The 121,896-nt window shown below is 40.5% G+C and overlaps 2 protein-coding genes across 2 annotated transcripts; both read right to left on the bottom strand.

Moving 5' to 3' along the window:
- Window positions 1-278: 278 nt before the first annotated feature.
- Window positions 279-20,730, bottom strand: LOC127582647 (acidic leucine-rich nuclear phosphoprotein 32 family member A-like). The gene is made up of 7 exons (XM_052038130.1): window positions 20,544-20,730; window positions 15,474-15,623; window positions 7,605-7,727; window positions 5,295-5,511; window positions 3,852-3,967; window positions 3,525-3,567; window positions 279-1,843 (listed from the first exon to the last, which is right to left on the bottom strand). Exons 1-7 carry the CDS (start codon window positions 20,595-20,597, stop codon window positions 1,770-1,772), a joined length of 777 nt encoding a protein of 258 aa, XP_051894090.1. The 5' UTR covers window positions 20,598-20,730; the 3' UTR covers window positions 279-1,769.
- Window positions 20,731-31,747: 11,017 nt separating this feature from the next.
- Window positions 31,748-90,989, bottom strand: slc1a6 (solute carrier family 1 member 6). The gene is made up of 10 exons (XM_052037637.1): window positions 90,887-90,989; window positions 87,168-87,428; window positions 82,750-82,887; window positions 56,496-56,700; window positions 54,250-54,292; window positions 48,959-49,269; window positions 45,738-45,971; window positions 45,354-45,548; window positions 36,520-36,654; window positions 31,748-33,663 (listed from the first exon to the last, which is right to left on the bottom strand). The coding sequence occupies exons 1-10, from the start codon at window positions 90,921-90,923 to the stop codon at window positions 33,465-33,467; spliced, it is 1,758 nt and encodes a 585-aa protein (XP_051893597.1). The 5' UTR covers window positions 90,924-90,989; the 3' UTR covers window positions 31,748-33,464.
- Window positions 90,990-121,896: the final 30,907 nt, after the last annotated feature.

Raw genomic sequence — 121,896 nt, 5'->3', positions numbered from 1 at the left:
AATCTTATTCTGCATATTTTGGCATCTTTCAATTAATGACTGAAAGTCACAATTTGGGCATGTTATCAATTTATACATTGTCATTATCACTGGTATACAGAATAGTATGATACTGTTCCAATTATTAACTTGGGTCATAAGCTCCTCTGGATCTGCTAACAAACAGAAAATTGAAGTCTCTTTCAGTTCAGAAATGGCTCAGGAGTCACACTGGCTAAATTCTGGGAACATGGAGCTCATACTTACTCCAGGTTAAACAGTAGACATCCACAACTAAAAGCAAATTTTATTAAAAACCCATTTATTTTGAAAATTTATAACAAAACTAGATACATTAACATGAAATAGGTCTTCTGAACTTATTTTCTGTACAGAAATAACCTGAACAGCAACATTTCAAAGTTTAATACATTTGTAAAGTTACTACACTGAAAATTTATATTCAAATTCATTTTTGCTCTAAAAAATTCACACCACACTAAAAATAAAAAGTAACAAATTACCTAGTTTCTAATCTCAACATTTAGTTTTCTTTAAAAAAGTCCCAGAGTTTATAAATATCCATTTCTCAATGGGTATCTAGAACTAATTCCATAATATACTGTTATAATACAAAGAGACTGTTGACCGAGTTTATACAAATATTTGAAAGCCATTTACTTTCCTCTTTATAAGGTTTTTTTTTGCATTTGTAATTAAAAACTGAACAACCTTTTTCAGAAAGACTGGCAAACTACAGCAAGGCTCTGAGCATTTTTGATTCTAGACAACTGTGGTGACGTTTCTAACAGATCTGTTTTTAATTCTAACAGTAGAAAGTCAACACAGTTTAGAACCCTGCATCAAAAGTTAGGACACCAGTAAGTCTCCAGTAGCTGCAACTATAAAATATATCTTAATTATGAATTTTGTTTTTCATACTCAGGTTTCTGAAAAAGACAGCTTCTTAAAACAGTTCTGCTCTCTGCTCTTGCATCAGTTCTGTTGCTATGGAAATGCTAAAACAATAAGTAGACAATAACAGACACTGGCATTTAAAAAAACATTTCTGACAGATTGTACAGGCTGTGTTGTATACCCTAACACTTCAGTACAGCAACAACTTGATAATCCTAACCACATTTAACAAAAATTGTCCGCTGGACCAACTACACTATAAGGCACAGTAAAGGCAGATTCTAATTTGAATGCAATGGGTCTTTACAAGATTAACCACAATAATCATTTGGGCGAGTCAGCCTGCCTATTAATACGATGTCACAGCATTCTACTATGGTGAAGGAATGGAAGCACTTATACTTAATAACAACTTAATAGCAATGTCAGCAACTCAATCGCCACTGTCACTCTTTGGAATATCAATCCGTAGGAAGGGAATGAAAAGAATCTGAAGAAAAATGCGAATAGTTGTGGGGGCGAGACTTCACACCTTAAAAAGTGACATGCCATTCAGGAGTGATAAGCAATCCTTACTAGAGGGGAGAGGTTATAAACAAAATTCACCACTACCTAAGTTTTTGTTATACAACTTTGGTTTAACAGTGGCAACTCTGACCAATCTAAGGCAACATTCCAGACTTCCAGCAATCCAGCTAATGTATCCAACATGTCAGAAATGTGATGATTAGTAATAAATGCACTTTTAAACAGAATTATTCATGAAATGTATATTTCATTAATACACATCACCATAGCTACAGACACTGTCTCAGAGGAATGTCACTTGATGTGAATATCAACCACAGTCACAGTCTATACATTTACTGAGCTCATTCATCATCCTCAGTATCCTCTTCTCCATCATCCTCTTGGGTCCTCTTCCGTTTCTGGCCCTGGGCTATTTCTGTGGAGGCAACATTTATTCAAACATATTAAGACATTGGCTTTGGTTAAGCAATTGTTATTTTGAAAAGCACAAGACAAACCAACAACATTGGCCTCACAGAGATAAGAACAGAATAGCAGATATGAAAGAGGAAAATATTCTTTCGATAATGGGACATATGGAAATGATATTGGTAGCCTACATTAAAGATAAATGCGATTTGCTCTTTTTTAAATTATAAAATTTAAGATTTTGGGTGTTTTATACAAGTGTACAACAGAACTCACAACAGAAATAGTCACCATTTACTTGTCACAAATGAAAAGACTAATTAAAAACTGATTTGAGAGTCAGTCACACAGCACAGAAACAGGCCCTTCACCCAACTAGTCCATGCCGACCAAGATTCCCATCTAAGCTAGTCCCATATCCCTCTAAACCTTTCCTATCCATGTACCTGTCCAAGTGCCTTTTACATGTTAACATACCTGCCTCAACCACTTCTGGCAGCTCATTCTATATACTGACCAGCCTCTGGGTGAAAAAGGTTCCTATTAAATCTCTCCCCCTCACCCTAAACAAATGTCCTCCAGTTCTTGATTCCCCAACCATGGGAAAAAGACTGTGCATTCACCCCATCTATGCCCCTCATGATTTTATATACCTCAATAAGATCACCCCTTATGCTCCAATGAATAGAGTCTCAACCTGCTCAACCTCTCCCCCTAACTCAGTCCCTTCAGACTTGGCAACATCGTTGTTAATCTCCTCTGCACTCTCTCCAGCTCAGTGGCAACTCCCTTACAGCAGGGTGACCAAAACTGAACCCAATATTCCAAAAGCAGCCTCACCAATGTCATATACAATGATGACATAACATGCCAACTTCTATACAGAGCAGTGAGAATATTCTGGAATCAATCAGTACTGAAAGTGCAGTCTAGGGGATTCTGAGTGATCTGGCTCCTTCTGAGCCAGAACCATTCAGTACATTGTTAGACTTGTCCCACTCTCTTTTACTCCATCAGTAAGCTTCTTTTCTTTTATCAATTAACTCAAATGAGACTTTGTTTCTTAATATAAATAAGGAGAAATTCATGAATAACATTCCCAATTTCCTTGTTAAGTGTTTTTTGAAGTAAAGCAAGGAAAATATAATGTAAACAGCATACTTTTGATTTTAAGTTAAAACTTTCTCTGGGATGCGAGTAACTTTAATTACCAAGGGGGGGGGGGGGGGGGGGGGGAGAGGAGATTATTTTTGCCTTTTGCAAGATCCAGGCAATTGCTTACATAGGCTGGTTAAATTGTGCAGACAGTCACTATTAAAATGACAATTAACATGGGCATGTGAGCAAGAATAGGTTTCGGGGCAATAAGTAGAAGAATAGAGCTGATTGGAATGGACTCAATGTGCTGAAAGGCCTCCTTCTACGTTACATGAAGATATCAGAGAATAAAAATGAGCAAGCTCTGGAAAGTGATGTCTGTTTTAAAAGGTGGTGGCAGAATTTGGAGGCAGGACACAAACAGCAGAATGTTAACTTGACCATAGACAAAAAGTATACTGCTTGCAGCTTGAAGACCAGTTCAAGTTCAATAAACCCACCAAAGTTTGGGATAAAAATATTAGGCTGCAAGCAAAGGCTCATTAATAATTAAGATATCCTAAACCTGCCAAATGTTGTTTGAAGCTTACCTTTGCATTCCTCCTCATCTTCAGCTTCTTCATCCTCATCATCCTAGATAAAAAAAAATTACATTTCAGGGTCAGTTATAACAAAAGTATATATTTCCTTCTAAATATGAAAACAATGAAGATATACTTTGCACAAGTTACCCAAAATGGGATGACAACCCATTTTGACAAATGTCACTGAACATTATTTTCCCCCCAAAAGCGCAGACAGAATTTGTATTGTAACTGAACTCCACAAGTATAAAGGTAACCACAGGCAAATGAATAATGAGAGGTCAACCAATTCAGGAAGTCCTCCTTTGAGAAAATGGTCTGATTTTAGCTTACATCCTCACTATCATCTTCATCCTCGTCATCATCGTCACCATCAAGCTCATCTTCATCCTCCTCATCCAAGGCATCAAACTCCCCCTCTTCATCATCATCTTCATCCTCCTCTTCAACTACAAGTTTTAAATGCAGCAAATTAATTCAGAGTGAATAATTAACTACTATTGACAATACCTTTAAATCAGAAAGCCAGTGAAGCAAATAGCACTTATCTTGAAATCCCAAAGGTTTTTAAGAAAAATGGGAAAAACAAAAGATATCTGTATGCTTAATCGAGACTCCAAATTCAACAATGGTTTAACCCCCAGCCCACTTTGTGCTTTAAAAAAAAGAGGAAAAAGCCAGCCAGGAAATGCTTAAAACAATTTTTTTTATGAATATGGTTTTACCAGTTGTTTGAATGAAAGGAGGAACCATGGCCATATTTTAACCAAGGCAGCATTTATATTTCTATTTCCAAAATGTTATCATGGAAATGAAAGCAGTTACATACTTAAGAGGAAAAGGAGAGAATAACAGACAAGATCACAAGCATCTACAATTCAACAAAACCGATTTTAGACTAATAATTACAATAATGCCAATTCTGTCATTAACTAGTTTTATTTTAGAAATATTCAAGTATTTATGTACGTGCAACTTGATAGCAAATTAAACCAAACAAGACGTATTTTATTCAATACATTGAGAATCTGTAGGTTAACATGTTGTTTTAGTTAATGGCACAAAGAAAATGTAGTATTTGAAATCTCCAGGCCTGTGTTCCTCTTCACTCAAATAAGGCTCTGCAGAAATTTTACACTTCAATGCTGGTTCACAGAAGGGACTGATGATTGTACAAAAATCCAGCTCAAGTATATTCACTGGACTCAAAGCCCTTGTATCATATCACCTTGGAATATAACAACACTATTCCAAAACCAGCAAGCACTCAATTCCATTCTGAATATTGACTCTACCTCTCTGGAACTGCATTCTAGATCCTAACCACTTGCTATACAAAAATAGTTGCTGATTACATCACAGGTTCTTTGCCAAATACATTGAGTCTATATCCTCTAGTCCTTCACCATTCAACCAATGGGAACAGTATCCATCTACTCTGCCTAGTACCTTAGAATTGTCAGTTCCTCTATCAGATACCCTCTGAACTTTTGTCCTAATTAGAATAATTGCAGGTTCTCCAGTCTGGCCACAGAACTAAAATCCCTCATTCCTGGAGTCATTCTTGTAGATCTATTCTACCTCCACTGTCCCCCACTCCCCAAGATCTCCTAACACATGCGGACCACGTGGATACAATATTCAATTTTTGGCCTTACCACTGTTTTACAAAGGTTTATTGCCATTTCCTTGCTCCCACACTCTATGCCCCGTTTATAAAGCCCAGGATTCACAAGTTTTGCTCATGACCAGATGTGATCCTGTGTAAACACCTACCATCTTCATTTTCCTCATCATCATCTTCCTCCTCATCATCATCGAGACCATCACCATCGCCCTCCACATCAGAATCTGGTGCCTCCTGATCATCCTGGTCATATCCATCTAAGTATGTGAGCTGGGGGAGCAGCTTGAACATGCTGTCTCGGTAATCATTTAAATTGGTCACTTCACAATTAAATAAGTCGAGACTCCTCAAATTCAGAAGTTTCTTCTGTTAGAAAGAAAATAAATTCCAGAGAATATATCATGCCTTTTTCATTCACAATGCCATATATTCCCCCTAGTTGTCCTGAAGCACGAGTGAGGGGAAGAAAGAATCCACAGAAATGCTGTATCTTTTTTAGATTCATTACATATCTCAAAACTATTGGAACAAATGATATTTGCAATAAATACACTTTACATTTTAATGTACATGGGCAGAAAACCCATTTGATGTCTTTCACAGAACTATAGTAAGATAAAATTTCTTTATTAGTCACATGTACACCGAAACACAGTGAAATGCATCTTTTGCATAGAATGTTCAACAGCCAAAATAACTCAAAAAGGAGAACATCTAAACCAAGTTTAAAAACTGTACTCCTGACAAGCTTTGATTGAGATTGGGCAGTTTACTTAATTTGGAAACTGGGAAGTATCAGTTCTATTGGATTACTTCGGTACTATTCATCCAAAAGTAATAAAAACCTTTCATATACAAAGAGGTCTTTCTCAACTTCTCGAAGCATTGCACCACCAAAGTGATTTTGTCAGTTGTAATGACAATCCTAATTTCATGAGGAAAGTCCTTAATACTAGATATTTCTATGTAATCTTGAGGTTGACCTCATTCTGACCATTTTGGGAAATTCCTAAACGAATAGCACTACAGTTAATAAAAAATTCAAAGAATCTGTTTGTATTGCAGTAGTTCTTTAACTATTTCTAACAGACCACCAGACACTAATAAAATGCTGAGTGGTACAACATAACTGGACATCCTTGGCCTGCTAGTAGTATTTGAAGTTTGGTTTCTCTTTTATTTTGCACTCAAATTTCAGGGTTACAGCAATGGACACTGAACAAAATGGTAGGGATTTCATGAATCTTAAACATTTCCATTTAATTTAGTCCTTTGCATCCTCTGCTCTGATGGAAATGATCTCTCCTCACAAGCATAGCTATTGATCCCCATTATCCTGGTGCACTTTTTCTGCACATCTCCATTGCCAATAAAGGCTGCACCATGACAGATCATTTAAAACTAACACCTAACCATCAATCTTGTACAATATCTCTGTTCCAGTACCTCCGTGATGCCATTCAAAATCTATTTTACAAATCACATTTTCATAGAACGACATTTAGTCCTATAAATATTTGTTCTTCATCAACTCTAGCATTTTGCTATTATGTACGAGCACCCATTCCTGCTTTTCTAACACCCAAAACCAGTTTTGTGTTTCCTTTCATCAACTTTCTATCCAATTCATTACTTTTGTTATATATCTACATTTTTCAACAAACCTTTTGCAGCAAAACCAGTGACCCCTCCCCCTCCAAAAAAAATGGTATTTGCATCCCAAAGTAGTACAAGAACTATTATTTATGGTTACCCCAGACCTTGTATTTTTGCCTTGCATGTTTGCACTTAAACTCTTAAAGCAAACCTTCTGGTATAATACTCCTCCTTTCTTTTCCTACCTGTCACCACACCATCCCCAATCATGTCCCAACACTAGATAATGTAAGACAACCTCATTAACCAAAACCACCAAAGTGAAAAATACCAATCCCATAGCTTTTATCTGCACAAGTAACTCTTTTCTCTACTCTGGAATCCAAATGAATTTGGAAAGTTAATCTGTTAATGTTTGCATTTAGTTCAAATTCAGCTAGCACCACAATTCTGCCCACAAAAATGTGGTCTCCTTAGGCCACAAAGAAAGTTCCCGAAATTAAGCACATTGTTGGCAACAGTGAAAGCAGGCAATTAGCAAAATTGAAATGTGATCACTATTTCATTTGTAGGCATTGGCCAATCATAACTTAAAGTAAAATTTTATCAAAAATCTAGTTAAAATCTTCAAACAGTAGTTAGTTAAATCATCAGATTAAACCTGCATGTTGCCGTAAGTCTTCAATGAGGGAGACATTTCTAAATAAATCATGCAACTTAATTTTCCATTCCAAGATTTGCCACTTTGTTATATTAACTAGGCAGCTACAGAAAAAGTGCAAACCAGTATTGGGTATAATTCCATCCAAATGACATATTGCTCTGGGTTTCTTAGCTTCAATCTTCAACAATTAATTTCTTACCAAGGGCTCCAGAGTGTTGATGTCTTTGATTTTATTTCCACTGAGGTTTAAATGTGTAAGGCTTGGGGTTCTTTCTGCCAAAACTTCAAGGCCTCCAGATATTCTGTTATCACTTAGTTCAAGCTGAAAAATTAAGATTGCAACTTTTACAAATCACAAATGTAATTCTATAATGCCAATGTCACATTATTTTGTTACAAATTTAAATTCAGCAAGCCAAAATCATTAGCCCAATGTTGGCCTCCATGGTAAAAAGATTTTTTTATATATATGCCATGAGCAGAAAGTAAGTTTGCATACACATGGCTTTTGAAGCTCCTCAAATTAATTGCAAACAGTAAATAAAATTACAACTATAAAAATATCAATAACTAAAGTATCAATTGGAAAAGGTGGAAATAAAAGGCCATAGCCAAATCTGCTTAGAAACTGGCTTAATTCCATAGACATATTTGGTTAAATTAATTTGGTCTAAACTGCCATGTGTTTGGAGTCTAGAAGTCACATCTAAAAATCAAGTTAATTTGAAGAGTTTTGCCTGAAAAGCAATTCATAATTACACAATGGCTATCATATGGCAAATCTTTTGTCACGAGGATAAAAGTAATAGCAGGATAATATACAAGTGTGTGATAATTACTGTAGGAAATAACGAGAACTAAAAGGGGGAATTGTCAGTTGAAATTGGATTCTCAAGTTAATGGTAGAGAAAACAAGCCTCGAACAGTCTACTAGACAGAATAAGATTGTGCTCCTGTACTCGTATTATAGGAGAATAAGACTGCAGATTCCTGGCTGAAAGTGTATTAAAACTAAACCACATGACTTACAAAGTTGCAGTGAATATAATCGTAAACCACAAGAAAAAGAATGCCATTTGCTAGTGTGATATTTTCCAACTACATTCATCCCCTTGATGATGATTGGTCATTGTGACCAGGTATACTTTCAATATCTGTTAGGAGACATTATATTTAACCAATATGAAAGTATCTGTTAATTGTATCATTAGTTACAAAGTCTGATTATCTCATACTACTTCCCTATGTCAATTACATAGCTACATTTTTTCTCAGGTTATAAGACATGGTACAAAGTGAAGTTAAGATAGTTATTCTAGAAGTCTCAAAAATTCTAATGAAATTCTGATTTGCATGTATTAGAAGGGAACGTAATTATCCAATACATTTCATCCAATTCCTCTCACACTGATTGATTATTGCTATCTTGCAGTGATCTGACCTCAGATTAGCCAGAGCAGTATTAAATTCAGCACCACAACAGAGAAAGGAATGTTTATAAGCAAATTTGGTGAATTATATCAAGCGTAATCAATTATGAGCTCTTGGAGAGATACCGTGTAGAGTGAACTTTATGCTCGTACTTACTTATTATGATGCAGGCCATATGGCCCATCAGGTTCAAGCCGGCTCCCGGTAGAGAAATCCCCTCATCCCTCCCCCCACCCCTTATTTCCTTATAATCCTATTCTTTCTCGTGTGTCCAGCAATCTCCCTTTGATTCTTTTCTCACTTACCAAGGGGTAATTTACAGTGGTCAATTAATCTACTACATGTTTACAGGAGCAGCTGGTGGAAACCCACAAGAAGGATGTGCAAACTCCCCATGGACAGCACCCGAGACCAGGATTGAATCTGACTGCTGCCCTTGACGTTTGATGTGCCATTTTAGTCAAGTGATAACACACAGCTGGAACAGTTCATCTAAGCTTTAAACCCAATGCACTCTGCTATTAAAGAGTCCCCATTCTAGGGAAGAGCAATCCACCTGATTATTCTCCCCAACCACTGATGCAGTCATGTCCCATCTTCAACAGATCAGCATATCAACTCACCAAGAGCTGCAGTATTATGACAGCAGCATGACCAAATCACACACCAAACTGACTTGAAACATTCCTGATTGTTCCTTTACTACATCTGGGACAAAACCCCAGAATTCCCTGTTCAGCATTATAACAAAAAAGTAGCAGTTAAAGGTGATTGGTCATCTTTTCAGGCTAAGATTGAGAATACATGAATCCTTGCCAGTATCACCCACTTTAAATTAATACAAAAACAAATTAAGGAATGATAATGTACATTAAAAACACAAAAAAAGTAGTGCAGTTCTTAAATGACCAGACTAGTAATCCTGCAGCCTGGACTACCAATCAAAAGATCACAGTGCAAATCCCAAGGCAACTGTGGAACTAAAAAAGCTCAGCTGGCTCAAACATCCACCAGTGTAGAAATCTGCAGCCCTTACCTGGGCTGGACTATGTCAGACTCCAGACCCACCAATCCAATTGACCCATAAAAGCCCTGTGAAACAGCTCAGCAAATGCTCAGTTGTATCATGTGCATTACTTGAAAATAATGAATAAAACCAGATGGATCATAAAACATTAATGGAGTGAAATTGCTCCCAGTCTAGCTGACCATGCAAAGTGCTCCTCAGAAACATCTAGGAAATGTGTTCTAAACTGGGACCCAAGACAATCATCCCCACAGAATCACATCTTACAGGTGACATGCCAGACCTCTCCCTGACAATCCCTGCTCCCCACTGGCAAATACTGAAGGGACAAGAGGCAAGAGGGAATAGCCAAGGGAGTCCTCAACATTGACTCCATTCCATAAAGTCCCATGGAATGTCAAACGTGAGCAAGGAAAATCCCTCCTGATCACCACTTGCTCTCTCCTGTCAAACTAATGAATTAGCGCTCTTCCCTGTTGAACAAAAGCCTGAATGAGCACAAAGTACAAGTGCCACAGAAGCTACTCTGAGTAGGAATCACAATGTCTGTCACCGAGAAAGGCTTAGCAGCACAACCAATGACCAATCCTTAAAGGACACAGCTGCCACAATGAGTGGATTAACACAAAGGATAAACTGCTGACCTTGTCCTCACCAATATGCCTGTTGCAGATGCATATATCACCCCATCACTGCTCAAAGCTCCTGTATCTGGAAGGTTGGCATGGACAAGTTGTGCCAAAGGGCCTGTTTCCATGCTGTAGGACTCTATAACTATATCCGTAACAAAATGGCAGAAGTGACAATTGCAGCTATTGTTGAGACCAAGCAACTTCTTCACAGCAAGGACAAACTACATTGTGTTTAGTGCCACTACTGTGGTGCCGAATACGATAGATGTAGAACAAATTAGGTACAAAACTGAATATCCATGAGACACCATGGACCATCAAAGGCAGGTGTCTATTACCATAATCTGTAACCTCATGGATCAACAAATCCCTTGGTCTATCATTACTATTAATCCAGGGGATCAACCTTGGTTCAATGAGTATAGAGGGAAATGCCAGGAGCAGCACCAAGCACACAAACTTCAGGTGTCAACCTGGTGAGGCTGGAACACAACACCATGTGCAGACTACACAGCAATGGTAGTATACAACAGAGCCAAGTCACAACTAATGGATCAGACTACTGCAGCCGTACCACATCTAGTGGTGAATCGCAGTGGACAATTAAACACCCAATGCAAGGCTCATAGAACATCCCCATGCTCAACAAGCAGCTTCCAGCAAGTGACCACTGGAGTCAACGAGGGTTTCTTAACACAGTATGTAAAAATTCCAACCAGGGAAATGAGCCCAGCCAGGTGATTGGAGTTTCAGTGGGAGAACATTTTGCAAACAGTGATCACAACCCCATAGGTTTTCAGATATTTATGAATAATGATAACACTGGTCCTCAGGGGTGGGGGGGGGGGGGGGGAGAGAAGAGGAGTGCTATATTTGGGAAAGGCTAAATGCAACAGTATTAGGCAGGAGCTGGAGAGAGTAGATTGGGAGCAGCTGTTGTTGGCCATGTCCACATCTGACAAGTGGGAATCAATTAAAGGCCAGCTAATCAGAATGTGATTATATATGATTTGGATGAAAATGTAGGTGGGCTGATTAGTAAGTCTGCAGACAACACAAAAATTGGTGGACCTGTGGATATTGTCAAAAGATTCAACAGGATATAGACCAGTTGGAACTTTGGGTAGTGAAATGGCAAACAGAGTTTAATCCAGGTAAGTGTGAGGTGTTGCACTTTGTGAGGTCAAACTGACATACAGAGGGATCTTGGTTTGGAAGTCCATAGCTCTGTGGAAGTGGCAACACAAGTAGTTAGGGTGGTAAAGATGATGTACTGTATACTTGCTTTCATTGGTCAGGGTGTTGAGTATAAAAAAAATCTGGAAGTCATGTTGCAGCTGTAAAGAAAAACCTGTGTACTGTTCTGGCTGCCACATTACAGGAAGGACGTAGAGGCTGTGCAGAAGAGATTCACCAGGATATTGCCTGGATTAGAGAGTATTAAGTACAAGGAGAGGTTGGACAAACTTGGACTGTTCTCTCTGGAGAGTCGCAGGCTGAGGGACAACCTGACAGAAGTATATAAAATTATGAGAAGCGTAGATAGGGTAGAGAGTCGCATTCTGGGGGTGGCAGGAGATTGAAGGAGATTAAAGATGCAAGTTTTTGTACACAGACAGTGGTAGGTGCCTGGAATGTGTTGCCAAGGGAAGTGATGGAAGCAAATATGATAGGAATGTTTAAGAGGTTTTTAGACAGGCACATGAACAAGCAGAGAATTGAGGGGTATAGACCATATGCAGGCAGATATACAGTTTACATTGGCAGTTTAAGTTGGCATCATTGTGGGCACTGACATCGTGGGATGAAGGGCCTGTTCCTGTTTTGTGTTCCATGGCTAATATTCTTAATCATGTTCAACCATAATGCAAAGTGAATGATCCATCGTGACTTCCTCCAAAGATCCCCAACCATGACAGAAAATGGCCTTCAATTAATTTGATTCACTCCACAGGACATCAGAAAAAACACGACAGAAGCTATGAGACCAGACAACATCCCTACTGCAGTACAAAAGACCTGCATTCTGGAACTAGACATACCCTTAGCCGAGTAACTGCAGCAGTCATAACACTGGCACCTACATTACAATGTAGTGAATTGCTCATGAATATTCTAACCACAAAAACAAAGGTAAATTTCATCTAATTACCACACAAATGGTCTGCTCTCATGGAAGGCATTATCACAGTACAATCATCAGCTACTCACCTATAATCTAGTCAATGATGCCCATTGCAGGATTGTTTCAAACAGACCAGAAGTGCATTTCAGAAATGAGGCAAGAAATACTGCCAGCGTCAAGGAGAAAACACTCCAACAACAGTAGTCATAGCTTGCACAAGAGAAGTCAATGGTCCTAGCCTCATCAGACCAGTGTTCAAACCCAACCATCTTCAGCTATTTCAATGACCTTTCTAGTTGGGAAATTTGCTGATGTTTGCACCACATTCAATTCCATCTTTCAGAAAGATTAGTCCATGCCTGCATCAGCAGGACCTAGACAACATTCAGCTGTGGGCCAATAATTGGTAAGGAAGTTTGTGAAGCTGAAGTGTCAGACAATGACCACCTCCAAAAAGAGAGAAAGGGAGTCTAACCACCCACTCTTGCCATTACAAATACTGTTTCATCAAAAACATTGGGGGTGGGGGGGGTGGGTATTCAACTGGACCAGCCACAGAACCACCATAGCTACAACGTCAAAGGGCAACTCACATCCAGCAACCCAAAGTCCTTCCATCTACAAACCACAAGCTAGGAGACTGATGAATACACTCCACCTCCCTGAATAAATGCTGCTCCAAGACTCAAGAAGCTAAGCACCAAAGGATAAAGGTGACTTCTTAACTGGTACCATACTCACAATCCTAAATTCCCTTCACTATTGGGATTGGGATATCATGGCTGAAGTGTGTATCACCTACAAAATGAACTATAGCTACTGAGAGTCAGACAGTAGGGAAATAGGCCCTTCAGCCCAACATCCATGCTGACTGTGTTGCCCAGTGAGCTAATCCCATCTGCCCACGTTTGGTCCATAGCCCCCTAAACCGCTCCTATCCATGTACTTATCTAGATGGCTTTCAAATGTTACTAATGTGCCTGCCACAACCAATATTTCTGGCAGCTTGTTCCAAATATGCACCACCCTTTGCATGAAGAAGCTGTCCGATGTCTCTTTTAAATTTCTCGCCTCTGATCTTAAACCTACGTCCTCTTGTTATTAGCAAACCCTCCCTCAGAAAAAGACCATGCGCTTTCACCCTGTCTATACCCCTCAATCTCATATACCATATTGTCTTCTCAATCTCCTACATTCCAGGGAATGAAGTCCTAGTCTACACAACCTCTCCTTTTAATTCAGGCTCCCAAGTCCAGGCAACATCCAGGTAAATCTTTTCTGCACTCTTTCTAGTTTTATAACATCTTTCCTATAACAAGGTGACCAAAACTGTGCACAATATTCCAAGTGCAGCCTCACCAATGTCTTATATAACGGCAACATAACTTCCCAACTTCTATACTCAGTGCTCTGACTGCACTTGGATTCCTCAATCCTTCTGTTCCAGAACACTCCCCAGGCCCCTACCATTCACTGTATAGGTCCTAATCTGGTTTGAGTTCCCAAAATGCAATACCTCATATTTATCAGGATTGAAAGCCATTTACCAATCCATTTGCCCAAGACCAAGTATGGTCTTGCACTAGGCAGCACCTCCCAAACCTACAATCTTTACACCAAAGACAAGTGTTCCAGGCACACGGAAATAGCATCACATACATTTCACATACCCCTTCCCACTGAATTTGCAAACCATCCTGACTTGGGAAAAATATTGTTGTTCCTTCTTCATAGCTGGTTCTAAATCCTGGAACTCCCCTTCCAACAAGATTGTGAGACTACCTTCACCAGAAGGATTGCAGTTGTTCAAGAGTACATCACCACCTTCTCAAAGGTTATTATTAATGGACAATATATGCCAGCCTTACCAGTAATGCCCAGATCCCAAAATGTGAAAATAAATACTGTAGTCGATGGTAGCTCCAAAATAGCAGATGGATTGCTTAACAGTTTACAAATAATTCTGCACCAGAAAAGGAAATTTACTATTCACAAGATTGCAGAGTATGACTGTAAACATAGGTGCTTAAATTTAATTTAATTTTAATCCTCTTCTAAATATCCATTAAATTAATAATACTTGAACACATCACTAAGAATAAATTACTGCCCATGTCAAAGATGAAATCAAACAGTCTGTTAACAGATACTATGGATTACTGTACAAACACTGTGCAATGGCACAGCAGGTAGAGCTGCTATCCCACAGCTCCAGTCACTCAGGTCTGATCCTGACCCTTGATGCTGTCTGTGAAGTGTTCTCCCTGTGACTGCATGCATTCCCCCAGATACTTGTTTCCTCACCTGCCAATGATGCACTGATTAGTAAATTAATTGACTACTGTAATTTGCCCCTAGTGTTATTGGAAGATAAGAGAATTTGGGGTGAATTAATGGATACTGAAGAGTGAGGTTACAGGAAATAAGTATGGATTAATAATTGTTCTGAGAGCCAGCATAAACTCAATAGGCCAAATGGCTGATGCCTCAGTGAAAGGAGAAATATCAACATTATTTCAACATATCAACATCAATGATCTGTTACTTTCAAAATAGTTTAGGATTCTGAATGACATCAATTACAAGTTTAAATTGTTACAGATATTTAACTATTGTACCTTAGGTCTCAAATGAGTTGAATTATAATTTTTTTAAAAACTGCTCAGAATCAAAAGAACAGCAATATAGCTTAACCACATGAATTCATTATCACTGGTATACTTTCTACAGGGCAGGTTGTTCCAAGTTCTTTGTATGTATGGACACCGAACCACATCTACAGTGGCTATAATGCATTAGTCCCTTTGAATTTTTTGGAATAATCACTTCCACCCAAAGAGTTCAAATTCCTACCTTTCTTAGTTTATTTAACTTTGGAAGATTTGATACAGATGTCAGCATTACATTGATCATGCTGAGAAATTCTAAGCTCTCAAATGCTGCCGAAAGTCCTTCAATTTTGCCATCATTTGATCTGCAATTGTCAAGAACCAGTTCTTTAACCTGCAAAACAGTAAAACCAATAGATTTTAAAAAATAAGTAATGCATTTATTTATGTGTTGCAAAGAGAACCATGACTTCCAAATTAGCCTTGTATGCGTAGTGCATTAGATTATTTTAAAAATTAGGCCACCAGAAGTCTTTTGCCTTGGGGAAACTACAGTACCAAAGTGACATACCAATGGCAGAAACTAGAATTGTTCATAGAACACCAGGGCCTTTTTGGTCCAATAAATTTGGCCTGATGTGGGGCAGGTGTTTATTCTCATTGTATGAATAGAAGAAGTGGGGCCAGAGAATTACATCAATCAAGTTAAATCACATTATCCCAAGTCAAGTCTTTTGGGTCCAACAAGCTTGGCTGGCTAAATTGAAAGTGATCATTTTGGAATCTGTACATTTTCAACCACTCATATTCTCTAGATGACATGACGATTCCTCTCATGCATTTAATCTCTTTTCTGCAGAAGAAAATTATCCAAAATATTCCTGCTCTAGATTACACTGTAGTGGTTTCTGCTGGAAGTCTTTGTGGACATTTGGTGGGGATAAAATGTACTGTATGGGCTTGCATATCAAGAATATGACTTTGGACAAGCTATTGCACTTACAGGAGGGACTAATGCATCAAGGAAGTGACATATCTGAAGACTGGAGAGTAAAGAAAATCATCAGAAAACAGCAGTAGGGAAAAAAAACCTCAGGTTTTATTTTAATAGTTTATATTCAGCATTATCATTGATTACTTGTTTTAGGTGTTCTCCCTAATGCCTCTGCTGAGGAAAAGCTCAAAGCTGCAAAAGCTTAAAGCATTCAAATTCAAAATGCATATGCTGATTTTATAAAATCTGAAGGACTAATTGTTTTGAATTCTAAAGCGTTTACAGTTGTGAACCTAATTACTTACACCTCAACTTTATTGATTGGAATTGGCCAGGTGGAACAAGAGTTGTCTAATTCTGGAGAATTGGAGGTATGTGCCACCAAGCAGTTGTGAAATGGTTGTGCTCTTGGTAAAAATTTGATCTAGGGGACAGAAAATCCACTGTGAACAGCAATGAATCTGAGTGGGATTTTCTATAGGGCCACAGATACACTGTGGTTTGTGGTGACCACTGTTGAGAATTAGGCAATTTTTCAGTGATGTGAGGATGTGGTTTTAGTAATAAATTGGAAATGGGGACAAATACACAACCTAAGACAGAGCACTACAGTCAGTCTAGATTAAGTGCTCAAGTCTTGGAAAGAGACACTGATCCCATGACTTTTTAAGATGTGTGTTAAACTAGTCAGTCTGACATTCTAAATAACATAAATCTTCATGGAGCCACTGAACTTGGGAGAATTGTATCAACAAAGTAGTCAGAATGTTGCAAGTTATCCTGCAAAATTCTTTCACTTTCAATGGGGGCTCAGACCTAGTACAATGACTGCTGGAACACTTGCTCATTTACCCTGACTCAATACCTACCAGCACTGAGTTGCAAAGACTGCACCTGAAACTCCAAATGGTGTAACTGAAGTTAGACAAGATATGGTACCCATCCCTATTGTGATTGGATGTGGTAATGGACCCACAGACTTTGTAAAGAGTTATTTGAGCTATTTATTGTACTACCAAGAAAGAAGGATCATCTGAACTGTTTTACCTCCACCAAAGACCCCACAGTTGCTCTACAATCTAGATTGTTGGGATTGGTTGAGGGATAGATTGCACCAACAACTTGTGTGTTCTTAGAATAATGGCACATGATCTTTCACATCCATCTGAGGGAGAAGATGACATGAGCTTAATTCTCCTCTTTCAATACGGTCTCCCTATAAATGAAGCACTCTTTCAATCTGCAGTGAAAGACAGGAGGTGAAAAGTTACTATGCACAGACAGGAGCCTGGAGTTGAGGCCATAATCAGACCAACCATGACCTTACCAAATGGCAGAGAGGACTTGAGGGGTTGAGTGATGTATTCTTGCACCAACTTCACATGTATAAGTACAGACTCATAGAAGAGATCTTTTGAGCAAGCTTTCAAAGGGTCTGCCTGCTTGTTAAATGATCAATTAATGCCTATAATCTATACCAGTAGTTCCAAGGCAGCATGAAGCCACAGCGATAATACAAGTCATTGTTTATTGAACACCTAAACTGGTTCATTAACAGGACCAGAGGCTCTTGCCCACCCAGGATTTGGTTGTGGAAACCAATGAGGTGCTTCCCATTGCTCCAGGTATCACCAGCAGTGACACGAGCCTGAAGGATGTGGATAAAGATCCCATTCTAGAGATGGAGGTCTCCAAAATCCAGACTGATATTCCAATATCTGCGAGTGCTGCTCTACTCGTGTGGTGTATTTTAGATGGGACATTAAACAAGATCATGTCCGACTTCTCAGGCATAAGATCACACAGGTTTTTCCCAAGTTATCCTCAATATCCTGGACAATGTTTATCCCCTAACTGCTTAATCAAACCAATTTTCTTGTCATTTTCCGCATTAGCATTTCTGGTAATTCCAGGTTTGCAAGTTGGCTGCTTCATTTGTGTTAAAACAGTGGCTACACCTTAAAAGCGGTTCAGCAAATTGAATGTGTCCCGAGGCACAGTCTGAAAGGTGCTGGATAAATCCAAGTGTTCGTTGTATTTAGTGCCTCAATGTAAATGATGATCTGGATAGGCAAGTAAACAGAGACATTCTCAGAGCTTCTGCACTAACAACATGCACATAAGATCCCCAAGCCATGATTCTTGGCAATCTTGTTCACTGGGATAGACACATGGTATTAAGGGAAGTGTGCGAGTATGGATTGAAGACTGGTTATCCCATAGAAAACAAGAATTGGGATAAACAAGTCTTTTACAGACTGGAAGGAACTAATGGATTGTTACAAGGTTCAATTATTTACAATTTATATTAAAGACCTGGAAGAGCGGACAGAGAGCAAGGTATCCAAGTTTGCAGATGACATGAAAATAGGTAAAACAAAACGGCACATTGCAACAAGAATATTAGGACTCTACTGGATATAGATGGGTTGAACAAGGCGACAAGACTTCAGCAAATGGAGTTTAATGTGGGAAAGTGTGAGGTTATGCACCTCATTAACTAATCTAATGGTAGAGTGTATCAGTGGAGAAAGATTGCAGATGAGCAAAGTGCAGGGATCTAGGAAACATTGTGCACAAATCACAAAGTTAGCAAACAGGTGCAGCAAATGGTTAGGAAGACAAATGGCATATTTATTTTAAGTGGCTTGGGAGAAAAGTGTTGTTACAAAATGTGTGGGGTACTGGCAAGGCCACAGTTGGAGAAAGGTGCAAAATTTTGGTCTCCTTGTTTAAGAAGGGATATACGGCCACTGAAGGAAGTCTGACAGAGATTCGCTAGACTAAATCCTGGCATGAGAAGATTGTCCTATCTTGTGCGGCTAAATAAATTAAATCTATATTCTTTGGAATTCAGAAAAACAAGGGATGATTTTATTGATATAAGGGGGCATGACAGGGTAGATACTGAGAGGTTTTCACTCATGGGAGAATCCTGTACAGGATGGTCATTTAAAAGTAAAGTGTGTAAGAATTCTTTCCCCAGAGGGTTATGGAGGCTGTTACTGGATATATTTAAATAGAGTGTAGATAATTTTTTGAAAGATCAGGGAATTGATGGCTTATGTGGAACTGGCACAGAAAAGAAGATGAAGCCTGGGTCAGATGGCAGAGCAGGCAATAAGGAGCCAAGTGGCCTGCCACTGATCTCATTTTCTTATATGCTTATATATCATACTTGATGAATCTCTAAGGGAAACATAGGCACTGCGTAACACGGGCTTGTCCCTTGAGCCTGCTTCATCATGCATTAAGATCATCACAAAACAGAGACAATCTTTATGGATTTTAGCATATGAGAATTATCATAATATATGGAAAGATATCACATTTTTGTTGGCTCCTCATGTAACGTCAATTCCAAACATATCTATTTTAAACCCAATTATGTTGGAATATTGTGTTGTAAAGAAACCCGGCGAATGCCGCTTAAAACGCACATTGCCAGTCTCCATCCTCCTAAGTGTCTCACGGATATTTTACCAAGTCTATTAAGTAATTAGAAATGCTAATTGAAAATGTGAAAAACAAATAAAAACGAATTTCCAACATGTGTAATTAAAGTTACAACTGGCTGCGACTTATCACGCGAAAAGAGAAAGGATGCATTCAATGAAAATGCAGCGCACTTCGGTAAAAGCGAAAGCGAGCCAAATTAATGATTGAGCATTTTAAATGATATCTGTGCCAGCTGGTAGCGGCCACGACCTGAGGTTTGTTGCCTCCCCACATACTCAGGGGCACCACAAAGGGGTCGGGATCTGCCCACGGGCTCGGCCAACCAGTGGGAGAATAAACACCCCGTGGGCGGCGGGAAGGCTGCTCCGTGGCCAGGACGCCGGAGACTGGGCCCGGGGGCTGCAGCCACTCAAAGCACGTGTGACAGCCAGGGCGGGCGGAGCCGGGGGGTGGGAGAAAGAGGCCGGAGTCCCGGGGGGAGGCCGGAGACCCGGGGAGGCCGATTCCCCCCATTCCCCCCGCCCCCCGGCGGGAAGACGCTGCAGGCGGCGGTACAATGGCGCAACGTGCGCCAACCCACGGCCGGGCCCCGGGACAAGTCTCCGGGCTCGGGTCCGCCGCCTCCCTCCGCCGGGCCGCCGGACGGAAGGCCGAAGGCGGGACAAGGCGCAGGCCCGGCGACGTTTCGACACCCTGGGCCTCGGGCCTCGCCCGAAGAGCCGAGGCCGCCGACATCCACCCGGCGGGAAATTTAAATCGCCGCCCGGAGGGTTTTGTGCCTCCGCCAGGGGCCCGGCCACGCGGTCCCGCCAGCGCGGCCGCTCACAGCGCGGCCTCCGCCCCGTCCCGCCCGGGCCTCACGTCTGCCGGAGTCCGGTTCCTCAGCTCCAGGTTAATCCTCCTCTTCATGTCCATGGCTTCTGGGTATGGCCGCCGCAACCGCTTGCAGTGAAGGAAGGAACGGAAAGCCCGGCCTCGCACACCAGCTCGAACCGCGCCAAATGCAGCCGCCTCTGGGAGGACCCAGCCACCGCGCACCGCCAGCGCCGTCTCCGGGCGCCGAGGGCACTGCAGCCCCGGGGAGAGGCGCCGCCGCCAGCGCCGTCTCCGGGCGCCGAGGGCACTGCAGCCCCGGGGAGAGGCGCCGCCACCAGCGCCGTCTCCGGGCGCCGAGGGCACTGCAGCCCCGGGGAGAGGCGCCGCCGCCAGCGCCGTCTCCGGGCGCCGAGGGCACTGCAGCCCCGGGGAGAGGCGCCGCCGCCAGCGCCGTCTCCGGGCGCCGAGGGCACTGCAGCCCCGGGGAGAGGCGCCGCCGCCAGCGCCGTCTCCGGGCGCCGAGGGCACTGCAGCCCCGGGGAGAGGCGCCGCCGCCAGCGCCGTCTCCGGGCGCCGAACCGCACTGCAGCTCCAGACAGAGGCGCCGCCGCCAGCGCCGTCTCCGGGCGCCGAGCCGCGCTGCAGCCCCAGGAAGAGGCGCCACCAATAGCGCCGTCTCCGGGCACCGACTCTTCACTGCAGTTCAGACGACGGACGCTCCTTATCAGCGCCTCCTCCGGGCACCCTGTGGAACTGCGGGAGGCGCCGAGCGTGAATGCAGTCCCAAGGAAGGGCGGAGTCATTGAGCTCCAACAAGGGCACCAAACCAACGCTGCCCCAAGGCACTGTTGTCCCAACGAGAGAGTTGGAAACAACGCCATCTCTTGTCCGTTGCTTATCAGCCTTGCGATATTGTGCTAAATTACTTGAATGCTTCAAATTAGTATTGTAAGACAACTATGCAAGCTGTAGAATTGTGCCCTGGGACGCAAAAACGATTGGCATCAAGTCCCCAGGGACTCTCCAAAAGGTTAACTACTGGTCTCACCAATTTCATTGTGAACAAGGCCCTTGGCATCTGAAAAAATGACACTGACATCCTGGCCTGGATGGAAATCTGTCTTATAGGCGATACTACCTGTTCCTTGCCCTTCCCCTCTTGACTATAATGCTTCATCCAAAATATTGTAATGCCATGGAACTTATTACCAAAACACATCTTGTTCTCTCCACTAATTTCTGAAAATATCTTTCCTCCTTGGCATACTATTTTGTTCCACCTGCCAGCTGTTCCTTTAAACTCCCTGTTGGTTTACCTTGAGTTTCTTGCCCTTTTTTCCCCTCCTCCTTACAACAATTCTACAGCTGCAGTTTCAAACACCCTTTGAACTAAATACTTATGTCTGCATTTATGCAATTATCTGCAGGTGAAAAAGTACACCTTCACCCTGATTGCTTGTCCTAGTAAGGATTCCATCCTTGGTCCTTCAAGGCAGGGAATAAAAGTTAACCTTGAAAAATCAAAGAAAAGTGCAGATGCTGGCAACCTGAAATAAAAACAGAAAATGTTGGAAACATTCAGCAGGTAAGTCAGCATCTGTGGAGAAAGAAATGGTATCTTTTCAGGTTGAAGACTCTTCCTCAACATTTTCTGTTTTCATTACAAGAGAATAATATTCTTTTGCCATTTAATTGAATTTGCCACCTCTGAATCAGAGTTCATTACGTGAAGTATTTTCATTCCTGTATTCTTTGAGAAACACTAATTCCCCAGAACTATTCTATTAAAAGAGCCATAGAATCATTCAGCACAGTACATGATCACTTTGCACTAAAATGGACATTTTTTTGTTCAAGTTGTGTTCTTTCTTATAAAATTATTTAATTGATGTTTAATTTATGATTTTCTTGTGAATGCTGCTTATACGATGCTATGTGCCTGTGGTGCTGCTGCAAGTAAGTTTTTCATTGCACCTGTGCACACATGTACTTGTGCAGATGACAATAACATTGACTTTGAGAAACAGTCCCGGCAGTGTATAGACCAGCCATCAGCACCCAGTTACACCAATCCTACAATTATCCAACTTGTTCTCCCCACATTTCCATCAACTCCCCCCAATTTCTACCACTCACTTAGACACTAAGGGCAATTTACAGAGGCAATTAACCTTCTAACCTCCACGTCTCTGGGATGTAGTTGGAAACTGGAAGCACACTGGGGAAACCCACATGATCATCAGGAGAAATTCCACGGACACCACCAGAGGTCAGGATTGAACCTGGGTTGCTGGAGCTGTGAAGAAGCAGCTCCACCAGCTGCACCATTGTACTGCCCGATAAATGAACCACAGCTTCTTTCCTCCACTGCCAACTGTCTCGTTAAGCTCATTTCAGATGGATCTTCCTCACCTGCATCTGCAACAAAAGGACAATGAGCCCTTAGCCCTCATTTTAATGAAGAGCAAAACAATCTCTGCTGCCTACTCCAAACATTTTCCAGTGAAGTTAATCCTCCCCTCTACCACCACCTCCCAACCCAGCAGCCTTCCACACCCAGCCCTGAAGCCTTGCCTTTCTCTTTCTATAATTTCCTTCACATCCTCTCTGAGTCATCCCTTCCACGGAAGCCACCCCTTCCTGACTTGACCCCAGCACCAAACTTCCTTTCTGGCCTTGATGATAGCTGACAGTTCCTCCTTGAGAAGCATCCATGACCTTCTGCCTTGACAAACAATCACCTCATCCCCGTGAATGATCTACAGCTTCCCTGGTCTACGGCACTTCCACCCAGCTTCCAGACTTCTATCAGTCCTGGTTTTTGTCCTGCTACAGCACTTCTAATCATGGACAGAATTAACACCCTCTGAGACTGATCCTAATAACCCACTGACCTGCTGCAGTCTTCAACATGGTGGACTGAACAGCTTCTGCTCAACATCCAACTCAGTGTGACTGATGTTGATTGGTTCCATTATTACCCATCTAATTTCAATAAGGGTTAAGTTGGCAATACCTTCTTTTCATGATCTCATACATCCTTCCAGAACCCCCAAGAATCTATCTTCGAACTTCTCTTTGTCATCTTTAAACAAAGACATGAAAACTTCCACCCTCCCGCCCTCTCTCATTGTTTCTGTGATTATACTGAGAAACATTTATCACAAACCACATTTTACTCCAGTTGAGCATTGAACAAGCCCAAAGTTTTCTTTGCCATCATCACAAGATCTGTCTCCTTGCAGGACCAATGACAGAAACGCAGAGGCATCTATTGACAAGACATTGGTCATCTCCTTATGAATTGAAGATGCTGTTATCAATATATGCATATTGCCAGTCATTTATACTAGAGCCAGATACCTCAGGCACCTTTCAATGAGGTGGAATAAATTGGTATTCGACACCTTTGCTGGTGGAACACTCCAGGTGTAGGCGTTGCCATTAGATGCAGATGGCTGTAGTAACCCATTGTATTTATGGGCTGTGTCGTTTCTCTGCAATGAAGGACAGCAGGTTGATGAAGGGTCTTTGATCTGAGACATTGACTCTGTTTCTCTTCCCATAGGTGACCAGGTGGGAAGTGATCTGTTGAATATTTTCATCATTTTCTGTTTTCGTTTTAGATTCCCAGCATCTGCAGTTTTTGCTTGATTTCCATTGATTGAATCCCATTACTTGGGTGGAGGGACAGCTCATTGGGTTGTGAGGAGATCATGGAACCACGTCCCATGGGGTGCACTGGCCAACCCTAGATCACTGCTCAGATGGGCTTGAGAGGCTCACAGAGGCGGGCAGTCACAGCAGGGCCATCAGCTGTTGCTCTATCTGGGTGATTAAGGAGAATGAGAATTGATAGTCACCGTTCCACTGCCTGGGAAGGGGAGAGAAGGTATCCCTGAGGAAGAAAGTATGAAGAAGACAGGCGGCTCTCTCCATTGAAGATCATGGAGCAGGTAGTGATGCAGCAACACCAGTACTAATGGAGTCTGTGCATAAGGCAAGAGAAACAAATGGTTTCTTGAGAAGTAGAAAGTCAGAAGTTGGGTCAATGCATGCAAAGGTTGTGTGCACAAGAGGTGGCTGGAAGATCCAATGGTGAGGAGCCAACAGATTTAGTGGAATTGTGCAATAATTCACGGAAAGGTGATATTCCCAGATGTGGGGATGTAGGTTGCAGATATCAATGAAGTATACACCTTCTGGAACGTTGAAAGAATTGTCAGGGTGTTTTTTGAAAGCCAGGGGTTCTTGTGTTGTCTGAGTGTCCATCAGAAGGAGTTGCCCATGTGTTTACGACATTGCAGGAAAGCCATTTACAGTGGTAGTGAAATACTTGGGCAGAAGGTGTCCATGATGCAAGAATCTGCAAGGGCCACCACAAGGTGAAGTACATCTTCAAGAGAGCCAAAGACGTAGATCAGGGTGGGATGTCTGGGATGACAAACCATCTTTGATGAGCAGTTTGAATCTGGGGCATGGTGGAGACAGTGACCTTGCCTTCACCAAGGAGAGTATCCACTGTCCTCAGTGGTGATCAGGTAGGAAGCAGACTCTAGGATTTCTTTAACTGGTTTTCTGGAGTGCTAGGTCAAAGATTGTACCATTGCTATACCCACTGGGAAGTGAGATGCTTGACACAGGGTGTAGTAGTGAGGCCTCTTCAGTAAGGTTGGGTGGTGCAGCTTTGGTAGAAGAGACCTGTTGAAAACACCACAATGTCTCCGAGACTTCTGCTGGAGGCCTGAACTATGCTCAGACAACTGGATCCTCAAGGGAGCAGCGCACTGCAATGTGGATGAGTCTGAAGATCTCATGTAGGATGTCATATCAGGCCCTCGATGGACTGAAGTTGGCTCTGTACAGTGTAGCCGAGGTGCAGCAAGAGAGGCTGAGGTCTGCAATGGCCACGTTGTGTGCAGTGGAAGCCATCTAAGGAGGTTGGAGACAATGCCCCCTAGTTTAAAAAGAGACAGCAAAGAAACAAAAAAGGTTCAGTGTCCATTGAGAACTGAAGCAAGGGTTTGCAATGTGAGTTGGAGGGTTTGTTAAAGCGAGAAGATTGGCAATGTTAAGAAAATAAATGTTAGGTGTTGTTATGACTGAGTTTGTCATACTTGGAATGGTTTGGAAACCTCGTAAAGCTGTAATTATAGTAGTTAATGGGTTCCAAATTTGAGGTTTAATATTGATGTATGTGATGCACTGTATTGTAGTTATAAGGTTTGTTGTACGTGTGGGCCTATTGCAGCAATCATTTATTGGGTTTATCAGCATCAGGGGCACAAACTGTAGTTAAGTTTACCACAGGCCGTCCCTGGGTAATGAACCGGTTCCATTTTTACAGACGTCCATAAGTTGATTTTGTCCGTAAGTTGGAAAAGACACAAAAATCATTCAATATGATAACCACACCTACACAGTATTGTAATGACTGGCATTAAAAGCACATAAGACTGATAAGAAAGAATAATTACTAACAGTGGAGAGAGAGAGAAGCAGCTAGTTCTGACGTTCATAGGAATGAACATGTGTGCATACATCAGACTTTTGATTTTAATATATTATGGGAGCTTGTTTGTATGTACGGCTGTGACCTGTGTATATTGTAGTGTTGTAACTGATGGAATTAGAAAGTGAGTATAATTATGTTTATGTAAATTTATAGTAGTTTTATAAATGTGTTTGTAACTAGTAAGTTAGTTGTATAACTTTATGAAAATGCAGTCAGGAGAATAATTTAAAATATGATAGCTATTGTGGTTATAGGCTTTTTACTTTTTTAACAGGAAAGCAGTGTAGTATATTGGTGTGTATATACATTTAAAAACTACAGGTCGTCCCCAGGTTATTATCACCTGACTTATGTACACCCTGTACCTATGAGCAAGTGTTTGGGACACTAGCGGGATGAATTTGTGAGCTGCTGCCTGGGAACTCGGTTCATGGCCGCATTTCCGACTCGCGAAATGTTCGGGTTATGTTTGTTTGTAACCTGAGGAGGACCTGCATGTGGTCTGACTTCTAACGCATTGTTGTATCAGCCACTGCTGTTAGCTGAGTGCTGTTTACCATCAATAAAGGATGTTTGGTTAAAAGGTCTATCCTTGATAACTGCAGAAGTGAAAGTAGGTTAGTAAGGATCAGTACAGCCTGCTGGTAAGACAGTGGCTCATGGTATGTCTGTGATATGATCTGACTGGTGAGAAATGTAAGTTACTTTCACCCTGGTTACTGGAGAGAAATATTGAAGAGCCCACAGATTTTACAAAACTACAACTACCACCAAGTAGAACAGGGGCTGTAGTTGCAGTTCCCCTTCACTTAACACACCATCCTGGTGTGGAAATATATCGCTGTTCCTTTACAGTGGGTGGGCCTAGATCCTGGAATGCCCCATCCAATACGACCATGGGGGCTCCTTCACCCAGAAGGACTGCACCACCATTAGGGCCAGTTGGGGATGGGCAATGTGCTGGCCTTGTCAGTGACACTCAAATCCTGTCACTGAATAAATGGTGAAGAGAAATTTGTAAATATAGACAGAGCCTCATATGGAAGACAGATTCTAGCCGCTGTTCTAACATCAACATTAATGGAAAGTGAGGGAAATGTTGTTTTGATTTCATTGGGTAAAACCACAGGAGGTGGATTAGTCACAAAAAAGGAAACAGAAAACTAAAGACAGAAAGTAGAAAGTGATGATAATTTCTTCTGAACTTAAGTGGTATCAAAGAGGGAGGTTTAACTGCTGACATGGTGCCTTAAGTTGTGGAATTTCTTAAGGTTAATGTGTTGGGAATTGCTGAAGCTCCATCTAGTGACAGAGGTAGAACAGTTGGAATGATTGATGCCTGTGACTGTTCTCAATCCTCTCGAGGTGTTTCTTAGAGATATGATGCCTCAAAAAAAAGGAAGTTATACCGATTTTTATATAAACCCTAGAATCTGCTCATATCACTTGGCTTAGTGGACTTTATTTTGTGCTACACACTGCTGAGGAGTGGACACAGTCCGGTCCATCACGGGCACAGCCCTCACCACCATTGAAAGCATCTGCAGGAGGCACTGCCTCAAGAAGGCAGCATCTATCGTCAAAGATCCCCACCATCCAGGTCATGCCCTCTCCTCGCTGCTACTGTCGGGCAGGAGGTACAGAAGTCCACTAGGTTCAGGAACAGCTACTTTCCTACAGCCATCAGGTTCTTGAACCAACCTGCACAACTCTAATCCTGCCTCAGCAACAGAACACTACAGACCTCTACACTATCATGGACTTGTCTCTGATTGTGTTTCTTTTGCACTAATGCCTTGTTTCAGTCTTTTTCTTCACTGGCTTGTATAATTTATGTATAATTTATGTTGTGTGTTGTCTGAATGTACATGCCTACGATGCTGCTGCAAACAAGTTTTCCATTGTATGTGTACCGCATATGTACTTGTGCACATGACAATAAACTCAACTTGACCTGTCTGGTTAAATAGACCATTGTCTAGGACATCAGTTACATCTATACAGCACTGGACATCCTATGTTGTGTTTAACTTAAGCAACATAGTTACATTTTGTACATCACAAATCCTCTAAACTATGACAATGAGAGGGTCATTACTACAGCTAGAAGTTTAATCAATTCCTTTGGTTTATGGTATTGATCCCAGTAATGTTGCATTGGAAAATGCTTGCAAGTAAGACTAACTTGTATGTTGGTAAAATGGCTCAAGATCCTGGTTACAGTACATTATATCCTCCCAGTCAGATTGATCTGTAAAGAAAACTCTTCAAAGTATTCGGGTAATGCATCGGAAAGCTGCATCGGAAACCGGGGAGGCACAGTGGTGCAGCTAGTAGAGCTGCTGCCTCACAGCTCCAGTGACGCAGGTTTGATCCTGACCTGTGGCGCCGAGTGTGTGAAATTTGCTCGTTCTCCCTGTGACTGCATGGGTTTCTTCTGAGTCATCTGGTTTCCTACCACATCCCAAAGACATGCTGGCTGTTAGGTTACTTAGCCTCTATGAAATTGACCCTAGTATGTATGTGAGTGGTAGAATCTAGAGGGTGTTGATGAGAATGTGAGGGAATAAGATGGGTTTAGTGCAAGATTAGTGTAAATGGGTGCTTGATAGTCAGTGTTTCCATGATGTATCACACTAGGACTCTCCATGACTATACTTTGTCAACGAGCACCGCAGTGGAATTATGGAAGAAAGATCATGTTTCGTTAAGTGATTTCAGTGAAAGCTCATTTTGCCTTGACTTGGAGACTGGAGAGTTTGCAGGCAACACAAATGTTTGGTTGTTATTGCTCCATGTGTAACGTGGTGGTGACAGTGACATAGCCAGAATAATTTTGTTATGATGGAACTTTGGAATCATAATTCATCAGAACACAGTAGAGAAATTAACTTTTAGAATTGGTTAGCTTCAGACAGAAATTTGTTTTAATAAGGAGCCTTCATAAGATATATTTATTAATAGGTGTGCTATATATTGAAATTACTCCATTGAGTAAAACCTAAAATGTGTGAATTCTGTGCATTGTGATAATCTATTGAAGAAAAACTTTTCTTGACACGTTTTCTTCCATGTTGTAACATTCTTTAAGCCAAGCAATTGCAGTTAATAATTAAAATGTTATTCCTTTAATATTTTAACTTAAGCACTAACCTATTTATTTGCTATTGGCTAGTTCCTGATTCACAATATCAGGCAAAGAAATGATAGGTGTTTGCCTCTAGTGTTGTCAAAATTAACTTCTAGTCTTTAGTTTCAAAGTAAATCATTTTTAAATTTGTGACATCATATGTTACTTCTTCATTGCAGTAACCATTTGGTCTTACAACCTGCGTGAGGAGTCTGCTGTCAGATCGTGTGATGTGTAGATTCACGCTGGAATTTGATGCACTTTCTGTTCCATTACAGAAACAGCCCATGTTGTTCATTCACAGAAATATGCAGACAGATTTGCCTCAATTAACATCACTAAGACAGATTGCTATTATCACATCACTGTTTGTCAGCATATTGGCTGATGTAATATCTGCATTATGAGAATGACTATATTTCAGAGTATTTCACTGATTGCAAATCGCTTTGTCATGTCCTGAAGTCAGGAAAGGTGCTTTATAAATACATCCCAGGCAAAATGCAGGGACCATCAAACTCTTTTATAGAGAGCTGCTGCAATCGCATGCATTGTGTGCAGATGTTTGGAGATGATGGCATCCTCAATACATGGTAAGATAACAGAGATGCGAATTACAACTTCTGACTGATTAGATTTAAAACCCCTACAATCTATCAGCAGCTAATAATTTAAAACTTCACTGATCCGTGTTCAGAACTGCGCAACAATCAGCGTTTATTTTACAGGGTTTTCAGTGCACCTGTACCTTTAAGTTTGCTCTTATATTTTGGGCTCCAGATGTGCTCAGAGTTCGTCTTCCCTTCAACCTCAGGTCCATCAGTGTATCACCTCATACACCAGCCCATGCCTGCTTCATCTAAGTTATTCTTGAAAAGGAACATTGGGGTGAGAGTTGCCTGGTCTCTTCTACTAATAATAATTATGATTGATCAGTTGCTTATACTGTATATCTACCTTTGAGGAAGATTCATAGAACAAAATGCCTCGAGTACAATGATGTCATGAAAATGTACAGATTGCTTGGTTTGTATCTGCCAGTCAGTTTCTGTGCTTGTCAAGCCAATCTGAGACTATTAGCTTTATTTAATCATGAAATATATCTTTTACACCTCTCTTTGTCCCAATGCAGACATAAAGGGGAAGAAACAGGAGAAACAAGAGTCGGCAGCGATGACGTTTTAGTGCTCTTCTGCTCGACTGGGTGCCATTTCTGAACTTTGAGCAGAATGCTCTGCAAGAAATCCACCTCACTCAAAACCGTTCAATTCTGGTCTGTTAAGATACTTTTAAAATCTACCAGATCTTCAAGAAGATGTATGGTCTTCAAACAACATCCATGAAATGAGTAAAGTTTTGTAATCTGGTGAAATATGCAATCTCATGGCTCTGGATATTTCACTAGATTGCAAATGATGAAACATGCAAATCCATGAAACCACACCCAACAATAAGGTTGAGAGCAGACCGAGCTGACATTTACAAATTAAGGAGGATATCTGCCTGGCATGGGCCGATCTCTCACGCCAAGGCGACAGCAACGTCTGCCTAACCCAGCACTTGTCAGATGTGCTTCTGGTCAATTTTTAAATGAACACTTGTTTCCATTTTGGGTCCAAGGCCATTTGCTACAGGATGCATATGCACCTATGTGGCAACCGGTGCACTTCCACTCCCTTGACTTAAACATTAGGCCTGTCTGTTGACCAGGAGAGGGAACTCCTGCCTTACAGAGTCCCTGCTCTGGTCCATCATTTGTCATTTAAGGAACAAATAGAAATTCTGTCACTTATATTGAGGAAACCCAAGAAATAGTGGCTTGCTGTTTTCCTGAGGTTCCCGACTATCTCCTGCCAGACCTATGATGAGAGATCAGAAGAAATCCAAGGTCTCATCCTCATACTGGCAGATTTTCCAGAGCAAAGTTACTGTTCAAACAGAGTTAACTTTCTAGCCCATCAATGAAAATTAAACAAAAAACTGCAGATGTTGGAAATCTGAACTAAAAATCAAAAATGCTGGAAATACTCAGTAAGTCTGGCAGCAATTGTAGAAGGAGAAAGTGAGTTAACATTTCAGGTCAAAGACCTTCATTCTGATGAAGATTCTTCGACCTGAAATATTGACCCTTTTTCTCTTTCCACAGATGCCGCCTGACCTTCTGTGTGTTTCCAGCATTTTCCGTCTTTATTACATTCCAGCCCTCCTCATTCTCTGAACTTCTGGGCTAAAGTTACAAGGATGCCATGGACAGGTTTCACATTGGAATGATATGACCATATCTAATGATCAGAACATTTCCTTGCATTCTTCCAGAAGACTCAGGGAACTTCCCCTGAAGGTTTGCAGTACATCTCAGCACTTAACACTAACAACATTTATGAATAAATTGAGTAAAAGACATTTATTCCATCTCAGTGTTTTTGAAGTGTGATATTAATCTAAATATCATTTGAAATCAATTAGGAGCTTTTAAGAATCTTTTGGAAGAGAGGATAAAGCTGAGAGTGCTGAATAACTGAAAGGTAACTACATATTTAACTGCAGCAAGGTGCACACCCAAAATCATTGTAATGGAGGAACAGAGGAGACTTTACTCAGAAGTGAATTCGTGATATGGAAGTACAATATTTTGATTGGATTTGAGTACAAGTTTCTGATCTAATGCCACATATCATTTAGAGATTAGAAATACATCACAGATATCATACATTTTACATCATCTGACAATGAGACCATTTGAAGATTAGGAAATGTTATTTTCATAATACCTAGAGATTGCATGTCTCTTTTGCATACTGACTCCATGAGTGTGTGCAGAAGTCACTGTGTCTAACTCAAAGGATCTACTTTAACATTATATCAGGGCTGACCTAAGATTATTCAACCTGCTATCGACTCAGTGTCTGCATAACCTTGGTGGATTAATGAATCAGGGTTTACTTGTTACAAGAACTAATTAATCATATTTTGCTTAGTTTTATTTCTGGCCTGATGATCACAAAGCATGATAAACGGGATAGAACAATGTAGTGAAAGGGGGGATACTGTGGACTCCTTGTTAGAAGGTCAAAATGTTTTGGAAATGTGAAAGGATTATGAAGACAATATTGAAATCTGGAGATGTGGTGGTTATTTATGTGGAGTTTCTCTCACTCTGTTACAGTTTCGGCATTGCTACGATGGAGTTTCCCCACATTCAAAAGGTAGGCATTTCATATCAATAAGGGGAAATAGGGTCTGAGGCCTTATATGTCCCTTTCCTCCTCTTCTGCTGTGGAGGGCAGATTTTAATGCCCGCTGTAGTATGATATTCGACATTGCCTCTGGCTTCCATACAAAAACAGGAGAAGATGTGAGACGGGATGCCAATCCACCATCACATGCTTTACATTCCCACATAAAGTGAAATTCCACTCCAAATGGATTTAGCACCATTTTGTAACTGGACAAGCACAACTTGCAATGGTTGAAGAAAATCGGTCCCTTGTTAGATGTCTGCCAACACAGCAAGGTTTTGCAAAAATTGACCAGTTTAACACAAGAAAATATCACAAGATTACCACAGAAATCCCAGAACAGATGGAGTCTATTCAGCTCATGCTTACTGAATGCTAATCTATTTTCATCCCACTTCCCTGCCCCTTTCTCTGTCCCTTTAATATTTTTCTTCTTCAAGTATTTCTAATGAAAATTGATTCTGTTCTGACAATGGGACAAGTTTTCTAAGAGGTGCTGGGAGCAGCAAAATCAGAAACATATTTATGATTTCACACATAGCACATCAGAAATCCTCTCCCAACTATGAAAGTGCTACTGAGGGAACTACCTGTTTAAAAAAGATACCCTTTCCAGTTAAAAACTCCATGCACATGCATGTACAAAGACACACATATGAAAAGACCTGTACACATGCATATGCATAAATACTTATCATGTATGTACAGAAAGCATGCAGATATGCACATATGAACAGATGAATGCCCACAAACCAGAGTTTTGACATTTATGTGCACCTGCACAGAAGTGCATACAAACACACATGATCACAGCTAGTGATAAACATTCGCATATGTGTCCACACAAACATGGGCACCATGTGTACATGAATGCACTCACATATGCACAGATATGGATGGTACGCACTTGAAAATACGCATGCGTACAGGTCTGCCCCTATTTTTGCAGGATTCTTGCTTAAGTAATTAGATTGTTTTAGATGTTCCTTTGCTGGCTAGTTTGATTAGAAATGCACAGACACACAATTTACATGGTTGTGTATGTGTTTATCTCTTCGATACTGGATCTATCTTAGTCTTGGTCACATCATTGTCTCACTATCCACGTGCTTCTGGTTTTCGTGCTCCTGGCAGATGAGCTGATAAGGTTTCTCATTTTCCTCAATGACTGAGTTTCCAACTTCTGTATCCTCTGTGTGCAGTTCATGCCTCGAAAGGTGCTCCACAATACCTGCTCCCAATGAGTCGCCTAGCACGTTGGTGGTAGTTCGAAGACGATCCCTAAAAAATGAAAGTAATATTAATTCCCTTAGTTTCTGGGGAAAACCTCATGGATAGCAACATTGCATCATTTTATTTTGAGTGCCTTAGCAGGGAGAATGGATAATATTCACAAGACTATACAGTACTAAGTTCTGGTTACCTCACACTGGTAACACTAAAAAGACTTATCTTTGACTGAGGACATAAAAATAATTTTATAAATTCTGGTTGCCTCACTACAGGAAAGATGTGGAAGCCATAGAGAGGGTGCAGAAGAGATTTACAAGGATGCTGCCTGAAATGCGGAGCATGCCTTATGAAAGCAGGTTGAGGGAACTTGGCCTTTTCTCCTTGGAGAGACGGAGGATGAGGGGGGACCTGACAGAGGTGTATAAGATGATGAGAGGTATTGATAGGGTAGATAGTCAGAGGCTTTTCCCCAGGGCTGAATTGGTGGCCACAAGAGGACATAGGTTTAAGGTGCTGGGGAGTAGATATAGAGGAGATGTCAGGGGTAAGTTTTTTACTCAGAGAGTGGTGAGTGCGTGGAATGGGCTGCCGGAAACGGTAGTGGAGGCGGATACGATAGGGTCTTTCAAGACACTGTTAGATAGGTACATGGAGTTGAGTAAAATAGAGGGCAATGGGTAAGCCTAGTAATTTCTAGGGTAGGGACATGTTCGGCACAGCTTTGTGGGCCGAAGGGCCTGAATTGTGCTGTAGTTTTTCTATGTTTCTAAGATATGATATCACTGTCAAGGCTAGAATTTATTGTTCATCACTAAATGGCCTTAGGAAGATGGTGGTGAGACTTGAACTGCTGCAGTCCTTGCGTTGAAGATGTTACAACGGAGTTCTTAGGTAAAGAGTCCCGTGTGTTCTACCTCTGATGATGAAGGATCAGCAGCATGTTTCAGGATGACTTGGTGGAGAATTTGCAGCTTCCTGTGTGCCCCTGCCCTTGTCTTTCTAGGCAGTAAAATTTGCGGGTTTGGGATGTGCTAACAATAGAAACCTTAGAAGTCAGTGCAGAGGGTTTTCAGCAGAAACAGTGCAGTGGTAGTGGAAGGAGTAAATGTTTAGGGTGGTGGGGATGGGATGCCTGGTTAGTCCTGAATGAGGTTAAGCTTCTTATTTGCTGTTGTCATTGGATTCATCCAGGGAAGAGCATCTTATTTAATGACATTCCTGAACCGTGCCTTGTAGATGGTTGAGTGCCTTTGTGGAGTAAGGGGGTTATTCACTTTCTGTGGAATACTCAGCCTCTTGACTTGCCAGTGTATCATACTATTTATGTGCTGGTCCAGTTAGGATTTTCCTGATAAATGGTGAGCACCAGGAGGTAGAAGGCTTGGTGACTATAAAACCATTGAATGTGAAGGGGAGGTGGTTAAACTAACTTATGTTGGAACTAATCATTGTCAGGCATTCATGTGGCACGTATGTTTCTTGCCTCTTTTTGTCCCATGCCTGAATGTTGTCTTGGTTTTGCTGAGGAGTTGAAAATGGATCTAAATATAATGCAATCATCAGTAAATATTCCCACTTCTGACACAAGAGGGAAGGTCACTGATGGAGCCAATGGAGATGGACCTAGGATGTAATGTCACGGGCTGAGAACTTTTACAAAATTATTTATGGACGGAGAATGTCACTGGCAAAGCCCACCATTTATTTCTCATCCTCACTGCCCTTAAGAAAGTGGTTATGAGCTTCCTTTGTGAACTACTGCAGTCCTCTGGTGAAGGTATTCCCAAACATAATTGAGTAGGGAATTCCAAGACTTAGACCCAATGAGAGGAAGGGAATGGTGATGTATTTCAAAGTCAGTATGATGCATGACTTGGATGAGACCCTGAACGTGGTGGCATTTCCTTCAATGACAACCCTCCTTTGTGCTATATTGGTAACTCGATATATCGCGGCTTCAGTAGAAAAAGACATCTATCACTAAAAACACAGATGGGATTGGATGTGAATCTGATGTTAGCAAAATATAATATATTAAACAGAAACTCTCTGGGATGTATTTTCTTGGGAAATATTGGGGGCAGGGGAAGGGGGAATATCCTTACAAGGGCAGATTGCCAAACGTCTTTGTTCAAACACCTTCTGAATAGTTCTCAACCCTATCCATCACCATCTCCTGTGCAGACCTAATGGCCTGCCGGGGAAGTATCCTTTAGAAGGAAGAGAAACCCTCTTCTGCCACACTCTGTGAATAAAAGCCTCTGCAATTGTTGTTAGCATAATGTTCTTCACAGGTGCTACTTGAACTCATGGATCTGTTTTGTTGCTGCTCATAAGGCGATTTGGTTCCCTAAAGTTGCAGCTTCAGTCTTTATAAAGAAATACAACATGCCCTTTGGCAGTGGGAGTTTTAACCCAGACTGGAAGCTTATGCTCCACATTTAATTAGATTAACCCTGAAAGATTACTGTAGCTCATTTGTACTTTGAAATGAGCAGTAGGTAGCACATTGTTCTGATATTCAAATTCCAGTGCCAGAAAATCTACTCTATAATCTATCAGTGACAAAACTTTGATTAGTAAAATAGGGAAGTGTTATGAGAATATTCTCTGAGCACAATCAAAGCAAATACCATATGGCCATCATTGAAATATTCCTTTTCTTTAATGAGGTATCTAGAATTAAGCTGTCCATCCCAAATGTTGTACTCTATTTTATATTGTTCCATCTGACCCAGATAAAACTATTCAGTTAATTAAACAAAACCTTTACCAGTACTGGGAAATTCTAGAGTTGCTTATTTAGTAACGAATAGCCCTTCACTAATTGGTTAGTAATTTATATAACACATTGGATCAAATAGTGTAATCTTAAAAGGTAAGAACAATACTGAGCCTGCGTACAGGAACCAGTCCACTGCGATAATCAGGGTGATGTCCTCTGTGGGAAGTCCGACTGATGTCAAAACTATCACCATGGTGACAAGACCAGCCTGAGGTATTCCTGCAGCTCCAATGCTGGCTGCTGTTGCAGTGATGCTATATTGTTAAAAAGAAAGTAGCAGCTGTCAACTTATTCAATTATAACAAACATTCACACTTCACATAATTGAAATTACAACTTTTACCAGAAGAAGCGTAGCAAATCGTTCTGTGCCCTCAGCAAATTCTGTTATTCAGTTAGATCATGGATGACCTGAACTTCAACTCCTTTTGTTCCATTTCCTTTGGTACCCCCAACTGACAAATGTTGTTATCCCTCAGCCTGAAAATTTCAAGCAGCCCACCATCTTCAATCTTCTGAGAGAGTCAGATCCATTTTCCACCACCCATCGAGGGTAAAAGAAGTCTGGGAATATTAAAGATTGTTGTAACCCCTGTGTCTGAGATCCACTATTTAAGGGTTCCTAGTCTGGAGCCAGAACAACAGCACAGTGCTACTTCTGGCTACCTGTCATTACTGACATGGGCTGTGTCTTGGGAACTGGGTAAATTAAATGGCCTGTGTGTTTATAAGTTCAACAGAGGTGACAGCACTGGAAAATCATAGTGGTGATGTTCTTAAAGATTCAGACACTTAGTTGAAGCAGAAGTATCATACAAAAACAGACTATTGCAGATAGTGGAAACCAAAATAAAAATATAACATAACGAAAATACTCAGCAGAAGTCAGACAGCATCTGTAGAAGGAGAAACAGAGATAATGGTTTAGGTTGATGACTTCATTAGAATATTCTAATGGTGGCCCATCTGAGACAGATAGTTGATGAGATTGCTCACATCTCTCCTTACGAAGACATCAACAGTAAGAATGACTACTGAAGCAGAGCATCAGAGCACTAAATACTGAGGAAAATTGGACATTCTACAAAAATAATTAACTTTGGGAATGTTTTATTAGTTTTTAGCAGATATACCCATTTTATGTGCTTAATAATAAAGAGAGAAGCAATTAGGCAGTTTGTACAAAGTCAAATCACCTTAGAACTTATTTTTTCATTGCTGGAGAGTTAACCGTTGAAAAATTTTGCTTAATATGAGATCAAAGGAATAAGTAATATGACATGATCTACTGAAAGGAAAGCTGTGTGAATATTCCCTCGGCCACAAGTTCTTCGTATCTTTCAACAAGCCATCTTGGAAATCAGTGGTGAAAAGAACAGAAGGGATGGTAATGGTGAAGTTGGAAACATGTCCATATGTCATGCCTTGCACAATAAAATGCATGTTGTATAACTTTATTCTACTGATGCAGTCATGCAGATACAAACTCACACGAAATTTAGTAAAGGTGAAGGATGATAAAAGGCTGTAGAACACAATCAGTTCACCAACAATACTGCAGGTCATCCAGCTTCACATCTTTGACATTCCACAACAGTTTCTATCCTCAGGATTGGGATCCTAGTGATTGACAGTGGAACTTTCATATCATTTACTCCTTTTTCAGATTGTTACATGTGCATTGTTTGTTTCGAAGCCCCACAGAATAATCAGAAAGGAGTTAAGCAATACAGGGGAAGTACCTGTAGAATGAGGCAGCACTGTCACCCTCAAAAGAATCAATGAAGAAATGAGTGTGGCATCACAAATGATGTTGAAACACTAGCTAGTGCTGGCACTAGCTTTACAAGGCAAAGGACATATTGTGGTTCAAAGGGAACTGGTGTCCTAGTGCATGAATCACAAGGGCTGGCATGCAAGTACCCCAAAGCCAATGGAATGCTGACCAAGGGTATGGAATATAAACATGGAAAGATTTGATGCAATTTTACAGGGTGCTGGTGAGACTACGTGTGGATTACTGCACACAGTTTTGGTCTCAGTGTGAAAGGAAAGATATACTTGCATTGGAAGCAGTGCAGAGAAAGTTCTCTAAGCTGATTCCATGGATGAAGGGGTTGATGTAAGAAGGTAAAAGCATGTTGGGTCTATATTCATTGGAGTTTAGAAGAATGAGAGGTGATCTTATTGAAATATGTAAAAATTCTGAGTGGGATTGGCACAATGGTTGTTGAAAGATCCATAACGTCCATGTCAAATAAAAACACAACATATAAAAGAACAGAAAAGTGCAAAATTGGGATAGGTTGGAGTGTGATGCTAGTTTGGTGAAAGCATCAGTGAACACACAGCTAATGTCTGCAAGAAGTACACAGACCAGCCTAACAGGGATGATGTCAAACAGAGTGTAATTTAATGCCAAGACCACCATTTTGAAGTTTAATCTCCGGTTAATGAACCCTCTTAAATTTGCAAGGCTGAATATACATTAGCCAGCAAGAAAAACCCTGACCATGACTATTTGGAAGGATTATCAACTACTTAAAGGTTAGTTGCTGGTTGATGCTATGAGCTTTTAGTGCTGTCCACTGTTGTTTGATGTGCAGAAGACTACAGACAGTGGGGTAGCTGAAAGATTTTTGAAGCTTTTTGGGGCTCTGACATTGCTGCCAGACAGGGAGTAATGGTAGACTTTTCCTCTTGTAATGCAGCATATCTAGGAACAAGAACACTGCTGTAAAAGTGATGAGGAGCAGGTGAAGGGGAAGAGCTCCCAGCAGGAGGCCTTAACTGCCTAGGCTGTTCGAGAAGTAACTTTCCTCTGAACCTCTGCAAGGAACAATACGCGATACTTCTGTACTTCAATGAGGACATTGTCCCTTAGATACACCACCTGTGGCAGCCACAGTTTCAACCTCAGAGAAGGTTAAGGGCCACATTGCCACTGACTGTAACAGTGACCTTTTGTACGTCTGACTTTTTCATTCTTCAGCTGGAGATAATTGCAACAGGTTGCAATTTGACATTCACTGTTGCACGAGGCCTTTTATTAAAAAAGAGATCAGCATTTTATTCTCTTGTGCCAGAGAGCAGCAGGCAAAGAGAGCATGTGACTTTGCTAGGATTGCAGGCTTCCCACAGCACGAGGTACATAAGCCACAGGCACAACTCTTGTTGGCACCTCATTATCTTCTCTGCACTTTCTTAGAATCAGAATGTCCGGTTGCTATGCCACCAAAGGCAGTGAATGATGCAGGTCAACGTGTGGTGTCCTGGCAAAAGACACGACACCTTCGGTCTGTGGCAGTCCACTGAATCACCACAGACCAAAGGGTGGCTGTAGGGTGTTGGTTGCTATTGCTTGTGATAGCTGACGATGGCTACACGTGCCCAGCATACAAACAATGTAAGTCATGCTACTCTACAAAATGTGATGGAACAGGCCATGGGTGTGTTGGATCAACACTTCCACTGTATGGGGAGCTCTGGAGAACTTACCTGAACGCATGTCATTACGAGAGGACAACCCTTGTCAGCAGCTATATGGTGAACAAGTGAAGAGAAAAAGTACGAGGAAGAGGAAGAAGAGGGAAAGGAAGAAAGGAGGTAATGTAAACAACTGTTTACTGCCTGGGTCGAGAATTACTAACTGGACTGCAATAAGACTATCTGTAACCATTCAACAGTGCCGTGTCTCACCTTCTCTCTGACTGACCCTTGCGAGTATCTGCATGACATCAGCACAAAAAATATAATCCAACAGGATAAAGTCAAATTTATAAAAGAAATCCTGCCACAGTGTGTATAGGTATAAACAAATTACCCTTGTGCATCCCTTCCAGGTCCCTTTGCCTACCCTAGTGTTCCTATGCAGGAATGCAGTGGCTGGAGAATGGCTGATGGAAGTGAGGATAAACAGCCTTAGAGGATAATCTTGAATGGTTCTAGGTCTAGAAGCCCACTTTATGCTCCGCATCACCTCAGCATAGATAGTGGTCATCTGTGTTGGAGGGTGAAGAGGCAACAGCAAAGCCAGTGGGGAGTGAGAAGAACAGGAGCTTGAATGTTATCCATGTGAGAATCAATGGCATACAGCCACGTCCATTCTCCTGGGGTTGTGCCTCAGCAACTAACAAGTAATCTGTGGAAGGATTTATTGCTGTCCTGCTCTGCATTCATAATGCAGCAGTTTGAAGTTGCATGACAGCATTCTGAACTTTCATTGCGTCATTCAGAGATTGGGTTGATGCTGCCTTGCAATGCTCTCTATGGCCACAGGAACTGATATTTCAATATTGACTGACATTATCTCCTCAATGGGGTTAAGGTATAAGCGGTGTGACCCATAGACATCCCTTGCTACCTGTGGTTGTGCAGCAATTTTCCCTGCAAGGAAGAAGGAAGCGTCTTAATAATTGTCGTATGACCTGTTTGATGTCACTGTCATTTCTGAATAGCTGCCAATGTGTGCAAGTTGTGAGCCGCAGATATAAGGCTTGCAGTTGTACTAAGTGTGTGAGGGTGAGGTGAATTATTCAAATGTTAGGTACAAGTCCTAACTGACAGAGATCAGTGGGAGGTGCCTCATGGTGATGTGAAGCATTGAGCGACGTCTGAGCCTAGTGGTAAACTTGCTGGGACACAGCATCTGACACTGGATCCAGATTGTTGCAACATGATTCCTGGCATTGACCACCAAAGCTAATTGCTCCCACTGTTTCTGCTCTCTGGTGGTTTCAGCACCTTTCTTAACTTTGACCTTAAATTTAATGAGTGCAGAAAAGCATGCTGGGAATAGTACCTGGGATATCTAAAAATGAGGTGCAACCTGGTAAAGCTGCAACAGTGGACCCCCTGAGTGTTAAGTAGCAAAAATAGCGTGCAATAAACAACACTATTTGATTTCATGACCAACAGATTAGATCAAAACGCTGCAGTCCTGCCACATCTGGTTGTGAATAGTTGTTGACTAATTGGGGGATCGGAGGTGGAAGCTCCAAAACCACCTCCATCCTCAATGAGGTCAGAGCCTAACATATGAGCGCTAAAGATGAGGCTGAAGCTTTTGCAATCCTACTCAGCGAGAAATGCTGAATGAATGGCCCATGTCAAATTCCTTCTAAGATTCCCACCATCAAAGAAGCAAGTCTTCAGCCAATTTGATTCACTCCACGATATTAAGAAATGGCTTAGATCATTGGATACAGCAAAGGTAATTGGAACTGAGAAGAGCTTGGCTGTGGTTCTGAAGAGCAGTGCTCCAGAACTAGCCATTCCTCCAGCCAATCTGTTCCAATGCAGTTATGATGAAAGCACCAATCTGACAAATTGGAAAATTGCCCAGGTATATCCTGACCACAAACAATGACAAATCCAATCAGACTACTTACCTCAGTATTCTCCTAATAATCAGTAAAGCCACAATGCTCAGCTCATGTTTCATGAGGGCCATTAGGATTCATCACAGCCTTGGTCCAAACATGCACCAAAGAGCTAAATTTCGGAGGTGAGAGTGATTGCCTTTGACATCAAGACTTCAAGGAGCCCTGGAAAAACTGAAGTTGATGGCCATCACGGGGAAAACATTCCAATGGTTGGAATCCTATCTCATGCAAAGGAAGATGGTTGCATTTGTTGGGGGTCTATCAGTCCAGCCCCAGCTCATAGCTGCAAGATTTCCTTAGGGGAGTGCCCTAAGTCCAACCATTTTCAGCTACTTCATCTGTTACCTTCCTTCCATCATAATGTTTGCTGATGAGTGTATAACATACAAGTCTATTTCCACTTCTCAGAAAATGAAGCAGTCCATGCCTGCATGCAGCTAAACAACATTCAGCCAGGGGCTGATAAGTAACGTTCATATTACGCAAGTGCCAAGCAACGATCATCTTCACAAGAGAGATTCTAACCCCATATCCTTGATACAATGGTACTATCTCCAGGTTCCTCACCAGTGACATCCTGGCAGTCATCATTGTCCAGAAACTAGTCTTATACATATGGTCTAGATGTGGTCTCACCAGGGGTCCATTTAATTGGAGCAAAACATCTCTACTCTTGCAATCAAATCCTACAAATAAAGGTCAATATACCATTTGGTTTCCCACTTGCTTGCTGAACTAGCATATTAATTTCCAGTGATTGTGTATGAGGACATCCACGTTCCTCCAAACACTAACACCTTTCAATTATTTACAGTTAAAAATTGTTCCATCTTTTTATTTCTTCTACCAAAGCAAATGATCACACATTTCTCCACATTATGTTCATAGAAACACAGAAAACAGCAGGAATAGGCCACTCACCCCTTTGGACCTGATCCACTATTCATGGCTAATCATCCACTTCAGCATCCTGTGACCACCCACAACCCCCGGCCCCCCTCCCATTTCATTTGATTCCTTTAGCATTAAGAAATGCAGCTACCTCCTTTTGGAATATATTTAATGAATTGGTCCCCATTGCCATCTGTTGTAGAGAATGCCACACACTCACCTCTTTCTGAATGAATGATTTTCTCCTAATCTTGGTTCTAAATGGCTTATCCCATATGTTCAGGCTGTGACCTGTGGTTCTTGACTTTCCAGCCATCGAGAACCTCCCTGCATCTAGCCTGTCTAGTCCTGCTAGAAGTTTATAGGTTTCTGGCTCTGATGCACAGGTCTTCAGTATCCAGTGAATATTGCCCGAATCAATCCAATCTCTTCTCATACATCAGTCCTGACATCCCAGGAATCAGTCTTCTTGCACTTAGTTCTTGGCAAGAATGCCCTTCCTCAGATAAGGAGGCCCTGTACAACTGTGCAAGACATCCTTGCTCCTGTACTCAAGTACACTTGTAATGAAGGCCAACATTTTTTTTGCCTTCCTAATAGTTTTCTGCATCTGAACACTTGTTTTCAGCAACTGTTGTGTAAAGACATCCAGGTCTTGTTGCATCTTCCCTTTTCCTAATCTATCACCATTCAGATACCAAGCTGCCATGTCCTTGCCGATTGCCCTAGCCGGCTATATCCTCGCAGCCTCTCTTCATCCTTCTCATAGCCCACATAGCTTTGGATCACCAGTGAACTACAATATATCACATTGATCCCCTTGTCCAAATTATTGATATGGGTTGTGTAGAGCTGGGGCCCTGGTACTGATTCCTGCAGCACCCAATCCAAAAAATGGCCCACTTAATTCTACTCTCTGTTTTATGTCTCAATCCATGGCAGTATATTACTCCCAATACTGTGCATTCTAACTTTATTTAATAATCTCTAGTGTAATTGAAGGCTTTCTTACCCCAACAAGTTTGCCCTTATCTACCCTGCTAATTACAACCACAAAAAGTGCCAACAGATTTGTCAAAGACAATTTTCCTTTTATAAATCCATGTTGACTCTACCTAATCCTAGCACTTCCGTAATAATAGTTCAGCAACTTCCCTATTACTAATATCAGGCTAGTTTACTGTATCTTTTTTCTTGCACTTGACCTCCCAAAATGCATCACCTCACACTTGTTCAGATTAAACTCCATCTGCCATTCCTCCTCCCAAATTTCCAACTGATCTACACCCTGCTGTATCCTCTGACAACATTCCTCACCATCCACAGCTCCACCAATTTCTCTGTCATCTGTAAACTTACCAATCTGACCACCTACATTTTCATCCAAGTCATTTATATATATTACAAACAACATAGGTCCCTGCACTGATCCTTGCTGAATACCACTGGTCACAAACCTCCAGTCAGAAAAACACTCCTCCACTACTAGTATCTGTTTTCTATGACCAAGCCAATTTGGTATCCGACTTACCAACTCACTATGGAGCCCGTGTGACTTAATCCTCTGGACTAGCCTACCACTTGGTTGCCCACAGGTTCCCTCCAAATCACACATTATCCTGATTTGGAAGTAAATATTGCAGTACTTTTATCATTGCTGGGTCTAAGTCCTGAAGTTCCCTACCAAATAGCATTCTGAGAGTATCTTCAACAGAAGGACTGCAGTGGAGTTCAAGGACCTTTGCAATGGTAGTTAGGGATAGGCAATAAATGCTGGCCTTGCCAATGACATCCACGTCCCTAAAATAAAATATTGAGATAACTGTGAAAGTCTGTGACCTTTTAATAAACATCAGTGAAAACCTGATCATCAGAGTGAGGGTCAGTCTAAGTGCAGGAAGTCAGCATTCGATAACGTAAAGGTGAATGATATGTAGAAATAATAGCATGGCAGATGAAATTCTCCAGATTGGAGCAAGAACCGGAAGTTGTACCAACACAATTATCAATACAACAGGGGAAGTAGTGAGGGAGCAGTCCTGGAGCAGACAACGTAGCTGAGCCTGTGCAATTTCCCATGGCAAAGTAGTTTATGCAGAGGGAATGAAATTGAGAGATGTTGCCTAAAGTAAGAAGGGTCATCCAAGAAAGACCTAGTGGTAGATGAGGACTGGTTGGTTCACTGTTCAAGGATGAAGCAGAGTTCCTGGCAAGAGATGGAGAAGTTACAACAGAACTGGTAAAAAGAAAGTAGGATAACCCAGAGTCCATAGACATATGCAGCACTGTTAATGATCGATAACACTTACAATCATTTTGTTTTTGCATAAAGCTCAGAATCTATTGAAATGTGCTTGATAAAACATGTCTACGGTAGCTTCACACAAACATTTAGTGATCCTGAATTCACCTACTTGGTTCAAACGTCACTGAAGTTCCTTGTCAGTTCCTTTCTACTTGTCATCTTCCTTCCTCACCAAATAATTAACTTCCTCGATATTGAATCTGAACAATATGGCTAGCTTATTTTGATCTTAATCACAAGAAGTACAAGGAACAGTATACAAAAATGAATGAAATGTTAAATGTAAAGATTAGCAAATGAAAGCTCAATCTAATTTGAACAACATGCAACTTGGACCAAATGATTTCAGGTGAATTCTTTTCTCGTACTTTACCTGATGGTGATGATTTGTCCAAAGTTTAGATCATAGTTGTTAACTTGTGCAATGAAGATCGCAGCCAAGGCCTCATAGAGGGCTGTGCCATCCATGTTAATAGTAGCTCCAACAGGTAGGACGAAGCGAGTGACACGTTTGTCCACACCGTTATTTTCTTCTAGACATTTAAAGGTGATTGGGAGAGTTGCTGAGCTGCAATAATAAATAGACTAAACTATTTCATCCATTAGCAAAGGATACGGAGGAAAAGAGAAGGATATGGAGAGGAATAGAGAGATGCAGTCAGAGAAAGTGAGAAGGAAGCAATGGTTGTCCTGCTGATACAATATCAACTGGCAAAGATTATAGTAACGTCACAGTGATCAGGATAGCCAGTCTTACCTGGATGAAGTACCAAGGGCAGTAATCAATGCCTGCAATATTCCACCAATAAAAATCCAGGGATTCTTGCGCGTAACTATAAAATAAAGAAGTGGCAGCACAACAAGTGCATGGATGAGCAGTCCAATTATAACCGTCACAGTGTACATTCCTAGTTGTCCGCCCATCACAGTAAGGTCTTTCATCTCAATGATTTTGCCTGCGATCAGGAAGAGGATGCCTATAGGTGCATACCTGAATTAGAAAACAGACTTTCTTCAGTTTGGCAATATCTCATCCCAAACAAATTTTTTAATAGTTTATTGTCATAAAATAGACACACTGTTCATGTACTTCCTAAATAATAGAAGTTTCCAACCCCATTCCTGCTCCTAATCTGGCAAACAGCACATTTGAAAGGGACCCCAAGTGGATGACATGGAAACCATCTGAGTTAAGCAGTAATATGCAAATCAGGATCCTCTAACATAAATGGACACTGGGCGCAGCCTGCACTATGTATGCTTCATTCTGTAAGGGATGCCATTGCAAGACAAAACGTAGTAAGAAGGGAATTCTATTTGTCATTTTCTATGCATCTGATTAGTCTATCGGTAACTTTGTGTTCTTCCCTTGTTTTCTTCCCCATTGTCAACCATATGACCGATTTTTGTATCATCTGCATACTTCTTAATCATACTGCTTGCATCTGAATTTAGGTCACTAATATATAGCATGAAAATCACTGAGTCCTGTGGAACCCCTTGTCAATAACCATGTGGTCACCAAAATATCCGTTAACTATTTATTAAGCAGAGAAATGATTTAGAAAGGCTGGAAGTAGCTTTCTGAAAGTAACTCAGTGTTAGGGGCATTCAAAGGATCAGAACAAGCGGGTTCCCATGAAGAAAAAGGATGTGACTCCCAAATCTAAAACCCCTGTGTTATACAGAGTCCTTTGTTGTCTATCACTGAGCCAATTTCTGAAGTAATTTGGCACTTTTCCCTTGATTAATTCTGTCCCTCAAAAAATTATCCAATTATTTACCCGTTGCTGAGGTCAGACTGACTATTTTTTAATTATAATTATATTTTAATTACCTTTTCTCTCTTATAACATAGTGAAGCCATGTTAGTAACCACCATGCCTGCAGCAAAGAGGATTGAGAATGATGGCTTAACCTCTATTATTTCTTCTTACACATTTCATGTAGATTATCTACATTTAAAAGCATAAACTTTTAAATTATTCCTCCCCAATTATGTTATTCTCATCCAATATTTCACATTTCTTCTAACTACAATGTCTGCATTGTACCCATCTTTTGTAAACACAGGTACAAACTACAGATTGTCTTCTGCCTTCATGCGCCAGCTGCCTTTTTTGCTCCTATAACGTGTCCTGATTTTTCCTTGGTTATCCTCATGCTCTTAATGTAATAAAACCCCTTTAGTTTTCTTTGATTTTACTTGCCTTTATTTTTTTCATTTCCATTTGCTGCCATCCTATTTATATTTTTTAGCTGCACCTTGCACCTTCTATACTCTTTGAGGCTTTCTGCAGTGTTCTCAGTCTGACATATGCCTTTTTAAAAAGAACTTAAGAAATAGGAACAAGAGTGGCCTCCAGCCTGCTCCTTCATATGACGGCTGATCTGATCTTGGCATCAACTCCAGTGTCCTGTCCACTCCCTGTAATTCCTGACTTCCCACTGCCCAGAAAGCTGTTTTATCCTTCCTAGAATGCTGACACCTAGAGGTTTGGGAGTCACACCCTTCATCAATTTTCTTCTTGGGAACCTATACGTTCTGATCACTTGAATTCCCCTGACAGTTCTGACACAGGGTTAACTTCAAGTAGCTGTTTCCAGCTCTAATTTATCTCTCTGTTGAGTAAAACTGGCCTTTCCCAACTAAAATTTGTGGATGCAGGGTGTTCCAACTCTAGAAATGATTTCTAGGAATAGAGTAAGTAAAGTGGTAGTTCCATAGCTCTCTGGAACATTTATAGGTACAAAATATTTAAGAGGTGTATCTTCCCAAATCCACTCTGTTTAGTTTGATGCTTCACAGATCAAATTCTCCCCATTCAGCCCTCTCCGAACTTGAGCTGTATTGTTTCTCACATCTTCAATGTTGAAAGAATGTTCTTCAGACCAGATTCCAAGAAGACTTTGAAAACAGAAACTAATGGCAGATGCTGTGAGGATGTCCTTGCTAGAACTTTTGGAACTGCTATTGAATACACATGAAGGTGAACTATGTAAATAATTGGGTGGTGCCATTACCTCATTCTTCTCTTGACTCTTTTCTTAGGGCTTAGACTTCTTCAAAGTAAACAACTTTCTCCAATTTTATTTTTTGTTTTTATAGGCTTCATTTTCTCATCTGAAATTTTCTGTCAATTTTTTGTTCAATAAACAATAACTAGCCCACCCAATTCCACACAATGAATTTGTAACTATGCAGAGTCCTTTAGGAATGGTTCTAATGACTACATTAATTTTTATTGAAGAAGAGATTAAAAGAGTAAACAACATAGGTCTTCAGCAACAATAAAGCGATATAGAAAATGTTGAAGTAAACAACCTAATTATTTTGGACAGCAAGAACAAAACTTGGAACCACTGAATAAAACTGGGAGCAGAACTTTCGCTTCTGGCAAAGCTGAAGCATTTTGAGATTTTAATGTTTCTGCCATTCAGAGACATTTAAAGATGATTAAGAATGAACAATTAAAAAAATCAAACACATAGAAATAATTTAAAACATTAATGTAAAATAAATTTGAAAAAAACTTACCTTCCCCCTTCCATAGGCTGAGAATCCCCATTAAATGGTTGATGTCCTTTATCCTACACATTGGGATTGGAGAGGCAATTTACCAGCAAATGTTGGGAATCTCAGCAAGACCAGGCTCCGCTGCTGGACTCCATGTGGAACCCAGCAACATGTGGTGCCATCTGTCACTGATCTGAGAGTTGGTCCTCATAAGTCTGGGATTAGTTTGGTATGAAAGGTTGAACTTCAGTAGCTCTCTCCTGAACTTCTGGCCACACCCAGGCTGATTCATCCCAATATTCCTCTTTGTGGGAGCTTCTTGTGTGCAAATTGACCACTGTATTTACTACGTTACAACAGAGATTATTTTATAAACTAGTTCTTTGGCTGTTAAATATTTTGAAGTATCCTGAGGTCTGAAAGGCAGTACTATATATAAATATGTCTTTCTTAAAACATACCAGATTATAATTGCGACCAGTCTCATGATTGCTTCATTAAGGCTGTCAAAAAATTCTTTCAATGCCCGGCCTTGCTGTTTCATGTTGCCGATGACAAGCCCGAAACCAATAGCAAAGACCACAAGTCCCAGTGCATTCACTGCATTGGACGAACCAGCAACTGGAATAACCTCCTCAGAAACCACCAGTTCCTGCAGCTTTTTGACAGCATCAGTTACATTGTCAATAATGGATGGTTCAGTGATGGTTGTGAGATTGCTGGATGGTGGTGCTGGTTTCAGGATTTTTCGCGTGTTATAATTTGTTTTGTACTGGAAAATAAAATAATATGATTGTTATCATTCTGAGAGTTACATTCACCCATTTTTTCCACATTTACTTCATTTTTATGTTGGAACACAGGAAGACTGGCAGGTCATGTACCTTCTGGAGACTGTTCATCATTCATCTAGTACAGGACTGATCTATATTTTGGTTGCTGCCGAGTTACTTCAACCATTAATATTCTAGCCTAATCTTATTTTGTAATAATATTAGGCCAACATTGACATTAGTTCTTCCTGGAAATGGCTTCAGATGTGAATGGTAGTAAGGATCAATAAACACAGTGGCTGCATCATCAATAATTGGTGGTAAAATGGGCTGGAACACTACTTCAATTCTTGTTTGACTGGATGCATGAAGCACCCTTATTTTTTCAGGATATTTCCAAAGATGAATGTTGGACCTTCCAGGCCATTGCAGAAAAATTCTGTTCTCATTCAATGCAAGTTGTATACTTCTGTATGAAGCCACACCACAGAGCTATACTGTTGTCACTCTTTCCGGCTTTCACACTATTCCGGATGCCTTGTTATCATGCCATGTGTTACAGTTTGCTGCTTCTTGTCTGGGCAAATTTTGAGGTCTTTTACTTGTTGAAGAGAATGATCCATAGGAGCACTTGCTCTCCTTTGTTAAGCATAGTTCCAGTGTGCTGATGGCAGCTACTTTAAAGGAAGGATATATTATCTCTTCCAAAACCATTCACCACATCCCTACCTGACACTTTATAATATGTCCTGATGAAGGGTCTTGACCCAAAATGTCAACTGTTTATTTCCCTCCATAAATGCTGCCTGACCTGCTGAGTTCCTCCAGCACTTTTTGTGTGTTTTGCTCCAGATTCCAGCATCTGCAGAATTTCTTGTGTCTCTTTATAATATGATCTTTCTGCTCACTGAGGCTCCTTCAAAAGGAAAGTTGTTGATGATGGTTTAAAAGTAATAATGACAAGGTGCACTGAGCTTAAATTGGAACATTCACAGGCATAGCATTAGTTGCCTATTCGCAGTCTGCCCTGGGGCCCTTGTTAAAACCCAAAGATGTCGCAATTCCATGAGGTACCCCTGAAAAACTAGAATCAAAAGAGGGAGTTTGATGGGGGATGTCTGAGAGAATAAGTTTCAGGGCTACAGGGACATAAGGGGGAATCGAACTGATGTGATTGCTCAGTTGGGAGCCAGTGTGGACTTGATGAGCCAAAAGGTTCCTTCTGCCATGTAATAAGTAAGCTAGCCCTGAGCACAGACTGTGCCTTCAGGCCACAGATGCTCTGGGTCCTGATGCTACCACTGTCAGTGGTCTCACTTATGGCATGGGACACAATCAACCTGCTCCATCTTTTGAGGGGACCCATGTACTATTAGTCCATGCCTCTTGTTTTCCTTCATCTGCTGGCAAGCAGCACCATGGCCTGATGATTGCCACAGAGTAGTGTGATAGGCTATGGTGTCACAATTAAGCTGCTTCAAAGCATAGGGAACCCAGTATCACTGATCTCCTAAACCTCTCTCCCACCTCTACATTCTCCTTCCTGCCCCAGTTTCTGCCCTCCCCTCCACCCCATCTTCTGCTCACCTCATGGCAGCCACATGGGTTGGGTTTAATGCTTTCTAAGGAGAGTAAATCACAATAACTACTTCTTAAAGTCAGGTCCAATTCTGCAATTTTGTTTTTGGTTATCCCCAATTTAACACAACACTGAATCACTGCACCAAAACCTGGTGCAAACCTATTTCTAGGGGATAAATCTTTCGCTTTGTTTTCAACTGGTGAAAATTCAAAATTGCATGAACACAAGTTGTGGATTCTACTGTGTCATTCTCCTTGGTTAGCACTAATCGTGACACATTAAACCATGACTACCACAGTGACTTGTACTGTTGAGCTAGTGTGGTAGCTGATGTGCATCGGTCATCCCACATTAACAGAAGTCATTCACTGGAAACTTCCACTTCTCAGTGTGAAGTCTGAGAACTGGAAGGTCAGGACTATCATGGACAGGCCCAACAACAACAGGGGTGAACATTGCTCTGCTATGATATAATGGGAACTCACATGTTTTGATATTGATGTCACTGGCCTGAGTGAGGCACGGTGGGCAGGAGGTAACCAATTCCAAGAACAATGTGATGGGTCCATTTTCATATAGAAGGGGCTTTGCCATTAAGGATGAACTGGTCTGATATCTCACCTACTCTCCTTGTGGGATAGCTGAACATGTCATGACCCTCTCTCTCATTCTGGCATGGGACCAACATACTATAGTCATCGGCAACACTGGAAGTTACAATGATGATACGCTGACCCTGAAAAAAAGTGGCCTCATCCCAGAGGGAGACAAGCTGATCCTCCTGGATGACTTTAATGTAAGGGTTTGAAAATATCTAATCCTCTAGAGAGGTGTGATTTGCAAGAAGAGAGTAGGGAAAGCTAACTCCACCAAAGCACAAACTTGTCTTAACTGCAAGCACTAAGACTTCATGGCAGCACCCCCAATCCAAACACTGGCACCTGACAGAGTATGACATTATCCAAGTGAGTGACGGAAAGTCTGTCCACATTACCTGTGCCAGGACAGGTACCAATAACTTTTGAATTGACCACCAATAAATCCACTCGTTTTTTTTCCATCAGTGTGGCCATAAAACAACAGCAGCAACAGAAACAAAAAAACTTCATGTTGGAGGTCTCAAGGACTTTACAGAAATAGTTCTCAGACAGTACCTCACAGATAGTCTGACCACTCCTAACCAAAAGGTGCCACACATTGACTGCCTTGAAGTTCACCATGGTTAGCAAGTGTAAAGAGACTCACAGCTTCTCTACAAGAAAATGCTGGGATTGATTTGATTGAAAATTCAAGATGTCCTTGGATTAGAAGCTTCACCGTTCCTCCAAGGAAAAGAAACAGCTCTATAAGCACCTGAAGGCTGAGGTCCAGCAGAAGAGTGCATCAACTCACTGATAACTATAGTTTCTGCTGACTTTTTAGTGCTGTCAAGACCATTTATGACCCAAATTCCAATTACCAGCAGAACAGCTGTAAATCTGCCTAAATCAGTATACTGAAGATTGTGCTGCAAATTAGGAGAATTACTTTAATTTGCATACTTAGAATGGGCCCATTATGCCATAGGGTCTATCCTTGATCCATTGTCATCAAAACTGTAGTAACACTGTGCTGCTTCAACAGAGATCAAGGATCCTAGGACAGTACAACAAAAGGATATTTTTTTTTAAGAAGTTCAGCCACCAATGAGGCTAGCAAAGAATTTTTCTGAATGTAATCGATGCCCTCACAGGATCAAATATATGTAGTTGGAAGATTTTTGTGATCTTTCATAAACTTCAGTGGGAGCAATACTCAGTGTATGACATTAGATTCTGCTCTGGCCTGCCTTTCGTCCATTAATGGGCTGTGGGCAGCACTGTTAAAGTCAGCATTTATTTATCATGTTTAATTGCACTTGAGAAGGTGGTGGTGAGTCATCGTCATGAACCTGCAGGTGTGGTGAAGGTACTTCCACCTCGGTAGCGAGTTCGAGAATTTTGACTCAGCAGTGAAGAAAAATCAACAACACATTCCCAGGAGGGTGAGTGACCTGGTAGGGAACTTGGAGGTAGGTGGTCACATCTGCTTATCGCCCTTGTCTGTTTAAGGTGTGGAAATTATAAGTTGGCTACAGTACATCTTGTAAATACATTTTGCTGCACAATGCACTGGTGAGGGAACAAATGAGTGTTAATATATAATTTTAGAATATTGTTGGAGCTGAACTCATCCAGGCAGTGGACAGAAATCCAATCCCCTACTGACTCAATGCCTTTACAATGGTGGAGAGGCTTCAGGAAGGAGGATGTGAGCTGCTCTTGTAGCCTTTGTACTTATGTGACTGGACCTGATACTTCTGATTAATGGTGATCGCCAAGAAATTGATGAAGGGGAGTTCAACAATGTGATTGATTATCAAAGGGAGAAGATCAGACTCTTGATGCAGATGGTCATTGCCCGGCACTTGCTTGGCATAAATATTACTTGCCATGTGAGACCAAACTTAGATGTTCTCTGGGTCTTGCTGCATGTGGCCGTGGTCTGGTCCATTATCTGAAGAATTACTGTTTAATTAAATAGTGCACAATTGTCAGCAAACAGCCCAGTTTGACTTTATAATAGAGGGAACAGTCAAGGATGAAACAGCTAAAGATGGTTAGGGTAAGGACTCTACCCTGAGGAATTCCTGTAGCTGTCCTGTGACTGAGATGGACTGATGACCCATGGTAGTGGTATCAAAAACAAGAAGGTTATGGTGAGAGGAAGTTTTTAGATTTGAGGGTAAGTTTTTTTTTTAAAATCTCGAACTTGCTACCAGAGGAAGTGGTGGAATTGGGTAACAACCACTATGTTTAAGAGACATTTAGATGGACACTTGAATAGGCAAAGCACAGAAGGAACCAGACCTAATGCAGGCAAATAGGATTCGTGCAGACGGATAAGAAGGTTGGCTTGGGTGTGGTGGGACAAAGGGCCCATTTCTGTGTTGTACAACTCTATGATTCTACATGGAGTGAATTTGAATCGTGAAAATCTGAGCTGCTGGTGGACAAATTAGAAGAACAAGATGGATTGTTTATTTGGCCTTTTTGGTTGAAGATGGTTGCAAATGTTGTTGTCATCGTCACTGGATCCATCGTCACTGAGTATGGGGATGTTCATCCATCTCCCTCTTCTTATTAGTTGTTTAACTGCTCACTATTCTATATAACTGAATGTGGCAGGATTGCAGCATTTTGATTTGATCCATTCATTCTGAGATCATTTAGTTCCGTTGAAGGCATGCTGGTTCCAGGGGTCAGTCTGTGTTGTAGCTTCACCAAGTTGGCACCTCATCTGATGATTCTCCCCATTGTGTTGTTAGTTATTTATAAACAAGGCTTAAAATTGATACTTTTGATTAGGAACTACTCACCTGCTTGAAGCAAGCCTCTACTAGATTGGGTGGGAACATATTCCTGCAGAATATAAAGGGGGAGAATTAGTACAATGACAATAGTTCATCAACTATATTTGGATCTAGGCTGTGCAAGTGTGCTGATACCTCATACTTTAAATCAATAGAACAGATAAGCATTGTGTTGCTGCTTCGGACAGTTAGATCAAGATACTTTGGAGCTATCATTGAGAAGGTTATAGACATATATCATTTTCATTTGAATGTCATTCACATAGTGCTTGATAAACAAAAAAAAACAAAAAATTGCTGATAAATTATTCCTGATGAGTACACAAAATGTCCTGAAACTTTTCAGTAGCTATTCCTCTTGGTCTTGAGCAAGAAAGAACAGGACCTGCAGAGCAGAGCTATCTGTTGGAAGGAGAAGAAAATGAAGGGCCCTCAGTGGGCAGCTCGATTTACAAGGGAGCAACTCTCCTTTGTGCACCCCTCAATGAGAAGTAATGCTGGAAAAGAATTTAGGGTGATAGAAGAAATAATGATGGAGATAGAATCACACTCTTCAGCTGTACGGCAGTCACAAAGCCAGTGGCAATGAAGGTTGCAGTGGCCATTATGGTCTGGGTCTTTGCAGGTTGGTGCAGAATACATCAGCAATCTCTCACAAGTTATATCAAACCACACTATTAGGGAAGCCATGGAAGTTCCCTACTACATGACAACCAATTCCATCTCCTTCTCTCTTGAAAGATAGTAACAGGCATTGGAGGTGCACTGACGATGCTCAAGTCATCATGAGAGCAGCATATGAAAACTCCCAGAACATCTGGAACCACAAGGGATTTCACTTCCAGAATGTCCAACTGATTGCCGGCCAGGAGCAGAAGGTCATGAAGATCAACGCCAGATAACCAGGGAAGAATCCTGGCTCTGTCACCTTGCAATAGTCCGCACTGCCTTCTGCCTTTGAGCCACAACACCAGATTAAACAGTGGCTAATGGGATGAAAGGCTACCTTCTAACCACATGGTCCCGACTTCACTCCAGGATCTCCAGAATGCTCCCTCATTCTTCTGTTGCCTGACCAGATGGCAGTTTTTAACTATGCAAAAGGAGCAATGCTCAAAGTTGGGTCATGGTGAAAGGAGAGGAGAGGTACAAGCTAACATCATCTACAGCTGTTAAATCAGGAGAAGTGTTGATGAGAAAGGAGTGGGATATTAGAAGGGAATTAGATTTGAAGACACATGGTAATCTTCAATCATCCATAGACTCCAATGGTGCCAATGATGATGGTCAGCAAGATTTCCTCCAGCAGAGTAACCTGATGGATCACAGCCTTGCCATTGTAGAGAGATTTGTATTGTACCAGTGAGTGGTACCAACATGTGCAATGTCATCTGAAGTCCAGCACTCCTGGACATGCATGGAGCAATTTGTAAGGTCAGTGGTGAAGGTGGTGTTTGTAGATGGGTGAGGTTTGGAATTTAATGATGCATTCACTGAACTTTACATTAAACTTGACATTAAGCTTCTTGCCACACTACATCCTTGTTCCTGTAGATTTGGCATGGGCTGGTCTCGCCAAAGTTTTCCATGACACAAAGTTAACTTGCTGTGTGTTCTTTTATGGTGTGGCTTCCCAAACAGCAAATTGATTCTTTTGGATCAACTGCTTCATGAAATACCTTTGTTGCAATGAACAATTAGTTTTGTACATCATTTTTATTTGAATTTCTGTGGGTATTGCGGCAGTGTGGGTGAAGTGAACAACACTGGTAAGGCCATAATTCATTTCCCATGTTACTCTTCAGAAGATGGTTGGGAGCAGCCTTCTTGAACTGTGATGAAAACACTGCCATGGTGCAGTTACATTTGTTTTATGCAGAAGAAAAGACTTTCAAGAAGGAATCACAGTGCTCATACACTGAGCAGAACCAGTGGGATTTCCGGGAAAGCCAGGCTTCTGCTATTCTAGCCTCCTGCTAAGCCATGACAATGGAAAGGAGTTTAGTGCTTCAAATACTTGGCTCCTCTACTGTTGAATTTCTCAAAGACCAAAAGTTGGCACCAAAAGGACAGAATAGATACGATCCCTGATTCCTTTCACAGAAGCATAGAAACAGGAGTAAGCCATTCAAACCTTGAGTTTATTCAGTAATTTAACACCACCTCCTTGTGATAAAAGGTCACCTAATCCACTGCTTTGATATTTATCTGATTATTGCACAACATTACTTTTCATTTTGAGCCTCACTGACCTGATTAGATCCATGAAAGCATCAGCTGCCTGCACCTGCTCAATCTTTCCCTCCCGATGTAGGTCAACTTTTGATCCTTTCCCAGGGTGGATGATCATTACCATGACAATTCCAATGAACACAGCTATGATAGTAGTGATCATGTAGAAAACCACCGCTCGAATTCCCATTTTACCAGATGCTTTGCTGTCCAGAGCTGCCATTCCTAACCAATAAAAAGTAAAGAGAAATCAGTTGAAGACTGTCCTGCCAGGGAAAGTGAGCGAACATGTTACAGAGCAGATATGTCAATAATGACACTACATTATTACTTCCACTGTGATCTTCTGCATCTTGCTCATCATAGAGAACTCAATATTTAACAAATCTCTTATATCTAAAACACCCTGCTTAATGTCAGAATTCTTCTTTACTGTAGCCCTTTGTAATTAAATCTCTATTGTAACATAATTTGAATGTTGTCATACTGCTTTCATACATACTACCCTTAACATTCTGTCAGAGATGGGCTAGTACTGTGTTTCTCTGTTTACAATAACACCTCCCCTTGGTTCCCACTAACCAGTCTCTAATGCGTACTGACTTAATTTTCTTAACATAATCTGATTTTATGAATGGCATGAACTTGCACTCTATAGGTGCACTTCTTGCACATCCAATGGCTAATCTGTAGCCTCAGGGATGGAAACCATCTTCCTGCAATTTTCCTGAATTTTCCCAGTAAAACAATTTTTGTTTAGCTTTTCATCTCTGAAGCTTCACAAAGTGTATCACTTGCTATTTAATCGCCTAACATAGCTTATTATATTTCACATTGTCAAAATGATCTTCGAACAGCAATCACTCACCTCCTGTTTTATTAAGAGGAGGAAATGAAAGAGGCTAGATGGGAGAAGTGTAGCAGAATATATCAAAATCAAAGTCAAAATTATATCATGTAATGTGCACCCAGTAAGTTGTACAAGTTTCAAAGGCTTTACTTGGATTTTTTTCTGCTTTTCAGTGCCTCCAAAGGCAGCTCTCTTACCTAGCACTACCACTCAGAGATTATTGGTAGTGCTAGAAGCCAGCTGCAGACATGAAATGGCATTAATAGAGGGCACAGAATTACCCAGCAGTGAGAAGGACCACCACAACAAGTTGCATTAATGCTGAACCTTTAACATGCGGATATGCCACAAGCCACTTTAGAATTCATAGAATCATGGAATTGCTTGAGCACAAAGGAGGCTATCTGGTTTCTAGTAGTCCATTACTCTTAGTCCCATTACCTAACTCTTTCCACATAGTCTGTAAATAGTTCCTTCATGAGCAGTATTTAAAAAAAAAACTTCACATCAGATTCCTGCCTTGAATTTCTATACCATGCGAGCTTTATTGGCAGCCTCTGACAACCACTGTCATTTTAGTCAAGCCACAGTTCACCAATCTCTAAATGTTTTATCCATTCAGTCTTCACAGTTCATGTCCATACCTTTTTCATGAAACCTGCAAAACAAAGAATATGAATCGTCTAATTTTAAATAGTGTCATTATACTGATGGTTTTAGAGAGTTAGTGATAGAATTGGTATAGCCTTGAAAGCATATGTCAATCTTCCTCATTTTTGGACCTGATTAATTGTTGTTTGGAGAGCAGAAGACCAGAGATATATCAAAATTGGTCAGTATTTTTTGAGCTGAAACACTTAAGACGGAAAAGTAACCTTTCTATCGAAGGATCCATAAACTGCCTGTCTGAAATTCTAGACACCCAGTGAAGCAATATGGCAAAGGTGCCTGCCCCAGTTATTCAAATCACCAAATGCAGGATTAGGATGGAATCAAGGAAAGATAAATGGGAAGATAAAGTCATGGCTTCTGCACTTGCAACGATGGAGACTGGCTTCTTCAATCTCTGCTCTGTTGAAAACTGAGTCCACAAAGACTCCTAAGGGTGAACTTTCACTTTTACTGCTGCACAGACAACAAGCAGTAGCAGATCAGTCACCTGTTTATGGCGCAGACAATTTTCAATTCCACTCACTTCAAAAAGTGAAAAGTCTCCACCAAGATTTCTTTCTGCTTTCTTTTTAGCAATTCTAACAACATTCATGCAGTAATGTGCCACTTATTTTACCTTATGCATAATAATATCCATAATTAATTTAATCTGCCATTGTTCTGCAACGTACATATTTTATCCCACTCAATATACAGCTTCTGAGTTGCTTCTGATTCCATTGACTCTGTCAGTGAAGTATCATCCAAAAATTTGGTAAAGTTGCCTTGAGTTTCTGAATCAAAATGATGAAAGGTACATTAGAAATTAGGCACACTCATCAATGAGTTCTAGGCATCCACTGTGCACCTCTTCACCTTGATATAACACTTACAATGAACATCTCATTTTGTTTTACCCGTAAGCCAAGTTACAACTTATTCTCAACAAAATAGCACTCCCCTCTGCAATAATAGCCAAAAGGCTAATAGCCAACACTCACTTTTTAATATTTTCTTTTTGGGATATGGCTGCCACTGGTAGGCCCAGGACTTATTGCCATCTCTACTCATCCTTAAGAAAATGTCATGAGGCTCTTTCTTGAACTTCTACAGTGTGTGTGGTGACAGCACTCAGACAGTGCAGTTCGTCAGTGAGTCATTGGATTTTAATACAGTGATGGCAATATATTTATAAGTCAGTATGATGCATGATTTGGAGGGAATTGTGTTTCCATGTACCTATTTCTCTTGTTTTTTTGGGAACTCATGGTATTGAAAATGGGACCAAAAAAATGTGCCTGCAATAAGAACATAAGGAATAGGAGTAGGTCATTTGGCCTTTCACAACTGTTCTGCCATTCATCAAGATCACTGTTGATCTTCCACTTCAACAACATTTTACTGCACTCTCCCCATATCCCTTGATTTCCTTAATATCCTGAAATTTATAGATCTCTGTTTTGAATGAATTCATTGATTGAGCCTCCACAGCCCTCCACGTTCGAAAAGATTCACCACCCTCTGAGTGAAGAAATTTCTCATCACCTCAGTTCCAAGTAGCCTGCACCTTGTTCTGAGACGGTGACTCCTGTTTTAACACCTCTCAGCCAGGGAAACATCCTCACTGCATCTTGCCTGTTAAGCCCTGTAAGAATTTTGTAGGTTTCTATAGGATCTCCTCTCATTCTTCTAAATTCTGTAGAATTCAGGCCAAGTATATTCAATCTCTCCTCATATATCTAACACCATCCCTGGGATAAGTCTAATGAATCTTTGCTGCACTCCCTCTATTATAAGTGTAGGGAAACAGAAACTGTATACAATAGAAAATAAAATAAAAAATACTGCAGATGCTGGGAATCTGAAATAAAAACAGAAAATGCTGGGATCACTGAGCAGGTTAGGCAGCATCTGTGGAAGGAGAAAGAGTTAACATTTCAGGTATGGTCACTTCTGATTTGTGAGTCAAGAAGGTCTTTCCCTTGAGATGTCCCTCTCACACCTGCCATCTGTTTGGTCTGGCAGCCATGCCTTTTAGGGATCCATTAGCTCAGTCAGTAGAGGTCCTACAGCCACTCTCAGCAATGAATTTAAGTTCTGCACTGCATTTGCTGCCCTCAGTGCTGCTTCCTAGTAGAAGTTTTCAATGTGGAGGAGTACTGATCATCAGCTCATGATGGGAGATGGATGATAATCATGCATAGGGTTACAAATCAATGGTGAGGTTTCTCTAAGGCCAAATCCTCCCTTGTGTACCATACCCCCATCATCACCCATAGGGTCTAGCACAGTGGTGTGACTAGTAGAGATGCTGCCACATAGCAGCAGAGACCCGGGTTCAATCCTAACCTTGATGCTGTCTATGTGGAGTTTGTACATTCTCTGGGTGCTCCAGTTTCCAAACACATCTCAGTGACATGCAAGCTGGTAGGTTAATTGGCCACTGCAAATTGCCCTTAGTATGTGGGTGAGTGGTAAACTCCGGGGGGGAGTTGATGAAAATGTGAGGAGAATAATAAAAGGATTAATGTAGGATTATTGTAAATGGGTGGTTGACGGTTGGTTCAGACTCGATGGGCTGAAGGGCCTGTTTCTGTGATGTATGTCCCTGTGACTCTCTGACCTTCAATGGTCTGTCCTGCCAGAGGGAAAGGATATTCCCAGCAATTACGATGTTGGTTGAGAGGTCCGATTCTTAGCCTATGACTAGTCTATGGAGCAATTCTCTCCATTTTGACTTAAGACCCAAATGTTAACGAGGAGAACATTACAGGTTCAACTAGGCTGGAAATGTCTTGACAGTGGATGAGCAGTGTGGTTTTACACTTATTGGCCTAAAAATTCACCTGCATCATTTTTTGGGTGTTTAAATATTATTTACATAGCTTCCTAACAGGTTTTAAAAAGCCCTTAAAAGATCACAAAACTCATTGTTGAGCTCCCTTGCCCAATGCAACATTGGTTCAGGAACAACAGGCATTATTGATCATATTTCCTGCTGTTGCCTGCACTTAGATGTGCGGCTGACAGTTCATGTCATCCCTTAAAAGCACATGCACACAACAGCACAGCACTCTGCCAGCTACTAGAGAGTGCTGTTTACTTCACCGTGGCTGTCTCAGTGATTCCTGGGTTCTAGGTTTACTGACCCTAAGATCACATCACTGGCAGAAAGGATGCCCTCTTTGTAAGGTGAGCACTGAGACTATGGTTCCAATTCCACATTTTCAAAATAAGGCATTGAAAACTATAGGGGCAGTGGATTTTTCATTAAGAAAGAAGATGTCTCTTCTAATATGGGATTGTTAGTTACATGACAAGACTCTAAATTGCTACAGCCAAGTGCACTTGCCTTGAAGTTGCCAAAGTCCTCCCTATGAGGACATATGAGTACATTCACTGAATGCCTGCACCTTGGAGAAGTCTGTGGTGATGTAGATGCCTTTGCCATTCTGCATGCTCCTATAGGAATAAATGGTGTGGTTTTGTAAAGCAGAGACTGTCAGTGACTTTAACACGGTAGTGAACAACAAACTATGAGATGTGGCATATACCAGCAAATGCAGGATGGAATGGCCGGTCCTGAGACTAGGAACAAGAGTGTGCAGGCTTGCACAGTGAGAGCAGGCCACAGTCATGCGTGTAAACTTGTAGTTGTGGTTTTCTGAGATCATAGATGTGAGCGAAGGCTACCTTGGTGAAGTGTGGCCTGCTTGGCTATTGTTCAGCTGAGAATTTAGATAAAAGTGTGGCTCTCTCTGAAGTCTGATGATGAGTCCTTGCATGCCTCCTGTGAGATGATCCCTGTGGTGCCAAGGAGATCGGTCCGAAACATTAACTCTGTTTCTCTCTCCACAGATGTCGCCTGCCTGCTGAGCATTTCCAGAATTCTCTGTTTTTATTTCAGATTTCCAACATCTGCAGTTTTTTGGTTTAGGATTACTTTTACAACAATCCAGTATTACTGGTCCTAATTCCCTACTCCAGGTTTATTTATTATATTTAAATTTCCCAGGAGCCAGAATGGGATTTGAACTTTTTGCCAGATTGTTAGTGCAGCCTTGGATTATTAGACCAGTAACCTAACCACAATGCTATCAGCAGTCCCTATTTTCCACGACCCCACACCCCCTCCCACCCTGTCTACCCACCATATCACCAACTAATATTTTATTCCTCCTATCTATTTTCTTTGGAACATAAAAATATTGTGAACTTGGAGTTCTGCAATAATCTGTAATAGTGACAGTCTTTTGGAGTGTAATGCTAACACTCACATTTGTAATAAAGCCAAATATTTGGAACTGGATGCTATGATTCAGCAGGGTTCCTGCTTGAAGTAGGTCAGGACAGACCCCATTCTGACTCTGGTAAACCTTTGGGGAATAGAGTCATTATACTATTAAGGACAGAACACCAGCTCTTTTAGCATTACTTACTGCTAGGAGGCATGGGAAATCTGGTGCTTTGAAGTATTTACATGGGCAAATAGCTTATTTAACAGCTGGGGGTTTAGACTTTGAATAGTCAGACAAAGAACAGCATGCCTTGGAGCATAACAAAAAGCTCCAAGTTCTATGGATCAATTACCAAATAAAGACGAGAGGGTGGGGAAATGTTTGTGTCTGGGGGAAGTGGTAATCGGGAAGATCAGAATGAAACAATGGCAACCACATGGCAATTCCATGTTAAGAATCGTAATGATCTCACCAAGGCAGGAAAGGTACAAGGCAGCAAGTATGTCTTGCGTCAATGAAAATCAAAAAACAACTGCAGATGTTGGAAATTTTAAATAAAAACAGATTTAATGACTGGTCTTCATCATTAACTCTGTTTCCTTTTCCATAGATGCTGCCTGACCTGCTGAGTGTTTCCAGTATTTTCTGTTTTATTTTAGGTGTGTCAGTGTAGTTTAAGAAACATATTTTCCATTCCCATCCACTTTGTTCTCACTGTGTAACCAACATTCGACAACTTGTCAGCAATGTGCCCTCACACTGAACCTCCATCATAAAGAAAAGCAATATCACTTTATATGTTAACCTGGAGTCTACACAATATTCTATGAGGTGCTGTTGCGCATCAGCAGCAGCCAAATTGTATTCTACCACAATCTGTAATCTCATGTCCCGATGCATCCCCCACTCTACCATTACAGTCAGGTCAGAGGACCATCCTTAGTTCATTGAGGAGTGCAGAAGGGTATGCTGTAGCACCTGAGTATCTACTGAATGAGGTATCAATCTGGAAAAGCTGCGATGCAGGGTTACATATAGAGTAAACTTGGAGAAACGACATGCAGTGGACAAAGCAAAACAATCCCACAACTAACAGATAGGATGCTACCACATCTGGTAGTGGATGATGGTGGACAATTACACAGCAAATGAGATGGGAGGCTTCGAGAACATCCCCATACTCAACAATGAGAGATATTCTCTAAAGACAAGGCTGATGGAATTGTAATTGTCTTCAGCCTGGATTGTTAAGTGTACAATCTTTCTTGCCTTTGCCTTGAGATCCCCAACAACAGGATAGTACAGTGGCGCAGCTAGTAGAGCTGCTACATCACAGCTTCAGCAACCTCTGGTTTGAACATTCTCCCTTTGACTGCATGGGTTTCTTCTGGGTGCACCAGTTTCATCCAACATCCCACAGATGTGTGGCTTGGTAGGTAAAGTAGCCATTGTAAATTATTCTTAGTGTGCAGTTGAGTAGTAGAATGTGGGGGGAGATGATTGTTGACATGGACTCAGTAGGCCAAAGAGCCTGTTTCTGGGCTGTATCACTATAACTCTATCACAGAAGCAAGTCTTCAACTAATTCAATTTATTCAGCATGATATCAGGACACCATTGGGAGCAGTGGGTACAGCAAGGGCTTAGGGATTGGGCAGCACCTTAGAGACAATACAGAAGACAGGCTTCAGAATTAGCAATGCCTAGCCAATCCCTACCAGTAGGGTTACAATGTGGAAAATAACTAAGGGATACCTTATCCACAAAAAGGACAAATCCAACCTGGCTCATACTACTGAATTTGTCTACTTGCAATCTGCAACAAAGTGATGAAAAGTGTCGTCAACTGTGCCGCCAACTGCAATTACTCTCAAATAACCCACTCACCAATGTCTAGTTGGGTTTCACCAAGACTGGCTCAAGAGACTAAATTTCTACCCTTGAAATTCAATGGGAATAAGATCATTAATTCCCCACCATATACACCACTCAGCAGAAACCTATCTGGGCAGCCCCTTAAATATTGTGGCTACAAGAGAAGGGCAGAAGCTGGGTTTTCTACGGCAAGTGACTCACCTCCCGATTCCTCAAAGCTTTTCACCATCTACAAGGTAGAAGTTAGGAGTGCTCTCCAGTTGTGTGGAGATGACTGTTGACGTGGATTCAATAGGCTGAAGGGCCTGTTTCTGTGCTTTATCACTATAACTCTATCACAGAAGCAAGTCTTCAACTAATTCCATTTATGGATGTGTGCAGCTTCAGTAACACTCAAGAAATTTGAGACAACTGAAAATAAGGTAGCTTGCTTGATTGGCACTCCATCTGCCATATTAAATATTTGACCCCTCTTTCACTGGCAATTTACTGTTGCCATGTGTACCATTTAAAATGCAGCCCCATAGCATGTCCTAATCCCTCTATCTCAACCACCGAGAAGGTCCAGAGGAGCAGATGCATGGAAATACCACCACCTGCAAATTCTCCTCCAAGTCAGTAGTAGGTTCCTAAAGTGTGGATATATTGCTGTTCCTTCATTACTGCTGCGTCAAAATCCTGTGACTCCCTGTCCAACAATGCTATCACCAGAAGGATTGAAGTGGTTCAAGAAGATGGCTCACTAGCCCTGAGTATTTCACACTGGCCTTGCCAGCAATGCTCACATCTGTAAATTAATAAATGATGAATAATAATGGAAAGCAGAGGGCCCCCGCAGTGAATGTAGCCTATAACATGCTAAAGATCATCTCTGAAATCTAAACTGATGTGGGACGGAAGCCCTGCAACTCACAAAGCCTTCTAACATATGGAGGAGTCAGATTTGGCATTGAGGAGAACTTGTAGATTCAGGTTGTTATAAAATTATATTACCACAGTATGATCTGCTAGCCATGGCACAGTTGGTAGCATCATTTAAGGGTATGGTAGTACTGTGGTTTAGTTACCGGATCCAAAGGCCTAGACTATTGATCCAGACCACACAAGTTTGAACTCCAGCACAGCAACCATGCAGTCAAATCATGGGACTTCCTACACATTATTAGACTCTCCTACTTTCCTTCCAGCATCATCAGTCAATTCCCTTCTCTGCTTCCCACACTTCTCTTCCAATCACATCGGGATAGTTCCATGACATCCTTCCATTTGCATTTAGAACTCTGCTATTGTCCTCAGTATTCTTCCTTGCCACACTTGCTGCAACCTTCGTTTATCCTGGGCATTTCAGCAAAATAAACTCAGGTGTCTTCAACATGACACAGTCTACACAATCCATCCTTTTTGCTGGCAAAGAACATGAAAGGAGATTACCAGAGCAAGAAGGAATCGTTCCTCTATGCATCGGTTTTTCTTCCATAACCTTCTGTCAAAGTGCTCTGACTATAGACAGCACTGCGTCTCTCATTGTTCTTCACCCCCCTCACAAGGACACAAAAGAATAGGAGCAAGTGCAGGTCACCAGGCCCCTCAAGCCTGCTCTGACGTTCAATATTATCACGCTGGTCTCAACTCCTCTCCTGTGCCAGTTCCCCATTGCCCTAAGTTCCTCAATCTTTCAAATACTTATCTATCTCCACCCTAAATATTTCTAATGATCTGGCCTCCACCACTCTTGGGGTCAGAGAGGTTCAGAGATTCACTGCCCTCTGAAAGAAGGAATTTCTACACACTTCAGTTTTAAATGACTGGACCCTTATTTTGTCACTATGTCCCCTTATTTGTGACTTTCCCACTAGTAAGTACATCTCAACATCAACCCTGTCAGGCTCCCTTAGGATCTTATACTGTATGTTTGAATAAGGTCACCCCTCATCCTTCTAAACTCCCAGGAATGTAGACCCAAACTGTCTAGTCTCTCTCGGTTGCACATGATTGCAGTATTTCTTAAGTGGGGCATTGTGGTGCACCAGTTAGCACTGCTGCCTCACAGCTCCAGTGACCTAGGTTCGATCCTGACCTCTGGAGCTATCTATATGCAGTTTGCATGTTTTCCTTGTGACTGTGTGGGTTTCCACTGGATGCTCTGCATTCTTCTCACATCGCAATGGGTCAGTAACAAGAATCAGCAAGGCTACAGGGAAATAAGTGGGGGGAATGAGACTGAGAGGATTCCCTTGAGAGTTGTCATGGATTCGATGGGCCAAATAGATTTCTTCTACGTCACAAGGAAATCGGGGAAATATGAAATACATAAAATATTTTCACCCAATTGTCAGTATTCATCACTTGTTTAATGTAAGCAAGAACTACAGACTGCCTGGGGTCATTGGTACTCCCTACTGTGGTCAGAAAGGCCAAGTGGTTGGCAGCAGCAAGGATTTAGACGGAAGCAGTTTTGTTTGTTCCATCCTCCTGCAGCTGTCTCTCTGCTCTTCTTGCCAGAGTGAGACTGCCAATAAGACCATCCACCCATGAAGGAAAATGCTTTTCCAAAAGCCCATTATATTCTAATATGCTTACAAAAAATGTTAAATGGTACACACACCAAAAGAAATACAAACAAAATGTCTTCAGAAACTTGATGCAAGTCACTGTCATCCAGGTACCTGCCAAATGCTTTGTGGTGTAGATCAGAGAGCTGTCGCTTAATGTTTCACTTTAACAATATTAACCGGTACCTTAAGTCACAGACTAAGGCACAAGGAAATGGTAGGGAAGATCATTGTGAGTGGGTTGTGAGAGACCTTCTGATTATTCACCCATCTGTTGTTATATTGTGAAACCATGGGAGCTTGGAGATGTATCCTATTTATTGTAGTTTTAGTTCATGTATATTCAGAGTATCAAATACTTTGGCCAGTCACATGGGGATATTGAAACGTTCCTGGCGGTACGTTGCTGTTTGAACTGCACTACCTCCCTCCATATATCCTGTTGTAATCACTCATGGGGCTTTCAATCAGAAGTGCCAAATGGCTAGATGACTGCTGTTGTGAAGTAATCAACTATTAACTATTTGGACAATATATAGAACATTTATAGAAGAGAAACACTAAAGAAGAAACACTACATTCTTTCCTCCTAATAGACCTAAATATCTGTAATACTGCTTGGTTGTTAAAGCAAGTCCTGTCCCTCCTTGATCTTAAATTTGCCAATAATTTATCAACTGATCTGTTAGAAAGTCTGAGAACAGCTGCCTTGCCCACCAACCTTAATCCTTCTCTTCCTTCTAGAATTGAAGCTAGTTAATGTTCATATCTTAGCTCTTCCTCTACTGCTTTCTCCAAATCTTGCTTTTTTTTTCAGTCCTTCATCTGCCTAAATCTTATTTCCACCCTTCTCAGCAGCAGTAAGGCAACCAGAAAACAGATGGAGATCCACCTAATTTATGAAGGAGGGACCACCTGCTAGTATCACCAACCTGCTGTTAATCTGGCAATCAGGCAATCCAACAAAAACTGACCCTCATAGATGTTTTTGCTCTCTTCTGTAGAGATCACCATGGGAAGCTGGTTCGACTTGGTGGCATAACATAAGTGAGTGTACTGTACTTCTGATGGTAAACCTGCTGATAAGTAGAGCCCAGAACTCATACCCATAGGACGCAGTTGTGACAATTCTATAACAGCCTCTCATAAACAACATGCAACCAGCATTATTATAAGCATTTGGATACATTTGGCAAAAAAATAATTTGGTGTTTATCTCTTCTATTAATGTCAGAAGGGTTAAAAGAAGATTACTTCATAACATTAGGTCAGCATGGCTACCAAACCAGCAAGCACTTGGCATATCACAGCCATATATGATTCAAATTAAACCTGATTCTTATGAATGAAATATTTATCAGTCCAGCCCTGATTAGTGTAATTGCTGCTGACTCTCCGAATGTTAATTATCCCTTCGAACAAAGAATTCTGTACATCTGATTGAGGACAGGCAAGGTTTTAGGCTGCAAAAAGCTCTTCCACAAAAGACTAATTGTTTTGTGAGGTTCTGGGTTCCTGCCAGGAAAACATTTCCACACTACTGTGTTCTTCAGTAAACATTCCCAGGGGATGGTAAGAAGAGAATTGGCATTCACCCCAGGCACACTGACAACTTTCTATTGCTAAAGCAAAAACAACAGAGTAATTTATTGGCATTCCTCAGGAAAAGGGGGAAACAGAGAGAGAAAAAGAGAGGATGAAAGTGTGTGTTAGAAGGAGAAAGAGTGAAAGAGAAGGATTTGCATCCTGTCTTCAAAATCCTGTACTCAAAAATGAAAACCAAGTTACGTAAGAAGTAGGAGAATGTTTAGTTTATTGATCTCAGTTTTTTGCTCCAGATTACAGCATCTGCAGCCAATTGTGTCTCTACTGATCTGTGCTGATGGGTGATGGAGATAAACTGTTGCTGAGATGGAGAAGCAATTAAGAGTCCCATGTTGTTTCTATGCCAAATTGTTCGAAAGTTTACCATTATACACCAGTGAATGATAACTAAATTGGTTAAGTGCTTAAACAACTCAAAGTACAGCAGCATCTAATAGCTGGTACAAACGTAAATAAACACTCTGTAGCAGGATCTATCTGCTTGCCTAACCACAAGTGTTTCATGAGCTGCACTAGTGAGTAAGAGACAGATTATATGCGTCAGTAAATCTCATCCACAGTATATCAGAGGGGAGTGCCATGGCTTCTGAGGATATGAATGCCAGAGGCAACAGGAAGCGATTTAAACTGGATGACTTAACTTGAATTGGTACCAGTGTCCTTACAGACAGGAAAATTGATCAGTGAAGAATGATTTTAAACTAACAAAACATGGAAGGTAAATGCAGAAAACTAAAGACAAGGGGAAAGAATATTTTACATTCATTTTATGGGATGTGGGCCTCACTGGCAAAGCATTTTATATTCATTCCTAATTGTCCTTGAGAAGGTGGCAGAAAGCCACTTTCTTGAACTGCTGCAATCCTTCTGATGAAGCTGCTCCCACATTATTAGAGAGTTCCAGTGATGCTGAAAGAACAATATATTTCCAGTGTTGTTAGAGACCTGGAGGGGAACCTGCAAGTGGTGGTACTTTCACAATAGTGAAGCCACAAATCAGAGAGACAGGACAGAATATCATAAAACGTTGAAGTAAATCAGGGATAACTTGTGGAAATTAGAAGCACACAGATACCGAAGTGACTGTATTGTCAGCACCAATGATCATGATGAAAGAAGTGGGTCAGAAATTGGAGCTGGGAAGTTATGGACACCTAAAAATCGGATCACCTCTGAACTAAGGTGCAATCCTGGTGCACGTTGGGACATTTTATTACATTAATTGCACTGTTTGACTGAAGCACATCATGTTTTTTTCACACTCAAATAAATCTTGAAAATAGAAACTGTTATTTGGACTTCTTTAAGGTAGCCAGGGAGCTTGCATCAATGTGCACAAGGTTGTTTATGAGGGCACCACCACCATCACTTTGGATGTTGCAGCTGAACTTTGTTCTTTTTACTCATTCCAGTGAAGGCAGCTTCTGGCAACATCAAAGGGGTCACAGATAAGTAATGTTTTCCTTTGAGATGTATTTAAAAGAAACTTGAATTAATCTTGAATAAGAAATCTGGGCATTTAAATACTTTGAAAGCCTTTCACAACTAGTTATTTGCTGTGTGCCTTTTGTTTCCGTGCAAACTATTTGATTTGTAAATATGCCTATTAGTTTTAGTCTAAGCATTATGGTAATTACTCCATTTGGAAGAGATCAGGACAGCCTATTAGTTCCTGACATAAAGAATGGTGGTTAAAGAATATTTGTTGATCCAGTGACATCTCAATATCTTCGCCAAGTTTTGGTTCAAAGGAGAAATGGATGTGGTTATGGAAATAGTTTTCATCTGAGTTCAGAATGTTGGGAAAAAGCCAGAATTTTATCAATTACATTTAGAATCTTTTGATAATAAAACTTACCCTGTGGTCTGCTGGTTAACAAACTGCCTCAGAACAGCTGCTAGATGTGTTGCTTTGTCACATTTGATTGTTAGCAGAGTGCCTAAATTATACAATACAATTGCTTTGAAACACTGATCCTTCCTGAAGCAGTGCTGCCCAACTGAAATTGTTGACTACCCACCAACTTTTGGAATAAAATATTTTCAATACAGTGCAGATAAGTATACTTAACAAGAAAAAAATGATTTAATACATTTACCACATTCAGTGCAAAACTTTGCAGTTTTTATTTTCCACCGAAGCTTAGAACCCTGAGCTCAATTTATCAGATGCAGGGAATTTTGTACAGCACTTGGGATGATGCCTGCCCTATCACAAAATGCCCTGATGGATCTGCTAGTTATTTGTTACATTTGCTTTCTTTTGTGAGCCTGAAAAAATTATTCCAATTGGTTGAGCTAACCACAGTGACAGTGCCTCTCTCCACGCTATGATGCTATTGTGGAAAGAATAGAAAAGCAGTAAAGTTTTTCATTCTTTCCTACAAGATGACTATTTAGAAACAGAAAAGAAAACAGTGAGGTGTAAGAACTCCTTTCTTGTTTGAGAGTTGCACTGGTAAGCAAAGAAAGAACTTGCATTCAGCAAGTACCTCTCATGTCCTCAGGACATCCCCAGAGCAATGAATGGCCAACTAATTATTCTTCTGCTGTGTAAGAAGAGGTACAGCAAACTTTTGCACAACAAGGCCTCTGAAATAAATAACCAACTAATTGGTTTGTGTATATCGTAGGGCAAATGCTGCATGTGATATTGGGAACAACTATCCTGCCATGCTTTGAATAATGATATCTTGCATTCATTGTAACTGATGGACCTATTTTGTTTCATCCTAACCCTCTGAGGTGCACAATCCTGACTCAAACCTCTGACACCACAGTGCATACAACGTCACAAAGCAAAGTCTGCTATGTATAGGCATTGGCCTTTACAAAATGATAAAGAAGGATACAAGCCATGTAAAAAAAATACGGGGCATGGTATTGCCAGTGGCAGTGCTTTTTATGGCTTTGCCTATGGGCCAGCTTTGTAGTATGGGGGACTATGTTGACACACTGGGTCTTGTCTCAAGCTGGCTCTTGACCTTAAGTTCTAGTTTTAGCAAGACCCGATTTATTTTTGTCAATTTTTTTTTCTCAATCTCTACTGTCATTGTTGTTTAAGGCTGGAGCTGTGGTTGGGAGTTGGCACTCAAGCTGTATCAGTGGGTCCTGGGGCTTACACTGCCCTCTGTTGCCCTACTTCTGTGATTCTGGTTCAAACTTCTGACACCTCAGCAGATACAATGTCACATGGAAGGGTCCACTCTTCTTAGCCACTGACCTGGATCTGTGTGAGCTGCAGTGTGGTTACATTCCCCTCTATTTTCTGGAGAAATACGAGCAAAACTACCAGTGTTAGCTGACATTACTTTGTATAATACATTACTCTGTATTTCTGTGCACCTGAAGTTGCTGTCAACTACTAGTCACTGTTTTCCTTATGGCTCTCCAACTCCTTAGGGAGTCTGAATATCTAGCAACTCCGTACCAGTTAGGATGGAGAACCTATGTACACTAGCACCAAGGTAGCGGCTACAAGGTAACTTTTAGTTAATTTATTGTTTAAAAATGTTATAAGTGTTTTAAAATGATTTTAGGGTGTTTTTTATAATTTTAAGAATGTAATTTTTTTTATCAGGTTGAATAATTTCAATGTTTTTTAAATGTTTCTGATCATTAGTATAGGCAGTTTAGAAAGTTCTGGCTAGGACCAGTGAAGGTGACTTGGCCTAAACTGTCAAGGTATTTTCCAGGAAATGAAAATAAAAAGAAACACATCCTGAAAATCTGAAATAAAAACAGAGGAGGCTGGCGATACACAGCAGGTCAGACAGCATCTGTGGAAAGAGAAACAGAGTTAGCATTTCAGGTTAGTGACCTCTTGTCAGGTATTTTCCAGCACTTGTGGCACTGGCTTTATTCTGGTGCCAGGTGATGGGATCACTTTGCAGAGATTGTGCCAATGAGCAGAAACTCTGTGCAACTCATGGAGCTGGCTCTGGAACACATGTTCTGGATGGAGGAACCACATCAACTAAATATAAACTTTCTTGGGAAGTCACCAGCAGACACAGATTGCTACTGACATGTATTCTGGGCCAAAAGAGACTCCAAGACAAATGCTGTCTTGGGGATGGATTGGGGATGGATCCTTGTAAATCAGGACTGATCTGACCAACTATGCTCAGCTGTTGGTCCTATTCCACTGCAAATTTGGTCTAGATTACCAGCTCAATCGGCCTGGAATGTAATTTATATTTGAGAACATAATTAGCATTTCATTGTATGAGAGCTGAGTGAATCATTGTGAATGAACTTGCATCATGAGATATTGTGGCTGGACCTCTAAGAGAGGTAGTGATGTAAGGAAATTCATGGACTTTGGAAGGCGGGTGCAATGGACTTGGAGATGGGCACCCTTTTCCTCTAATAATAACTTAAACATTGTACTGATGGAGATGGACATCCGGAGAAACAACAGAGCATTTGTGGGCCCCCCAGTAAACAGAAAGGCCTCTTTGAACAACAACCAGAAACCTCTTCTACTTACATGGACTACATTGATGTCAGCTGTAACAACTAAGATATAAGTAATGGTGTATTCCTCTAAATCTCACAGGAGAGGAGTTGTATCTTGTGTGATGACCTGCTTTTCTGCGCATAGCCACTTTTTTCTTTGTAGAATACGTGTGACCAACCTCTCAAAAATCGCATCAATTCAGATGTGAAAATGCCACCACTGAGCCAAGATGATACCTTAGGCAAGATGACAAAAAGAGAACAATAGGGTAGCTCATTGAATTCAATGCTGGCTAGCTATTAGCCCATACTGTGGTCTCTGGTATGCCTTGATAATCTTTTCTATTTTCCTTTCTTTTACTCATCTGCATGTTACCTTTTGGTAACATCATCTGAAAACACATTCTATGGGATATACAGAACAGAAACTGGCCATTTATTCAACCACTCCATGCTGGCATTTATGCTTCACTCAAGTCCCTCCTGTCTTCCCACATTTAACTCTATCAGTGTAACCCTCTATTCTTTTTTCCCTCATATGGTTGTCCAGCCTACCCTTAAATGCATCTGCACTACTCACCCTAACCACTCCCTGTGGTATTGAGTCCACATTCTCCCCATTCTTTAGGTATGGAAGTTTTCTCTGAATTCCATTTTGGATTTTGTGATGCCTACCTTACATCAATTGTGGCTTTTTATACTCTTGCCCACGGACAAACATTCTCTTTGCATTCACTCTATTCAAGCCTTTATAATTTTAAAGATGTCTATTAGGTCATCTCCCAGCCTTGTTTTCTCAGGTTTGTTCATTGCTTCCTGGTACGCAGAGCCTTGTGGTTTTGGTATCATCCTTATGAATCTTCTCTGAGTCCGTCCCAGAGTTTTTAAATTCATAATATGGTGAACAAAATTGTTCAAAGTACTCTAAATCTGGTCTAACCAGGTTTCAATGTAGATTTAGCAAATCTTTCCTATTTTTCAATTCTATCCCTCTAGGTAAGGTACCTGGTTTCCTTCTTTTATGCCTTGCTAATCTGTTGTGTAACTTTCTACAGTTGTTACATTTGTACTCCAAGATTCTTTTGTCCCTTTACCCCATCTAGACTTTCACCTTCTAAGTCATAAGCAATCTCCTGATTCCTCCTAACAAAACCTACAATCTCACCGTTATATTTGTTGAACTTCATTTGCCGATTATTTTCAATTTCTGCATGTTTAATAATTTCCTCCTGTCATATTTTTGCAGTCCTCCTCATTATTGACTAACTCCCAATTTAGTATCATCTGCAAATTTAGAGACTGCATTATTGTAACTGGTGAACAACAATGGTCTCTGCACAGTTGAAGATCATGATGCATCTTCTTCCACTGTTGTACAGCTACCCCTTTCTTCCATTCTCTGTAATCTGTCACAAAGCCAGCGAGCTATCTACTCTGTTACTTGTCTCCTCACCCTACATTCTTCATTATTTAGTAGTCCATAACGGAGCTTCTCCCTTTTGTATTATCCTCTCTATCTCTTCATGGCCCTATTCTAATCCCAACCTTTCCTTTTTATTATCTATAAACTATTTCACAATTGCATTTAATTTCTTAGTTCACTTTTGCCTTTCCAAGTGCTTTTTGTGGTTCTTTTTTAGTCCCTTCATATTCCCTCTGACATGGACTCCTCTGTGATCTATCTAAGCCTCTACCCTTTATCTCAATTGGTCCTCTTATGTGTTTAATGCATGGAGTCCAGTGAGTGTTTGCTTTGTTCTTCCCTTTGACCAGAATATATTTTTCTTGCAGTCTACTAAACACTGTTTAAAAGCTTCCATTTATCTTTTCTTCAATGTTGTTTACCAGTTTCATTGCTCATTTATCTTAACAAATCATATTCTCAGTCCCTCAAAAGCAGCTTCTCTCCAATCTATTACCCTGGTTAGGCCACACTTAGAATACTGCGTTCAGTTCTGGTTGCCTCACTATAGGAAGGATGTGGGAGCTTTAGAAAGGGTGCAGAGGAGATTTACCAGGATACTACCAGGATTGGAAAGCATGTTTTATGAGGATAGGTTGAGTGAGCTAGGGCTTTTCTCTTTGGAGTGACGGAGGATGAGAGGTGACCTGATAGAGGTGTAAAAGATGATAAGAGGCGTAAAAGATGATAAGAGGCGTAGATCAAGTGGACAGCCAGATATTTTTTCCAGGGTGGAAATGGCTAACACGAAGGGGCATAATTTTGTGATTGGAGGAAAGCACAGGGGGGATATCAGAGGTAAGTTGTTTTTACACAGAGAGTGGTGGTGCGTGGAATGCGCTGCCAGGGGTGCTGGTAGAGGCAGATACATTAGCAACATTTCAGAGACTCTTTGATAGGCACATGGATGATAGAAAAATGGAGGGGTATGTGGGAGGGAATGGTTGGATTGACCTTAGAGTAGGTTAAAAGGTCGGCACAAACATTGTGGGCCGAAGGGCCTGTGCTGTAATGTTCTATGTTCTATGTTCATATCACTGCCCTCTTTTATCACCTTGCAGTTTTTATAATATTGCATTATTGTCTAGATGTCTACGAATATCTAGGCAATAGCAACCATTTAATAAAAAGTTTTAAGATGATAAAAGAGGATGTTATTAGATCTTCCTCTGCTTTTACTTCTCTGTACTCTGGTGTCCCCCATTACTAAATCCAACAGAAAATCCTCCCTCGTTGAGCTCTTACATATTAGGTTAGAAAGTAGTCCATCCGTATCACAGAAACCCTGTTCCCTTACCTGTTATGTCCAATTAATACTGAGGTAGTTGAAATTTCTCATGACTATTATTCCACTTTTTTATTAATGTCCCTTATTCATCTGCATATTTCTTCCTTCACCTCTCTTCAGCTATCAGGAGGTTAACACTACAGGTCCTATAATCATAAGACTAAGTCTATTGGAATGATCGATCTTTCATCTCTATCTACTGATTCTATTTATGTCTCCCTTATAGATGTGTTCCCTTTTTATTGCCATTATGTTATTCCTAATGTACCATTACTTGACCACTTCTTTCCTCTCATTCTTTTCTAAATACGTTACCCCTGCAATGTATAATTCCCAGCACAGATTTTTCTGCAGTCATGCCTCTGTAGTTCCTCCTCTCTCTGTGCAAGATTGCCATCAAGATTTGCAGAACACCTTTGTTCAGTTTACAAGGGTGATTCTGAACTTCCAGTTGCCTGTCATTTTAATCCTCTATCCCACTCCCATTCCAACCTCTCTCTCCTTGGTCTTCTACACTGTTTCAACAAAACTCAAAGTGAAGTCAAGGAACAGCGTCAGGGCTAATTCAATAATTTTTACTAACCGGCCTTTTCTGTCTGTGTCAGAACTGGCTAGTTCTGATGTAAGGTCATCCACTTGCAACATTTACTCATTTTCTTTCTCTCCACAGATACTACCTGACCTGCTGAGTATTTCCAGCATTCTTCCTTACTTCAAATGTCTTGTATTTGCTGTGTTCTAAATCCTCTCCTCCATCATCACTTATCTCCCTCTATTTACACCTCCTGGCAGTAGTTCAGCTATAATAAGCAAGTCTTCAGTACTCTCTCCTAGATGGCGCTGATTGCATTTATTGCTCTATCGTAGTCATAGCCTTCCTTCTGGGCCTGACCCTATGCCTTGCCCCAGCTCCAATCCCTGCTGGGTCTTCAACATCCCTCTACCACCCCTCCCCCCCACCCTCTGACCTCCCTCTCTCTGATGCTGAGCGGTCAGTCCTCAACAGGGGCCTCACCTTTGTTCCCCTGCACCCACACTTCAACAAGTTCCGGGCCCATCATGATGTCAAGCTCTTCTTCCACTGCTTTCATGTCCATGCCTACTTCTTTGGCAAGGAGTCCCGACCACCCCATTGATGACCCCCCCCCCTTCCCCCCTTCTGTCATCTCCAACACTGCCCTTCTCCTGGGACACTCCTTTCTGGCCTTTTACCCTTTTCATTTCCAATTGTCTTTGTGACATTAACTGCCTCGACTTCTCCATTCCCCTCATTCACTCCAAGCTCACCCTGTCTGAACACACAGCACTCCATTCACTCCACACCAATCCCAACCCACAGATAAGGGTGGTGCCGCTGTCGTCTGGCAGACTGACTTCTACCCCACAGAGGACAGGTTGCAGCTCTCACACACCTGCTTGTACTTAGCCTTGGACCATGACCCCACAAGTGAACTCCAGGCCACCGTCTCTCACACTGTCACGGATCTCATCACATGAGGAGATCTCTCTCTATTGCCTCCAACCTTATAGTGTCCCAACCCTGCACTTCCTGTACCCAAGATCCACAAACAGGACTGTCCTGTTGGGCCCATTATTTCTCCCTGCTCTTGCCCCCACTGAACTTACCCCCTCATACCTTGACTCTATCCTATCTCACTTTGTCCAGTCCTTCCAGTCCCTTCCCACCTACATCTAAGGGACACCTCACATGCCCTCCACAATTTTGAGAACTTCTGATACCCTGGCCTCCACCACCTCATCTTCACTATCGATGTCCAGTCTTCATACACCTCCATGCCCCATCAGAAAGGTCTTAAAGTCCTCTGCTTCTTCTAGCAACAAAAATCCAACCAGTTCCCCTCCACCAACACTCTCTTCTGCCTGACAGAACTCGTTGTTACCCTGAACAACTTCTCCTTCGCTTCCTCTCACTTCCTACAAATCAAAGATGTAGCCACGGGCACTCGCATGGCCCCAGACCCAACTGCACCTGTGTTTTTGTGGGCTTCACAGAAAAGTCCTTGTTCCCTGAACCTGTGCGGAACTCATCAATTTTATCACCTTTGCTACTAACTTCCACCCTGCTCTCAAATTCACTTCAACTTTTTCCGACACTTTCTGTCTCTGTGTCTCCATCTCAGGAGAAAAACAACCCACACTGACACTTACTATAAATCCACACAAACTTCCACAGCTACCTGGACTACACCTCCTCCCATCCTGTGCCACCCCTTTCTCCCAGTTTCTCTGTCTCCACAGCATCTGCTCTCAAGATGAGGCCGTCCATTCCAGGACATCTGAAATGTCCTCTTCTTTCAGGAAACATGGCTTCCATTTTACTCTGCAGACGGAGCCCTCTCTTGCATTTCCTTTGTTTTCTGGACTTTTACTCTCAGTCTCACCCTCACCACCCTTGCTCTCTCCAAACAGATCAGAGATAGACTTCCCCTAGCCCTGTCCTTTCACCTAATTAGCCTCCACATCCAGCACATCATCCATTGTCATTTCTGCCAGCTGCAAAGGGATCCCACCACTAGCCACAGCTTCCTCTCCCCACCCCTTTCTGCCTTCCACAGGGACCACTCTCTCTGCTACACCCTGGTCTGCACATCCCTCCCCACCCACCCCTCCCTCCCTGAAGCAACACTTGTTCCTACACCTCCTCCCTCACCATCATCGAGGGACTTAAACAGCCTTTCCAGGTGAGGTAGAAATTCGTGCGCACCTCCTCCAACCTCATTTACTGCATTCGATGCGCCCGATGTGATCTCCTCTATGTCGACAAGACCAACACACACTAGGTGAGCAGTTTGCAGAGCACCTGCGCTCTGTCCACAGTGGCCATCCCGAGCTCCCAGTTGCATGCCGTTTCCACTCCCCTTCCCATTCCCACAATGATCTGTCCATCCTCGGCTTTCTCCACTGTCGGGGTGAGGCCCAACGCAAACTAGAAGAACAACACCTGATATTCCACCTCGGAAGTCTACAACACAATGGTAGGAACAATGAATTTTCCAGTTTCAGGTCACTGTTACCTCCTGTTTCCACTCCCTCTCTCCTTCTGATCCCCCTCTGGTCCTCCCACTTTTGTTTCCTTTCCCACACCCGGTCCTCCTGGCCCAGTCAACCATTTTTGTCCCCCTCTGCCTCCTGGTTCCATCCACCTACTACCCACACCCTTCACCCACCGCCTCCCATGGCACCTTCCTTACTTGTCAACTTCCAGCCTCTGTCTCCACCTTCACCCTCCCCTCCCTCCACATGGCTCCGTCTGCCTATCTTTTTCCCTTCCACCTATCACTCATCTGCCCCTGTCCTCCCAACTTCGCCCCCCCCTCCCTTCCCCACCTGGTTCCTTCTGCCCGTCATCCTTCACCCCTCCTTGATCCACCTATCACCTACCGGGCCCTGTTTCACCCGTCTCTATGCCGGCTACCTTCCCTTCCCTTCCCACTCTCAGTTCTGATGCAGGGTTTCAACCCGAAAGGTCGACAATTCCTTCCCCCCACAGATGCTGCTTGACCCACTGAGTTCCTCCAGCAGTTTGGTTTTCACTCCAGGTTCCAGCAAATGAAGTCTCTGGTGTCTCCCTTTTCTTTTCTCCACCCCTTCCACTTCCCCTTAAAACATGCTTCCTTTCTCACTTTTTTTTGTTTCTGATTCAAGCTCAATGACCTGAAATGTTCAGCCTTTTTCTTTCTCCACAGACGCTGCCTGACCTGCTGAGTATCTCCAGCATTTTCTGTTTATATTTAAGATTTCCAACATCTGCAGTTTTTGTTTTACTTTCAGGTTATCCTCAGAGTCTCTGCTTTATTTGAGACATTGTGTGCTTGCTGTAGAGACAGTTGAACTCCTTTTTGGTAAGATTTCACCTCACTTTTATGTGAACCAACTCATTTGTTTCCTATTCTATAACTATTAGCTCCCTTACCATTAATGTCCTCCTGTGCTTTATTTTCCCGTCTGGTCTTTTATCCTGATTTGTTTAGTTTTAGGTTGCATATGCTTCTTGTAGATTCCTTGCCCTCACCTTAATAGTTTAAAGCCTGTGCCACTACCTTTGCCACATGCAGAAAGACATTAAATGACACCTAGATTTTAAAATTCTCATCCTTAGTTTCAAGCTCCTTCATTATCTCCTTCTTCTCTTTCTCTGTGAACTTATCCTGTCCTATATTTCTTTGAAATATCTCCACTCCTCCATTTCTGGTGCACTGCTCATGCCCCATTTCAGTTGCTCCACCACTGAAAACTGTGCCTCACCTGCCAAGATCTGAAGTTCTAAACGTGTCCTATCAAACATCGCTCCCTCTCCCTCTCCTTCCATCTGTAAGATACACCTTAAAGTGCCCTCTTTAATCAAAACTTTGGTCACCAAAATGAAGATGAACAAAGGAAACTGAAGAATTTTCACTTTCATTATTGAACTATTTGTTATGGACTCAGTGAAAGTCCCTTTAAGATAGAGAGTGTGTGTGTATGTGTGTGTGGGGCGTGCTTACGTCAATAGAAGATAAAGGACGTAATGACGTTGTTGTTGAAGAAGAAGAAGAAGAGAGAGAGAGAAGGGAGAGAGACACCAGCCTGCTTGTTTTCTCTATCGATGGATGAGAAACAATAACTGTGTTTGCCACTGAAAATCCATGTATGGAAGTTGGAAGTAATCCGGTGGAGTTCACTTTGTTGCTGACCTGTAGAAGGAAACAGGTATTTGTGTGTGGACGACCACGGTTCGGATGCTTTTCGGGGGTGAGGAAGTCACTACCGAGTAAACACTGAAGTGTCGTTTGGGTTCCATCGTGGAACATTTTGGATTTCGTATGTACTCTCTCTATGTTTTTCTACATCTACATCTTATCTTCAGACAACGGTGTTTGTTGAAGAAGCCCTTGCTCATGTTTCACCTTATGGCTTGCGGAACTGAACTTTAAGAACCATTCAGGAACTGGGAGTTTTGGACTTTGTCACACACACACACACACACGACGAGTTTAGTTTTTGGGGTTAACGTTCGAGGTTTAACATTTTTGAATTCTAACATACTAACATTTTAACTTTTATTTTACGTATTATCATAAGTAGTGATTAATAAAATAGTTTTTAACACTAAATCATGCTCAGTGTGTTTCTTTTGTTGCTGGTTTGTGACATATTGCTGAAAAGAAGAGCAGAAAACAGAGGTAGTCATGTGTCCAAATTCCTTCAGATCTCTTTCCAGCAATGCTTGATAATCTGTGCCAGCAAGTTTGCAAACAGTGGAGGCCTCCTAGTTCACTGGAGCGGAATTGAACTTTGGTGGTTTGTGGGACAAACCTCAGCTCAGTCTGCCAATTCTGAATCCATATGTCATCAATTAGTATAGACAACCAGACATCATTTCTGAAATAATGATGTCTACATGCAGTGCTGATTGTTGTAACACAGGAACCTAGAAAAAAAATGAGCGTTTGTCTGAAAAATGCATGGGGACCTCGCTCCAATCTGTTCAATCGGAACTAAGCAGGAAGATACTGAATTCAGGAGAAGGAAAGAAATCACCAAGGTAGTCCACTTTCAATAGCTGAAGGATAAATTTCACCTCTTTGAATGTAGTCTACACTACTAACTAATGAACAGGCTGACTGCATGATTTCTTACTCCCCACCCCACCTACCACAAACAGTACAGATTCCTCAACATATACCTAAAAGCATGACTACTAACATTTGCTCCATGTTCGTCAACAGTTCGAAAAACACAGAATGTTCTGAATGGCAAATGGAAATGTGGGAGGGCCGCCAGAAGATCAGAGAACATACAATCCCTGCTACCATCAGTGGCAGATTGTGAGACAACATTTCAGGAAAGTGAACCAACTATAATGCATGGGCAATGATATTGGTGGAAGTGTACCAAAAAAACATAATATGGTACACACTTTGATTGTCCACCTCCCTTCATCCATTCCCTTGAATGGCCCTGCAGTCTGCAGACACAGGATGGAACTCACAATTCCTGAGAATTCTGGGTCTGAGCTCAATAGGCACTGGACAGTGGGTCCTCAGGTAAATATACTATACATTTGTCACCGATAATGGGAAGAAATAGTCACCCTGAGCTGATGTGCAGTCCTCTCCTCAGCAAATAGATGGATAAAACAGCTGAGTATATCTATTTGTTCCATGGTTCAGTTCACCTGGAAGCCTTCTCAATCAATCCCATAGCCATCGACTGCTCCAAGAAGGGAACAACAGAAATGTCTCCAAGCAAACTGACCAGTTTTATCTTCCACTTTGTGTAACTCAAGTTTTTGCAAAGAAATTAGTACCAATACAGTTAAGCTGAAGACCAGCCCATTTGAATATCTTATTTTTTTTCTTTATTAATTTCTGGAATGTGGATGTTGCTGGCAGTGCTGGCATTTATGGTCCATTCCTGATTGTCCCTTAACTGGGAAGGTAGTTTAGAGTCAACTCTGTTGGTGGGCATGTCTTTCTCTGAAGGATGTCAGTGAACCAGTTGGACTTCTGTGACAATCTGGTAGTTTTATGGCTACTGCTACGAGACTTTTTTTTAATTCTATGAAAATTTACATTTTATGAAATACTTGAATTTAAATTCCCCTGGTGGGATTCAAACTCATGTTTCTGGATCAAAGATCCAGAACTCCGGCGATTAGTCCAGTAAATTAACCCCCATATGATGGTACCCACTATTTGTTCCGGTGCTGAAGGAACATAAACCCCTAATTTCTTCATTAGTTTAGCCATTCTTTGATGTTTGTAATCTATTCCAATGTGTGATTCCAGTCTAAAACATAATTCTTTAAAGTGTTTCAACATGATTCATTCTTGTGATGTTGGTTCTTAGTTCACCACGAATTCTAATTGAACAGTTTCTTTATTCTTTTCCAGAAGTTTATACACTTGGTTCATTACTTTGCAACTTGAAATCAATATTCTCTTTTGGATCCAATTAGCCATAAAGTGGCTGTGATCATTCTGCTTCTGAAATCCCCTTCCCAGGTATAATGTTTCCTCATGGATATACATCTTGCTGTGTTGTGCTATAGTGTTGCTGCTGACTTCAGCATCATTCTCACTGCCTTCTCTCTTTTCCTTTTCATAGATAGCAAGAAACCTTTACCCTTTAAATCTTCCTTCCTGCCATAACATTATTGTATCTACCATCTTAGTGAACTTTTGGTTTGGATTTATGGTTGAAATTGGCAGCCCTATACACTGTAAAGTAAATGAAATGATCTGGATGTGCTTTATCATTGAACCCAATGATAACTTCTATCCTCTTACCTGAAACTAGACTGGAAACGATGAGTGGCAATACCAGCATTTGCAGCATCCGCATCAGCAGCTCCCCAGGGAAAGAGAAATACTTAATCTCACGATAGGACAATTTGTAGGGGCGGAGGGTAAAACCCAGAATTATACCTGTCAAAAAGCAAAGGTAACCTGTTTCAATCCAATACATTAACACTAAATAAGGTTGTTTCAAACACATTATTCTGGGTGACTTTCTGTCATAATAATTTAAAATTTGTCTTCAACAAATGCAGGTAAAATAAGAACCCTAAAAAACTGAAAGTTACCTTTTACTTCAGTATTGGAACAAAACCAAAAGCGTAAATAGGAGTAGAAAGGAAAACAGAGTTTGGTAGAGAGAATGGAGGAGGATAAGAACATTAAAAGACCACTCCAGGAAATTTCAGCTGGTTATTGTTTGTTGCCATTCCTAAGTGCAGTCCTTGAAAGCCTCAGATGTTTCCAAAACTCATTATGGTGATTGTCCAGAGCTGTAACTCTGTGAGCTGGTTCTGGATTGTGGCTTGAAATATGAGAGTGTGTCCAATTTCACCAATTATTTCCCAGTGTGTGTCAATAGTTGTATTAATGGGATAAATTTCTTTAATTTCTAGTTAATCTACTCAATAATTGTTCTTCATTTTTTAAGTGCCACATCTCAAAACCTGTGATGAAGTATAGTTTATATTATTCAAAGCAAGCTGTGTGAAAAAGATTTCAAAAAAATACTGTTCTGGCAATAAATCTGTTACAATTTTTTTATTTACATTCCATAAACTTTAGAGAGCAAATTAAGTGGCCAGATGGGTGCTTTGAAGAGACAAAGGCCAGGATAGAAACCCTCCTTGTTAGCTTGTGTTAAGCATAATGCGAGGCATGCAACAAGCATTGTTTGTGTGTTTTAATTTGCTTCCAAAAGTCTGTTCCCATGACTAATCTCCTTCCAATACTCCACTCCTTACTTTCAGTTCCTCTCCTGACTCCGATATTCTCTCTTGCCTCTTGCCTCCAAGACTCCTGACTCCAATACTCCCATCCTCCATTCTTATTGCTGCCATCCTCTCTGGACCCCTAATTCTCAGTTCTAACCCAAGGTTTCCTCTATGACTTCTAATCTCCTCCTTTTGCCTCCAGTCTTGAGTTTTGATCCTCTGTAATCTCCATCGTTAACCTCAGTCCTTCTTTCTTGACCCAGATCCTCCTTTTCAGAATCCACTCCTAATTCAATGCCTCTACTACAAACAAACATTTTAATTCCGTGCATGTCCGTTCACAGTGTCGGGATATCTTCTTGTAAAGTGATTTCCAAGAAAAGAGTTTCGCTCCTTCTCGCTAGACTCCTATTGTGGCATCTAAATTGGACAGAGTATAAGTGAGAGACTGTTCCCTTTGTCGGAAGGTTGAGGCCAAAGGGGAAGAGAACTAAGGGTGACATGGAGAAAAATTTTTTAATGCAGCATGTGGTTGGAATATGAAATGACTGCCTGCAGATTTGGTGAGGGCAAGTTCTAATGGAGCCTTCAAGAAGGAATTGGATAAGTATAAGATGGAGAAAAGTTTGTAAGGCTATGGAGAAAGGGCCGATAGGTGGAACTGGAACTGATAGAGACCCAGCACAGATGTGATGGGCCAAATGGCTTCCTTCTGTGCTATAACCATTCTATGATCCTCATTCCTGATCTCCAGCCTTTGTAGCTAGACTGCTCCCACCCCTAATGCTCACCCATCCTCCAGTCCTAACCCATGGTTTCCTCTGTGACTTCTAATCTCTCCTCTGCCTCCACTCTTGATCCTTGATCTTCTGTGGCCTCTGCACTCAATCTCCATCCTTCTTTCTTGACCAAGATCCCTGGACTCCATTCCTGATTCAAAGCCATTTCTCCCAACCTCTACCACACCCAAAAGTTAGAATTCAGCATGTACCAGTTTCAGTCTCAAGATATCTTGATGTCAAATGATTTTTGAAAAATGAAGTACATTTATCCATTTGAGTTTCAAAAGCAATAGTGAATCATGGCTCTTAAAAATGAGAAAGCCAAATAAAAACTGGTTAAAATGCTTAATCGGGAATTGTTTTTCTCAGAGACTGAACAACAGGCAATTCATACATTTACCATGGTGCTATAATGGTGGAGGACCCTTTAACTTCTCTCAAACAATGAGTGAGGCTTTTGTAAACAAGAACACAGATACCATTAAGCCACTGTTGGTGGGGGAGACCTGCACCCCACTTGCACCCTGTTGAGCACGGCTCTGGTTACTGAGAAAAAATGGCAGCTGAGTTTCTTGTGATTTGTGTGAGGAGGACAATGTGGCAGGTATTAGATAAAACTCTGCATAGATCAACAATGAAAGCAAACAGAGGTCAAAATTACATGATAGCTGAGTGTGGACATCTTGAATTTCCAGAGGACATGTTTACTCTGTATTTTGCAAGGTAGTTGTATAAGATATACTTATGGATTTGGTTACATATATCTACCCATCAACATGAAGGATGCTGACAAATTTACCAGTCTAACGACATCTTTGATATAGTGAAAAGCAGGGTAAACCTCCCTTTATACTTCTCACTGAATACTCCCTGATCTTGCATATCCTGGCCTTCCTGGCATATACCCATGCCTTCTCTGAGCAGGCACTCAGAGATCAAGTGAGACCATGAGAATAAAATGAGAAGTTCTCTTTGTATCGTACATCAAACTCTCTCAGAGAAACAGTAGTGTTCCCTCCTTTCTCTCGCACAAAGAGCTGCCTGGTTATATATAGCACAAATACAGATTTAAAAAGGTTGTTCACATTGTCTTACCAAGTCAAAAATTGACGTATTTTGATGAGAAGTAAAGAATGGTCTACATTAGTATACCAATCTCCCACTGTAGGCTCAGAAGGAGACCAGTAGTTATGACATAAATGGTCAATTTCACTTGACAGGCAGTTTCTTCACTAATTTTCCAACCAAACTGTTGGCAGGAAGACTGCCATGGAATCTCATTTTACAGTTTTAAGGAGTGTGTAGGGATAGAGGATAATGGGTGTACATGCATATAAATCCATGAAAGTGGCAGGATGAGGTGATAGCAAATCATATGTAGACTTGGAATTCATAAGTCCATGCATGGTGTTCAAGAGCAAGGAAGTCATGCTGAGCTAAAGTCCAAGTATTGCATTCAATTCCAGTCACCTAACCTTAGTAAGGATGTGAAGGTCCGAGGGAAGGTAGTAGAAAGGTTAACTAGAACATTTTAAGGGATGAGGAATTTCAGCCACATGGTTAAACTGGAGAAGCTAGGATTGTGATATGTGGGGCAAAGGTGGCAGAGAGGAGATTCTGTACAAATGTGTTAGATGATGATAGGATAAATAAAGAGAAGTTGTTTCCATTGGGAGATGTCTCAAGGGCTGGAGAAGCATATTTAAAACTTTGGGCAAAAGAAACAAAGGTGACATAAAGAAAAATCTTTTTCACTCAGAGAGTAGTTACACTTTGGAATTTCCTGGCTGTAGGAACAATAGAAACACAATCAATTAGTGTCTTTAAAAGTGAGACTGGATGGGCACCTGAGAATAATCATTCGAAAGCCTATAGAGAAAGGACAGGCAAATGTGACCAGTGGGATTGGAAGCTTGCACAGAACATGGACTGTGATTTGATGATTCTAATTCCACGATATTTTAGGTTACTTGGACCAGTATGTGTTAGTTGCAGTTCAAAGTCTAAAATATTTAATATGGGAGAAAGGAATCAAACAAAAAGGAATCTGGGAAGGTGGTCTATTCAGGACAGCTATGACCATTTTAAGGATGTCGAGGAAATGTCAATGGAATATCATCTGTGGTAAAACAATGGATTGCATTAACAGAAAGGTGGGATACAAATCAATGTTCTGCTGCTGCACATCTGGAGTACAATGTGTAGCTTTGAGCATGTAAATTAGACTCTTTTCGAAGCCACATATCTGAACAGACCATGCCAAATATCAGAAATTTAAATTACAAAGCTAGGTTTGGAATCAGAATTTATAGTCTTTGGAGCTTCATCTTGATAATACAAACATGCTTTGTAGTTGGGTTGAAGGTTAGAAGGGCATTGCCATGCAATTGTTTAACATTCCTTTGCGGTGGGATCATGTACTTGTGGAGTACAACTGGTGGTCTGAGAAATATGGAACCAATCTGTTGACTACCGACGTTGCAGAAACCCACTACTGTTATGTATCACGTGGACAGCTGGCTGCATCTAATATTTACGTCAATTTTAATTGGTCGTAATAAGCATTGGTCAAAATCGTTCACCACCCATGGACACATGCTTATTCTTCACTTATTGTTTAAGTAATTTGTGTCCAAATGTTTCTGTTCCGTAATATTTACGCCCACCCCGGTTCTCGTGTATCTGAATTACTTACCCAGTATCACCGCAAAGATAGTTAAAACGACAAATGCATTTCTCTTAAGAAAGCTCTGGACGCTTTGCTGGCTGATGTTGCTCAGGCTTTTCTTAGCTCGACCAGCTCGCTTCCGCAGCGCCTTTTGGAACTGCTGAACTCGACTGTCCGCGGTGCTCCGCTTGGCCGAGTCTTCATTCAGGAAGAGACTGTTGACGTTAGTCTGCCGTTCGCTCATTATCAAACCCAGCACCTGGTCCAACAAGTACGAGTCGTGGGAAACTTTGGAGAGAACAGAGGGAAAGGGGGTGAAATCAGATCTGCCAGAGAAGTAAAAGTGTAATTTAATATGCACGGGGAGAGGTGGGTTTCAACACACCGCCATTACGGAATGGTTGGAAGGGTCTTTCAGATCAAGTTGCAAGCAGATGCGATGAAATTTTTGACCTTCCTGTTCCTTGCAAAAATTACATATGCTAGGGCGTTCCAGTGTGAAGCAAAACATTAATCTTCCCTTCACATTAGCACAACTTAAACATTGATAGGTTTAACTTTCATTCCGCGAATAAAATAATCTCCAATATTTTTCCGAGGTCTTTCTTATTACCCAGAATTAACCTACTAATTTGCTTACAATCTTTTATTTTGCTAAGCATATTTAATGCACCTTAGAAGTGCAATCATGTGGTCTAGATTTCAAACACTTTGTCAAATTAATCATGGTTTACACCGAGTAAGGGCAAAGTTTGGATCGAGTTTAATCGCCAAGACAAAAACTATTCGCAAAATGACTGAGTCAAAAAAGGTGTAAGTTTTTATTTATAATTTATATTTAATCACCGGAGCTATTGTAATGCGTTAAAAGTGACCTTCGATAACTGAAAAATAACAGAGGGCACAAAATCCGCCGTCCTACCCGAGCACTGCAAATGAAGCCAAATCGAACAGTTTATGGAAAGAGGCTGAAATTTCGCACTAACACACTGATAAGCGTCAAATGTTTTTTTAATGAGCAACCGCAGTGTAATAATGTTTGAAACTTTCTAACCTATTGTTTGAAAAAAAATGTGAACATAACATTTAAATATAAGTGCCACTGATACAGATTTGTCCTCTGTACGTATAAAATAAAAGTACAAATTACTGTTGTTTGTAACAGTGAATCAATGCTGACTAGGTTGATGGCATTCTCATACTCGCTATTTTGACAGAGGCGTTAAACCCGTGTAAGTTGTCTTATCGATACTAAAACGTGGACCAAAATGAAAGCAGAAGGTTGTGCGTTTCAAGGCCGTCTCTGCAGCTTGCATGATTCTGTGGAATTTCCCAACTTGCATACCCACGGCATTCCAACAGCCTTCATGTCCCCAAAGCTAAATATTGCAGATGTTGGAAATTTGAAATAAAAATAGAAAATGCTGGAAATACTTGGCAGGTCAGACAACACCTGTGGAGAGAGGAGCAAATTTAACGTTCCAGGACCATGGCCTTTCATCAAAGCTGAGAAAAGTTAGAAATAAGACAAGTTTCAATTTGCAGAGAAACTGTGTAGGGACAGAGACTATGTGATACGGTGGAGACCAGGAGATATTGAATGTCGAAAGTGGGTGGTAAATGTTACCGGATAACAAGGGTATCTCTGGGGGAGGTGTAAACAGGAGGAAATGAAGGAAATCAGGTTACCAGGAGAGAAAAATGCTAAAAAAAGTCAGATACAAAGTGGAATGGCTGTTTATGTGAAAAAAATGAAATCCAATATTGAATTGATGAGAAGATAGTGGCCAAGAAATCCGATACGGAATTCAGAAGAAACTTCTTTACCCAAAGAGTGGGTAGTATGTTGACATCAACAGCACAGGGAATGGTTGAAGTGAAAGTACAGATGGACTTCAGAGGAGGATGGACAAGCACAAGAGAGAGCAGGAAACAAAGGGTTATGCTGATAGATGAGGAGAGATTGGAGGGAACTAAAGTGGAGTGTAAACTCTGGTGTTTGCTGTTATATTGTTAGGACGTATTGGTACATTTCTTACAAACACTGTTTGTATTTCCTCTTTAATAGTTTTCTCTTTAATAGTGACAGTTTTGAACATGCCCAGTATAGTGAATATGGTCATAAGGAAAGCAGCCATTGTTCGCATTATGCAGCGATTTTGTCTAATTGATCACACACATCAAAGACATACTGGTCACAATTTACAATGGAAACCAGAATGAACAAACTGAAAGTGCAGTTGATGCCCTTCTGATTATTTAGTGGGTGTGAATACCATCTTTACTGTACTTTTGCTATTTCGTTTTAAACCACTGTGTAGGATTTCTTGCACTTTGGGTCTATAACTGAGTCAGTTTAGCAGTTAACCTGCAGTTGCTGAGGAGAACTGTAAATTCTGACACCCAATCTGATTAATCAGAGTCTGTACAAGCCCAATATTGAAAATGTATATTTGAATAAACAATACACAGAATACTCAGTGCACCATGACTACATTTGCAGCATCAATGCCTAACCTCATGTCATTTGATGTGCTGTTCCAGCCATTCACAGTACTATCTTGCTTAAAAATATGGCTTTGTGGGTTTGAAGGGGGCATTGGCATGACTTGAATCACAGATGATGTGAAAAAAGATGTAAGTAAAGAAGCATTCGTGTGTGCCATGAAAGTGAAGAATTACGGGATATTACGTGGAACAGTACAGCACAGGAACAGGCCCTTCAGCCCACGATGTCTGTGCCGACCATGTTGCCAATTTAAACTAATGATATTTGCCTTCACATGGTCCATATCCCTCCATTCACTGCCTGTCCTTGTGTCTGTATAAATGCCTCTTAAATGTTGCTATTGAATCTGCTTCTACTATTTCCCCTGGCACCAATTTCCAGACAACAACGACTCACTGTGAAAAAAAGCTTAAATCTCCTTTAAACTTTCCCACTCTCACCTCAAAGCTATGGCCTCTAGAATCTGACATTTCCACCCTGAGTAAAAGACAGACTATCTACCCTATGTGTGCCTCTCATAAATTTATATACTTCCATCAGGTTGCACCTCAGCCTCCGATGCCTCAGAGAAAACAATCCAACAAAACATTACACTGCACTGACTGCATATTAAGGTCTAAATGTTGTATATGAGACTATTGTATTCCATCACACAAGGCAAAAAGCAAGTGAGCAATTGATCAATATTGTGTGTGTCTGTGCCAACTTTCCAAAAAATATGAATTTTCTGATCTTCAGCGAGAGTTAAAAGCATGGAGCAATGAGGGGATATCAAAGCAATTTCAAAGGAAAGCCCTTGAGAAACATATTAAGACTTGCTGAGCAAGATCATTGTCACTTCTAAAAAGTGGAGAAGTTGAGGTAGAAAACCCATGAAAAGCTATTGTGAATGCAGTCAGAAAAGGCAAATACCAAATAGAACATTTAGCTCAAAAGCATTGATTGAAGACAATTGTCAAGATACCCAGAAATCAAAATAGTTCTTTTATTGTGGTGGCAGCTATACTCTTCAAACAGAATGTCCTGCTAAGGAGAAAGAATGCAAGATGTGTCAAACCTCTACCATTTCACAAGAGTTTGTCATTCAACAAATTGAGTACGCCAGAATTCATCAGGCTATGTCGTGAGAGTTGAAATCAATAAATAAGTTAACAACAATTGTGATGATCATGAATACACATTTGTTGTTCATAACAACTTTCAGAGTACTCAGCCACAAATGGAGGTGAAGACTTACAACTTGCAAACCAGTGTATTTGTTGATACAGGTGCATCTGACCAGGTGATGGATGATCACACCTCCAGTGATCTATACTGTCATCCTCAGCTAACTCAGCGAGGAAATTCCAGGGTATTTCCCTGCAATAGAACAACACCTTTGACAGTTCTGGGAATGCATTCATCACAAATGACATTCCAAACTAAGATGTTAACATAACATTTGGTATAATTTCAGGTGACAAATGAGTTAGAGTTATCCAAAGGCCATGAGTTATGGTTGGTACTGATTTGCAGATCTTTATCCCAGTAAATATTTGCTTGTGATTGTCAATTACTATAGTAGATTCCCTGTTCATAGAAATTGTTAATTCTGTTTCAGCAAAAGCAACTGTTCCAAAGCTTGCTCTTGCCTTTGTGCTGTTTGGTGTACTGAAAAATACGACAGGTTACATACAGAATGCCAATCAACAGTGATGCATCAGAAGTTTGCAAGTTACCTGTCACAATGATGAAGTAGAGAGATTCGTACAAATGCTAAAAAAAATCTACTCTGCTTATATTGAATACCGAAGAGAAATCGGGGAAGTAAGAACTCCCTGATTATTAGCAAGGATTATGGAGGAATATCATCAGCTTATTTCTTTTAGCACAATCCTTGTGTGCATGAATTCCAGGGATACACCATGAGACAGACATAGTCAAGTAGGCATGAAACACATAAAATTCAGATCATGAGGCTACTATTTTTGTGAAAAGTGATAGCCATAAGGAGTAAGCAAGTAACTTCACATAGACTGTTCCCATTTGAAGTTACTGCCACAAAAAGTTTAGTGATCGCAGCAGCGTATGGTCCACAAAGTGTCATATGAGATGTGTCATTCTTCAAAGCACTCAAAACAGGACAGCCAGTGAATTCAACGGGGATAATCGCAAGGTTGAAGAAGAGTTGACGTAATAGTTAACACACTCATATCTGCAAATGTCTGGGTGATATCTACCCTGTGAGCAGAAATCTCCTTCATATCTGTAATGAAGTGATATAGGGACTGAGAAGATTAGGATCGTCTTTTTAATTAGCATGGAGAAAGATATGGATGTTATTACCTTATTTTAACATCCTTTTTATTATAAATACTGAGTGCATTGCTCAATAAGATTGCATGTAATTCTAAGCACGTCTGGTATCCTGGGTTTAGTAATTAAAGAAAGTAGCTATGAGTTTACTTCAAGCAGCAATGATTTTGTCTAATTAATCACTTTCATCAAAGGATTACCAGTCATAGATTGCAGAATCTTTGGGCTGAATGCTCTGTTTCTATACCATAAATCGTACAGAATCATATGTCATGTAATCTGTTCAGTTTTGTTTTTCTCTCCTGGCAATTTAAGCTTTAATTCAACTATCTACAGCACCCCAGACATACAGTACATACATCCCTTTCGTTATTCACTGATCTTTACTCCCTCACACATCTCCCAGACTTACCACACTGACGCCACCACTGCTTGTGTTATCCAGTCTCTCCTGGTCTTCACTCTATCACAAGCCTTCCCTCTTGTCTCTCTGCAACTTCTCACTACTTTTCCTTTGCAACTTAAAATTTATTTTACCTCTAACTTTGCCCAGTTTCCATGAAAGCTCATTGACCTGAAATGTTAATTCTGTTTTCTCCACAGATCTTTCCTGACCCGCTGAGCTTTTCTAGTTCTCATGATCCTCCTGGCAATGAGTTTGCATTGAGTGGCAATGCAGCCATCGGGGTTCAATTCCTGCCACTCTCTGTAAAGAGTTTGTATGTTCTCCCCATGACTGAGTGGGTTTCCTCCGGGTGCTCCGGTTTCCTCCCACATCCCAAAGACGTGCAGGTTAGTAGGTTAACATGGGTGTAATTGGGAGGCGTGGGTTTGCTGGGCCGGAAGGGCCTGTTACCATGCTGTATAAATAATAAAAAAAAATTCACCTGTCAGTCAAAATTGGTGACTATTGTTGTAAGTGGCTGAAGTTGATTTTATACATACCATTTATATTGTAACAGGCCTCCACTTGCTTTCTGTGGGGAAGTAATCCTAGTTTTGTTGATTGAAGTGATGCAGTTTCAGCTTTCTCCATTGTTTAAAAATAATTTTTTCTAAGTAAATTAATTCTATTTGCTGCAATACGTTGTCAAATATAAAGAATGGCCAGTGATTTTTAAAGTTGAAGGCAACTTCTTGAACAATTACATACCACAATTCTTGAACAATCTATATGCAGTTAGAATTCACCAATGTTCAGTTTCTCAACATTTGTCTCAGAAAGCAACAAAATCTGCTTTTGCTGTAAGAATCCTATGGGCTCCTCATGGATGATTTTTTTCCCTATCGTTTTGGCACTTGAACAACAAGTGACTGTGACATACACCTCCTTACCATATGCTACATACTGCTTAGTTCTAATTAACAAGTAAAGTAACATTTATTTCAGTTTTGTGACGACACCTTTGCTATTCCAGCTAATTGCTTGAATATGATTTTACTGCTCTGGATTTGGAATTCAAACTAACTGAGAGAATTACATACTAGACTGTGTGCTTTCTGCTGGGATGCTGCACTTAGATTTAATAGGACTTTTAAAACATTTTTAATGTCTCAGCAAAAGATTTTATTAAAGTTACAGTTTGGAATAGGTCATTCTCCTGATCAAGTGCGTGCCAGCTTTTGTCCTCCCACTGGGCTGTCTCAGAGAACTTGGATTTTGTAGACAGTGGCAGAGAAGAGGGGTTGAGGGCAGGGGCAGATCGATCATGATCATGTTAAATGGCAGGACAGGTCTACTCCTGTTCCTGTTATGTTCTTGTGGTCCGATATTACTCAGTATTTTTCAAGCAGCCATTTAAATTCCTTTTAAAAGAATTGATGGTGTCCATTTCAACATCATTGAGTTTAGGGAGTTATAAGTAATGAGTACTTTCTGTGGAAAGCCATTTATACAACCACTCCTTTAATTGCTCTGTGATCACTTAAATTTGTGCTGTCTCAATTCCTTCTGGTCAGAGGTAGGAACAGCCTTTCACTGCATGGCTTTAATGCAATCCACCTTCAAAAGCTGATGACTGCTATTAGATTGCCCTCAACAGTATCAGCTCCAGTAAATAAAGACCTTGTATCTCAAGTTTCTCTTCACACCTGAAACCCCTCATTTTAATCGGTGATAAATTTGTATACTTCTATATTCTTGTACAAGAAGGTGCTCAAAACTCCATGCACTTCTAATTTCAGGCTAATTTATACCATATACCAGTCCCATGTTAACTCTCTGCATTTGTTATCAATACTTCTGAAATAAATCCAAGCTTCCCATTTGCTATTTGTGTGGTCTTGCCTTCTGCATCATTACCTTTAATGACCTGAATAACTATCAGTTGGGAACTTCTTGCTCCTCTGTTCCATTTAAAATCATAGCATTTAGGATGTATTGCTGAGCTTGTTCTGGAGCAAAGGTGGTTGTGAAGAGATTTAATAGAGGTCCGCGAGATCATGAAGTGTTTGGATAGGGGAAACAGAGAGGTGGTTTACATTGGTGAACGGTTCACGGATTGGGAAAACAGATTCAAAATAATGAACAAAGATACAAGAGGGAATGTGAGGAAAGTATTTTTTTAACGGCATGATTATGGTTTGGGATGCATGTTCTCTGAGGGTGGTGGAAGCAGAGTCCATCCCAGCTTTGTAAAGGGAATTTGATTGGCACTCTGAAAATAATTTCCAGTGCTACAAGGAAAGAGCAAGACAATAGGACTGACATGATTGATCTACAAAGAGCTCGGAGAGGTTTGAGGGATTGAATGGCATCCTTCTTTGCCATAGTTATTCCTTTTCATTTTTATCCAAAGTGTATTAGACCATATTTTTATACCTAGTTCTTCATCTGCCAATCTTGCTAACCAATTTAATAGTCATGCAGTCTACATATTTTTTGTCATAATTTACTATGTGCTCCTAAATAGGCAAAGGGATTCTGGTAAGTTCTTCCAGTGTCGAGGCCCTAGTTACACTCAGGTGCATTGGGTGCTTCACATAATTCACGTGCCCAACATTCGAAATATCCTATTCATGTGCCTGTCATAGGAAGGGATAACTAACTGGACAGAGAAAAGGATTCAAAGGTGTGACAAAGCTGTGCACAAAGCTGTGAATATTCCCACTGACTCCTGGGTACCCTTGGCCCATGGCCACTCAAGGTGGAGAAAAAGGATTCAGGATGGCATTGAGAACCTCGAAGCTGCACTTTGGGAGCAAAGGCCCTGCAGAAGGGGAACAGCACCTCACATCTGCCCCATCTGTGGAAGTGTCTGTGGTCCCCACAGTAACCATATTAGCCGACTCAGAACCACAAAGCTGGAGTGTGTGCAAGTCAACTTTGATCAGGAGGGAGTGCGTAAGAAGTTGTTTCAGGTAATCACATCCCATTAACTCCATGTGCTATAATTCCCCAATATGTTACTTTATCAATTATTGAAAATCTATGTTAAGCAGATCAAGCATATTTCCTTTTATTTATCTTCTATGTTATTTGTTTAAAGAATTAAATAAGGTTAATCAAGAATGGACTGCCATTTAGAATTGATCACAAGTCACTCTGATTAACACATGCTTCTTAACCTGGTTAATAGTATCATTCTGTCGTTTAGCATTCAGTTGTTTGCTAATAATTGAATGAATTCTAAGTGGAGTATAATTTACTAGTCTATTTCTTTCTTCAGACTACTGCAACATGCTGCAAACTCCTTTAACACCAGTATTCACATCAACAGTCTGAGTTTGCTTGACTGCAGCCTGCAGCTGTTGTGTGGCTTCTGCCCACACTACAGTAGAAGCTGAGACATCTGGTATCACTTGCTGCTTAATAGTTGGTTCCACAGATGTACTTACTAATGGAGATACTGACCAGGCTGGGAAGAGTAGGTTCCAAAGTCCATGCAAAGCTCTGTACAGGGTTGGTGCTGGACTCCTATGTACTCCTTAACACTGCATGCAGACTTTCTGCAAGACTATTAATATGCCAACATTTCTGTGTGCATCAGGCTTCTTCCATGGGATGTCTCTTTGCAGTGCTCATTTGAGGCTTCACTTGAAGAATAGATTGGTTCTTGGACTACCTTGAGTGCAAGCCATGTGTGCTTATAAACTAACCCCTGAAGTGCATAAAATGACAATGAGATAGTGGCCAAGTACTGAATCAAGTGTCTACGTCTTCAGCCTCCTCTTGTTCTTCTATCAATCCCCCTGGCAAAGTTGCAACTTTTGGATTTCTGATGAGGAGAAGGTGACTGGAAAAAAGGTGAAGGGATAAAAGGTGTATACTGATACCATCTGCAAATGGGGTATCAGAAGAGGTTCTGGAATATGAGAAAGATTAACTGGGAGAATACCGGGATCTTCCATGATCTCAGCCCCACTGCTGGACATGTAATAATTGCCCCAAAAGTATTGAGCACTTTCTCTTTCATGTGATAAGGTGTTGTGGCTGTGCTTGTATCTGGTTGATTAGTTTTAGTAACTGCAATTTTGTCCCACGTTGCACTGCCAGGGAGAGGAAAGTGTGTTCATGAATGGCACGTATGTGTTTGTATTACTTGTCTACTGTGAATGAATTGCTAGCAGTATGCAAACTATGCAGTGTGGGTATGAGACTTGGCATGATCACAGGTAAAGATCTGCCTTGTTCTTTAAGTTGGCTGTCCCCAGCACTTTGTATCTCACTGGGATGGGAGGGTTGCTCTACCACCAGTGACTAAAGAAATTCAGAATTTGGAAGGATGAGGGGTGAGATTATTGAAATATAAAACATCCCAAAGAGGCATGACAGGATTAACGTTGAGATGTTTCCACTAGTAGGAAAATCTCAAACGTGGTGACATAGCTACAAGAAAAGGGGCCGGTCATTTATAAATAAGGTGTGCAGGCATCCCTTCATGTACAGGATGGTGAATCTCTGGAATTCTCTAGATCATTGGATGAGATTATTGGAAATATTTAAAGAGGAGGTAAAGAAACTTTTGAAAGATCAGGGGAATTGAGGGCAATGGGGAACTGGTACAGAAGAGGTGATGAGGCCTGGGGCAGATAGCCATGATCGTACAGAATAGCTGGTCAGGCTTGAGGGACCAAGTAGGCTACTCCTGCTCTTATTTTCTTATTTTCTTATGTTCTCACTCAGGGAGGCAAGGTCAGAGCATCTGAGTTCCTGGGATATGATAGTGCAGCAAAGGTCAGGTCCATCGCCGTCTTGGTTGTCCATGACTGTCACAACACTCCAGATGTTGAACATCACATTAGGAATGGAAAATACCTGTGCACAATTTCATTTAACATGGATGGTCACGGCACACCATCTACAACTTGAACTTGATGGAGCAAAGTCCTGGTTCTGTCGTATGGGAGTCCAGGTTGACTGGAAATTGACATAAGCACATACACATGCATACTTGCAGGGCTATGTTATCACTCCAATGTTTTTCTCAATCTTTCCCTCTGCTTTATTGCTCCTCATCTCCAACTAGTTTCCTATTGGAGTGAAGTCAACATGCAGGATGAATGTGAAACTGTGCAACCTACATCACCTCGACTCCAGAACTAAAATCATTCCAACCTCAGTCATTGAGTTGCAGTACACAGAAAATGCTTGTGTACATGTACTATGGGAGGCTGAGCTTTTACTTCATCTTCGACATTCACCGTAGAGCATTAAAGAAAAGGCCTTACACTTAACATTTGCACAACAAAGGTCCATTTCAACTTCTCTCTGTGGTACATCACTGTGCACTCCCAGATCCAACAATAAAGGTCCACAATAAAATACTGGAAAATGAGGACAACCTTCCATAATTCAGGAGATCTCATGGGAAAGGCAGACACCGATAGTGAAATTCACCATTATCTCCATTGTGCCAGAATAGTCCTTGGCCTCCTGAGGAAAAGAGTATTTGAAGATCAAGACCTAAAATCTGCATAAAGCTCATGGTCCACTGTTCAGCAGTGATCAATGCCCTCCCATACTTGGTATCTCAAAGCACCAGACAGGTACCATCAATGCTGTCTTCATAAAGTCCTCCAAATTCAATTGGTAGGATGAGAGAGTCAACCATAGTATCTTGTCCCAGGCAAACATCCCCAGCACTGAGGCTTTAATTACACTACTGTCTGTCTGACACCAAACGACCAAAACAGGCCCTCTACTCTGAGCTCCATCCCAGCAAAAGATTACTGAGACGATAGAGGTAACAATTTATGGATGTTCTTAAGATTGTCTTGAACAGAAATGTAACCTCACTGACTTTGGTGAATCCCTGGCCCATGACTGCTCATAGTAGAGAAGGAATATTTGGGAAAGAACTGAGAAAATTGATTCTCTTCTTCAGGAGCATCCAAAAACCTATCAAAAACAGTGGAACAGGAAATATTACTCACCTGTCCCCTCATTAATCACCTCCTGACACGTGTCAGAGACTGCAGGTCTTATCACCCACCTTGGAATCCACAGAACCAAAGATGATTACCAACCAAATTTTTAGAGCCTACCCAATTTACTGATCTATTGAGTTGTTCTTAAGTTTGTCAGTTCACTGTAAACTGAATAACTGAATCGCAATTCATTCTGGAATATTTGTTATTCACCTTGCTCATGAGTATCCTTTTCTTCCTTGGGATCGAGGATGACTTCCAGTTCTGAAGGTTTTGGGGTGGCCTATGAGACCAAGTTTCTGCCATATATGAGGTAGGAAATGCTTAACTTAACTGAATGGGTAGTTTGTTCCACTATTTATGCAGAGCTCCTGTGTCCTCCCAATGAATAGACTTGAGATTATTGGCAACATCTTGAATGATCCACCTCCATTTTCAACAGTCAGTAGCTAGGTATTCTCATAAGTTAATGAGGATGTTTCACTTTCAAGGAGGTTTTGAGAACATCTTGAATTTTTCCTCTGACTATTGTAATCTCTTCTTGGAATAAAATACCTATTTCGGGAGTCTAATGTCCAACATGCCAATGGCTTGACCTGGCCGTTGGAGCCGACTGAGCATAATTAGATATGTGTGCAATGCCATACATTCCACTCATTTCAGTGTGGTACAGACATTCTTCAAATGCCTTTCACCTTTGTCTTCAAAAATACTGCATGCCTGTAAATCACTAACTCCTGCAGCCTTCTTTAAACAAATAAAAGGAAGCAGTTTCCTTTCAGTTATTGATAGAGAAAGAAAATTCAGGAATATCATAATTTCAACAAACAAAATGCAAATGCAACTCTTTTGTACTCTAACCTTTGTTTCACAGTGAGTGTGGAACCTGACACAGTTTAAATATACAAACTGAGCAACAAGAATGCTGGGAATTTTATTGAGTATTAAAATTGATAATCAAAACATGTAATATGTATGCTAGCAGAACAAATATAAAAATGAAAATTTTCTGAACAATGCCAACTATAATACTGAAATTATTTACTTTTATTAAGGAAATAGATCCAATTGCAAAGTAATCACTGTTAATTATTTTGATAGGCAGGAAAATAACACGGGCAAACCTTCATTTCTTAATGCAATAATACATCCAAATCATATACAGTATTTTTGAGCTTCTCCATAATTGCAAAGATTCAAACTTCTCGTTGCTATTAACATTCATAAAAATATAATCTTGGATACTTATAACCAGTAAATGACTGACTTCAGCATTGGAACCATAAGATGATACAGTACAGGAACAGGCCCTTTGGCCCACAATGTCTGCACCAAACATGATGCCAATTTAAACTAATCCCATTTGTCTGCACATGGTCCATGTCCCTCTATTCCCTGCCTGTTCATATGTTTCTCTAAATGTCTCTTGAACATTGCCATCATATTGTTTCTATCACCTCCCCTGGCAACGCGTTCCAGGCACCTATTGCTCTTCATGTAAAAAAAACTCGCTTTGCACATCTCCTTTAAATTTTCCATCTTTCACCTTAAACCTAGGACTTCGAGTATTTGATATTTCCACCTGGTAAAAAGACCCTATCTATGGCTCTCATAATTTTATATAGTTCTATCAGGTCGCCCCTGAATCTCTGACGGTCCAGAGACAACTATCCACATTTGTCTAACCTCTCTTTACAGCTAATGTAGTCTAATCCAGGCAACATCCAGGTAAACCTCTTCTGCACCCTTTCCAAAGCCTCCATATCCTTCTTATAGTGTGGTGACCAGAAATGCACACAATACTCCAAATGAGGCCAAACCAAAGGTTTACATAGCTGCAACATGACTTGCCAACTTTTATACTCAACTAATGAAGGCAAGTGTGCCATACACCTTCTTTACCACCCTATACACTTGTGTTACCATTTTCAGAGAGGCTAAGAGGAGCCCTGATTAATATAAATAAAATAATGGTGGGTATAGATAGGATAGGGTGTAGGAAACTTTTTCCCTCATTGGAGGTAGATAAAACTGTAGGAAATAGATTTAGGGTAAGGGGTAAGAGATTTAAAGGAATCTCAGGGAGACTTTTTTTACCTAGAGTGGTGAGAACCTGTAAAACATTGCCTAAGAGAGTGGTGGACGCAGAGTTGCCGACAGCATTTAAGAAATGCACTTGAAATCAGCTAGGCATAGAAGGCTAAGGGCCAAGTGCTGGAAGATGTGATTAATACAGATGTGTGCTCACTGGTCAGTATGGACATGGTGGGCCCAATGGCCTATTTCTGTGCTGTATGACTCTATAATTCTAAGGGAGTTCCAAAGACGACTTGAGAGGAAAGATTTCACCTCATCTCCATCTTGGGTGGCACAGTGGTACAACTAGTAGAACTGCTGCCTCACAGTTCCAACGACCCAGGTTCTGGCTTCTGGTGGTTCTGTGTGGAGTTTACAGTTCTCCTTGTGCCCATGTGTATTTCCTGTGGGTTCTTCCAAAGTTGTCCAGGGTGGCTGGTTAATTGGCTACTGTACATTGCCCCTAGTGTATAGATAAAATATGGGTGAGTTGATGGGAATATGGGGAGAAGAGGTTACAGGGGAAATTAGTGGGGAAATGGGATTGCTCAGTGTGTTGGCATAAACTCAATGGGCTGAAATGGCCTCCTTCTATATTATAGGAAAATGTATATGACATTTATATGCAATGGGTGACTCTTTTTTTAATGGTGACCCTGAGTTGTAGATTCTTCCTCAAGAGGAAACACTCTCTCCACATCCACTCTGTCAAGACCCCACAAAATTTTATGTCTTAATCAAGTCACCTCTCACTCCTCTAAACTCCAGTCGATATAAGCTTAGTTTGTCCAATCTTTCCTCGCTAAACATCCTGCCCATTCCAGGTATATGTCAAATAAATCATCTCTCAATTGCTTCCAATACATTAACATCTTTCCTAAAATAAGGAGACCAATGTTATATACAATACTACAGATGAGGTCTCACTAATGCCCTTTGTAACTATAGCATAACCTCTTCACTTTTGTGTTTGATTCTCCTAGCAATAAAATATTCTGTTATCTTTCCTGATTACATGCTATACCTGCATATTAGCCTATTGTGAGTCATGCAATGGAACAGCCAGATCCCTCTACATCTTAGCGCTTTGCAATATCTCACAATATCTCACAATTTTTCCTGCCAAAATGAACAATTTCTCACATTACTTTACATTTGTCCACTTACTCAGTCTACCTTTATCCCATTTTAGCCTCCTTAATCCCCTTCACAACATACTTTCCCACCTATCTTTCTGTTACCAGCAAAGTTAGTAACCTTATTTTTGAGTGTCTTCATCTAAGTCATACATGTAAACAGTACAAAGTTGAGGCCCCAGCCATGATCCCTGTGGCACATCACTCACCATATCTTGCCAACCAGAAAAAGGCCCATTTATGCCTAGTTTCTGTTTCCCATTGGCCAGCCAATCTTTTATCCATACCAATATGTCACCTTCTACATCATGGGCTTTTATTTCTCAGAGAAACCTTTGATGCAGCACCCTGTCTATTTTATGCCTTTTGGAAATCTAAGTGTGGTATATTTACTGGTTCCCCTTTATCCAGAGCACACGTTATTTCTTCAAATACTCCAATAAGTTGATCAAACATGATTTCCCTTTCATAAAACCTCTTTGATTTTGCCCGATTACCTTGAATTTTTCGAAGTGTCCTGCTATGAAGTTTTTTTAATAATAGAATCTAGCATTTTTCCTTTGACAGATGATAAGGTAACAGGCCCTGAATATTTGAAATGGGTGGGAGAACTGGAAACAGAAGTCTTGTACAGCAGGAGATAATTTCTGGTGCTGTTGAATGGGTGATCCAAGTAAGAAACTGAAAAGTGTGGGCACAGCAGGTGACTTTCCCTGGCCCTTCTCCTGAGTTACAGTCGTTAAGGGGAACTCTTCAGAGAAACTCAATCTCTTTAATTAATATATTGTTGCTTCTTCAGCAAAAGTCCATCAATGGATACAAGAAATAAATGTATTTTGTTGGAAAACCATTTGTCTTCATAAAATAGACAGAGTTGTCCTGCACATGATAAACAGTCAATAGTTTTGCTCCTGATTTCGAAGAATTCATCCAAACTACAATTGTAGGAATTTCTTTATCAGAGCAGGGGCTCCTGATACAGAAGCTATTTCTTCAATTAAAGTCCTGGAAATTCTTGTTATGATGCAATTGATTTTAACTCAGCATTCACTGGGATTAAAATGAGAAATGTACATTAACCTGCATCTTCTTACCTCCAACACCCTCCCCTTCTGTTTTACTGTGTCCTGAATTGGCAATAAAGTGTGTGCGCTAATGTTCACACAGAGGTCCACCCACAGCAGCAGAAAAATAATATTGATCAGCATATTGTTGCTGCATAAACAGCTAACTAAACCATTTTTCACAGCACAGGGGGTCCCAGAGTGGCAGCTTACTCAACAGTTTGTCTTGGAAAACAGTTACAGAGAAATATTATGTGAGGGAATGAAATATAAGAGAGCCAGAATTTACGGAATGGATATGATTTCACTGCCCATGAATCTATGGTGCAGGATTGGAGAAAATATAATAACAACTCTGAGGGCCTGGGTTCCTGATGCAGAAACCATTTTGCATCCCTTTACTGACAGAAATTTGGAGCTCAGGAAAAGGATCATATTAATGACACCAGAAAATGTGAAGCTTAGTAGTAAATACAACTGGCAAGTGGATGACTTGCTCCACCACACCTTAAGTCACACTGGCAAAATAAGTCTTATCCACAGTACATAATTGACACCACATCATTTTATATAATTCATGTCTCATCATTTTCATATTCATTTGTGATATATGAGATAGCATTAAATTGGGCACAGTTCATGCACTTTATTTATATTTGCCTGTGATATTACTCCTGACAAATTCTTTTTGAGATAGTTATTTTTCACAACCTTGTACCACTTCTTTTAGTGTCTAACCCTTTGTTCATTATTTGCATTTTACATATAATTCCTGGTTCAGCTCAGAAACACAACTATATTGGAAATGTCAGATATCCTTTAAGTTCTTTTCTTATAAAAACTGTTTGAAGCAGCAATGTGGGCATAGCACTTGGTGCTTTGCAGTGTCAGGATCTACTTGCTGTACACCAAAATACACCCACATAAAAAGAATGGACAATCAACCTTCTGGCTAAGAAGTCTTTCTCTTGCACCACCCAGTGAACTTGCATGAGTGACAAGAAAGAAAGTAGGTCATAACAAGTTATTCATCAGCCTTGAACTGCCTTCAATATGCTTTCAATTCATCTTCAAAAGGAAAGTCAATTCATGTGTGTCAAACTCACTAGAAATTGTTTGTGTGTTTATATGGTATCTCAAGAATGGAGTAGTTGTAGGAGTCCCTCTGAAACAAAAGGGAGATGGTTGGGAGAAGCAACAGATGCCAGACCTCACAAAGGTCTGATCTTTTGATCTCACTCATTCTATTTGATTTCCTTGTGAGTATTAAAATAGATCATAATCAAGTTCAGTGTAATTGCACAAAGTATGAAGTCAGCAAACTCAAATCTGAAACATACTCTTACTGATTTTATGAACTTTATTTAATTAATTTATTTCTTAGGATCTGGGTGTCACTGGCAAGGCACCACTTATTACCCATCCCAAGTTGCCCTTGGGAAGATGATGCTGAGCCTCCTTGAACCACCGCAGTCCTTCAGGTGAAGGTGCTCCCACAGTGCTCTTAGACCAAGTGACAATGAAGGGATGGTGACATATTTCCAAGTCAGGATAGTGTACAATTTAGAAGAGAACCAGCAAGAGGTATGTTCCCATGCACCTGCTTCCCTTGTCCTCTTGGTAGTAGAAGTTACACATCTGGGAGATACTGGTGAAATAGCCAAGGCAAATAATTGCTATGCATTTTGTAGATATTATACGCTACAACCACTCTACACTAGTGATGTGGTAATTAATGAAAGGTGGTGTATGGAGTACCAACTGAGCAGATTTTTTTGCCTCAGGTAGCATTGAGCTTCTTGAGAATTATTTGAATAGTACTCATCCAGGCAAGTAGAGAGTATTCCGTCACATCCCTGACTTGCATATTATAGGTGTTGTAAAGGTTTTGGGATGTCAGGTGAATCACTCACTGCAGGATACCCACCCTCAAGTCTGCTCTTATAGGATGGTATTTAAGTGGCTGGTCTAGTGAAGATTCTGGTTAATGATGACTCCCAGAATGTTGATGGTGGGTGTCTGGTGATATAATGCCATTGAATGTCAGGGGTAGATTTTTTTTTTGTTGGAGATAGTTGTTGGCCTGGCACTTCTGTGGTGGACAGCTACTTGCCAGCCCAAGGTTGAATGTTGTCTAAGTCTTTCAGCATGCAGGCATGGACTGCTTAATTTTCTGAGGAGGTGCAAATGAACTTAACATTATGGTGCAAGGAAGATCATTGATGAAGCAGTGAAGATGGTTGGAACTAGGAGACTGTCCTGTTGAACTCCTGCAGTGATGTCCTGGGATTAGGATGATCGACTTCCAACAATCACAACCATTTTCCTTAGCAAGTTGCATAACTCATGTCATTGCAGTGTTTTTTTCTTAGTCCATTGACTTCCGTTTTAGTAGAACTTCTTGATGCCACACTCAGTGGTGTGAATGCTCATGGAGAAACCCAAATTGGGTATCATTGAATAGGTTATTGGTGATTAAGTGTCACTTGATGACACTGTCAACAACAGCCTCCATCATTTAGCTGATGATTGAGAGTAGACAGACTGTAAGGTAGCTAGCCAGATTATATTTGTCCTACTTTCACAGTACGCTTCATATCCATTTACCATGTAAAGTAATTAAACACCCAGTGCATTTTCCATCTTCTAGATTTAAACCTAGTTCCCTGGTTCTAGAACTTGTGGAGGTCTTTATGACATAATTGAGGTTCAATTTATTTATTTCCATAAAAAACTTAAATGATGGTCCAGAATTTCCTGCAAGCAACCAGTTACCAGCATTTGCCACTTACCTACTTGCAAAGCCTGAACTTATTTTGGAAATTAAAAAAAACTAGAGGTGCTGGAAATATGAAATAATAATGTAGATGCTGGAAAGGTCAGGTAACATCTGTGGAAAGAGAAATAGTTAATGCTTCAGGTCTGGGACCCTACATCAGAACTTACTTTGTCTGGATGGCCCAGTGAGAAGTTCCTTGGAGGAGCTGTGCCAATATGTGTTGTGGGGATCCTGAGCTCCTTGACATAAATGCTATCACATATTGGGGTTGGAACAAGCCCCACTCATTCACTTCTGGCTGAGCCAGCCAGCAGAATTGTTAAAAGGTTTTGTGGGATTGTGATTTTCACTGACATGTAGAAACTTACAAAAACTATTGAAAATAAATTATTTAAATTTTAAAGAAATTATTACAGTTAAAAAATTAGAGGAATCAATTATTGACATTTAAATAATCACAACTCTTTAAAATGTGTAGATTAACCAAAACCTACCTTTGTCCCTTCCATTTGCTCTTTTCCATTTTAATGAGTCACTATTCCTTTACCAGGTCTAACCTCAGGAATACTTACGTCATTATTTCCCCATGCATTTTTTTTCAACAGAAGACAATCCCATGGCATTGATTCTCTTCTTATGGCAAGGTACATGCGCACACATAGTGAGTGAAGAAGCAAATGCACCAACACAATATTGTTGGGGATCTCTGTCCTCTGCTTGCTGCATCACCCTTCCTCCCTCTGCCCAATGATATTGTAAACCTATTGTCACTTTTCTGCTGGCTTGTGACGTACGGAAATCCTTGCTGTTATAATCATAACTGAATCAAATGCAACAGCTGCGGCTATTCAAATCCTTATACAGGCACTTTGTAATCACCATTCGAAAGAAAGAATTTGAATGCATGTGGTACTTCACACATCCCGAGGATCTCTCAAGCATTTCATAGCCACTGAAGTGCAGTCACAAATATAATGCAGGCACTTGATGCAGCCAATTTGCAAATGGTAAAGTCTCATGAACAGCATGATCAGATAAACCATTAGTTATACCTTATGATACCAGGGTATCTTGCTACTCTTCAATTGCATCATGAAGTGTTTTCTGTCCATCTACACCAATGCCTAAAGTATAGGAAGTACCCTTCTTTAAAAGCAAATGGCATTAACTCCCAGACCTGTTGTCAAGATGGAACATGTTTCAGACAGCTTTATAGCTGCTCTGCAAGGGAGGTGGACATGACAGAAGGCTCTTTATAACTATGCTGTCAGATAGAAGCTCATTGCTTTATCATTTTAATGAGGAGAAGGGTAAGATAATTCACCCATGCTTGGCTGATGAATCACCCGAAGTCACATGCGACAAAACCTGCACAATAATCCAAATGTAAAATAAGGCAGATATTGTAAATCTGAAATAAAGCAGAAGATGCTGGGAATACTCAACAGGTCAAGCAGCATTTGTGAAAAAGGAAACAGAGTAAATATTTCTGAACTGGAACATTTGCTTTTCATCCCACAGGCACTGCCTGAACTACTGCCAATTTCATTGGCTATTGAGTGCTTTGGGGCATTCAAAGAGGGATGTTAAAGTCAGTATATAATACTGAATGGGATTTGGTCTCTCTCAGGAATCAGCACCCAGATGGCCACCTGATTTTAATATGACTCCACTGAAATCCTTCAGGAGGAATGTTGGGAAGAGAAGGAACAGTGGGTTAATGACTCCATGCACTATGAGGTGAATATTGTGTGGAATGGCAAGTCAGCCTCCAGCTCATGATAGGTTGCTTCAGACCTTTTCATCTGATTTTTAATTCAGTACAATGTATCCTAAAGCTCTATTTTGTACCTCATTTGCTGAAAGCTACATATGAAGGCTGCACATTATAGTACAATGATTACTTTTTCTTTCTCAAGCATTGTTAGCATCATTTAAGACCTCAACAACATTAGGTTTAGGATGATAAGTGGCAAGTAACATTCATACCAAGCAATTGTGTAGCACTACAGGTCTTCGACAAGAGAATCTAAACACATCCCCATGACGTCCAATGGAATTACTATCACCAAGTTTCCCTTCATCAATATACTGTTTGTTACCATGAAGCAGAAACACCACAGAAACGGGCTCTTCAACCCACCGTGTCCATGCTGACCATCAGATACCTATCTATACTAATCCCATTTACCAGCACTGAGGAAGAAAGGAACAGAGACTTTAATAGTAATAGTTTAACAATGCCATAACTAACCTTGGCCATGCATACAAGATTATTAAACTTCTTATGTCACTGCATGCATGTTCTTGGCACTTTGCTCCTGACAATGACCATAAATATGCCATTTGACTATCAGAATTTCTGGAACCCTGTAATAAAGGATCTCCTTCCTCAGTTCACCATTTCAATCAAAGTGTCCAGAGCTTTGACAAAATAACAGAGCTCCCACTCTTGCCTGTGCTCACCTTACACGTACACTAACTGTACAAAACCTGTGTTCTACCTCATTTGTTAATCCTGGGTACCTCCCCCTTAAATAGTTTAGGCCTAGTTTCAATTATTGTCAGGTAGATTTAACATTAGCCAGTGGATCAGTGGACACCCCTTATGGGAGTAATAGCACTGTTCATACTAATGTAATGAGATGTAAGCATACAGTTTGTGTGTGTCCTGCATTAGGTCAAACAGGTACGAGTTAATTGTAATCCCAGTGTGTTTTCCAACTGTGCGTCTCATTTAGGATTTCATAAATCAGCATTGAATTGTACAATTTCAGAAAATCAGGCATTCCAGTCATGTATCTCACATTTCCACCATTCAGCATTTTTTTCTCTTCTCTTCTGGTATTCATCGCTTCATTCATCTGCTCCAGAAATATTTATATCATCATCTTTCAGATGACATCATGCCGAGCTGTTTCATTCAGTCTCTTCTGTTCTCCATCTAATTACAGACTTTTCTTTTTATTCTCCACCCATCCCGCTTTCTCTGCAAACTGTTTTATTTCTAACTTTTCTCATGCAAGGCCATTGACCCGAAATGTTAATTATATTCCTTTCTCTACGAGAATGCTTGACCTGCTGAGCATTCCTAGCATTTCTGTTTTTTTATTTACCAAGTTCGCTCTTTTATTTTCAGATATTGCAAGTTTAAAGAGTGCATAAAGTGATATTTTACTGCCCATTCTGCAGTCTATTTTGTGCGATTAGTTGAGAGTAAAGCACATAGCTGAGTTGCATTAGGACAATCTTCTTTGAGACCTCCTTTAAGCATTTCATTGTAACAACTGTTCCAGTTGCAGACTGCAGACTGAACTTGCATCTTGCACAGAATGTATGTGCATTTTAAGTATTAAACAGTTTCAAAGTGAAAAAATAATTGTTTTAATCCATCAAAACAACGTGACTTATGCACGACTGAAGAAGTTAATCACTGTAGGAAGAATGGGTAACCTTTCCTCCACACTTTTGCCCTCATTTGGAGCCAGCCCTTTGGACATTGTTAACCGTCACCTGTCTACAACCTCCTGAATAACAATTTTTCCGGGGTTCTCTTCTTTTCATTCAGCAGTCCTTTAAATTCCTGGTTGTGTTTTTTAATGTTTAGAGCTTGTTCAAGTAAGATAATTTTGCTAAAGCCAAGTACATGCCCAGACAACAAATGCTGGTAAAATCATGATTATTTTCTGGTTTCTTTGCCTTTGAATTATCATTTATGTATAATAATACTCCATTTTCAAATGAATAATCAGACATAACAGTGAAAATCTTAATAAATCAATTGGAAGGTAACACTCAAGAAAAGCTCCTATGAGGACAAATGGAACACATTTATAAGCATTCTATTGAGTAGGATAAATACAAAAGAACAAGTGACATATGTCAAAAAGATGATCAGAATATAAGAGAATTGAGTTCTTGAAGCTAAGTATATCAGAAACTTTCACCATGAACAAGATCATCATTAAAAAAAAAGATTCCTTAAATTTGCATCTGAAGCTAAGAGTTTGGAAGCTAGTTTTGGACAAGTACACAAAAAATAGGCATACCTAGTTTTGCAAAGCATTGACTTTTCAATGCTCCCTATGCATTAACTTTGCCCTCACTATGTGTGTATGTGGAACATTACATTCATAATTCACAATAACCCCAAACCCTTCTTCTGCCTTTTGAAGATGATCCCATAATTAGCCAGGTCCAAACATTTCGTACTGTGTTTACCCCCAATGAATGGCAAGTCTACATACAGCTCCATTTTCCCAGTGCATTTGTATTGGTTTATATCTACTTACTTGCTCAAGTTAGGTTAAGAGAATATGCAAACCAATCCAAACATGATGATGTGAAATTACATTAGGTTTCTTTGAAATGTATTATTACACTTAACTTAAGTTATGGTTACTTTTCAGTGAGATCATCATGGTTTGTCTCAAGCATGTGCTGGAATTTTTCACTTGCTACGATAATGTTACAATTCCACCAGTACGTTTTAGAAATTTGTTTGTTGGTTCCCCATTACCTATTCCATTTATGCTATCAGACTGATCACTTAAAAGAAATTCTAATGTATTTTTTCCAATCCTTCCAGCAAATAAAACCTGAACAATGACCCAGAATTCATTAATGAAATAACAGCGATTTAAATGTACATGCTTTATTATACAAAAAAAATCTGTGAAAGGAAGAGATACACCGTGAGTTGCAGCTTTGCACAAATTGCTGGTCAATATGCATCATTCCATCATAAAACCGGAGTTTGCTCTCAACTCCTGCATTTTTCAAGCGGTCACTGCATTTGCGCTGTTAAAATAGACTGAACTCGCCATGAAAAGTTAGCACTCGTAGTTAATAATGGTAGCAAGATCCTTTCTACTGACCAGATTTATGTTCATGAAATGCCACTCAGTCATGGGGTGGGGATGGGATGTGGTGAAGAAAGTAAAAAAATAAAATTCTGGTCTCACAATTGCAGGTACTGAATTGTTCCCAGAGGTATATAAAATGTAAAAAGTTTGACTTGTTTTTCTTAATTTTCCCCTCTTTCTCCTTTTCTCCGTCATGTAATCTGATCTTTTTAATCTCTCTTTCATTCTCTAACATGACCCTTATGTCCTCCTTCACCATTTCTGTTTCCTTCTCATTCCTCTACTTTCATTGAGATAAACTGTTGGTCCCGTCAATCAGCAAGATCTCAATAGTCCTGCCATACTCACAACTTGAATCTAGATGGTTTCAACTGACCACCCATTTGAAGCATTTTGGGTGAATAAATTACAGATTACCCTCATTCTTTGCATGAAATTCTTCTTTGGGATTATTCTTACAAATAGAGATTCTGACTTCTTATTCTGGATTCCCTACTGGAAGAAATAGCTTTACTGTATTTACCCTATTGAATTTGTAATCGTTTTAAGTAATTTGATTAAATTATCTGAAGCTTCCAACTTGCAATATGAGCCAAGTTTGTGAATATATTCTCATAATTTAATCCTTTAAACCATAGGATTTCTATTTTCACTTCCAACATCTCAATTTCTTTAGTCTCCACTCATAAATAAAACATTAAATACAAGAAACTTTATATTAAATTTCATGGCCTTGATATTCCTCCTAAACTAGGGTGCCAAAAATGTGCTCAATGTTCTAGTTGCAGCCTAACCAATAATTTATTAGCCTTGTTGAATTCTCAGTGGAATAACCCAAATAAAGAGTCTGTATCACAGCTACTAGTCTACATATTTCAGTGTATCATAGGCTTAGTGTTATTTTCAGTCTCCCTTAGATTTGCTAACCTAAGCCTTTCCATCTTCTCTGAGACCTGGTGACTGTTGCCATTCATTTGTATTACAGATTCAACCTTGTATACTTTGTCTATCTTGGATTTGCCTCTGAAGTTTTAAATTTCTCTTCCTAAATCCTACAGTCCCTCAGATTTTATGGTCTGCGTCTCCAAGTCTCTCTTTGATTTGGTAACCTGTACTGCTCAATCCACATTAGATTTTTTTTACAATATAAAAATCTCTCTGATTTGACCTGTGTTTTGTGAAGTTTGACATGAGTTGACATTAGATATGTGGTGAGCTTCTCTTAGTTTCTCTTATATTTGTGACACACTCCTCAGTCTTTTAGATTTCATGAGCTGTTTCTTATAGCCTTGAGTTAATTTTCTGAATTCTCTCAATCTTTGACTTATGACCTAGATCTCAGAGTATATCTTATGTATTGTATGTCTCTGTCTCTCTTAAACCTTGGGTAACTGTGCCTCTAATCAATGTTAACTTGATAACACATATCTCAGTCCTCTTACATATTGCTGTATTATATATCTCAGTATTCTGTTAATTTGAGCTTTAATGTGCAAGGTGATGGGTCAAATTATGGAACATATGGTTGATACGATTATCCACACTTCGCATTTCTCTCAGATTTTCTGTTAGCCGTTAGATTTCATGACCTTCATCTCCCTTGGCTTTGGTGTCCAGTGACTCTTAGTCTATGCTAGGTATGTTTGATGACCCGTATCTTTCTGTGCCTTAGAAACATTATGAGCTGCATATCAGTTGCTCTTAGATTTCATGGTCCATGTTACTCTCTGATATGGTTTCTGAAGTTTCAAAGTATCTTGGACTTCTTGAACTGCATTCTCTATCCCTCCTAGACACATACATAATTAAGTCAGTGCTATACATCAGCCTCCGCACCAAACACAATAATCAAAGCTATACTGAAAATCATACACTTAACACAGAGGTAATAGTGTTTAGAGAACCATGTTTCTAATACCACAGCATAGGCAGAGATGTCTATATAATATAATATTCCCATGACTGTATGAACATTAAATCATATGGAATCACAAAGTTCTTTTTCCAACACACATTTAGTCAAATTTTACGATTTAGAACAAGAGCAATCAGTCTTACAATTTCAACAAATTTTTAGTCTTACTTACATGAGCAGTCACTCCGATATTGGCTCTCTTTTCTATTAATGAACAGTACACAACTGTTGCATTAGCTGAGCATTCACTTGTTGATCTTTGATGTTGAATTTTTCAACTTGTGTGCTAACAATACAGAGAGAAATTAAGCTAGTTTGGGAATCTCTTCAGACTGGCTTCAAATTGTTTGGTCGTCTGTTGGCACCGAATTGCATTAGAAAACCACTCTTACAGTCTTCCAGCTCAGTAAGCAACAGCAGGAAATAGTACAGGAATGCAGAGTCTCTATCCTTCCCTTTTGCTCTCACTCTCTCTATCTCAGAATAGTTCCACAGATGACATTCAATATGCATGGTAAGCTCCGAAAAAACAGAGCCAACCCTTTCTGTAACTGAAGTGGGAAGGCCATTAGCAGTTGATGCTTATCAACAGCCAATCAGCAAGTACTGGAATTAACAACTGCGACAATGCTCATTATCCCCTCTCGCTCTCAGTGCTGGAGGTACCTCAAAGAGCGGGTGATAATGAAGACAGAATGCCAGTGTGAAGCAAACAAAATGTTACTGTGAGCTTCTATTTATGAAACAAGTGTATACTTCCCTCCATTCAAAGCTTTGATACTCAATCTCTATTTAAATAAATTTTAACACTGAAATAAAACATGGGAACATTCAAGATTCAAACATAAAATGGACATTTAAACTATGCTGCTATTTAGCATGCAACATATAGATATAAAAACCCTGATTTTAACAAGGCTGCAGTTATTCTGGGATAAGGATAAAGCAAGCAGTTAATCATCTCTACCTTTGTAGCAACAGGCACAAGAAATTAATAATTCCCAAGATTTCTCTCAAATAACATGGCAGGATAAAGCTTTTAGTTGGTGGTTGGGAGGAGGCAAAATGTTGAGCAGCAGGAGGTCACTTCCAAGTACTGAGGGAACTGGCTTTAGCATTCAAGGATGTGTTTGGTAGAGCTTTAGGAAAGAGTAGCAATGAGAAATGGATAAATCCAGGCCAGGAGACCTGAATGTGTTGCACTTATTTTCTCTTATATTTGTGACTTGCACCACTTAGTCTTGTTAGATTTTATAAACTATGTCATTATGAATTCCATTGGTTTGGTGATCTCGGTCTTTGACATTTGATGACCTGCACCTCAAAGGATATCTTTGGTTTATTAACAATATACTACACAAGACCCCACTTACTGCTGATTTCTGAATCTCCAGCTGTCTTCAACTATGAACAACATGCATGGTAAGTAGAGTTACTGTCTCACAGTCCCAGCAATCTGAGCTCAATCCTGATATCCAATGCCATTAGTGTGGAGTTTGCATGGTTTTCTCTGGGTGCTTTGATTGCGGTTGGCAGATTAATTGGCTGCTCTAAATTGCCTTTAGTATGTAGGTGACTGATAGAATCTGGGGGTAGTTGATGGGAATGTGGGACAAGTAAAATGGGATTATTGTAGGATTAATATAATGGGTGCTTGATATTCACCATGCACTAGCTGGGCCGAAGGGCATGTTTCTCTGCTGTATGACTCTATGACAAGGAAAGGTAGAAACAGGAATGCCCACATTGCTCTGGATTTGTAACCAATTTACAGTAGAGTTTGTGTGAGAGTTGTGAGTGCATGATTTTAATATGCTTTATACTACTTGGGAAATTGGTTAGCATACTGGAGCATATTCAGTCTGCACACTTCAGAAGTATTCAGAGTAGGAAGTTAGCAGCATTGGACCTTATGCAATGCTGAGTTAGTGCCTGCCTTGCCACATTGACTCTGATTATCGAGTCAACCACTCCTGCAAAATCTGGCATTTATTTACAGGTAGGGACCAACCAATCCAGTTGAAGAAATCCTCAGTGACCTATAAGCCTTCTGGTAATTGATTGGGATGAAAATTGGTTGGCATAACTGGAGACGATTGGAGTTTCAGAAATCCAGGTCTGGTCTCACTCAGACCCTGTACAATTATAGGAAGGTATCCCCTCTCCTGTACTCAAAACCTCATGCAATGAAGGCCAACATACTATTTGCTTTCTTTACTGCATGGTGCATCTACATCCTTGCTTCCAGTGACAAATGCACAAGAAACCTAGATTTCTTTGTAAATCAACATTTCCCAATCTGTCACCAGTTAAATCATACTGTGCCCTTCTGTTTTTTAGTCTCAAAGTGGATAGCTTCCACGTATTTGCCCATTCATTCAGCTTGTTTAAATAACATTGAAGCCTCTTTGCAATGTCACAACTCACTCAGTTTTGTGTTATCAGCAAAACATTTGGCTCCCCGATCCAAATGACTGATCTCTGGACTGCCTGCCACTCCAAAAACACTCATTTGTTTCCTCTTCAATTAATTTTAAATCCATGCTAATTTATTACCCCCAATCCCATTTACTTTAATTTGCACACTAGCTTCTTAGGTGTAATTTTATCAAAGGTCTTTTGAAAATCCAAATGCACTACATCCATTGGTTTTCCCTTATCTATTCTACCAGTTACAGCCTCAAAAAAATCCAGTGAGTTTGTCAAAGATGATTCCCCTTTCATAACTCCATATTGACTTTGTTTAATCCATTAGTATTTTCTCAGTGCCCTGTTATCATGTTCTTTAGAATAGACCTTAACATTTTCCTACTACTGATGCAGGGCTAACCTGTCTGTAGTTCCCTGCTTTCTCTCTCCCTCCTTTTACATGTAGTGGGGTTTCATTTGCCACCCTCTAGTCTGCAGGAACCATTCCATAATCTCTGGAAGTTTGCAAGAATGCGATCAATGAATCTATTGTTTTCTTTCTTTTACAATATTTTTATTGAATCCATGAAAAAAAAGAGTACATGTATCAAGAAAGAGAATAAAAATACTACTGAATACGTTGTATTAAATCATAATTAGATTACAATCCTCTAAATTAATAATCACATATAGAAGTTAGTTAATAAAGGAAAAAAATTGAAATATTTTATTATAAAAAAAATCTACTCCCATTACCAAAACCCGAAGCTGTTAGATGGAAAAAAACAAGGAAAAACCTTTAAAAACATAACCATGTCAGCCAATATCTGTGTTTTAGTCCCCAAATCAGAGATTTTGAAAATAATTCAAAAAAGGTTCCCACAGGGTTTAAAAGTCTAGGTTAGATTCAAAAACTGAACAACGAATCTTCTCTAGATTCAAGTATGACATAACATCCCATAACCATTGAGCATGAGTAGGCGGAGTAACTTCCTTCCATTTAAGCAATACTGCTCTCCTGGCTATAAAAGAAATAAAAGCCAGAATATGTAAATCAGAAGCCTTCAAAGTTATATCTTTTTCTCCAACAATCCCAAATAGTGCAGTCAAAGGATTAAGTTTAAAATTTATTTTGAAAAGTACACAAAGAGTATGAAAGACCTCTGTCCAATATTTTTTAAGACTCTGACACGTCCAAAACATGTGAATTAAGGAAGCCACTCCGTTATTACATTTGTCACAGTAAGGAGATATATCAGAATAAAACAGGATAATTTATCTTTAGACAAGTGAGCTCTATGGACCACTTTAAATTGAAGGAGAGAATGATGAGCACATAATGACGAAGTATTAACCAACTTGAAAATTTCATTCCAAATTTCCTCAGAAATTGACATCTGCAAATTTTGTTCCCAAGCATTTTTAATTTTATCTAGTGGCACGTTACTCATTCCTAGTAATCTGTCATAAATATTAGATATTGAGCCATCCTGAAAAGGTTCCAAATTAAAAATTACATCTAATAAATTCTTATCAGGACTCAAAGGAAAAGAATGTTATTGAGATTGAAGAAAATCTCTAATTTGTAAATAGCTTAAAAAATGAGTTTTTGGTAAATTATACTTGGTAGACAATTGTTCAAATAAAGAAAGGTTTCCTCCAACAAACAGATCTTGAAAACAAGTAATACCTAATTTGTCCCACTCTTTAAAAACTACATCAGTCATAGAAGGTTTAAAAAAGTAATTAAAGAAAATGGGACTGGACAAAGAAAAACTTAATAAACCAAAATATTTTCTAAATTGTAACCAAATCCTCAAAATATGTTTAACTACCAAATTATCTGTTAGTTTATTTAATAATATTGGAAGTGAAGAACCAAGCAAAGAGATAATAGAAAATTTTTAACAGAATTAATTTCCGAAGGGACCCATACTGGATGAGCCTCTTGATTAATGTAATGTAACCAAAACGTAAGATTTCATGTATTGACTGCCCAGTAATAAAATCTAAAATTAGGTAAGGCTAAACCTCTGTTCTTTTTAACCTTCTGAAGGTGAACTTTATTTAGTCTAGGATGTTTATTATTCCATATATAGGAAATAGTCTATTGTTTTTATAGCTACCTCTTCAACACTCTGGAATTAAGGCCATCGAGCCTTAGGAATTTATTTGCTTTGAGTCCTATTAATATTTTCAGCATAACTTTTTTCACCAATATTAATTTCCTTTCATTCCTTTTCTTTAGATTCATGCTGCCCTAACATTTCTGGTTAATTATTTGTATTCTCTTCCATAAAGGCAGACACAAAGTATTTGTTTAATAACTGCCATTTCTTTGACCCCTGTTGTAAATTCTGACTTTAAGGTACCATCATTTGTCTTCACTAATCTTTTTCATTTTACATACATGTGAAACCTGTACAGTTTACTTTTATGATCCATACATTCTCTATTTTTGCCCTCATTCAATGCTTTGGTCCATTTTTGCTGAATTCTAAATGGATCCAAATCTAAACTGGTCATTTGGGTCTTTGTGCTGGAACTAAATGTATAACTGTTGCAGTTCCTGAGTTCATATGTTAGTCATTACCTATCCACCCTCATGGCTGTCAATAAAGGACCTCAATCTATCAGCAAATCCTCACTTCTCATGTCTCTGTTGTTTCCTTTGTTCAGGTTTAGGAGGGTAGTTTTGGATTGAAATTTTTAACTTTCCATCTTAATGAAGAATTCTATCACATTATAGCCATTCTTTCTTCAAGGACCCCACACAACAAGATTATTACCAAACCCTTTTTATTGTACAGTACCCATTCTGGTGTAGCTCCTAGTTGGTAGTTGATTGGTTCCTATTCTAGAACTTTTTAGAAAGTTTATTTGACCCATGATACATTGGCTAAGTGCATCAGATAGAATGTAAGTCATAGCACTAATAACATCCAGTGGTGTTATTAGATTTGATCTCCAGCATCAGCTCTTCTCCTAGTGCCATCATTCTATTCCTGGGATGACAGGACTGGGAAGAAAATGAATTAAACATCTAGGGAGTCACTCAAAAACTTATTTTGCAGTTCTTAGGATTTAATTACACTTGTTAACTCCTTCAGTCTTCTGCATTCTTCCCCATAGCTTGCTATTTCCATAATTTGACATCATCAGCAATCTGCAATTTCATTCCTCTTAAGTTATTTATATAAATAGAAAAAGAACACCAAGTGCAGATCCTTTGACAGCCTATTACTGCAGTCCTAACAAGCAGAAAAAGAGGATGCTGCTTTCCTGAGTGCAGTGGTTGCAGAGTGGCTGGCACTAATCTAATTATCCCTGAGTGAAAACTCCCAATTATCTTCACTCAGTAAATGGCTCCTCAATCGCTGTTCAGTTACCTTCACTGAGTCTTTTCAGCCCTAGTCCACACCATCAACCTGATATGCAGGTTATCCATGTTCTATGTCATAACTTGCCTGGCTGTATCCAGCTGCTGTTGTTCTTCAATGGCCACCCCTTGAAAATTCTTCACCTACGGAGAGAGCATATAGGACAGCATAAATGGTAAGGAGTACATTAATGTTATTGCACAGCATCATTACTGTGCAGGTGTTACAATACTTGTGGGCTAAGTAGAATTCTCAGCATGCCCCTACTTATTTGTTTAGTTGATAGTTTTGGGTTGTCCAAGTATTGCATGGAAGGTCTAGTCTAGGGCTTGTGATGAGGTCTTTGTTTGGGAAGTTGTTCTTTGTTCAGTTGGGAACTCTAATTTTCCTCAGTATTAACTGTGATATACTGATGGAATCTTCTTGACCTCCTTGTGCTGCGACCATGGTGTGTCTTCCAGCCTGTGTTGGATCGGATATGGGGATTCACTTATTTCAGGGATACAACTGATAGCTTTGTACCGAATCAGTTTTACCAAATTATCCTCCCAAACCAAAACATCTTTCTCTCATAAACTTCCACTGGTGTCAGCTTGTGAGCTTCAGTTTGGATTTTTGTAGCAAAAGGGAAGGACAGACATGATGAAGCAACATTCTCCTCCAGTGTATTAAACTGCTGTAAACTTCTGTTATACACACTAATTGAAAGAATTTATTATCATCATTTTCTTGTGAGAATTGTTCTAATTATGAATAAAAGTGCTTGGTACTTTAGTCTTTCAAATTAATCATTTTCAGTTGTAACAAGTGGGTGTAATGGAAATCTTACATTTAAGTAATACTGAGCATCTGTTAAGCAGAACTTCCCTGGCGGGACTGATATTCACAGCAAATTCTTTTTCATGAGGGTTTGTTTAAAAGCCACATGAGAGTTAAAACAAAACCCTTCCTTTGAATTTCACATTATTACATTAGACATTTCCCTTTGACTGAGGAGCAAATGGTTCATTGTATAAAAGACAAGACAATAGGAGCAGGAGTAGGCCACCAGGCCCTTCAAGCCTGCGCTGCCGTTCCATAGGATCTGCCCCAGGCACAAACTCCTCCTCTGTGCCAGATCCCAATTGCCTTCAATCCCCTGATCTTTCCAAAATTTATCTACTTCTCTTTAAACACTTCCAATGAACTAGCTCCCCAACTCTTTGGGACAGAGAATTCCAGAGAATCATGATTCTTCGCAAGAAGAAATTTCTATGTATCTCAGTTTTAAATGACAAGCCCTTTATCATGAAACTATGTCCCTTCACTTGAGATTCTTCTACTTGTAAAAACATTTCAACTGTCATGTCCCTTAGGATCTTATATGTTTCAATAAAATCACTGTCCCAACTGTTCCAACCTCTCTTGATAGGATGGTCCTCTCATTCCAGAAATTAGGCTGATGAATCTTTTCTGGACTGCCTCTAATGCTACTAAATTAACTATTACCAAAATCAATTTACCATTAATTAAGAAATATTAACTATATCGTGGGATTTTAAATAAGAGCTCAGATCCATCTCAATGGACGACGGGTTTAAAGAAATAAATCTGATGGTTGCTGGGGTAGTTTTTGTCGTCAGGTATTTCCGGTTGTCTCTATTGCTTTATGAGGCATGCTGTAGAGGGTAACATTGCTGTCTTCTTTTTCTGTAAACAAAAGTGACCTGAAAAGTAGGTATTTACTTGCACTCCATTTAGGTAGTCATTTCTTTTTGTATGACAGTGACAGCAACCTATTTATTGATGTCCAGGTTTTGGATGCAGTTAATGGTGCCCAATGTAAATACCCTGGCAAAGAACTGGGAGTGGTGAGCAGACTTTAATGGTGTGCTTCTGTCACCGCAGTCACAACCAGCATTTGATTTGAGTTTCCTTTGGTGAAAAAGATGGCCATGTCTTCCTTCTCTGACTCCACTGTCCATGTGGAAAAGTTAGTTCAGATACTACTTCCAGAGGGTCTGTGATGAGGACTTTGTTTGGAGTATTGCTGTTGTTGAGAACACTTATGTTCTTCGAAAGTAAATGAGGTTTATCATTGGAGTCTCCTCAATTGTGATGTGATCTTAATGTGCTTCTCTCCTCCATTGGATTGGGTATGATAGGTTTGCAAAGAAATGATCAGCAAAATATGCAATGGAGGTCTCCCTTCTAAACTGAGGGACCATGTTGGATTGAGTATGGTGGGTTTGCAAAGATGAGATTGGTAAAGTTTCCCTTCCAAATTGAATGAGTGATGTTTGCCACTATTGGGATCCAATCAGCAGCCACTGACTTCAGTGCTTCAGTCATGGCACCTGTGGCTGTGTTTAGTTACATATCTTGCGTACAGCCAGGAGCACAATGATATGCAGTACAGTACACTGCCAAAGTCGCTGTTTTGGAGATCACATTAGCTTCTGCAGAAGGCTTGCTTCTGTTTTCTGCTTTTCTCTGGTTTTTGTTGGGTGTTGATTGAAGATGAGGGAAGGATTCAACAATACTTGGTGGAATTTGCATATTCTGCCCTCCGCCCACAGAAATTAATGTTCAGCTTCAGAGTGGCACTTTATCTTTAAAGTGGATGCCATTGCTAAGGTTTTGAATGGATTTGGACATACTTTCCACTGATCAAGGTATTGATATAATTTCTTCAGTTCTTTGTTTTGCGTAGTGCTGGCTAAGGCAATAGAGGGTGTTTGTATAAATAACTTTATGTTGCCAGCTAGTGTGAATATAGCTGATACTGTGTTGGAAAGTTGAAGAATGATGGGCCTAACTGTGGAAGTCTGTTGTTAATCATGGGGCTGCTGCGTGCCTGCCCTTCAAGATGGACACAGAACTTGCAGTCAGAAATCATTGCTGAGATGAGGCATAGTATTTGTGGGCATTGGACAAGGCTTGAAACTTGCTTATCAACCCGTCACTGTATCATTGGTGGAAGAAGATTCAATGAAATTATTATCAGTCTTCCTCTTATACTAGAAGCCTTATTCAATGAAATTCAAGGGACAGGTCTTGATCACAACAGTTACAATTAGGCATGTCGTAGAGGGCTTTTCCAATTATGGGAGAGAGGCTTATTGGAGAAGTCCTTCATTAGTTCAGTGAAAGTGGATAATAGCAGGGTTAGTCAGTAGCTAATGGATTTTTCTGGTTGTTTTCTTGCTTTTAGCGATAACCCTGGCACTCCATTCCTTTGGCACAGATCTACTTAGGTGGAAAGCCATGAAAAGCTTGGCATGCCTGGCATAGCCTCTCATTCCAAAGGTTCTTCAAAAATTTGGGATAACTCTTGTCTAATCGAATTGCATTTTTATTTATTGCCATGGCTTGCAGTGTCCATTTCCTCCACCATATATGGAGAGCATAGAGTCATAGAGTTGTACAGCATAGAAACACACCCTGTGGCACACCACGTCTATGCTGACCATCGTGTCTATCTATACTAATCCCACTTGTTTGCCTTAATTCCATATCCCTCAATGCCTTGTTCATTCAAGTACCTGCCTCTTAAATGCTTTTACTGTTCCTGTCTCCACCACCTCCTCTGGCAGTTTATTCTAGATACCAACAGCTCGTTGAATGAAAAAATTACCCCTCAGATCCCATTTAAACCTGCTCCCTCTCACATTAAACCTATGCCCTTTGTTTTAGACATCCCCACCATGGGAAACAGACACTGACTACTTACCCTTTCTATGCCTCTCATAATTTTATATACCTCTATCATGTCATCTCTCAACCTCCTTTACTCCATGGAAAACAGACCCAGCTTGTCGAATCTCTGCTTATAGCCCCCCAATACAGGCAATATACTAGCGAATTGTTTCTGTACCCTCTCTAGCTTAATCACATTTCTCCTGTAGTGTGGTGACCAGAACTGCAGACTATACTCCAAGTGTGGCCTAACCAATATTTTGTACAATTGTAACATGACG

Source organism: Pristis pectinata, chromosome 24 (genome assembly GCF_009764475.1).
Source record: "Pristis pectinata isolate sPriPec2 chromosome 24, sPriPec2.1.pri, whole genome shotgun sequence".
NCBI lineage: Eukaryota > Metazoa > Chordata > Chondrichthyes > Rhinopristiformes > Pristidae > Pristis > Pristis pectinata.
This window is presented reverse-complemented; position numbering and strand designations above follow the sequence as displayed.

Coding starts and splice junctions, on each gene's coding strand:
- LOC127582647 (XM_052038130.1), bottom strand. CDS start 20,597: ATGGACATGAAGAGGAGGATTAACCTGGAGCTGAGGAACCGGACTCCG. Junction 3,968..5,294: donor TGATGAGGAAAATGAAGATG/GTAGGTGTTTAC, acceptor TAAAACTTGTAG/TTGAAGAGGAGGATGAAGAT. Junction 3,568..3,851: donor ATGAAGATGATAGTGAGGAT/GTAAGCTAAAAT, acceptor TTTTTTATCTAG/GATGATGAGGATGAAGAAGC.
- slc1a6 (XM_052037637.1), bottom strand. CDS start 90,923: ATGCACCTGTATCAACAAATACACTGGTTTGCAAGTT. Junction 49,270..54,249: donor TAGAGGCTTGCTTCAAGCAG/GTGAGTAGTTCC, acceptor TTTATTTTCCAG/TACAAAACAAATTATAACAC. Junction 45,972..48,958: donor CTGGTCGCAATTATAATCTG/GTATGTTTTAAG, acceptor TTTCTAATTCAG/GTATGCACCTATAGGCATCC.